This window comes from Cajanus cajan, chromosome 9, assembly GCF_000230855.2.
Source record: "Cajanus cajan strain Asha chromosome 9, NIPB_CcT2T_4, whole genome shotgun sequence".
In the NCBI taxonomy this organism is placed as follows: domain Eukaryota; kingdom Viridiplantae; phylum Streptophyta; class Magnoliopsida; order Fabales; family Fabaceae; genus Cajanus; species Cajanus cajan.
Window position 1 is genome coordinate 42,515,616 of NC_138525.1, and position 144,179 is coordinate 42,659,794.

General features: G+C 39.1%; 3 protein-coding genes across 11 annotated transcripts; 1 reads left to right on the forward strand and 2 right to left on the reverse strand.

Moving 5' to 3' along the window:
- The first annotated feature begins 37,939 nt into the window (after positions 1-37,939).
- On the forward strand, positions 37,940-42,712 carry LOC109793383 (uncharacterized). 2 transcript variants are annotated; one of them, XM_020352845.3, is made up of 9 exons: positions 37,940-38,076; positions 38,707-38,880; positions 38,970-39,019; positions 39,126-39,195; positions 39,291-39,396; positions 40,002-40,068; positions 40,232-40,307; positions 41,635-41,930; positions 42,469-42,712. In XM_020352845.3, exons 2-9 carry the CDS (start codon positions 38,721-38,723, stop codon positions 42,547-42,549), a joined length of 906 nt encoding a protein of 301 aa, XP_020208434.2. In that variant the 5' UTR covers positions 37,940-38,076; positions 38,707-38,720; the 3' UTR covers positions 42,550-42,712. The 2 variants fall into 2 exon arrangements, with proteins under 2 accessions (XP_020208434.2, XP_020208435.2); XM_020352846.3 differs by lacking the exon at positions 37,940-38,076 and adding an exon at positions 38,099-38,365.
- A 13,215-nt stretch (positions 42,713-55,927) lies between these two features.
- Positions 55,928-75,093, reverse strand: LOC109793174 (uncharacterized). Of its 8 annotated transcripts, XR_014429680.1 has the most exons (13): positions 74,802-75,093; positions 73,885-73,973; positions 73,607-73,729; positions 73,347-73,443; positions 72,871-73,090; positions 71,723-71,762; positions 70,722-70,804; positions 68,201-70,515; positions 57,961-58,345; positions 57,743-57,869; positions 56,891-57,169; positions 56,703-56,807; positions 55,928-56,619 (listed from the first exon to the last, which is right to left on the reverse strand). XR_014429680.1 is itself a non-coding variant. In XM_083063748.1 (12 exons), the coding sequence occupies exons 10-12, from the start codon at positions 57,086-57,088 to the stop codon at positions 56,095-56,097; spliced, it is 828 nt and encodes a 275-aa protein (XP_082919874.1). In that variant the 5' UTR covers positions 57,089-57,169; positions 57,743-57,869; positions 57,961-58,345; positions 70,722-70,804; positions 71,723-71,762; positions 72,876-73,090; positions 73,347-73,443; positions 73,607-73,729; positions 73,885-73,973; positions 74,802-75,072; the 3' UTR covers positions 55,928-56,094. The 8 variants fall into 8 exon arrangements, 7 of the variants coding, with proteins under 7 accessions (XP_082919874.1, XP_082919871.1, XP_082919875.1 ...); XM_083063748.1 differs by lacking the exon at positions 68,201-70,515 and having other exon boundaries at positions 72,876-73,090; positions 74,802-75,072; XM_083063745.1 differs by lacking the exon at positions 68,201-70,515 and having other exon boundaries at positions 74,802-75,072.
- Positions 58,375-66,730, reverse strand: LOC145951762 (uncharacterized). Its single transcript, XM_083063751.1, has 3 exons — positions 59,462-66,730; positions 59,290-59,374; positions 58,375-59,205 (listed from the first exon to the last, which is right to left on the reverse strand). Exons 1-3 carry the CDS (start codon positions 59,668-59,670, stop codon positions 58,510-58,512), a joined length of 990 nt encoding a protein of 329 aa, XP_082919877.1. The 5' UTR covers positions 59,671-66,730; the 3' UTR covers positions 58,375-58,509.
- Positions 75,094-144,179: the final 69,086 nt, after the last annotated feature.

The window sequence follows — 144,179 nt, forward strand, 5'->3', positions numbered from 1 at the left end:
TGAAAAATGGATTTTGTAAGAATGGCTTGGCCAATGGTAGGCTTAAGTGTTTAGGCTTGTTTGATTAAACACTTATGAAGTTAAGCACGTCTTGGTTATTAACATTTGTGATTTGATAACTTGGATAGCTTTTCTTGAGCCCCTTCGTTGAATTCAGTTGGTGGTACCATCATGGGTTTATTCTGTTTTTCGATTGCCCTAACTTTTGCCTAAAACATCCATTTGTGGAGTTTTAGCGGGCTTTTGTTTTTGTTCATTATTTTGTAACCCTAATTTTTGCCCAGGTCACCCTTTTGTGGGATTCCTAGCGGGTCTTTTGCTCTTATTTTTGCGCAGTCCCCTTTTTTTGGGTTTCCTGCCGAGCTTCTTTTATTTTTAGGATTTTTGTCCTGAATGGATTTCTTTTTATCCATGACGGCACTTATTGAGGCCAAGGAAAGGTGCTCCAAGTTGTCGTGCACACTTCCACACAAAATGATGTGGGTTTATTGATTATTAAGACGATTTTAACCTCACTTATGTTCATTCAAACAGGGTTAAATAATGCGGTCTAGAATTTTATTGCAAGCAAGAAAAGAAGCAATAAAGAATTAATAAAGAATGATTTTATTATAATCATAATGGAAACATGTGCCCTATCGAGGCTCGGGGGTCGGGCTGTCCCCGAGGAGTAATCTCTAATAGTCATCAGGTCTATACATCCCTATCGGAAGGAGAAAAACACTTGACGACGACGACCGGCCTTAACGCTTGTGAACTGGCCTTCCTAAAGATCTGGCTTAAAGAACGTCGAGAAGGATCTTGGTTTCTCTTCGTCCTTTGATCTTTATAAGGGTTGTATCCTAACCCTTGTTTCCCCGGATTATCCTTGATAATGGGTAGCTCCGGGATTCCTTGGGAGTCCTTGCCTAATCCTTGTCCTGGCAAGTATCCGTTCTTGGTGAGCATGGAGGCTACCTTCTTCATTTCTCGGGGAAACGTTTCGACATTGGCGATTTCCAATGCTTGGAAGGCGGTTTCTAAAGCTTCCTCCGCTGCATCCACGTAAGGTATGGTGGATGGTTTGCTGATGAGTATGTCATCTTCAGCTTGTACAGTCACCAGTTTGTCACCCACTATGAACTTGACTTTCTGGTGGAGCGTAGAGGGTACAACTTTCGCATCATGAATCCAAGGTCGGCCGAGGAGACAGCTGTATGCGGGAGTAATGTCCATCACTTGGAATTCGACATTAAAGATAGTGGGTCCAATTTGGATTGGAAGATTGATCTCTCCCACCACTTCTCTTTTAGAACCATCGAAGGCTCGAACGATCATGTTGCTCGGGCGCATTTGGACTCCCTTGATTGCCAATTGCTTGAGCGTTCTTCTTGGCATCACATTCAAGGAAGATCCATTATCTACCAAGACTTTAGCGATGTGATACTCCTTGCACTTTACAGAGATGTGCAAGGGCTTGTTATGATTCGGTCCCCCAGCGGGGATTTCTTCATCAGTGAAGGTGAGGTGATCACTAGCCGTGATGTGACTAACAATCCCCTCAAACTTGTCTTGGGAGATAGTGTGCGACACATATGCCTCGTTCAAGACTTTCGACAGAGCTTGCCGATGCGTTTCGGAACTTAGGATCAACGACAACAGCGTAATCCTTGCTGGCGTCCTATGAAGTTGATCCACGATGGAGTACTCGCTCTGTCGGATAAACTTTAACAGCTCGTCTGTCTCCTCCTCGGATTCTTTTTCCTCGGTTTTCTTTTCTTTTTTTTTCTTTATTCTTGGGGGCTTTATCATGAAGATCTTCGGGAGTGTAGATCCTGCCACTCCTAGTCATGCCCCCAAGTCCAGCGATGTTAGAGATATCGCTGTCGGCAGAAAAATGGATGTCGTATATCCACGGCACAGCCTTATTTGATTCGTAGGGAAAAGGCCTTGGAGTAGTGATCCTTAACGGTGTCGGACCTTCCCCTTTATTCGTCTTAATTACCAACAACGGAGTTGACGTGTGTTCGCTTGGCGCGGTTGTTGGCTTACACTTGATAACGAACGGCGTGCGATCCATTCTTTGAACATACGCATCGATTTAATCCTTTCTTTTTATTTACGTTTATTAATGAATTACTAGGAGGGATGTATGAAATGCAAACCTAGATCCCTCCATAATCTTTGATAAGAATGCATGATATGAGGTGATGACGTTGAATATGCATGCATTGTGTTTATTCAACTAAGCATTATCATGTTTTTAGGATGTCCCTAAGATGATGCATGATATTGCTTGGTTTGGATAAATAACCCTTTTTTCCTTTTTTTGGGTATTTTGTTTTTTGTATTTTTTTGGGTGAAAAGGGAAACTACCTACATGAATGTGATGAAGGTAGATGTTAACACCATGCAATGGAAGATTCTTATTCCTATTTATTTTTATTTTAAAAGAATAGGAATGTTGTATGTTTAAAGAAATGCAATGTATGCTCAAACAATTTCACATAAACAATGCACAAACAATTCACTCATCCACGAACAGTCACGAGCGAATCACGAGGTAGGGGTATCCTGCAGAAAAGTGCATATTCAAGGTGGTTCTAACTGTTCTCACCGGTCTGAGGCCCCCAAGGTGCCCCCATTATAGGGACCCAATTCCTCTCGTCGTAAGCCGATGGAAAGCTCCAACGCACTGTCGGACTCGAGTTCATGGTTATCACCTTGAGTGATGCTTTCCGACAACGGTCTACGGGCACCTATAGACCCATTCGACAACCGGCCGTACTAACATCCACTCCCTATGGCTTACCACTCATGCCCCCGGGTATAGAGGGAACTGTTGTGTGCAAAGGTTTGTGTGCAGTTTTTATTTCAAACATTTGCGAAAATTAAACAAACAACAGTTATTAAAAGCCAAATAGGTAAAACATGTTATTATACAAGCGAGGGGTAATGAAGTAATTTTAACTATTATTTGTTAAAAATAATCTGTCACTAAATGGGACTGACTCTCAAAGCTTCCCCAGTGGAGTCGCCATCTGTCGCCACCGGCCCGAAACGGGCTTTCGGCATTCGCGAAGGATGGTTGGACTCTTTTATTTGTTTAAAAGTATGGATTGCTAGAATGACTTATTCTCAAACTGAGACCTTGTCAAACGAGCAATTTTATTAAAAGGCTCACCAATCCATATTAATCCCAAGCGGGACCCTCCATGGATTAGCGGTTTTTATAAAAAGGAAGGGTTCGTGGAGTCGCCACCAATGTTTTACTCAAAACATTGGAAAAAGAAATTTAAGGCAATCGATTCAAAAATCGACTTCGGCCATGACAACCAGAGTCGGGTAAGGGAGTCGGTTACGCGTGGGGAAGGTGTTAGCACCCCACAGCGCCCCTTTCGGGTTCCCTATGACAGATTATTTAAAAATAATAGTGCAAAATTACTAAATTACCCCTATTTATTCTAAGCAATTATAAATTAACTATCTACATGATGACAGTTTAAATATGTACACACAGAAAGCGGTAAAAGAAGGGACTTTAAAGATATAAACCTTTGAAGCGTGCTTTCTTATATATCTTGACAGAAATTGGGAAGCGTTTTGGCGTTCCCTCCCTCTACAAGACCGCTCGCTCCCTCCTATAAAATTTTAACTATGGAAATCCGGAGGATTTCCCTTCGACTAGGTTCGAGACTCAAGCAAATGGCTCGTGACTCAAGAACTTCGTCGGATCAACTCTCCGAGTGATTTCTAGGCAGAGCACTGCTCAAAAAAACCCAGAATACTCAAGAAGAGGGTTAAAACTCAGTGTAAAAGTGTGAAATGACGTCCCATTGACGTCCTATTTATAGGGAAAAGGCTCAATACGGTCTCTGGGGGTCAATACGGTCAACATTGAAATTTTGAACTACAATACGGCCGTATTGAATTCAATACGGCCGTATTGAAGTTCAAAAAACCTCAATACGGCCGCATTGAAGTTCAGTGCAGCCGTATTGAAGTTCAGTGCAGCCGTATTGAATTCAATGCAGCCGTATTAAAGTTCAGTGCAGCCGTATCGAATTCAATGCAGCCGTATTGAAGTTCAGAAACTTCAATACGGCCGTATTGAGTTCAGTGCGGCCGTATTGAAGTTCAAAATGTTCAATACGGCCGTACTGAACCTCTGGGAGGCCGTATTGGGCTTCATTCCACCCACTTTTCTTATTTTAGCTATTCTAAGACCTCTAAACCTACAGATAGTCATCCTATGGTCTTCTGGGAGTCCTTCCGGCTGACTTTCCTTCAGTCTTCGAGAGTCTTCAAGCTTTATTTCCGACCCGGACAATTTTAGGGGTCTACACTCGGTAGCTGCATACCTCCGTGTTTCTGACGATGGGGTAGCTGAGTATTAGTCGTCGTCTCTCCAGGCTCGTGCATACCTCGGTGTTTTTGACGACCTCGGTAGCGTGAGTTTGCCCTCTCCAGGGTCTGCGGTTTGCCCTCCCCAGGGTTGCATACCTCCGTGCTTCTGGTCACTTTGGTAGCGTGAGTTTGCCCTCTCCAGGGATTTGTGATGATTTTGTCTCCACAGTCCACGATGCTGCTTCGACGGTTGTTTTTGATTTTGGTGCCGCTGAGGGCTGGATAGCGCAGGGATCCGTCTAGGGGATGTGCAGTTACTCATAGGTTCTTGTGTCCCAACTTTCCATTGCGTAGTTGGTGCCCACTGGGGAAATTCTGATTCCTTGGGGATGCAGACACAAAGATGCTCTTTCTGAGGTGAGCGATGCCTTATGATTGGCTGACGTCCTTTCGACGTTGGTGGAGTATCCCGGTTATCCTTATTCGAGTGACTCTTTTGATTTTCTGGTTTTGTTGCCTCTGCGTAGGCTGTTATCCGCTAGGGGATTCTGTTGTGATGATTTTGTCTCCACAGTCCATGATGTTGCTTCGACGGTTGTTTTTGATTTTGGTGCCGCTGAGGGCTGGATAACGCAGGGATCCGTCTAAGGGATGTGCAGTTACTCATAGGTTCTTGTGTCCCAACTTTCCATTGCGTAGTTGGTGCCCACTGGGGAAATTCTGATTCCTTGGGGATGCAGACACAAAGATGCTCTTTCTGAGGTGAGCGATGCCTTATGATTGGCTGACGTCCTTTCGACGTTGGTGGAGTATCCCGGTTATCCTTATTCGGGTGACTCTTTTGATTTTCTGGTTTTGTTGCCTCTGCGTAGGCTGTTATCCGCTGGGGGATTCTGTCGTATTGATCTTGATTGGCCTCTTCTGTTAGGCGGATTATCTTGACGTTCGGTTTTTTGGTTGAATACCGAATTCCGCTTGGGGAATGGGTATTGATCTTTTTGGATTTTCCTTGAGTGCCTCTGAGTAGGCGAATGGGGATTGAGGATCTTGTGTATCCCAGAGTATTATTTAGAAAGCCTCTTTAGGCTTTGCTTCACTCATCGCTCGAGTTGGAAAGCTATCTTCCACTGAGGAAGTCTGAGTCCTTTGACTCCGATATTTTGTTTGGATGATCATGCTTCCATTGGGGAATCTTGCTGATCTTGCTCTGATAGCTTTCACTGGGAATTCGGCCCAAGAGTGCAAGCTGAGATGTCTCTGGGGAGTATTATTTCGGCAAGCCTCTCCAGGCTCAGTTATTCTGTACGATTTGTTGGATTTTCTGAATTTTTGCCTTTTTTGTTGATTTTTCGCTTTTTTCGGAATCGGAGGGATCTCAAACACACTCACAGATAAAGTATGCAGAGGAATGAAGATGTTGTTGATGTACAAAAGAATGGGCCAATACGGGCCGTATTGAATTCAATACGCCCATATTGGTGTGGACGTTATGGCCAATACGGCCGTATTCATTTCAGTACGCCCGTATTGAGTTGAAAATTTGTTCATAACCCTAATTTTAGTTCGGGCGTACTGAACATGGTACGGGCGCATTGTTTTTTCTGAAGTTTATATATATATATATATATATATATATATATTTTTTTTTTTTTATTATTATTTTTATTTTATTTTTATTTTATTTTTATTTTATTTTCTTTTTTTTTTAATAAACAGAGAATAAGTGATCTTCCAGTACACCTATCATCTGTATGCATGTATGCGGTATGATGCACCTAATTCTATTTGATTTATTTTTTCAAAAGAATTAACCGATGCGTTTCTTTGCTTGGATTTTTGCCATTCCTCTAGACGGGCTGTGCGCTGCCGATTTCTGTAACCGAGGAATGATGCGTGTTATATCGAGATTGGTGTCATCAACCCAGTGATCCTTCCCTTCCTTTAGAAGACGTATCAACCCTCCTATTGACCACTATATCTCCATGTTTCCACTAGATTATTCTAAAATCGTTTGGGACAAGAGAAAAAAAAGGAAAGATATTTTTGTTCAAAAGTTTGTGTTTTAGAGGGGATTATTATTGTTTTGAAAACGGTTTTTGTAAGAATGGCTGGCCAAGGTAGGCTCATGTGTTTAGGCTTGTTTGATTAAACACTTATGAAGTTAAGAAAGTCTTGTTATTGACGTTGTGATTCGACAACTTAGATAGCTTCCCTTGAACCTTTCTTTTTGAATTCAGCTCATGGTACCATCATGGATTTCTTTTGCTTTTTGATTGTCCTTATTTTTGCCTAAAACACCCTTTTGTGGCGTCTCAGCGGACCTTTGTTTTTGTTCATTTTTGCAACCCTAATTTTTGCCTAGGTCACCCTTTCGTGGGATTCCTAGCGGGTTCTTTGCTCTTATTTTTGCGCAGCCCCCTTTTTGGGTTTCCTGCCGAGCTTTTTTTTTTGTTTTTAGGATTTTGTCCTTAAAGGATTTCTTTTTTATCCATGATGGCACTTGTCGAGGCCAAGGAAAGGTGCTCCAAGTTATCACACACACTTCCACATAAAAATGATGCGGGTTTATTGTTATTAAGACGAATTTAACCTCATTCATGCTTATTCAAACAGGGTTAAAATAATGTGGTCTAGAAATTTATTGCAAGCAAGAAAAGAAGCAATAAGAAATAATAAAGAACGATTTTATTATAATTATAGCGGAAACATGTGCCCTATCGAGGCTCGGGGGTCGGGCTGTCCCCGAGGAGTAATCTCTAACAGTCATCAAGTCTATACATCCCTATCAGAAGGAGAAGAGCACTTGATGACGACGACCGGCCTTGACGCTTGTGAACCGGCCTTCCTAAAGATCTGGCTTAAAGAACGTCGAGAAGGATCTTGGTTCCTCTTCGTCCTTTGATCTTTATTAGGGTTGTATCCTAACCCTTGTTTCCCCGGATTATCCTTAATAATGGGTAGCTCGGGAATTCCTTGGGAATCCTTGCCAAGTCCTTGTCCAGGCAAGTATCCGTTCTTGGTGAGCATGTAGGCTACCTTCTTCATTTCTCGGGTGTAGACCCCTAAAATTGTCCGGGTCGGAAATAAGACTCGAAGACTCTCGAAGACCGAAGGAAAGTCAGCCAGAAGGACTCCTAGAAGTTCAGTACGGCCGTACTGAACATTTTGAACTACAATACGGCCGTACTGAACCCAATACGGCCATACTGTAGTTCAAAACTTCAGTACGGGCCGTATTGACCCCAGAGGCCGTACTGCGCCTCACTCCTATATATAGGACGTCATTTGGACGTCATTCAACACTTTTGGACACTTTCTCCACTCTCTTATTGAGTATTCTGGGGTTTTTGAGCAGTGTTCTGCCCTAGAAATCGCTCTGAGAGCCGATCCGACGAAGTTCTTGAGTCACGAGCCATTTGCTTGAGTCTCGAACCGAGTCGAAGGGAAATCTTTTTGATTTCCATAGTTAAAAATTATTTTTTAGGAAGGAGCGAGCGAGCGTGTAGAGGGAGGGAGCGCCAAAAAGCCTCCTAGATTCCGTTGAGATATATAAAAGCACGCTTCAAAGGTTTCTTTCCCAAAATCCCTTCTTTTACTGCTTTCTGATTGTTGCATATTTAAATTTGTCATCATGTAGATATCTCGTTAACAATCGTTTCTAATAAATAGGGGTAATTTAGTAATTTTACGCTGTTATTTAAGAAATAATCCGTCATAGGGAACCCGAAAGGGGCGTTGTGGGGTGCTAACACCTTCCTCGCACGTAACCGACTCCCTTACCCAATTCTGGTTGTAATGGCCGAAGTTGATTTACGAAAATCAATTGCCTTAAATCTTTTTCCAATGTTTTGAGTAAAACATTGGTGGCGACTCCAAGAACCCTCCTTTTTGCGAAAACCACTAATCCATGGAGGGTCCCGCTTGGGATTAACATGGATTGGTGAATCATTTAATAAAATTGTTAGTTCGATGAGGTCTCAGTTTGAGAATAAGTCGTTCTAACAATCCATCATTTTTTCCAAACTTTAAAAAGAGTCCAACCATCGTCGCGAATGCCATAGTCCGTTTCGGCGGGTGGCGACAGATGGCGACTCCGCTGGGGAAGCCTCGAGAGTCAGTCCCATTTAGTGATGGATTATTTCTAAAATGATAGTTTAAAATTACTTCATTACCCCTCACTTGTATGATAACATGCTTTATCTATTTGGCTTTAATAACTGTTGTATGTTTAAATTCTCGCAATTGTTTGAAATACAAACTGCACACGAACCTTTGCACACAACAGTTCCCTCTATACCCGGGGGCATGAGTGGAAAGCCATAGGGAGTGGATGTTAGTACGGCCAGTTGTCGAATGGGTCTAGGTGCCCGTAGACCGTTGTCGGAAAACATCACTCAAGGTGATAACCATGAACTCAAGTCCGACAGTGCGTTGGAGCTTTCCATCGACTTACGACGAGAGGAATTGGGTCCCTATAATGGGGGCACCTTGGGGGCCTCAGACCAGTGAGAACAGTTAGAACCTCCTTGAATATGCACTTTTCTGCAGGATACCCCTACCTCGTGATTCGCTCGTGACTGTTCGTGGATGAGTGAATTGTTTGTGTATAGGTCTATGTGACATTGTTTGTGCATTAATAATAAACCTCGTGATAAGGTCTAAGAATAACCCCCATGCATGAAAAATGTCATGACATGAGAGGAAAAACCATGTGTGAAAATATAATAAAAGTGAGGAGCATGTGCATCATTACCAATAAGACATCATGCATCCTCATAACCATTCATTTTAGGCTCACCAATACCCCTTGACATGAGTGAAAGAGACCCATGACTATTGAGATTCTCCGTTGGGGAGAGATCATAAGTCAAGGAGGGTGGTAAACCTCCGTCTTAAAAAGGCAGCGCCTTAAAGATGGAAGGTTATCAAGCTCATGTCAAGAGAGTATTCATTCCATAAATAAACTAATTAGATTAAGCATTCATTTTAGAAAGTGGCTGGTCATCTCTCTGTCCTCACGCGCGCGCAGAAACTCAAGAAAATGGACGCGTTGGAGGAACAAAATAAGAAGCTTACAGCCGAGCTCTCACAGCTCAAGGAGAAAATGGCGCAAATGATGGAACTCATGCGTCAACAAAACATACACGGGGCTCAACACAGTGACCATGAGTCCCATCATGAGGAGGAGCAAGAGCAAGAGCCTCCGCAAGCTGTACCCCTTGGGGCGGGGATTACAATTAGAGAGCCCGAGATTTCAAAGGAACAATTCCACGCTCTCGAGGACCGGTTGAGGGCTATGGAGGGGCATGATTTTGATATCAAAGATGCCGTCGACATGTGCTTAGTGAGGGACATCCAATTCCCTCCCAAATTTAAAGTGCCCGATCTCCCAAAGTATGTGGGATCGACTTGCCCCAAAAGTCATCTCACCATGTATTGCCGAAAGATGGCTGCATATGCCACTAATGAAAAGCTCTTAATCCATTGCTTCCAAGAGAGCTTGGCTGACACCGCACTCAACTGGTATATGCAGCTGGATGGGAATCAGGTGCTTACATGGAAGCAGTTGGCTGACGCATTCCTCAAGCGCTACAAGTATAACATCGACCTAACACCCGATAGGTCCGATCTTCAAGCCTTGAGTAAGAAAAATGATGAATCCTTTAAAGCGTACGCCCAACGATGGAGGGAGTTGGCGGCACAAATAGAGCCCCCGCTGTCGGATAAGGAGACGGTGTCCCTGTTCATAAATTCGTTGACCGGTCCCTATTATGACAAAATGATAGGGAACACGACAACGCTCTTCTCTGACATCATCACCATTGGAGAAAGAGTGGAACAAGGACTGAAAAGTGGGAAGGTAGCTGGGCCTTCCCAATCATTTGAAGCCAAGAAGACCTTTGGGAAGAAGAAAGAAGGAGGAGTCAACGTCGTAACTATCTCTTCATCTTCCTCCGCTTCGAAGTCAGGAAAGTCGCAGTACAACCCTGTGAAGAAGTTTGATAAACTTCCGACCACATATAGCGACCTCCTGCCGAAGCTAATACAAGCTCATCTTCTGGCTTACATTCCACCAAGGAAAATTGATCCACCTTACCCCGATTGGTACAATCCGCAAGACAAATGTCTATACCATTCGGGGGCACCGGGGCATTCAACGGAAAACTGTAGAACTCTCAAATATAAGGTCCAAGACCTTATCGATGCTGGGTGGGTCACTTTTGATTCGACAGCGCCCGACGTGAGCAAGAACCCTCTGCCGAAGCAGGAGTAGAGAGAAGAGCAAGCCACGATAGGGCCCCTCCAAATTTTTCTTTTTGGGACTCATGATCAGTACCCGAGATCATGAGACCCTTTTCATGTAAATAAGGGTTTTTGTACAGTTTTTTATACATATCAATAAAGAGGCATTTTTCACACATCATTCTCTCATTTGTTCTTTTCTCCCTTTCTCTCATTAACATTAATAATTCTAAACCAAAAACAGAACCAATAAAACAATTATGTCTGTGATTGTTCGCTCCGACCGGGATCCGAAAGTTGAGGGTGAATGGGTTGAGTTGGACAGTGATGAGGAGACCATCTCTCCGGATCTGCAAAGACTGCTAAATCAAGAAGCTCGTCTACTCCAACCGTATCAAGAGAAATTGGAGACCGTGAATTTGGGGCAGGGCCAAGAGATAAAGAGGTCAACATTGGGACCCATATCAGTGATGAAATAAGGGCGCAATTGATCCAATTGTTAAGGGAATATAAGGACGTATTTGCATGGTCGTACCGTGATATGCCCGGTTTGGACTCTAACATCGTCGAGCACAAGTTACCATTGAAAGAAGGGTTTCGACCCATCAAACAAAAGCTCCGACGAATCAAGCCCGAGTGATCTTTAAAGATCAAGGAGGAGGTCGAAAAGCAATTAGACGCGGGATTCTTGGTTGTATCCCAGTATCCCGAATGGCTGGCTAACATCGTGCCAGTCATTAAAAAGAATGCAAAGGTTAGAGTTTGTGTTGACTACAGGGATCTGAATCGTGCCAGTCCAAAGGACGATTTTCCCTTACCGCACATCGATACACTAGTGGATCATACAGCCACGAACACACTCTATTCCCTTATGGATGGGTACTCTGGGTACAACCAAATCAAGATGAATGAGGAAGACCGCGAGAAAACTTCCTTCATTACACCCTGGGGCACTTTCTGCTACAGGGTGATGCCTTTTGGACTCAAAAATGCGGGTGCCACCTACCAACGAGTGATGGTGATGTTATTCCACGACATGATCCACAAAGAAATCGAAGTATACGTGGACGACATGATCGCAAAGTCGAAGGACGAAATGGACCATATCCAATATTTGAGAAAATTATTCAGCCGGCTTCGTAAGTATCAGCTTAAGCTAAATCCGGCTAAGTGTACTTTCGGAGTTCGGTCGGGTAAGCTTCTCGGGTTCATCGTCAGCAAGAAAGGCATAGAGGTGGACCCCGATAAAGTGAAGGCAATAATGGAAATGCCTCCTCCTAAGACCGAGAAAGAGATAAGAGGATTCCTCGGCAAGGTGAACTATGTCGCAAGGTTCATCGCACAGTTGACTGACACGTGTAAACCAATATTCAGGCTTGTCGCCACCGGCCCAAACGGGCCTCGGCGGTCGCGAAGACGGTCGAGCTCGCTTTTTATTTTAGTTTGAAAATGTATTGGATTATTAGAACGACTTGTTCTCAAACTGAGACCTTGTCGATCTTATCCAATTTATTTATTAAAAGTCTCACTAATCCATATTAATCCCAAGCGGGACCCTCCATGGATTAGTGGTTTTCGCAAAAGGAGGGTTCGTGGAGTCGCCACCAATGTTTTACTCAAAACATTGGAAAAAGGGATAAGGCAATTGATTTTATAAATCAACTTTGGCCATTACAACCAGAGTCGGGTAAGGGAGTCGGTTACGCGTGGGGAAGGTGTTAGCACCCCACGGCGCCCCTTTCGGGTTCCCTATGACAGATTATTTCTAAAATAATAGCGTAAAATTACTAAATTACCCCTATTTATTATAAGCGATTATAAATTAACTATCTACATGATGACAATTTAAATATGCACACAGAAAGCAGTAAAAGGAAGGATTTAAGAAGAAACCTCTTGAAGCGTGCTTTTATATATTGAGTAAAACTGGGAAGCTTTTTGGCGTTCCCTCGCTCTACAAGCTCGCTCGCTCCTTCCTAAAAACTTTTGACTATGGAAATCCGGAGGATTTCCCTTCGACTAGGTTCGAATCTCCAAGCTAAGTGCTCGGAATTCCAGAACTTCGTCGGATCGACTCCCAGAGAGATTTCTAGGGCAGAACACTGCTCAAAAACCCCAGAATACTCAAGGAGGGAGTCAAAACTGAGTGAAAAAGTGTGGAATGACGTCCAATTGACGTCATATTTATAGGGAATAGGCGCAATACGGCCTACAGGGGCAATACGGCCGTATTGAAATTTTTGAACTTCAATACGGTCGTATTGAAGTTCAATACGGTCGTATTGAAATTCAGAAATTTCAATACGCCCGTATTGAGTTCGCTGCGGTTGTATTGAAGTGTCAATACGGTCGTATTGACTTCAGTACGACCGTATTGAAGTTTCAGAAACTTCAATATGCCGTATTGAGTTTCGCTGCGGCCGTATTGAAGCTTCAATACGGCCGTATTAAGTTCAGTACGGCCGTATTGGGCTTTTTCCCTCCACTTCCTTATTTTGAGCTATTCTAAGACCTCTAGACCTACAGAGAACCCTCCTAGGGCCTTCGAGGAGTCCTTCTGGCTGATTATCCTTCAGTCTTCGAGAGTCTTCAAGCTTTATTTCCGACCCGGACAATTTTAGGGGTCTACAGCTGCCCCCCCTTTACTTAGTCGGACGGCCTTTTGGTGTATCGGCTGACAAGTAAAGGAGTTGACCCAATTGTCCGGGTATTGCGCCGACCTTCTGACTTGTAGCGTCTTCCGGTGGAAAAATGTTGAGTAGCCTCTCCAGGTGGGTGCATACCTCGGCGCTTCTGACATCCTCGGTAGCTGAGTTTACCTTCTCCAAGGTCAACTTCACTCGACGCCCGAGCCGGAAGTTGGACATCAACGCGCCTCTGATGACGCTGATGGTTGAGTACCGCCTCTCCAGGCTTAGCTTCACTCTTTGTTTGAGCCGGAAGCTAAGTACCTTTGTGACGACGGTGAGCAGTGTGAGTTTTGCCTCTCCAGGCCTTGCTTTGCTTGTTGCCCAAGCTGGAAGCTGTAAGTACCGTCTCTCCAGGCTTAGCTTCACTCTTTGTTTGAGCCGGAAGCTAAGTATCTTTGTGACAACGGTAAGCGGTGAGTACCCCTTTTCCAGAGATAGCTTCGCTCATTGCTCGAGCCGGAAGCTGCATACCTCCGTGTTTGTGACGACGGGGTAGCGTGAATATCTCCTTTCCAGGGATTTGGTGATGATTTTGTCTCCACAGTCCACGATGCTGCTTCGACGGTTGTTTTTTGATTTTGTGCCGCTAAGGGCTGGATAACGCAGGGATCCGTCTAGGGGATGTGCAGTTACTCATAGGTTCTTGTCTCCCAACTTTCCATTGCGTAGTTGGTTCCCACTGGGGAATTTCTGATTCCTTTGGGTGCAGACACAAAGATGCTCTTTCTGATGTGAGCGGTGCCTTATGATTGGCTGACGTCCTTTCGACGTTGGTGGAGTATCCCGGTTATCCTTGTTCGGGTAACTCTTTTTGATTTTCTGATTTTTTGCTGCCTCTGTGTAGGCTGTTATCCGCTGGGGATTCTGGATGTTGATTTTGTCTCCACAGTCCACGATGCTGCTTCGACGATTGTTTTTGATTTTTGTGCCACTGAGGGCTGGATAACGCAGGGATCCGTCTAGGGGATGTGCAGTCATTCACAGGTTCCTGTGCCCCAACTTGCATTGCATTGTTGGTACCCTTGGGGAATTTCTGACTCCTTGGGGTATAGACACAGATGCTCTTTCTCTCTGAGTTGAGCGATGCCTTATGTTTGGCTGACGTCCTTTGACGTTGGTGGAGTATCCCGGTTTATCCTTATTCGGGTAACTCTTTTTAATTTTTGGATTTTGTTGCCTCTGTGTAGGCTGTTATCCGCTAGGGGATTTTGTCATTAGTTGTGATTGGCCTCTTCTGTTAGGCGTATCAGCTTGACGTTCAATGATTGGCTGAAAAGCCGAATTCCGCTTGGGGAATTATTGTTGATTTTTCCGATTTTTCTCTTCTTTGAAGGAATGCCTCTGTGTAGGCTGTTACCCGCTGGGGGATTTTGTCGTTGATTTTGATTAGCCTCTTCTGTTAGGCGGATTTTCTCGATGTTCATTGCCTGGCTGATAGCCGAATTTCACTTGGGGAATAGTTTATTGATCTTTTGATTTTTGCTTTTTGAAGGGGTGCCTCTTGAGTAGGCGATTGGGAATTTGGGGATCTTATTTATCCCAGAGTATTATTTAGGAAGCCTCTTCAGGCTTAGCCTCACTCAGCGCTTTGAGTCGGAGAGCTATCTTCCACTGAGGAAGTGTTAAGTCTTTTGACTTGTATATACTGTTTGGATGATCGCACTTCCATTGGGGATTGCGTCGATTTTGCTTTGATAGCTCTCGCTGGGGATTTTCCCGTGAGCTTGAGCTGAGGTTCCCTCTGGGGAGTATTATTTCTGCGAGCCTCTCCAGGCTCAATTATTCTTTGGTGTGGAGTATTATTTTGGCGAGCCTCTCCAGGCTCAATTATTCTGTGAGGCGATTGATCTTTTGCCTTTTTGTCGAATTTTGACTTTTCTGTATTTTGCCTTTTTTGTCATTTTTTGGCTTTTTCTGTATTTTTGCCTTTTTTGTCATTTTTTGGCTTTTTCTGTATTTTTGCCTTTTTTGTCATTTTTTGGCTTTTTCTGTATTTTTGCCTTTTCTGTTGTTTTTCGGCTTTTGCTGTACAGAAATTAAAAGTGCTAAAGAAATTAAATTCAGTTATTATGAGAGAGTATTATTTCGGCGAGCCTCTCCAGGCTCAGTTATTTTGTAGGAGTATTATTTCGGCAAGCCTCTCCAGGCTCAATTATTCTGAAGGAGTATTATTTCGACAAGCCTCTCCAGGCTCAATTATTCTGTATGACGAGGGAGTATTATTTCGGCGAGCCTCTCCAGGCTCAGTTATTCTGAGAGTATTCTTTCGGCAAGCCTCTCCAGGCTCAGTTATTCTGAAAGAGTATTGTTTCGGCAAGCCTCTCCAGGCTCAGTTATTGTGAGAGTATTTTTTCGGCAAGCCTCTCCAGGCTCAGTTATTCTGAGAGTATTCTTTCGGCAAGCCTCTCCAGGCTCAGTTATTCTGAGAGTATTCTTTCGGCAAGCCTCTCCAGGCTCAGTTATTCTGAGAGTATTCTTTCGGCAAGCCTCTCCAGGCTCAGTTATTCTGTATGACGCTGTTGATTTTCTGAATCTTTGCATTTTGTTTGCTGCTGTCATACACAAGCAATTTTTCTATTTTTCTATTTTATGCAATTGCCTCATGATGAGGTCTTTGAATGTGCAATTAATGTACGCGATGCACAAAATGCAAGTTTAATTATTTTATTTTTGGAAAAAATGAATGGCTCCCCCTATCCTCTTCTTCTTGGAGGAATTTTGTCATTGATGTGAGGGAGGATTTCTGTTATTGCCAATACGGCCGTTATTCATTTTGGTACGGGCGTACTGAACATGATACGGGCGTATTGTTTTTTCTGAAGTTTATATTTTTTTGTTTGTTTTTTTAATAAACAGAGAATAAGTGATCTTCCAGTACACCTATCATCTGTATGCATGTATGCAGTATGATGCACCTAATTCTATTTGATTCATTTTTCAAAAGAATTAAACGATGCGTTTTTGTGTTTGGATTTTGCCATTCCTCCAGACGGACTGTGCTCTGCCGATTTCTGTTACCGAGGAATGATGCATATTTGATTTTGGTGTCATCAACCAAATGATTCTTCCCTTTCTTTAGAAGATGTGTCAACCCTCCTATTGACCACTATATCTCCATGTTTCCACTAGATTATTCAAAAATCGTTGGGACAAGAGAGAAAAGAAGGAAAGGATATATTTTCAAAAGTTTGTGTTTTAGAGGGGATTATTTTATTTTTGAAAAAAATGGATTTTGTAAGAATGGTTGGCCATGGTAGGCTTATTGTGTTTAGGCTTGTTCGATTAAACACTTATGAAGTTAAGAACATCTTTGTTATTAATGATTGTGCTTTGACAACTTGGATAGCTTTTCTTGAGCCCCTTGTTGAATTCAATTGATGGTACCATCATGGATTTATTTTGTTTTTTCTTTTTTTGACGGCCCTAACTTTTGCCTAGGTCACCCTTTTCGTGGGATTCCTAGCGGGTTTTTGTCTTTTGCCTAGGTCACCCTTTTGTGAGATTCCTAGCGGGTCTTTTGCTCTTATTTCGTAACCCTAACTTTTGCCTAGGTCACCCTTTTGTGGGATTCCTAGCGGGTCTTTTTGCTCTTATTTTGCATAGTCCCCTTTTTGGGTTTCCTGCCGAGCTTATTATCTTTAGGATTTCTTTATCCATGATGGCACTTATTGAGGCCAAGAAAAGGTGCTCCAAGTTGACACACACACTTCCACATAAAAATGATGTGGGTTTATTATTATTAAGATGGTTTTAACCTCATTCATGTTTATTCAAACAGGGTTAAAATAATGTGGTCTAGAATTTTATTGCAAGCGAGAAAAGAAGCAATAAAGAATTAATGAAGAATGATTTTATTATAATCATAATGGAAACATGTGCCCTATCGAGGCTCGGGGGTCGGGCTGTCCCCGAGGAGTGATCTCTAATAGTCACTGAATTTACACATCTCTATTAGAAGGAAAAGGACACTTGATGACGACAGCTGGCCTTGACATTTGTGAACCAGCCTTCCTAAAGATCTGGCTTAAAGAACGTCGAGAAGGATCTTGATTCCTCTTCGTTCTTTGATCTTTGTTAGGGTTGTATCCTAACCCTTGTTTCCTCGGATTATCCTTGATAATGGGTAGCTCCGGGATTCCTTGGGAGTCCTTGCCTGATCCTTGTCCCGGCAAGTATCCGTTCTTAGTGAGCATATGGGCTACCTCATTCATTTTTCGGGGAAACGTTTCGACATTGGCGATATCCAATGCTTGGAAGGCGGTTTCTAAAGCTTCCTCTGCTGCATCCACGTAAGGTATGGTGGATGGCTTACTGATGAGTATATCATCTTCAGCTTGTACAGTCACCAGCTTGTTATCCACAATGAATTTGACTTTCTGGTGGAGCGTAGAAGGAACAGCTTTCGCATCATGAATCCAAGGTCGGCCGAGGAGACAGCTGTATGCGGGAGTGATATCCATCACTTGAAATTCGACGTTGAAGATAGTGGGTCCAATTTGGATTGGAAGATTGATTTCTCCCACTACTTCTCTTTTAGAACCATCGAAGGCTCGAACGATCATGTTGCTCGGGCACATTTGGATTCCCTTGATTGCCACTTGCTCGAGCGCTCTTTTTGGCATTACGTTCAAGGAAGATCCATTATCTACCAAGACTTTAGTGATGTGATACTCCTTGCACTTTATAGAGATGTGCAAGGGCTTGTTGTGGTTTGATCCCTCGGCGGGGATTTCTTCATCGATGAAGGTGAGGTGATCATTAGTCTTGATGTGACTAACAATCCCCTCAAACTCGTCTTGGGAGATAGTGTGCGACATATATGCCTCGTTCAAGACTTTCAACAGAGCTTGCCGATGCGGTTCGGAGCATAGGATCAACGACAACAGAGTAATCTTTCCTGGCGTCTTATGAAGTTGATCCATGATGGAGTACTCGCTCTATCGGATATACTTTAACAGCTCGTCTGTCTCCTCCTCAGATTCTTTTTCCTCGGTTTTCTTTTCTTCTTTCCCTTTATTCTTGGGAGTTTTGTCATGAAGATCTTCGGGAGTGTAGATCCTGCCACTCCTAGTCATGCCCCCAAGTCCAGCGATGTTGGAGATATCGCTGTCGGCAGAAGAGTGGATGTCGTATATCCACGGCACAGCCTTATTTGATTTGTAAGGGAAAGGCCTTGGAACTGTGATCCTTAATGGTGTCGGACCTTCCCCTTTATTCGTCTTGATTACCAACAACGGAGTTGATGTGCGCTCGCTTGGCGCGGTTGTTGGCTTACACTTGATAACGAACGGCGTGCGATCCATTCTTTTGAACATACGCATCGATTATTTCTTTCTTTTTATTAATGTTTATTAATGATTACTAGGAGAGATGTATGAATGACTCCTAGATCTCTCCATGATCTATATGCATGATATGAGATGATGATGACGATGAATATGCATGCATAGTGTTTATTCAACTAAGCATTATCATGTTTTTAGGATGTTCCTAAGATGATGCATGATATTGCTTGGTTTGGATAAATAACCCTTTTTTCCTTTTTTTGGGTATTTTATATATTTTTTGTATTTTTGGGTGAAAAGGGAAACTACCTATATGACTGTGATGAAGGTAGATGTTAACACCATGCAATGGAAGATTCTTATTCCTATTTATTTTTATTTTAAAAGAATAGGAATGTTGTATGTTTAAAGAAATGCAATGTATGCTCAAACAATTTCACATAAACAATGCACAATCAATTCACTCATCCACGAACAGTCACGAGCGAATCACGAGGTAGGGGTCTCCTGCAGAAAAGTGCATATTCAAGGAGGATCTAACTGTTCTCACTTGGTCAAAGGCCCCCAAGGTGCCCCCATTATAGGGACCCAATTCCTCTCGTCGTGGGTCGATGGAAAGTTCCAACGCACCGTCGGACTTAAGTTCATGGTTATCACCTTGAGTGATGCTTTCCGACAACGGTCTCATAGGCTCCTATAAACCCATCAACCGGCCGTACTAACATCCACTCCCTATGGATTACCACTCATGCCCCCGGGTATAGAGGGAACTGTTGTGTGCAAAGGTTTGTGTGCAATTTTTATTTCAAACAATTGCGGAAATTTAAACAAACAACAGTTATTTAAAGCCAAATATATAAAGCATGTTATCATACAAGCAAGGGGTAATGAAGTAATTTTAACTATTATTTGTTAAAAATAATCTGTCACTAAATGGGACTGACTCTCTAAACTTCCCCAGTGGAGTCGCCATCTGTCGCCACCGGCCCAAACGGGCCTCGGCGGTCGCGAAGACGGTCGAGCTCGCTTTTTATTTTAGTTTGAAAATGTATTGGATTATTAGAACGACTTGTTCTCAAACTGAGACCTTGTCGATCTTATCCAATTTATTTATTAAAAGTCTCACTAATCCATATTAATCCCAAGCGGGACCCTCCATGGATTAGTGGTTTTCGCAAAAGGAGGGTTCGTGGAGTCGCCACCAATGTTTTACTCAAAACATTGGAAAAAGGGATAAGGCAATTGATTTTATAAATCAACTTTGGCCATTACAACCAGAGTCGGGTAAGGGAGTCGGTTACGCGTGGGGAAGGTGTTAGCACCCCACAGCGCCCCTTTCGGGTTCCCTATGACAGATTATTTGTAAAATAATAGCGTAAAATTACTAAATTACCCCTATTTATTATAAGCGATTATAAATTAACTATCTACATGATGACAGTTTAAATATGCACACAGAAAGCAGTAAAAGGAAGGATTTAAGAAGAAACCTCTTGAAGCGTGCTTTTATATATTGAGTAAAACTGGGAAGCTTTTTGGCGTTCCCTCGCTCTACAAGCTCGCTTGCTCCTTCCTAAAAACTTTTGACTATGGAAATCCGGAGGATTTCCCTTCGACTAGGTTCGAATCTCCAAGCTAAGTGCTCGGAATTCCAGAACTTCGTCGGATCGACTCCCAGAGAGATTTCTAGGGCAGAACACTGCTCAAAAACCCCAGAATACTCAAGGAGGGAGTCAAAACTGAGTGAAAAAGTGTGGTTGGACGTCCAAATGACGTCATATTTATAGGGAATAGGCGCAATACGGCCTACAGGGCCAATACGGCCGTATTGAAATTTTTGAACTTCAATACGGTCGTATTGGAGTTCAATACGGTCGTATTGAAAGTCAGAAATTTCAATACGCCCGTATTGAGTTCGCAGCGGTCGTATTGAAGTGTCAATACGGTCGTACTGACTTCAGTACGGCCGTATTGAAGCTTCAATACGGCCGTATTAAGTTCAGTACGGCCGTATTGGGCTTTTTCCCTCCACTTCCTTATTTTTAGCTATTCTAAGACCTCTAGACCTACAGAGAACCCTCCTAGGGCTTTCCAGGAGTCCTTCTGGCTGATTATCCTTCAGTCTTCGAGAGTCTTCAAGCTTTATTTCCGACCCGGACAATTTTAGGGGTCTACATGTATAAGGGTGGAACAACAAAATTTGAGAAAATCTTCTTTTAAAGGAAAAACTCAATCTAGCCCTTATGTTAAGAAAGACTACAAGAGGGAGGGTCAATTTGATACCTCTAAGAAATTTGGCAAAGAAAAAGAAAAAGAAAATGAGAAAAATAAAAATATTGTCACTTCTAGTAGCAAAACTAGTGATATCAAATGCTTTAAGTGTCTTGGGAGAGGACATATAGCCTCTCAATGCCCAACTAAAAAGGTAATGATTTTGAAAGGGCAAGACATTTATAGTAGTGTTGATGAATCTAGTTCCACTACTTCAAGTGACAGTGAATCAAGTGAGGAAGACCATCCCATTGAAAGTGCATATCCTTGTGATGGTCAACTTCTAATGATTAGAAGGCTTCTAGGAAACCAACCTCATGAGTCTCACATTTCACAAAGACAGAATATTTTTCACACAAGGTGTAAAATTCTTAATAATGCTTGTTCTCTCATTGTGGATAGTGGGTCTTGTTGTAATTGTTGTAGTACAAGGTTGGTAGAGAAGCTTGGTCTTACTATTATTCCCCATCCGAAACCATATCAACTTCATTGGATTAATGAAGATGGGGATATTAATGTTAATAATCAAGTGAAAGTCAAGTTCTCTATTGGTAACTATGAAGATCAAGTGGTTTGTGACATAGTTCCAATGGAAGCTTGCCATATTTTGTTGGGAAGGCCATGGCAATTTGACAAGAAAACCATGCATAATGGCCTTACCAATGAAATCACTTTCACCCACAAAGAAAAGAAATTTGTACTTCATCCTTTGTCTCCTTCACAAGTGATAGAGGATCAAGTACAAATGAAATTGAAAAGAGAAGAAGAAAAAAAAAACTTGATTAAAAAAAAAAAAGGAAAAGAAGCATAAGTCTTCAAAGAAGAAGGAAGAGAAATCTCTTTCTATAGAAGAAATTCAACAAGAAACTTTAAAACAAACCTTAATTGTTGAAAAGCCTTCTTACCTTCTTCTTTGTAAAAGTGTGCTTCAGTGTCATAATTTAAGCATTGAACTTAGTTCTTTACCTCCTCAAGTTTCTCATTTATTAAAAGAATTTGATGATATATTCCCTAGTGAAGGTCCAAAAGGCCTTCCTCCTTTTAGGGGTATAGAACATCAAATTGATTTTGTGCATGGGGCTAGTCTACCCAATAGACCAGCCTATAGGACAAATCCTCAAGAAACTAAGGAGATAGAGAACCAAGTCCATGAATTATTAAATAAGGGGTGGGTACAAAAGAGTTTGAGTCCCTGTGCTGTGCCTGTATTGTTAGTGCCCAAGAAAGATGGAAAATGGAGAATGTGTTGTGATTGTAGGGCCATTAACAATATCACAATCAAGTACAGGCACCCAATCCCTAGACTTGATGATATGCTTGATGAATTACATGGTGCTTCTATATTTTCTAAAATTGATCTTAAAAGTGGTTATCACCAAATAAGAATTAAAAAGGGTGATGAGTGGAAAACTGCTTTTAAGACCAAATTTGGATTGTATGAGTGGCTAGTTATGCCTTTTGGTTTAACTAATGCACCAAGTACATTCATGAGGCTTATGAATCATGTCTTGAGAGAGTGTATAGGAAAATTTGTTGTTGTTTATTTTGATGATATATTAATCTATAGTAGTTCTCAAGATGATCACTTAGGACATCTTAGAGAAGTTATGATGATCCTTCGGGAAAACCAATTATTTGCAAATCTTGAAAAATGTACTTTTTGTGTGGATCATGTGGTTTTCCTAGGGTTCATTGTAAGCAAAAATGGGGTTCAAGTGGACCCCGAGAAAATCAAAGCTATTCAAGAGTGGCCCAAGCCTAAAAATGTTAGTGAAGTTAGGAGTATTCATGGATTAGCAAGTTTTTATAGAAGATTTGTGCCTAACTTCTCTAGCATTGCTTCACCCTTGAATGAGCTAGTCAAAAAAGATATTTTATTTGATTGGACTTCAAAGCATGACCAAGCATTTCAATTACTTAAAGATCAACTTACTAATGCACCCATTTTAGCTCTACCAAATTTTGAAAAGACTTTTGAGCTAGAATGTGATGCATCAGGAGTTGGCATAGGAGCTGTGTTATTGCAAGGAGGACACCCCATTGCCTATTTTAGTGAAAAACTAAAAGGTGCCTCCCTCAATTACCCAACCTATGACAAGGAATTGTATGCATTGGTTAGAGCTTTACAAACTTGGGAACACTATCTTGTGTCCAAAGAGTTTGTCATTCATAGTGACCATGAGTCACTTAAATATTTAAGAGGTCAAGGTAAGTTAAATAAGAGGCATGCCAAATGGTTAGAGTTCCTTGAACAATTTCCATATATCATTAAATTCAAGAAAGGAAAATCAAATGTTGTAGCTGATGCTTTATCTAGGAGACATACTTTGCTTGTGTCTCTAGGTACTCAAATTCTTGGATTTGATAATATTAGGGAATTGTATGAGGAAGATCTTGAGTTTGGTGATAATTATAAAAAATGTCAACAAAAAGCTTTTGATGGTTTCTATATGGTTGAGGGGTACTTGTATAAAGAAGGAAGGTTATGCATACCCCAAGGGTCCATTAGGAAATTATTAATTAAAGAGAGTCATGAAGGTGGGCTTATGGGGCACTTTGGAGTTGAGAAAACTCTTAGTTTGCTAAAAGAAAAATTTTATTGGCCCCATATGCGAAAAGATGTCCAAAGGCATTGTTTTAGATGTTTGGCTTGTTTACAAGCTAAGTCTAAAGTAATGCCTCATGGTACATACACACCTTTACCTGTTGCTTCTTCTCCTTGGGTAGATATTAGCATGGATTTTGTGCTAGGTTTACCTAGAACCCAAAGGGGAATGGATTCTATCTTTGTGGTAGTGGACCGTTTTAGTAAAATGGCTCATTTTATTCCATGCCACAAAGTAGATGATGCAAGCAACATAGCAAAACTTTTCTTTAGAGATGTGGTTAAACTTCATGGGCTTCCTAGGACTATAGTTTCAGATAGAGATACAAAATTCCTAAGCCACTTTTGGCGTGTCTTATGGTCAAGACTAGGAACCAAACTCCTCTTTTCAACTACTTGTCATCCTCAAACAGATGGCCAAACTGAGGTAGTGAATAGATCTCTGTCTACTATGCTTAGGGCAGTCCTAAAGGGTAATCACAAATCTTGGGATGAGTTTTTGCCACACATTGAATTTGCCTACAATAGGGTAGTTCACAAAACTACCAATATTTCTCCTTTTGAGGCTGTGTATGGGTTTAATCCTTTAACTCCTTTAGATTTGATACCTCTTCCTAATGTTGAACATTTCATTCATAAGGAAGGGGCTTCAAAGGCTGATTTTATCAAGAAACTGCATGAAAGGATTAAAACTCATATTCAAAATCAAAATGAGAAATATGCAAAACAAGGGAATAAAGGCAAAAAGTCTATGATCTTCGAGGAAGGTGATTGGGTTTGGCTTCACTTAAGAAAAGAACGTTTTCCAAATCAAAGGAAGTCCAAACTCAGTCCTAGAGGAGATGGTCCCTTTCAGGTCTTACAGCGTATCAATGATAACGCTTATAGACTTGATTTACCCTCTGATTATGGAGTCAGCACCACTTTTAATGTTTGTGATCTTAAACCTTTTATAGGTGCTAGTGATGATGAGGACGACTCTTCAGATTCGAGGACGAATCCTTCTCAAGAGGGAGGGAATGATGGAAGAGCATGGGCTAAAGGCCCAACCACTAGAGCAATGGCCAGGAGGTTACTTGAAGATTTGACTACTTCAGAGCTTAGTGGGCCCAATGGGCTTGGTGGGCCTAGGGTGCTTCTCACTTGGGCTTTAATTGATTGAACACCATGTTTAATTGTATTTTCTTAGTATAGGAATTTACTTTGTTGTTGGTCTTGTATTTTGACCATAGATTAGGGTTTAGGTGTCTTGGGCTTAATTTTGGGCTTCTTAAGCTTTGGGCTTTTGATACCCAATATTGGGCTCATTCTTCTTCTTATATTTTTTCCTATTCATTGTATTCATTAGACCAATGTATTTCGGTCATTAGATTAGGGTTATATGAAGAATACATTAATAGGAAAATTAGGCTTCATTTATGCATCATTTAGAAGTAATTTGAGTTGAATTTGAGTCACATGGATGGCATGGAGTGGTTCCGGCCATGTGAGCTTCAAATGCAACCCAAATCACTTCTAAATGACTCCTAAATGAGGGTAGCATCTGAATTAGTCACGTTGGAAGCCAAAGTTTGAATTTCAAATTCAAATTTAAAATTCAAACTAGGCGCCAATTTGGTTGGTTTGAAATTGCCGCCCAAAGTTAACCTAATTACTTCCTATAAGTGTATCTTTTCCCACCTATTGTAAACACTTTTGAATATATGAGAATTCCTGAACAAATACTTCAGCCAATTCCCTCAAGAGTCACCGAAAATTCCAAGAGAGAAAACCTAAGAGAATGCCTTCAAAAACCTTAGGAAAACCTAGTTTTCCTTCCCTTTGAAGTGTGCAATCCTTTGAGTTCATGAGCTTGGATGCTTCCTTCTTTCATTTCCGCAGATTGTTCTTCATCTTCAAGAGTCTTCAAGTGTGTTTCTATCTCCATTGAAGAAGATCCGAGCCTAGGAGGAGTTTAGGAAGAGTTTGAGCTTCACTCCTACTACTCACCTCCATCATTATCACAATTGGCTTATCACTTGCAACCATTACTGGAAAATCTTTTATAGGTTGCGTTTTCAACCCTAGCAGCTTAACCCATTTTGCACTTATGAAATTGTGTGTGTTGCTTGTGTCCATTAAAAAAGGCACGTCTTTTCTTTTTATAAGCCCTTGTAATTGTAAAGTATTACCTCCAACTATGCCTCTTAAAGCATGCAAAGAAATTTGTACCTGATCATTATTTAGTAATTCTAAACTTTTTTCTACTAGAGATTCATCTGCCTCATTGTCACTATCATCAATTGCCTCTGCATCTGAATTTTCTTGTGCACAAAAGATGGCATTTAGCTTACCCCAAACTTTGCACGTTAATCTATGATTCTTTTCCCATTTATCACCGCAAAATCTACACAATCCTTTTGAAATACGCTCATTAATTTCTTTCCTAGAAAGTGAAGAATTGGTACTAACCTTTGAATCAGTAATTGGCGCATTGACAGAAGAATTTTGTGGTTGAGTTTGTAAGCTAGTAATTGATTGGTTCCTGAAGTTGGAAGATGGATTTGACCCAGAACGTGTATATTTAGTTTGATAATCAGAAGTAACTGATTTACCTATTAATATCTTCTTCTCCAATTCCTTAATGACATCATCTTGTAATCTTGCTAAACGAACAGCTTCTTGCACTGATTTGGGGTTGTGAATTCGCACAGATTTCTCCAACTGAACATCCAATCCCGCAAGAAAAAAGCTGATGGCCATGTCTTCGAATAATGCAACTCGAGCAAGCAGGGTATCAAATTTTTCCAGGTACTCATGTAATGATCCAGATTGTTTCAAACGAGATAATTCAGCAATTGGGTCATCGTAAGCGCCATCATCAAAACGGTTGCCAACATCTTGAAGAATAGTTTTCCAGGATTTGTTTTGGAATTCTTGGTTTTGCATGTAATGTCTTTGCCACGCAAATGCTTTGCCATCCATGGATAGTAAAAGTAATTTGCCTCGCTGATTAATGGGTGTGCGTTCTAATTCAAAGAACTGTTCTGCTTTCGCTCTTCATTCCTTGAAGTTGGTGCCATCGAATGAAGGAAACGCAATCTGGGTTCGTTCAATAATTTTGCTCGAGTCAGGATCTGACTCTGCTTCTTCTTCGATGGGGTTAAATGGTTCGCCGCTGATGTTTAATTTGGCCAAGATCTGCGCCATCATCGTCTTCATCGAGTCGATATCCGCTTTGTGACTCTTCTGCGATTCCTCGAATGCTTTCTTGTTGTCGCGGTGGTTCCTCGAATTTTCCTCCTGTGAGGAGGCCATCAGTTTCTCAAGTCCTTCAATTCTGTTTTCCAGATCTTTGTTCGTCGTTGAGCCGCCCATCGTTGCCAGCAATACTAATACCAGTTGTTAGATGAGAATTGGAGTTCTCCTCTAACACCACTCACTCTCTCAATCTCACACGAGAATAGAAGAGGAAATATAAGAATATAATTGTATTATTGATAATTTGCTGATTACACTAGGATCTTATTTATAATCCTTATTTCTTAACTGAATCTATCTTTATCTTCTAATGAATAATTTATTCTTATCTTCTAGTAGCTAATCTATCTTATCTTTTAATAGCTAATCTATCTTTATCTTTGATTATAAATCACTTATAACATTTAGAAAGAGATTATATTGATATAATCTGATTATGCTCATCTTAGGATACTTTACTGTTACACGTATATGTTGCAATGACATATATGCAAGTTGAGATAAACATGGAGAGCTTATTTTGGGGATTCCTGACTATGTTCAATTTACATCTCCCATTTGTAGATATTTGGATCTTCTTGCTCATTATCAGAAAAGTTGCTTTCAATTTTATAACTCACGGTTTTAGTAAACTACGTACCTTCACTTCTTGGTGCTTGCATTGAAATTTTATTTTAAAATCAGTATGAATAAGGAAAATGAAACTAAATGAAAATACATGTTCCCTTCACCATGGGGACAGGATGCAGACTTTGCAACACTGTAGCCATTGAATTTTCTACCTGTGTTTGGAAGAATGTAGATATTTACACAATATTTCACCGATGTATAAACTTCTTTTGAAGGACCTAATTTACTAATCAGGTAATGATTACATATAAAGTCCTTTCTAAACTAATAAAATACTGTTGTGAAATTAAAGAAGCTAATTTCTTTTTTGTCAGCATGTAAAGTTTCTTAGAGTTCTGGTATGTATTTTGGTTAGAGTTAAATGCCCACATCATATTTAAGGGCGCCTATTTACCTGTAGTGTTTTGAGATGATTATAATTTCTTCCGGGTGCTTTGTTCATGGCTGTTTCAAGGGAGTATACATCTCGTATATTTAAAGACTGGACATGTTTGTCGTAGTTTTTTGTTATCTTTGTTTTTGTTTTCTTATATTTTGCTTCTCATATTTTAGGATTTTTTTCCTTTCCCTGTATGGTACTTCATTTATTATCTTTTGACCTTCCTTCTCTGTATGAGGGTGCCTCCATTCCATAGTCATAATCATAGCACTTGTAACATTTATCTCATTTATTTTCCTTTCTCGAATTAACTATTCAATGATTCCCCATTTTGGGCTTCCTCAAACAAGTCACTTAGAGATGGGAAAATAATTAAATTTGGTGTGGCATATATTAATATATATGCATGTAATATAAATATTAATTGGGTTTGTTCATGCAAAGCATTCCTGGAACATGTGGTTTTAACAATTCATGTTTTAGTTTATATGTTTGGGTTTGCAAGTTATTGAAATAATGTTTTATTTAAGGGTTAAGCCTGAAGAGACTTGTTTAAAAGAATACTTAGTGGTTAAGTCTAAAGATGATTGTTTAAAAGAATACTTGGGTTTAAGCTTGAAGAGGCTTGTTGAAAGAATATTATGGTTTAAGCTTGAAGAGGCTTGTTGAAAGAATCTCGATTTTAGCTAGAAGTGGCTTGGTAAAGAATACTTATATCTTGTTAAAGATAGTGAAACTCAAACTGGTTGGATTAAGAACTGGACGTAGTCTCTGGGTTGGAGACGAAGCAGTATAAAGCATAAACAATATCCAAAAACAAATTCCTTCCAATCATGAATCCCATCCAAATTACATGAGTTCGAACCATTATAAAGCATAAACAATATCCAAAAACAACATTTTAAGCAATAAAATCAAGTATTAACCATTAATCCATGGAAATCATGGGGAAACCCTACCAAAACCCTTTCCACTCAGTCCAACCTCAATCATGCCTAAAACATGGAATCAATGTGATATTTCAAACCCATACATACCAGATTAAGTCTTATAAGTACTACCGAAACTTCAGAAATGCAAGATTTGAACAAAAGCCTCAAATCCCAATTCAAACTTCAATCTCACTTTTCAAGCTTCTAGAGGCTAAATCTCTTAATACTCTAGTTGTGAAGATTGATCTTGGCTTGATAAGCTTCCCAAATGTGTCCTCAGCTTCCCTCTGGACCAGCTTCTCTCTCTACTTCCTCTCTCTAGAAACTGTCTCTGTCTGACAAATGAAATCTTTCGGTTCTAAGTCCCTATATATAGCCATTTTCCAAAATTTCCAAATTTCACCCTTAGCACCTATTCACCTCAAATATCCTATTCCTTGAAGTATTTCAACTCCCTAAGCTCTAAAACAACCTCAAATTCACTTAGAAAGACCAAATTTATCTTATGTTCCTATCCTTCAATCTCCTACCCATCTTATTCCTTTCCATACAATACTCACAACTCACCACCATATGAAATGCAACATGTATCAACACACAAACAAACATCACTTTCAGATACATATGCTTGGAATAATGAGTTGCATGCCATAATACTTCACTTAACTAAGATGAGAAGGAAGGTGATCAGTTTTCTTCCCTCTTAGTACCAATTCAGTATAATGGCGTACAATGCATCATTCACCACATTCATGACACACATGCCTATATAAACCTCTCATCTCATACTACAAAATCACTACTATGTCCAAACAACTAATCAAAATCACATAATTATACAACATGCACAAAGATAAGTACATTTCAAATCCACACCTCCATAATCCAATTCAAATCCATATAGACAACATATACATACTTACATACATACATATATATTATATAAAGTATATCAATTAAATAGCTCGCTATTTCCATGGTGTTACAAACAAAAACACAATTATTAAAATCTAAACTCAAATATAGGAAGAGATGTGACAAAATTGTAAGCATAGTAAAGAAATTGACAAGCAAAAATTAAAGCACAATTTGGAAGCTAGGACAACAAAGGAGTAGTCCTAGGATATGTTCTAGATTTAGACTACAAAAATAATGAAGCCTCAAATTTACTTCTAAATTAAATGCAAATTAAAGAAAAGTTCGTAGCACAAGAATCCTATGGTTAAACTTTTAGATTTGGTTTGTAGAAACTAAAACTAGCATGCTTTTTAACCAAAGTTTTCAAGATATTTTAGATCTATCAAATAATGTGCAAAAAAATTATATCTAAGCAACATATACAACACTAGACATATAAGGAATACTACACAACATGCATAGGTTTAGAAAAAACCTCCATGGAAGGACCTAAGCTCTTGATACCAAAGATGATGAAACTAGTAGAAGGATGATTAATGCTTCACTCCAATTAGCTTCTAGTAATGCTCATAGTCTTTATCCATGGATTCTTGAAGCTTCAAACCAAACAAAAATGGTGGAGGAGGAGAAGAATGGGGCACCACTTCTTTGTAGGAAGATAAGCGAGAATGAAGTTCTTGCCACAAGGAGGATTCCTTGATAAAAAAAACTTAAGGAGAAGTTTCTCCTTTAGAGAAAACTAAAAGTGTCATGAATACGAGAAAATTTTCTCTCTACCAAAGTTTCATGAACGAGAGGTAACGTGTTTATATAGGAGTTGGTAGTTTGTGGTGCAAGTTAAGTTAACCTAGGTTAAAAATAACCTAGGTTAGGTTAACTTGAACTTAAACTACTAACCCTAATACTAGCTAAATCATTCAACCAACTAAACTCCAAGTGGCAACATCTAGATCTAAAATGGCCAATGAGAGCTTGCTTGTGAACAAGCAAGGAAAATGTGACTCATGTCACCATCCTAGATCTAGAATAGCCATTAGGAGTTTTTCCATATGACATGTGTGTTTGGTGTGACTAGACATGCCCATGTGCGTTATGTTGGATGTAGACACCTAATTTCGTCTGGGGGTATACAAACAAGGAAATGAACTTTCGCTATCAAAGAAAAGGAGCTCCCAAGTATGGAAACAACAGGACATGATATTAGAAGGCATAAAGTCCAAACTAGCCTAGAACGGGTTGCTCCAAAACCTGAACGAGCTGTACCCAACTCAGAACAAACCGTTCCTAAACTGGAACGGGTCATTCTAAGTTCCTAAAAAGGCCTAAAACCCTAATTTGGAACAGGCATTCCAAAATAGCTTGTCATGAGTTATTTTCCAATTCAGAACGGACTATTCTGCTTCCAGAATAGGCTGTTCCAGATTCAAAATTTACTCTCAACTAACTAGTCCATAACGGGCCGTTCCAGATCTAGAACGGGTTGTTCTAGCCAATTCGGATGTACATAAATAGTAGACTTAGACACTGTACTCGGGGCCAGAAAATTTTATCCAAGACTCCTTATAGCTCGAAAATTCTCTCTCTCTCCCTCATATTGTATTTCTTGAGATTTGTGAGACATTTGTGTAGTGTGAAAGGTAGCCAAAAAATGCCTAATAGATCCCCATAGTTGAAGATTCAGTAAAGCTCGTTTAAGAGGTATTTTAGTCAATTCTATTCTCTTTTCTCTATTCCCTCATTTTAAATATCATTATAATAAAAACAACCATATAGACATTTTAGGATCAATCGTGTAATTTAAATTTCAAGCATATAAATAGCCATTAATAAAATGGATTAAATATTTAGCTTATTAATTCTTATTATGCTAAATTCATCATAAGCGTACCGAGTAAGGGCGTTGTAGGGGTGTTTAATACCTTCCCTACACATAACCGACTCCCGAACCCAATTTTGGTTATCAATGCCATTATTGGACTTTTAAAAACCTTTACTTTTTTTAATATTTTGAGTAAAATATTGGTGGCAACTCCCACAAACTCTTTTCAAAATCATTAATTAGGGATTAGTCTGGTTTCTGGGTATTCCCTAATTGATGAAATTTTCAATTGGATGCCTAAACCATTAGTCGCAAGATCGAAAATTTTTGGGTTGCGACAGATGGCGACTCCACTGGGGACGTTTAAAGAGGGTCAGACCCATATAAATGATGAAGTTAATAAAATACGAATAATAATTTAAATATTTTTTCCCTTTACTTTGTTTGTTTTATTTATATGGTTTTAATATTTGTTTGTCTATTTAAATTATGCATCTATTTGAATAAAAAATTGTACACAAACCTTTGCACACAACAGTTCCCTTACACCCGGGGGCATGAGGGTATTAAACATAGGGAGTGGTTGACATACGACCGGCCCAAGTTTGGCCTCAGAGCCTGGGAGCCTTATCGGAAATCACAGTCAAGGTGATAACCGATTACTCTAGCCTGAAATACTATGACAGATCTTAGAATTTTTCAGGTGATGGCAACAGACAAAGGTACTGGATCCTTATAATAGGGGCACCTTGGGAGCCTTTAAAGACCAAAGTGGGGATAATTAGAATCGTCCTATACAACACACTTTTCTTGATAGGGACTACATATTAAGGATTTAAACATGATCATTTGTGGGTGTACATTGATTGAGCATGTGTGTGTGCATTTGTTTGTATTATTTGTTCTAATAAGAGTGGATTTGAATTTTAAAACAAGCAAATAGATAATAAAGAAAAATAAAAAATAGAGAATTTATACTCTTTTGTACATTCTTAAGTCATCATATCATAGCATCATATAAATAGTTTCCTTTCCTAAAAAATATATGTATAATAGCTTAAAATATATATATATATATATATATATATATATATATATATACATATATTCTTATCATGCATCATATCATCCCATAGTTAATCAAAACATGATCAAGTTTAAAAAAATGACATGCATTCTAGGTTAAGAAGGATTAGGTGGCAACATGTAAAGAAAGTTAAGAAAAGTGAATGCTCTAATATATGACAAAGCCCAAATCGATTTTTTTTAAAAAGTATTATGGTTGGGTCCTTGCTTTGATATGTTTGTTGAAGTAAGTCTTCTTAGAATCTAATAGATTCTCGTTTAATACTATCAAAATCTATTTAAGCATTCACAGATAAAGAAATCAATGAGACTGATATTTATCATTATTAACCTTCCTTGCATTCTATATTACATTCATTTAGAACATATCATTCCTTGTAAAAGAATAAATGAGAATAAAAAGGGAAATTAACCTGTGCGTTAGTCGGAAGTAATGAAAAGTAAGCCATGCATAAAAAGATTAGGTAAAGAACTCCACAATCATCAAGACGCCAATTCTTGACCTAAGAGCCATGTCGTGCAACCGTGAAATCCAATAGGAATAGGAAAAATGGATAGGAATGGGCGGATCCACTCTCCTAACAAGTTATAAGCTAATAAAGAGAACCTGAGGAGGATGAATCTCTCAAACACTAAGGCAAAGTGAATAGAATTTTCTTGAAAGATGATTTCAACAAGAGAAGAGCATTGCTGGTTAAGAAGTTACTAGAATGAAAACCTACAAAGGGCGTTCTAGGAAAAAAAATTGAAAGAGAAAAAAAGCAATGTTTGTTAGAGTTGAATATCGAGTTACAACTTGAATGTTCCTCTTAAGAAGCAAGACTCCATGGAAAACTCTATCATCGCTTCTACCCATTCTTACTTCTTAGGAAAGGCTCAAGATATAGGTTGACAACACCTTCATGAGAGAAAGAGCCAAGGGATCTCCCTCTATACAAGATCTTCCAAAGTTCCATATCCAAACAAGTGGAGAACTAGCTCTATAGTCAGACCACCTAGGCCTCTCTAAGAAGCAACCTCCTTTTACTTCCTTGTGTATGAATCACGGACTCAAGGCATGCCCGGGCCTTTGAGCTACATTAAAAGGGCACATGTAAATCGAAAATATTATCTTTAATGCCATACATCTTTCTACTTCAATTCTTTTCCACCTTCAATATTCTAAGCCTTGTCAACAAACCTTAAATGAACAAGCACATTTGAAATAGGAACATCATTAGAAACATTGACTTAATACGCAATAAGGAACACATAAAGATCAATCAAATTCGACAAGACTTGTGGATAAAAGTCCAAACGAAATCAACGCAAGGGGCATCCCCCTTTAATGAAGGAATGAAAGATGATCACAAATGCTGCAAAGACAAAAGTCTGGCAAGAAACCCACTGAGAGGGCAACACACAAATTAGGGCAAGGTTTGCTAGGAGACCCATAAACAAAAAGGGTAGCCTAGGAAAAAGTGAGGATCGAAAAAGAAATGTCTACTAGGGAACACATCTCAAGTAACCTAGGCAAAAGTCACGAAAAAACAGCATCTTGAGCTGAAAACTGAAAGGCGGCTCGGGAAGATGGGCAAGGATACAAGTAAATCCTCCTATCCAAAGGAAGCAACGTACAAGCGCTAACATAAAGCCAAGATCCGGATAAAATGTCTACATCTTTAATTGCCTTTGGAAAAACAACATATAGCTATTCCAAAGGACAAGTAAAGAGGGGCATCTGTAAACAGCTAATTTCATCTGGGGGCATACAAACAAGAAAATGAAACAACAGGACATGACATCAGAAGACCTAAAACCCAAACAAGCTAGTTTTAGTAGCCTAGAACAGGTTGTTCCAAAACCAGAACGGGCCATTCCAAAATCGAAATGGGTCATTCCCAAGTTAAAACGGACCGTCTCTAAACTGGAACGGGCCGTTCCAAGTTCCTAGAAAGGCCTAAAACCTTAATTTGGATTGGGCCTTTCTAGCATAGTTTGTCATCAGTTAAATTCCAATTTAGAACGGGCCGTTTTGCTTCCAGAACGGGCCGTTTTGCTTCTAGAATGGACCGTTCTAGATTCAAAATTTACTCTCAACTGACTAGTCCATAACAGGTTGTTCCAATTCTGGAATAGGCCGTTCTGACCACTTCTGATGTCTATAAATAGCAGACTTAGACACTGTACTCGGGGTTAGAAAATTTCATCCAAGACTCCTTAGAGCTTGAAAATTCTCTCTCTCTCCCTCATATTGTATTTCTTGATATTTGTGAGGCATTTGTGTAGTGTACAAGGTAGCCAAAAAGCACCTAATAGATCCCCAAATTTGAAGATTCAGTAAAGCTCGTTTAAGAGGTATTTCAGTTAATTCTCTTCTCTTTTCTCTATTCTCTCATTTTAAATATCGTTATAATAAAAGCAACCATGTAGATATTTTAAGATCAGTTGTGTAATTTAAATTTCAAGCATGTAAATAATCATTAATAAAAGGGATTAAATATTTAGCTTATTAATTCTTATTATGCTAACTTCATCATAAGGGTACCGAGTAAGGGCGTTGTAGGGGTGTTTAATACCTTCCCTACACGTAACCGATCCCGAAACCTAATTCTGGTTATCAAGGTCATTATTGGACTTTTAAAAATCATAGTTTTAAAAATCGGACCGGTCATCAAACCGGTTAGGGTATTAGGTTAGTGGGTCAAAGGTTGAAATGGTAAGTCACTAATTGAACCGCATGACTCGGCTTTTATTAAGTTTTTTTAAAAAATATTCATGTTAAATATATTTTATACTTATAAATTTCAATAAATTTGTATCCTATTTTAAATTTCATTTTTCATCTTATTTAAAATTATCTTTATTTTTATTTTGTATAAAGAAATACATAAAAAAATTACATGTTAAACTATATATTAATACAAATTAAAAATATAAATAATATGTATATATATATATATAATATGCTTACAATTGATATTACAAAATAATATATGTAATATCTACATAAATATTATATTATTAAATATATAATTGAGAATTAATAATATAATATAAAAGTTATTTAAGTTGCATATATTATAGACAAATATATTAGAATAAGTAGTTATTCTTTTGTTTAATAAGACTCTTTGCTATTCCATTAACAAATTCAATTCTCATTGTTATTTTTGTGGTTTGTGGTCCTTTAAAAAAAATTAAAAAAAAAATTGTGGTTGAACCAGTTTGACCCACCGGTTCACTAGTCGAACCGGAAAATTGACCGGTTCAATTCGGTTTGAAATGGGTCAAATGCATAACCGATCCAACTTAAGATTTAGAGCGGCTGAACCACTGATTTCCGGTTCAATCGGTCCGACTGGCCGGTTCGATTCGGGTTTTTAAACATTGTTAAAAACCTTTGCTTTTTCCAATGTTTTGAGTAAAATATTGGTGGCAACTCCCAGAACTCTTTTCAAAACCATTAATTAGGGATTAGTCTAGTTTCTAGACATTCCCTAATTGATGAGATTTTCAATTGGATGTCTAAATCATTAGTCGCAAGATCGGAAATTTTTGGGTTGCGACATTGGATGCTTGGAGAGAAAAGTGGGATAAGCGGTTCACACAGGTCTTGGATGTCTTAGCCACTTGCTTGTGCAAGTGGACGTCTAAGCCATTGACACCAAAAGCAAATCTAGCCCACTTCGAAGCCTAATAGCAAAGCCATGAATCTTTTCTAGTTGCACCCCTCCAAAAATTCTATTTACACCCTCAAATTAAAAATAATACAATGACAGAAATATCTACATTACATGACCAAAATACAAGGTCCAAAATAAGGAAAATATATACAAGGTAAAAATTACAACAAGAGAGAAAAAAGCTAAGAAACAAGCTTGTAGCCCGATAAGAACTTTTAGTCCTTTTATCTTCATTACAAGCCCACTCTTCTTGTGCCCTCCTTGACATTGTCCTTGTGATAGGTCCAATGGTAGACACTATGTCATTAGAGCATTTGTCTTATAGGAAGATCTTAAAAACTTTTCTCTAAAAATATCTATGTTTATTATCATTAAAACTTTATGGCTTAAGGAATCTAAGATTGTCTTTTCACTTAATAATTTGATCATCGAGAAAGTGAAGGTGAGTGCGTATATAACTTGTTGTCTTACATAGAGCTTAAATTGGTTGCCTCCATAGTGATATTGGTATTGCAATAGTTGGTGAACATGGCAAAGAAAAGATTTAGAAGCTCAATTGATTTTGATTTGCTCAAATACTATTATTTTGACAATTGATATTTGTATCAATTGATGTTGATTGATTTTGTATGTATTTGATGATATTCTTGTTGTAATTTGTGAGTTGATACTTGTATCAATTTAGCGATTATTTTTGGTATCATAGTATTGGTAGGATTTTCTATTGGGTTCACCGAAAACTAATCACATTGAGACGTTGACTACATTAAATCTATCCCTCCTAATATCATTTTTTTTTTATCAAATCCAAAACTTGAATATGAGATCTTGAGATTTAAGGATCATCTATAACACCAATCAGATCAATAAATGTTGATACTTATATCAATTCATCAATTGATCTTTATTTATTATTGGATATGAATAAATGCATGATATTTTTTTTTCTTTGATTGACTTAAACTTATCTTCTTTTCTAATTATTTTTCTTTCAAGATGAATGATACATATAGATAGAAATATTATTTAAAATTTCGTATTAGAATTTTTTTTAAAACAAAGTATCAAAATAACTACAAGTCTGGTGATGATTTTTTTTTAAACAAACACATGTAAGAAAAATTTAAAATAAGTTGTCACAATTCATAAATATGCCTATGACTGTGTAAGAAAATACAAATTGTGTATAAGGAAATAAACCTACTTATTTGCTAAAAGGTTTCTTTGTTCTCAATTAATTTCTTACTTCTATATATTAAACTTAAAATTCTATCTTGCATAAGAATATTTTAAGGTACTTTTCTTTAATGTGAGCGTTTTTAAATATTTTTTTAACTTCTTATTTAATTTAAAAAAATTTATTTATTACATTTATCTATGAATTAATTTACCTTAAATTTGAGAGATGAAAAATATATTTAAGCTTTAAATAATTATATATATATTAATATATATTTATATAAAACAAAAAATATTAAGAAATAAATTTTGAAAAACACTAAATTGTAAACTCAAAGCATGTATTAGATACGGAGTATTACATTAGTTTACAAAAATATCATATTTTTTTAAAGCTTAAAATTATTATTATTTTATTTTTATTTAGGATTATTTTAATTTGATAACTTGAACACAAGTTAAATTAGGCTATATAGTACCAATTCAAACATAAGTCAGGCGATGTTGTATTGGCCTCAAAACATCATTGGTTTGACATATTTAGTGGCTTTGAAATTAGTGTTAAATAATATGCATTTACATTTTGATATAGACGTTATTAATATATATATATATATATATATATATATATATATATATATATATAATCAAATGAAAGTAATTTTTATTTATTTATTGATTTAATGGCATGAGAGATCTTATTTTAATTTTAATAACTCAAATCCATATTTCTGTGTCGTTTCTCTAAGACTGAACTGTTCACTCCTTGCCCTAGCTACCCTCACCACCATTCTAGAGAGGCCCCTCCGTGAGGACCTGCTGTTATATTTTGTTCATTCATATTATTATTATCTCAGGCTCATTTTATTATTAACATTAATTTTGGATTCTCTATTCTTTTAAGATGTTTGATACAATGTCTATTGCAATTACCATTAGCTTTTCTTTCATTTGTTTCGAAAATGCTGTTAGGGTTCTGACTATGTTATATTAGTTTCTAGGATTCTTTTGTTTCAAGAAAGAAACTAGGTTCATCACGTTGTATGTTGTATGATTCCGCAATATTGCATGCTCGTTAGACTAGGAAAACTAACTGGGTACGCCATTTAGCTCTTTGTATGAGTCATCGAGGTCTTATTTTATCTCCTGTTATGTGTGTTTTATAAATGTTTAAGAAATACAATCTGGGTTTTCATCTTTTCAAAGTAGAAAGCTATCAAACGAACAGAAGAATGGAAAAAATTATTTAGTATGTGTTTACTTTTCTCATTCACCGGTTATTACGGAGGAGAAAATGCTACACAGTGTGATTTATATACAATTGATCTTTAATGTGTTTAATTGAACTGGAAGCAATTTTCAATTTTGTAGCAGCTATTGTTAATTTGATGCTTTTTCATTGATTTTATGACACTTTTGGCTTTCAATTTGTTTATAGAACATTGAAAAGAGATGGGAGTACCAAATGCTTCTGAGGACTTGTCATCAGAAATGGAGGTAGATGCCTTTAGACAGCTCTTTCCACTTCGTTTTTTTGAGCGTCATCTTGCTGAATCTATACGCCCTGATGGTAGACCACTTGGAAAAGCTAGAGAAACAAGCATTTGTCTTGGTTAGTTACTTTAATCTGTCCTTTTACATTTTGCAAAATATGTTATTTATACTTGGAGCAAAGCTAAGGTTGTTAACTAACTTGATTAGGTGCTGTTGCCTCTGCTAATGGGTCGGCTCTTGTGAAGATTGGATCAACTGTTAGTCATTCTACCGTTGTCGTTTTTGTTAAATGTTGTCGTGAATTTGGGTTATTGATTTTATTATGGGATGCATTTAATCATTTCCTAATTGATCTGTGTACAGACTATGTTGACTGCTATTAAAATGGAAGTTATGACTCCCTCCTTTGAGTCACCAGATGAGGGCTGTCTAGGTTTTCTATAGCTGGCTGTGCCACTCATGTGTTAGTTATTTAGTGTCCTGCTCACATATGCCATAAGATTAACCTGTTAATATCTGTTATTTCAGCTATTGATTTCCACATGCCTCCAATTTGTTCTCCAATTGTTAGGCCCGGCAGGCCTGCTGAAGCATCACCAGTGGTGTCAAAACAGTTGTCTGACACCATTTCAAGGTGTGTTAAAATTTTTGTTGTCATTTTGTTATGTTAAATTATTTCAGAAGATTCAAGAAACTAATTTTATCGAAGTCACTCCACCTACCTTTTATTAACCACAAAATAAAAGAAAGGAAGCAAAAGAAAAGAAGAAAATAAATAGGGATTGTTATACATTTGACTCTTAGATATGGAGAATAATTTTGTTGATACCTGTGCATAATTTGTTTCTTTGATATATTCTAACTGTATGTATAGCCATACAATTATTGATGTTAATTATGATCATTAGAGAATATGAACATTTGGGCTAAATTATGCTTTTTTTTTACCAGATTAGACAAATGAAAAGAAAGGAAGGGAAAACTTTTCTTTTGAAGTAAATATTCTCTTAAAAGTTTCTCTGGAATGATATGAATAAAATGATAGATTTTCCCATGAAACATTCCAATTAAAAGGATGACTTTACCCTTCCTTTCCCTCAAGCCCCTCCAGCCAAACATAAAGTGTCTATGTCAACCTTCATCGTGATCAATAACCTGGATTACTTTTTTGACCTGTCAATTTGGGTTCAATTTGAAGTTAACCTATCTTTCTTTTTTAACCTTTACTATTTTCTGCAGTTCTAGAATGATTGATTTGAAAGAATTGTCCTTGGTCAGTGGAAAAGCTGCTTGGATGGCTTACCTGGTAAGCTTTTATATAGACTGCAATTACAGATTTATCATATCAACCATAGAAAGAATGCATCGTACACCAAATTTGGTGTGGACTGCTGCACTGTCTTTGTTTGCTCTGATTGTGTAGTTGTCAATCTATTGAATAACAAAATGATGCCTTCTTTATCATGCAGGATGTCTATTGTTTGGATGCTGATGGTGCTCTTTTTGATACTGCTTTACTTTCTGCAGTTGCTGCCTTATCTCATCGTAAGTAATGCATCTTTAGTATAATTGAGTCATATAGACCCCCTGATTCAGAATAATGTCCTACATTTGAAAAGTGTGCACGAGGAAATCTATATTTATATTTATATCGATATATAAATGAAGGGAATCCAGTTTAAATGTTTTAGTTATATGATTTATACATATCATTAATAAAATAAGTATATTAGTTAACAAGTGATTTATATATCCGTGCAGTTCACAGGTCCTTAATCTAGTTTAAGAACAAAGACTAGAATAAACCAGCTGACAATATGTCAACCAAGGGAATTAAATAGAATTGGCTTTTTACTTTTATTATGTATATCCTTTAGTTGTTATGTTCTTTTACTTTGTCTGCTTATTTTTCGGAGGTTGTTATTTCTTGTTTTGTAGACTTGGCTAAGGATTCTACTTATATGGAACTCTCAGTCATTCATAAAAACTTTTGGATCTTTTAATAGAAACAGAGGCACTTCCTCACTTAGCTCTAGCGATTGATGTTTACTGGGTCATTACTCTAAACCTTGTATTCATCTTTCTGAATAATATAGTTATTCTTTCTATACAATATGAGACAATAGTGGGTGGTCACTGGTAGGACTATTAGAGAGAAGATGTAGTCTCACTAGTTTGTTCTGTTGAAGAGAAGGCTGCAGTCCTAAACCAACAGTCACTGGAAAATGTCTGGAGATGTGCTGTCTCTGGTAAAGGTGAGTGGGTAGATAGATAAGTTGGAGAAGAGAAAGAGATAGAACATAGAAGGGTGTCGTATTTGTCGCTGAATTGGAGGGGAGGTGGTTGGGCTTTTTTAATTTTATTTTGACTAAGGATTAGATGTCCTTTGTACCCAAAAAAATCCCCAGTATGACATTGATCGAAGCATGACGGAATCAGGTTTATGTAACCGATAACATTTTGCTGTTGTTGTGGACTACTAAGCAATACCTGCAATGCAACAACAAAAATGCCACATGACATAATCTCTGTAGCAGCCAGCAGCCGCTCCACACCATGATGTCACTATAACTCCAGTATTGCATGCTATGCAATCCTTGGTCACCTTTATAAATTTTTTTGGATGTTTTAGTACTAAGGACTCTTCCTCTGTAGGAACATAGCTCTTTGGATTGATGCATAAAGGTTTGCTGTGTTATTACTGTAAATCTCATTCATATAAAATATCAGAATCATTCAGAAGATAGACTTTTCTTTTGCTTAAAGAGAAATTATGTGTTGCTGTTGATGTTCTTAATGTGATGCTTTTCAACACTGTTATGGTATTACCATATTGGTTTTCTCTTACATGAATGAATTTGTGTGTTGGCAGTGCAAATTCCTGCTGTTGCCATGAATGATGATGGCAAAATAGTACTTGTGTCTGATGAGGATGGACAAAAGCGGGCACAGGAGCCAGTCAATAAGGAGAAGAGAAAGCTTACATTGAAAAGCATTCCATTCTCTTTGACATGCATTCTTCACAAGAATTACATCTTGGCAGATCCTACTGCAGAAGAAGAATCCATCATGGAAACCCATGTAACAATAGTTTTGGATACATCCGGTCAACTAATATCTCTGTACAAGCCTGGTGGTCCAGTTCTTGCCTATACTTCTGCTATTCAGGTTAGTTTGCTCATTGCAACGAACTAATGAAGTGAACCATATGCAGTTTTTTTAGCATTAAAATTAATGTGTTAGTGAACAATTTTGGAAAAATTACTGTAAATACTTTCAAAATTTGAAGTCAGCACTTCAAACTTGAAAAGAATGTAAGATATCCGAGGTCCTGAGACCTTAATGTGCCCCAAATGATATTAAAGGCAGGACAACACTAAGGCATGCTTCTGTCTGCTTGGAGTTCAAATTTATTTATTAAAATCATTTTTCAATTTTTAATTGCACAAGAGTTTTCTGATTGAATCTTCTCTTAATTGTACATTCATTTTAGAGGTTTATTTCGACTTCTAAATTTGAAGGGTGAAATTATGACTTAGTAAAGTAGGTTGATAGTGGAAAATTAATTACTGTACATTAAAGTGCTTAAAACACAACTTTAGTATTGTGCTGATATGAATCATTCGCTGAAGGGCGTGAAATAATAGTACGTATATGATATGATGGATGAAATTATGTGTAGTTATAGCGATACTTGTGGTTGCAGGATTGTGTTGCGATAACCCGACAAAGAGTGAAGGAACTAAAGAGCTTCTTGGACAATGAAAATTCTGCTATGGAGGTTTGAGTAGAATTATGGCGTCATCTTTTTTGTTCTGAATGGTTATTAAAATTATATTTGTACATCCTTGATCACAGGTACTGGATCATTTCATTATTAAAAAAAATTGTTTTCACGAATTTTATATCATCTATCGGACATTATGTTATTCCGGCATGCGATTTTCACATATTTAGTTGTCTCTCGCTCTTGCTTTCTTTCTCCCTCTCCTCTCTCTCTCTCTCCCTCCCATCCTCCCATATCTTTATTTATCTCTCTTTCTTGTATATCATTATTTCTTGACATTTTCAATTTAATAATATTATTAAAATTTGTTTTATTTTTATAGTTTAATGGTATTTGTTAACACTTTAATTTTTTTTAAATAAATAATATGTATATATATATATATATATATATTTATTTATCCTTTTTAATTATAAAGTAGTATTTTTCTTTGCTTATTCATTTTGTTGAATTTTCTATTTAAATAATTTTAACTATATATTTTCAACTTTTAAAATAGTTTAATTTTTATCTAATGCAAATATTATTATATAAAAAAATTGTTTATATATGTATTTATTTTTTATCTTCAAAAAGTAATTAGATCAAAGAAAAATTTTAATGTAATATTTGTAATAAGATTTGAGTAAATAAATAAAATCTAATGAAATTATTTTTTGTTGAAAAAAAAAAGGATATTTTTTGTAAAAAATATTTATATACCTAAGAATATATTATTGTAACCAATTGTGAAAATTTTTAATTTATGAGGATCTTGTATAAATATTCTCATGAATAATAACTAAATAAATTTTAACTATTCTTAGAAGTCATGATTATTAGGTATGAAAAAATTTCTCTCGTACCAAACATTGCTTAAGACTAAGTTTTGGTAGACTTATTTTATTCAATAATTCATGCTCTTAATAATTCTTGGTTTTCAAATTTTAAGAAAAATTGTAAACTTGATCAATATATTAAGATCTTTTAATTTAATCATTAAATCATTGAAATTTAATGTAGAATACGATTTATTAAGTGAAATAAGTCTACCAAACTTACTTTTGGAGTAACTGGATGCATTATTTTATATATGCATACTATGGAGCAAAGATAAATACTAAAATGAGGCTTAAATAGTATATATCAAAAACTTGCATGTTTTTCACAATGATATAGTAACACAAGTTAGATGAAGTGAGAAGATCAGTTAGATGGAACACTAGGTATTTTTATACTGGTTTGCCTCAACTACCGAGATTACGTCTAGTTCTCAGTTCAACCATATTGAGTTTCACTATCCTTAAACAAAGATACAAATATTCTTTTAACAAGCCACTTCTGGCTTAATTCTAAGTATTCTTTGACTTACCTCTTTAAGCAACTACTTAAGTATTCTTTTAACAAGTCTCTCCAAGCTTAACAACCAAATATTCTTTTACAGTCAAACCTCTCCAAGCTCAAAATAAGTATTCTTTTTTAGACAAGCATCTTCAGGCTCAACCTTATATTAATGGTTGTGAAGGTTATAAAGATGTGTTCGTCTCACTTCGATGTTATACAAACAATTGTAGAGCAATGAATTTTTATAAGAAAGAATAGATTTTCAGAGAATATGTTTATGTAAAAATGTACCTATATATGTTCATTATCTTTTCTTTCTTGTACTTTGAATCTTCTTATATAGTAGCTCGGAGGAGATGATTGTTGCAACACTTTGAGTTCATCTCACAAGTTTTCTTTATTTATCTTTCTTGTTTTCCCTTGTTGTGGCGAGTGACTGTTTAACACATTTAATGGGAGCATTTAATATATCTCACCAAATAGTACCTCTTATCTAATAAATGAGGTTACTTATCAACTTTTCATATCAAATTAAGCCTGTAGAAGCAATGTCAGTGTAAAGTAGCTATAACAATGACTTTATATACTTTTCTTCGTTTTTAGGGATTTGGTGATAATGGAAAGTAAAGTTCTTTTGAACAAATTTGTGAGTTCTGAGATGACTTTTTGATTTGAGCTGTTAAGAAATGAAATATTTAAAACAAACTTTGTCGTTAGTCTCAATAAATGGTAAAAGTTTAATATATATGAGATAGACTGTATATTTCATCTGATTAACGTCTATGATTTGCGTCTTACACTTCATCTTATAAGCTTTTCAAATATCTGTTTCAAAGATGTTTTCATAGACATTTCTTTTATATAAAAATGTTTTGCTTGTTAGCATTAAAACTCTGAGTTTAGGGGATTGTCTTTTGAATTAACACACACACGCATGCTTGCACACACACACATACACACACATGTATATACTTAATGAAAAACTTTGGTTTTTGTCACTTGTAGTACCAACTTTTTGATTCATTTTGCACTAATATTGTAACAACATTATACTTAATGAAAATCAATTGTTTGTTAATAGATAATTCATGTGTTTTTTAGAAAATTTACAGAAAATGACATTAAAAACAATTGAGTGGATCTAAATAGAAAATTCATGTGTTCAACATTTATCGAAATCTTTTCATGAATAAAGAATATCACTCACACCACATTGTCATAACAAAGTCCAATTAAAAAATACGAGAATATAAAATAGTTAGTCACTCCAAAGGTTTGTCGAACTAAAGATGGTTATGTACATTCTAGTTTTATTGATAACAAAGTGATGAACATCAATGATTAATATTTGACTAAGTCATTTTTGAAAGCATGCATTTAAGATGTAGAAGGAATGAAAATCTAGAAATATTTTTATTAAATAACATCTTTTACAAATGTCTAAAATTGAGGCAAGTGTAACACATAATAATTATAATAGTTAGTATTTATGTCTAGCATCCAACACTTTCTGACGAGAGTTTGCATTCTATAGGTATTCACAAGTCCAATGCTTGTTTCAATGTTTTGTGCTTCTAAAACATATATTCAAAAATTCAAAACGTATATCTAATGAGCACTTTTGTTGAACGCATATCAATAGTTGGTTTAGATTTTTTATTAGTTGTTTGACCAAGTCTTTAGGAATATATATTTTGTTATACTGTTACTTATTAGTCATTTATGTTAGTTCGTTATTGTTTAGGAAATTCGTTATTTCTTTTTAAGAGTTATTTTTTGTCACAAAGCTAGTATTTAAGAAAATTATTATTCAATAAAAATAAGTATTCCTATGCATTCAATTTATGAGTTACATTTATCTCACCAACAAATTGGTATCCAAATCCATTTTCTTAGAGGGACTTGTGAGTGGATTGAGTGAAACTCACCACAAAAGCCTGAATACTTTTCTTCAATTCATCACTTAGATGGATTCTAAAATGCCATAGACAACATTAACACCTCTTGTGTTTGATGGCGATAATAATCATATATAGGGCAACAAGAATAAAAGAACATCTAGAGACAAATGATCTCTAAGAAGTTGTTGAGGAGTCTTATGAAGTTCTTAATTTACCAATCAATCCGACAATGGCTTAGATAAGAAATCACAAGGAGAAGAAAACAAGAAAATCAAAGGCAAGAACTTTTTGTTTACTATTGTCTCAAATGAAATTTTCACTAGTATCATGACCATGAAATCAACATTTGAAATGTAGAATTTTCTTAAGAATGAGTATGATGAAATGAAAGAAAGGATCAAGAGAAGGCAAGATCTCAATTTGGTTTGAGCATTCAAGATGTAAAAATTTTTGGAGTCCGAAACAATTAAAGAGTGTGCTAATAAGCTTCTTAGCATTGCTAAAAGAGTTAGATTTCTCAATTTTAAATTTTCTAATTCACAAATAATTGAGAAAATATTGGGTACCTTCCCTAAAAGGTATAAGGCTACTATTACTTCCTTGGAGAATAATAAGGACCTGCCAAATCTTACCACGACAGAACATGTAAATCTTTTACAAGCCTAAGAGCAAAAAATAATAATGAGGGTTGAATGTTCGGTTGGAAGGAGCATTACAAGCTAAATTGCAAATTAAACATGGAGAGAAAAACAAGTTGATGAAATACAAGAAGAAAATTTTCAACACATAAGAAGCAACAACTAATACTGGCAACAATAATGTAGACAAAAACAAAATATTTACTCCTCACAAGCATTGTGGAAAATGAGTCATCTTCCTTTCAAATGTTGGAGAAGACATGATGTAAAGTGTTAAAGGTGCAACAAGTTAGGGCATCATGTGAGAGTTTGCAAAAGTAATTTTTAGCAAAAGAATGAGGCTCAAGTTGTAAATCAACAAGAGGAAAAGCAGTTGTTTGTAGCAACATGTTTTTCAAGTAGTAGCTCAAGTGAATGTTGGCTAGTGGATATTGGTACCAACCACATGACTCATGATTAAGAGCTTTTTAGGGAGTTAGACAGTCAAAGGTATCAAAAGTTAGACTTGGTAACGATGATCTTATTTCTGTTGAAGGAATGAGTGTAAACACCAATTTCGTCTAGGTTACACCTACTAAGGCTGAAAGAATTTAATGGAAGAGCATGGACCAAGGGTCCAACCACTAGAGCTATGGCTAGAAGACTACTTGAAGATTTGACTGCTTTAGAGCTTAGTGGGCCCAATGGGCTTGGTGGGCCTAGGGTTTTCTTCACATGGGCTTTGCATGGATGACCACCTTTTATTGAATGTTGAGTAGTGTAGGATTTCATTTTATTTGATCTTGTATTATGGACCTTAGAATATGACCTTTTGGGCTTTAGGCTTATTGGGCCTAATTTTGGAATTCATGGACCTTTGGGCTTTTGGTACCCAATATTGGGCTCATTTCACTTCTTGTAATTTTTCCTTTCCATTGTATTTTCTTGACCATTGTATTTAGGCCATTATATTAGGAGTATAGGAGGAATTCAATAATAAGACTATTAGGCTTAGTCTAAATTTAATTTAGGAGTCATTTGACTTAAATTTGGATCATATGGATTAAGCATTGTTGGTGCTGAACATGTGCGTCTAAATTCAATTCAAAGACATCTAAATTAAACTTAAATGAATGTTAGGAGAACCATTCACGGATAGGCACATGGGTGATTCAAAATTTGAATTTCAAATGCCATTTGAAATTCAAATTTTGGCGCCTAACTTGCTTCCTTGACTTGGTGCCACTAGCTAGCTTAATTCGTCCTTATATAAGGCTTCCTTCATTCATTTGTACTCACTTTGATCATATATGAGATTTTTGAATTTTTCAGCCAAGTCTCCTCTTCAAAGTCTCTCTCAAAAGCTCATAGCTTTACCCTTAGGAAACCTCCCTTCTAAGCCTTGGCTGTGAGCAATCCTTTCAGTTTCTAAGCTAGGATACTTCCATTTTAGCCTAGGGATTCTTGTCTTGTGTTGATCTCCATCTACTCTTCAATCCGGATTCATTATTCAAGGAAGAAGATCCGCTAGGAGGAGAAGGAAACGGAAGAACCTCACTCTCTTCTCTTGTCTTCTCCCATCATTTTTGGTATCAAGAGCAAGGTTGTCTTCCTTGAAGGTTAGGTATTCTTTGTACCGATTGGAGTCTGGATTTTGTGTGTTCAAATTGTCATATCTTGAGTCTCCTTTGTGGATCTATATATCCCAGGTGGCCATCATGGCCTTCGTCTTCTAGTGAGGAGTTGACTTCTTCTTTTCTTTCTCTTTCTTTTTTTCTTTTTCTAACTCTGTACATTCTATTTTGTAATGTCTAGGTTTTGTTGCATTCATAGCACAGTGGCTGTGCCTTTTCTCTTTGAGTTTTGTTATATTTTCTCCAATGTGATCCTTCATTTTTCTTTATCATAGAGTATATTTTTATAGACAAGAGAGATATCTCATCATCTGAGTCACACGTCTCTTCGTCACAACTCTCATCAGATGATGATGTAGGTTTCATCTTTTGCATACTTAGTGCAATGGACTTTTGTTTTCTCCCTGTTTCATCTTGTTGTAGCTCCATCTCATGGACTTTGAGTAGTCCTATGAGTACTTCCTGTGAGAGCTTTTCAAGATCCTTGGATGCTCTCAGAGTCGTGACTTGGGGTCTCCACTTCTTGGGTAGACTATGAAGTAATTTGTCAATATGATCAAAATTATCATAAGTCCTACCTAGAAAAGAAAGTTCATTGATAATAGTTTGAAATCTTCCAAACATAGTTAGGATAGATTCGTTATCTTCCATCTATAAAAGTTCATACTTATGGACCAACAAGCTTAACTTGTTACATTTTACCTCCAGGGATCCCTCATAGGTTATGGCTAGGGTATCCCACATTTGTTTGGCGCTCCTGAAGCAATGTACTTTGGTGTATTCTTCCTCGGTTAGAGCACACATGAGTGCATTTCTGGCTTTGGAGTTTAGCATAAATCTTTGTTTTTGATTTTCATTCCAACGTCCCTTGGGTATCTCCCTACTAGCATCATCATGTGGAGTGTAGTCTCCCTGTTCTACAACCTCCCACATGTCTATATAACAAGCATCAAAAAATGCGATTATTCTTTGTCTCTAATAGTCGTAGTTGGTTCCTCTAAAGAGAGGTGGGCAGTTTACCGCCTGCCGTTCATTTTCCATTGATCGTTCCTTGCAGTGTTGGATGCTCAACCTTAGGGGTCAAGCTCCGATAACAATTGAAGTTTAGTGAAAACACACAGAAGGGGGGGTTGAATGTGTGTGAATGAAGGATTTTAAAATCGTTTTTGCAAACGTGCTTCTTATAAATTCATCTAAATATGATTTAAAGAATACGTAGTAGTAGACAAATTTTTTTGTAATGAATCAATATAAGTAAAACTGTGTTTTTATAACAAATAACAATGCACAAAGTTTTTATACTGGTTCAATCCTTCTGAGCTATGTCCAATCTCCTTCAACTGAAGGGTTCCACTAATCACAATAGGTTACAAGTATTCTTAACCACTTCTGATTCGTCAACTTCACTTGTTGACGCTAGTATTCTTAAACCACTTCTAGTTGCCTGAGTATTCTCAACCACTCCTGGTTCGTCAACTTCACTTGTTGACGTTAGCATTCTTAAACCACTTCTAGTTCTACAAGTATTCTTTTGCTAGCCTCTTTAGGCTTTTCAAACGCTAGATGTTTTTAGTGTGTTTGTAACTCTCACAGAGAAGATAAGATGGTTTCTACACTCACTAAGGTATTCAACCTTAGTTTTACAAGAATGTGTTTAGAGTGTGTATGTAACTCTCACAAAGAGGATAAGGTAGTTTCTACACTCACTAAGATAAACTATCTTAGTTTTACATGGATCTTCAAATCTGAACAATAAGTGATATGAGATTATTTTAACGCTTATTTTTTCTTATTGCTTGTTGCTTCACTTCTTATCTCTTTTCTTCTTAAGTCTTGATATTTATAATCGTGTGATAAATCTGCCTATTGTTTGAATTTGAATGTATCCGTTGAGGTAGAGCTTTCAATTGGTGTAGATGATCGCTTGTAAATGGCTACACAAATCTTTCTCATTTAATGCGTTTGATTTTGCATTAAATGCTTTGCTTGCTAAAATTTTGTTACGTGAAGTCCTTTGCATAATTTATTCCCTTTTATTTCTTGCTTCAATCATGACCTAGGTATGTTTTTCCTTTTTCTCTCATTGTAGCTGCGAAGGCATTTCCTTTCTCTAAAAAGTAGGTGTACTTGCCCTAACACATACAACTTTGACTTATGAATTCGCGCTCTTCAATTTTCCTTCTATTTTTTTCATTTTTTTGAAAACTCCGTGTGCTTTTCTTGTGAATGGAAATGATATATGATCATCTTTGTTGTGACTAGTGGACTTCAGACGCTTTTTCACCATGCTTCGTCTGCGTCTGGAAATTTGAATCTATGTCTAAGAGTTATACTTTGACTTTGTCATCTCGTTTGATAAGTCTTGAAGGTGAATGACTTTTTATTTTGTCTGGAATGTTTCTTCGTCTTATGTTATCCAATGACTGATGATATCTATAATAATTAATAAATGAGAAGACTACTTTTCTGTATTTGTTCCCTTTGCATAATCCTTCAGAAGATGGGCGCCAAGGACAGTGTCTTAGACTTACACAAGTTTTGCCTGTTCTAGATGATGACTGGAACTGCCTTCAACCTACCTCAAATACTCTTTAGCACTGGAGAGGGTGCTTGAAAGAAAGCAAGGAGTTCTTTTTTCACACCATGCTCCTCAACAAGATTCTCTAGGATCACAAGGTCTAGGATACCTTCTTCACGCTTGAAGAAAAGGAGAAGTAGAGGATCATGGCAATGGGGAGGAACAAGAGACTAAAACCCATTGTCTTTGGGAAAGCTAACTTGGGCAAGATGCCAGTGAGGTACACCATCACTGACCCTACGGTAGCCTTAAAGATAAAGATGGAGATCGGAGGAGAGCAATCGGAGACGCGCTCAAGAAAGTGGCGCCAACCCTCTCTGTCTCCCAAGGAGGAAGAACACTAGTTGTTGCTGGACATCAAACAAAAAGGAGAATAATTCTTTAATTAGACGAAGACTCTATGTCTGATGCAAAGGACATTTGACCTATAGGGAAGGCTTTGAGAAGAAAAGCTCCTCTACCTCCTCTTGCACCACCTCACCCTAACAAGAAAAGGTTGATGGAATTATGCCAAGGATACCAAGAGGTGACATCTTAAAGGAACAAAGAGGAATGAGCTAGACATGAAGATTTGGGCTAGTAAAGGCCCAATGGGCCCGATGGGCTTGGAAGGCCCAAATTGTCTTTCACATGGGCCATACCTTGAGACATTCTTTATATAGTATATTTTTATTTCATATGTTTTAGTCCTGTATTATAGACCACTAGTATAGTAATTTGAGGCTTTAGGCTTGTTGGGCCTAGTTTTGGGCTTCATGGGTCTTTGGGCTTTTGGTACCCAATATTGGGCTCATTTTCATTCTTGTAATTTTTCCTTTCCATTGTATTTGGTTGGCCATTGTATTTAAGCCATTAGCATAGGAATTTAAAGGGACTAAGTATTCACTACTACAAAAGTACTATTCTACATCACCATTTTTACATCGGTTGGTGTAAAAACGATGTAGAAAAAAAATGCGGTGGCATTTTTGTAAATAAATGTAAAATGTTAATATATTTACATCGGTTTCAAGCATAAACGACGTAGATATGTCATGTTTTATGTCAGTTTTTTAAGGGACCGATGTAGTATACTCAAAACACATCACACGACCAAACCCTAACTCTAGCCACTTCCTCGCTTCAGTGTTTGCATTATACCTCCTTGCTGCCACTTCGTCGTTCCCTTCGCATTTTCCCCTTATCCTCTAGTTCAACTTTGTCAACTCCTTCTCCGCAACCAACACACACCTGCACAGCCACACTTAATCAAATTCGATCCCAGCACCACGCAAACACAATGGCTTCCTCGAAGTTCTTCAAAAACCATTAATCTGGCCCCTTCACATTTTCCCCTTTGCCCGCGCCCTCAACATTGTGGCCAATATGCTTTAACTCTAGCGGAGACAATTGCTCAACAAGCTTGTCTCTCGCTCCCTCTCTATTGTCTAAAAGTGGCAACACAACCAGCTCCGTCGCCTCATATTGTCTAAAAGTGGCAACACAACCAGCTCTGTCGCCTCAACATCCATGAGTACCAAGTCTCTCTATGCTCCTCACTTATTCTTATCATTACAATTTCTGAATCAATTCCAAGTTTCACAAAATCTATTGATTCATTTCATTCTTCCGTACATGTATTTCTTTTCAATAATAATAAACCGCTTTTGTGGATGATAAATATGGAGTTCCTTGAATATATATTTTGTGAAAATATGGATGTTTATTTGTTAAAACTCTTTTGGTTTTATTGATTGACGAACATTGATAATCGAAATCATAGCGTCCAATTGGTGAGGAAACACGGAATCAACATTTGTTCAATTAAATTCTAGAGGATAAAATACTCTATAATCTAATTTTTAGTAATGTTTTTTCTTAGTGATATTATTATTTTATTGTTGTTATGGCTGTTATTATTATTTTAGGGAAGATGTTTGGACAAGTACTTGTTACCAAATAGACCGATCCTCAGGGAAAAATAGTTGGCGAGGTTTGATTATTCAATCATTCTATATGAAAATATGTAACCAATTTTAGTTTGCATGTGTATACCCAGAATTTTCATTTATAGAAATTGAAATTTTGGTGAAGCAATGCAATGATATCAACCTTCACATATATATTATGCATAAATTGGTTCTTCAAGTGTTACTTTCATGTCAATGTGATATTGCAAATACTTTATGTAATTCTTAGTTTCTCTTGTTTCTCTATTTTTTAAAATTTGATACACAATAACAGCTGCTACTCTGTCTTATTTTGTGTTTCATTCAATTCATTTTATAGAAATATTCACAAAAGAGTGTTGGTTGTTTAATATTGAATTGTTCATTTTATATAGGCTTACATGTGCCAAAAGTTGTCACCTGTAAATGAGATGTACTTTGCCATAACACTAGATCACACAAGTGTTAGTCTAGTAAGTTTCCTATTTTATTGTGTTATCTTTGATTTTCTTTATATACTTAGTTAAATTCGTATAACTTGTATATCATATTTAATTACATTATTAGGGTTTCTTTAAATTTAATCAATAAGAAGTCATGTTACTTACTGCAATTCTTTTCTTTTTATGATTTTGCTTTTTTAGATTATTATTGCTTGTAGAAAGGGAGGAATCAACATTGAAGACCTTGTAGAGAAATTTCTAGACATGATTGCTAAGGTTTGTTATCTTTGACATTTCTCATCGTGGTTTAATTTTTTCATTTGATTAGTTTTCTTTGTAAGAGACACTTGATGCATTCTTTCTTTCTAGTAGGTACCTATTGGTTTTTTTTGAAGGAATTACTGATGAAGATGTTGCTAGGGTTGTTGATGGTTTGGATAGACTATGGCCAAGGCCAAAGAATCCAAGAGGTGATATACTAAAAGAAACAAGAGGAATGAGATGATCTTAAAGACCTTTTTCTTATATTTGTACATATAGTAGTTCTTTTTGTATAGGTTATTTTGCCTTTGTATTTGTAAGGCACTTTACTTTCTTTTTCTAGTGTTTGTATATTGTTTTCAAGGTAGGTTACTTGGAGAGTTTAACTCCATTTAACCTCCCTAGTTGATACATCCATTTTGTATTTTTCAGTAGGGAAAAAGGGGTGGCATTTAGCAATGCTTGAGGGTGTGACTAGTAAATGGGCCAGAACTGGGCCTAGGCAAAATTTTATATATTAGACTCATTTTGCTCCTAATTTTTCATAGATTTGATTTAGCTAGGTCTCATCATTATATGATGAACCTAACTAAACCAAATCAAAGATTTTCAAAATAATTCATGGAGCATTTTGGAGCCTAATCCGCCTAGCTCTTTCCTTAGTTTCTTGGCCAAAATTTGCTTGTTCCTTCTTCAAGCTTTGAAGCTTCTCCTCCAAGTTTCTAAACCTTGGTAGTGTGGGCTGACCTTACCATGGTTCTTAAGTGAACCATGGTCAAGGTTAGCTTCTCCTACAAGTTTTAGAAACCATGGATGGTTAGCTACACCTTACCATAGTTCTTAGTGAACCATGGTTAAGGTTAGGTTCTCCTAGAAGCTACCTCTCCCTATATAATTGTAAATCTGACCTAAACCTTCACTTTTGGACATTTATGAGAATAAGAATTCAGAATTCTCTCTCATTTTTCAAGAGTCAATTTCATGAGAACCTAGTTCCTAGTTCTCCCTCAAGGTTCCTTCTCCTAGAAGCTTGGTTCCTCAAGCTTCTTCACTTCTTCAAGAGGTGACCGAACTTCCTTAGGTGCTTCTTCTCCATTGGAGTTGCTTCGTGGAGCTTCAAAGTGTCTTTGAAGGTGATATCTCAAGAGCGTTTTTGGTCCTAAGCATGGGAGCTTGGATGAACAACAATTCTTCATGAAGTGCTTCCATCAGTTTTGGTATCTAGAGCCTAGTGCTCTTGAGGTTTGGTGTTCTAATTTTTTTTGTATGAATCCGTGTTGTCTCTTCCTTCTCCTATGTCTAAATATGTGTTTGCTGCATGGATCTAAATTTTGTAAAATTTTTTGATAGATCCTATATGTCACATGAGAAGTAAATTGATTCATGTTCTTGCTTGTTCCTATTAATCCGTGAATCAATTGTGTTGTGCTTTATGTTCCTATACTTGTGCATTTTGCTTTTATTTGAGTATCTCCATTCTATAACATGTGTCCGTGATTTGAAAACATTCATTGAGCATAGATTTTGTTTTTGAATCTCTTGTTTTGTCATAGAAGTCATGTGTAGTCCTTTTCATGTTGAAAATTCCTAGACTAGCTTGTTGACCTAATTTTTTGTGTGTTGTTTGTGTCCGAAATTTTTTGTGTATTTTCTAATTAAATCTGAACCTTACCTATATGTGCTTTTAATTTACATATTTGAGTTCATGATTTGCTATTAGTTCTAGCAAATTTCTTAGAGTTAGGTTTCCTTTATGTCTTGTTAAAAGTTTTGTCAAAAAAAAATTGTTAAACACTTTTCCTACTAGGTTTCTTTGTGTCTTGTTGTGTGGCTGAAACTTATTTTCATTTTTGAAACATTAAAACAGAGACAAAACAGAGGCGTACGTTTTCTAAATGCATGAGAAAAACAAAAGAATGAGTGCTTAAAAATTTGACCTAAAAACACTACAAAATTGTGAAGCACTAGTTACAAAATGCATGTGAACACCTCTTGTTTTGTGTGAAATTTTTGCTGCAATTTTTCTAACCTAAAACCGAGACTTATAAGTGATCAAAAGGCATTTAAACTCCTGATTAATCAAAGAAAAAGAAGTGAAAAATATTTTGCAAAAATAAAAAAGAAAAATAGCAAAAGAAAAGCCAAAAGGAGTGAAAATCTAGTAAAATAGCCCTCGATTTTGGTGTGTGTTTGCTTACATATTTTTCGGTCCAGCCAAATAATTTGTGTCTTAATTTTGTTTCTAATCTTAGATTTGATTTTGTAATCCATTCTAGGGCCTTTCATAGGTTATCTTTTGGGTGCTAGCTTTCTAAAATTGCCTTAATTGTTGCTTGTCATTTTTTGTGGAATTCCTTCTAGTCTTGTCTCATCACTACAAGAAATTTCAAGATTACAGACGGCGAAAATCCGTGGGTAATCAAAAAAATCCGTGGAAAACACTCAATTTCCAACGGATTACAGACGGACAAAAATCCGTCGGTAAATTGCTCGTCTGAAATATTTACCGACGAATTTTGATCCGTGGGTAATTACCCACGAATTTTCCCACGGATTCAGTCCGTGGGAAATTACCCACGGATTAAATCCGTGGGAAATTACCCCTGGATTCCATGATAGATTACCCACAGATTTAATCCGTGGGAAATTCTTTGTGTACTGTTAAAATTTTTTTAAATAAATTAAAAATCATATTAATAATAATCCTGTTTAAAGATATTAAATGAATCATAATTATGTGAATTAAAACAAGTTTAATCATTCAAACAAAATAAAATATCATACATAAATAAAGTTTAGGGTTCAAATTTAAAAACAAAATACAGTACAACCAATAGAATTATAACATAACATAATATATCTAATAATCTGAATATCCAGGTGAATGTTGTTGATGTTGGTCATTAGCTTGTTCATCCTCTGTTGGTTGCCGATTGTCTTGTTGTTGGTGTCTGTTTGGTTGTTGATGTTGTTGTTGCTGTTGAAGAGTAGTCTGCATAGTAGGTGGTAGGAATGAGAGTACAACATTGAGAAATGTGTTGAACTGAGTCTGATACTGGGAGGTCAAGGATTGAATCTCAGTCTGATATTGGGAGCGCATCCGACGCATCTCTTCCTCATTAGCTAAAACTCGTTGTGTCAACTGAGAAATCTCTTGTGTATTCTGAGACTGACTTGAAGATGTCCCCACAAAGCTACTATGTTCATTCTCATAAAGATCTCCCGTACCATAACGACGTCCCTTGTATTTTTTACCGATAGCTGCATTCCAACATTGACTCCTAAGTCTATCCTCCTCAACAGGGTCTAAAGGGGTGCATTCTGAGGTGCCAGCAGTGGATCCAACCTCAGATATAGCTTGAGAAAATCTAGCTTCAAAATCTTCCTATTATCATCATAAACAGTACGTAAAAATAGTGTAAACATTAATAAAATTAAAGACCAATAAAATAAGTAACATAGACTCACATGTGTCCGCCTAGATCTATCATCAACAAACTGACCAGTGTCTTTTCGTATATGAGTTTGCTGAAAGAGTTCATCATGGTGTACAGGTCTACCAAGCTCCTTTTCCTACAAATAAAAACATTATATAAATCAAAATTTAACATATAAAATTAAGCATTAGAAGAATGAAGACTAAAATATAAACATACCATGCGAATGGCATGTTCATTCATGCTAATGGAGCCACATGTGTGCATACTTCCACCCTTTTCAGATGCTCTATTTTTTTGTGCTTGTGTACACTTTGTACGATATGTAGGTACATTCCAATGTTCTAATAAAGAGTTCCACACACGATCTCCAATCCAATCTGGTTTCTTATTTTTCTTTCGGGCATCCATAAACATCTCAGAAAGTCTATGAGAAGCTTTTGCATTGAAATTTTTTTTGATATTACTTTCATGCTCAGGACTCTATTTCACCATCCTCTATTAACAACCATATATATTAATTAATAACCAAAGAAACATCTCAGAAAGTCTATGAGAACAAGCAAGTATTTAACAATAATATATATTTTCAATGACCAAATCAATCTATGAAAAATACTCTTATATGGTTTAATACAATTCAATACAATACAATTCAATACAAATCAATCAGTCATTGCAACAATCCAATACAATTAATCAACAAACTCCTATAGAATTTATAATAACTTATTTTTGTAAAAAGAACACTAGAAGTTACATTTTTTTTATTAAATTAAATTTCTTATGATAATATTTATCTTTATTAAATTATCTATTAATAAACTAACAACATATATAACTTTTTGTTTTAATGTAATAGTAATACATATACAATGCAGTTTTAGTTTTTATTGAAGATATTAATATCACAACTTTATATTATAACTAGAAGTTAATTGTTATCTTTAAATATAAAGAATTGGAATATTAACACCTAAATCAACAAACAAACCCACATCCATATCAACAAACTAATACCTTAGATTTAAATAGACATATAAATTTATATTTCATAAATCTTTAATTTACCTTGAAACGTTGAAAGAAAATATCTTTATCAGCCTGGGGAATTTCTCCCCATGTGACCCAAGGTGAATGATATTGCTACTTAATGGTCCGTGTGATAGCAGTTGATGCAGTCTTTGATGGGAGAAACCTAAACAAGATAAAGACATAAAATTTTAAACCTTAATAAACTTAAATTTACTTATAATTAAGAAATTACGTAAATGTTAATTTATTCTTACCCATTACGAGTAGGTTTAATTAAAGGAAGATCATCAAGTGGCGGGTCTTCACTAGTAGGTGGTGGATTAACATTAGGTGTTCCTATAGCATTTGGGGATGGAGATGGTGTGGATGTCGCACCCGAGGATGGAGATGGTGTGGATGTCGCACCTGGGGATGGAGATGGTGTAGAACGAATAGCTATGGATGAGGATGACATACAACCAATGACTGGGAATGGGGATGGTCTAGATGCCACAACTGGGGATGTGATAGATGATGTGAAGTTGTCTCTACGTGACAATACTTTAATCTCATATCGCTTCTTCCCCTTCATTACCTATTTCCCCTTATTCCCGCTAGGCGACGGTGGACGGGGAGGGTCACAACCTCCTGATGACATATCTATTCATTGAAAATAAAGTTATAAAATAATACCCAAAATGAAACTATAATATAAAAATAGACAACAAATCAAATTTATTATACTAGTTGCATAATTATGATTATACACTTTGATATCAAAATCATACACTTCAAATCCAATTTTTGTAATCCTATTCCGAAATCTAGTCTTCAAACTCATCTTCAAAATCATCATCAAGTTCATTGTCTTCATTGTTTTCTGCCAAATCATTTTCTTCATTGATTAGCTCATTGACTTCTTCAAGATCAGCTTCTAAATCTTGTAATCCCGTAATTCCTTCAACTTCAATGACTTCATTGGCATGTAACATTTCATCTACTTGATAAGGTACATCATGTTCTATATCATTAGATTCTATCCTACCCCTTGGCTTTGTTTTGATTGCAACACACCAACCACGTTTGTCCCTTCGTGTTGCAGGATAAGGGGCATAATACACTTGTCTTACATTGTGTGCAATGATAAACGGATCAAATAGTTGATATCTTCTATCCATTTTAATATCAACTATATTATATTTGGGATCAATTCTTGTACCTCTACTCGATGGATCAAACCAATCACAATAAAATACCACAACTTTTTTAGGATATGTTGAGGTGTTGTACTCTAGCTCATACATGTGTTTAATAACTCCATAGAAATCATCTTCTCCCCCTTCTATAAGTCCTTTAACATAAACACCACAATTTATTGTTTTTTTACCCTCACTCCATGCATGGGTGTGAAATTTGTACCCATTGACAAAGAATGTGTGCCATTCTTTAACACAAGTCAGAGGACCATATGATAAATCTCGTAAGTGTTGGTTTCTCACAGATAAAGGCTCACTGTTAACCTACAAAGGTAAGGTTCGTGAAAGGTTTAGGGTTATGAATTTTGGTAAAGAAAAACTAAAATAAGTGTTTAGATATATACATACTTGATTCTTGAACCATGTAGGAAATTCTGCATGTATACGAGTAGAAGCATTTGATTCACTTATTTGTTGGGATTGTAGGAATGAACTGTCCAATTATATCATTCAAATTGTAAATGATAAGGATATTCAAGTCCTAATATAATAAATATTGGAAATTTTGTAAATTACTTACTCAAGGTATGGTTTAACTTCAATACAATTGATCAACACATGAACATGAACTGAGTTTAGCTCTGCATCGGTTAACCAATGAGTCAACTCTTTCCCAGAATGACGACCAGGTTGGTTAAAGACTGATAACATATACGAGCACCCTTGACTTTCAACTTCTGATGGAGGACCATCCTTGAAGACACATGTGGGCCCCATCACTAGGTCCATGGCTAGGAGGGTCGAAGAGGAGGAGGGTGTTCACACACCTAGGGATACTCTCCTCATGATCATAGAGTATTAGTACTCTCCTAAGCCTCATTAGTATAGGGTTTATTTTATTTGTCAATTTTACCCTTGTATTTTGGGATATTTTAGTCATAGGATTTATTTTCTTTGTATTTCCTATTTTACCCTTGTATTATGGGGTGCTTTAGATGATTAGGGTTTTTTAATTTGGGCTAGGGTATTACATAGGAGGTGACGCCTAGTTTAGTGAGTTTGGACCTATTTTTGGTGATTAGAAAGGCTTAGGCCCAATGGAGGGCAAAGGTTGCATGGACTTATCATGCACCTAGAAATAGCCAATCTAATCCCATAGATTCCAAACTTGGCCACCAAGTTGCATCTAGGGTTAATTTGGCATTGCATTTGGAGTGCATTTGCCTTGGCATTTTCGGCCATGCACACCCTAAATGCAACCCTAAATGCAACTTCTCCTATAAATACCCCACCCCCCACCACTTGTAAATACTTTGGATGTATATGAATTTGAGTGAGCATTCTTATGCCTCAAGTCCCTATCCTTAGTCCCTAGCTAAATTCGGCTAGCCTACCTTCATTCTCCACTCTTGGAGAGTGAGACCTAGAGTGGCCTCCACCTACCTTGGAGTGAGCCAACCTAAATCACCAAACACCATCACCTAAATAGCTTCCGCCAAACACCTCCCTTTTCACGCAACCCACTCCTTTCTCCACCCCAAAATCTCCTTGTGTCTTTCCTTTGTTGAACCTAGATCAAGGGCAAGGCTTCCTCTCCTTCATCTCTACGTCATTTCATGGAGAAGGAACCCATCAAGTGGTATCAGAGCCAAGGTTCTTCAAGGGTAACATCTAGTACTTTTGTGTCTTCTTTGAGTCTTCTTCTTGTTTTTTTTTGCTTTCGGTCATTTTCTTTCTCCTTGCCTTCTTTGTGTGGCTGAATAGCTTTAGGGTTCACACCTTGTCCTTGTGAGCCTTCCTTGCCATTTTAGGTTTCCATGTTTTTTTAGGGTTGCCATGCTTTTCATTTTTCTTGAGTCTCATATGAACATGAAGAACATGCTTTTTGATTTTTGAATCCACCTAAAGTTTTGTCATTTCTTTTGTTTCCTATATTTTGTCAACATAAATTCCATGTATGTGTCAAACACTTTGCATGAAACACATGAACAAAATATGCCATATTGCATGATAGTGGGCGTGACATTTAGAAGTTCTTTAGAGGTCATTCATGCATGCTAAATAGTCCTAGCATGTTCCTTGTAATTTTGAGTTTCCATGTGTGAAATGCTTCCTTGCACATGCATATAACTTGCTGCCCACTTTTTCTCTTGCATTCCACTTGTTTTGGTTAATTTTGTATGCTTAAAGGAACCCTAAAAGAATCTAAGAGGTGGCTGAAAAAAAAAAATTGTGCCAACAACTTGTACCAACTAGTACAAACCTTTTCCACTAAAAAGATTCCTTAAGGAACCACTAAGAAACGCCACTTGTCATCCTCTCTTCTCCTAAATTTTTTTAACCTAATTTTTGACCAACCACAAGTGCAAAACCTAAGCAACATTTGGGCTTAATTTAACAAAAAAATTTCGGACCCAAGACATATAAAAGAAAACATTGCCGTGAAAAGAAAGAAAAAGACTAGAACAAAAAAAAAAAATTCTTGGACCAAAAAGGACTTGTTGCTAGACTTGTGGACTTGGACAAATACCTATGCATTTGGGAGTTGGACTTATGACAATTTGACCTTATTTTGGGACTTTCCTTTGGCTGGACCGAAACACAAAAAGAACTTAATCAAGTGGACTAAACACTAACCTAATTCTAGTGCCTTTCTAGGATTATTCTTTGTGTGCTTCCTTTCTTTGATTGAGTCTTAATTTTTTTGCTTGTCTTTCTTGGCCTCTTTTGTTTTGTCATCTTAAATTCTCTTTGAGTTTAGCCTTTCTTAATTGTGCTTTTTAGTTTTTATTTCTTGGACTCTTGCTTTGGGTTGGTTTTAATTTCATTGTAGGTCAAAACCCACTCTAGTCAATTTTCACACCTTTGGTGGATTTGAGTGGAGGGGTGAACCGAATCCAAGCCTAGCCTTTGGAGGGACTTACACCACACATAAAGGAGTGAACAAACACATGGAGAGGTCTAACACGTTTGTTCATTGTGAAGGAACCCCATTGGAGGAGTTTGAAGACTTAAATTCTTGTTTTTGTCTAATTTTTTGCTTACTTTTCTCTCTCGGCCTCTTTGTTGTTTTTGGCCTTAGTTTCATTCTTTTGGTTTGTAATTTGGCCATTTCTAAACCTCTTCAACTTGGTTTTAGTACGTGTAGTTGAAGGTGATTTGAAAACCTTCACCTAGGACCTCGACTAGAACATGTTTTAAGTGCTTTCCTTTTGCATGTTTTAAAGCTTTTAGTAGTATAATTGCTTAGGACTTTATCTTTGTGCAATTACGTTTAGAAGGCTTGTTTTGCCTACTAGGGGTAACGTGCACACACTCACCTTTGATTGTGCCAATTCGTTTTTGTAAGAGAAAGTAGAAAAGGCTTAGTAATTTTTACTTGATAGGGCTTGGTTATTAAGTGATTCCTTGTAGTCCACCTCCCCTTGAAAGTTCACTTTGTGCACTTAGGTCTTTCCTACCTATCTTGCACCTTGAAAACCTTTTTGTGAAAACCTCTTATCACTCACTCTTTGTGAAAATCATTTTCAATCCCTTTTTGAAAACAATTTGTGAAAATCTTTTCTTGATCAAAGATGAGTGATCATTCTAGTGTCCATGGTCATAATTCTCGTAGTACTAGGTCTAGTGTTAGGGATGAACTTAGGGAATTGAAAGAGTACCTAAGAAAAAAAGAAGAGGAAAATATAAAAAGAGAAGAAGAATTGAAAAGGAAAGAAAAAGAGTTTGAAAGAAATAATGAGGAAATAAAAAGATTACTTGAAAGATTAGTTGTGGGAGGAGAGGCTAGTGGTTCAAAACCAAGAGTCACTTCTCCTCAACCTTCAAGAGGCAAGGGGCATATGTATTCAAGTGTTCATGAGGAGGAAGGGCATCATACCCAACCTCTAAGTGATATCTTCCATAGTAGTCATCACAATAATGATTACTATCAAAGACCCCCAAGGCATCATAGAAATAGGGAGTCTTCCAATAGGGAACCCAACATCAATCTTCCCTCATTTCATGGCAAAGATAATGTTGAAACTTATCTAAATTGGGAAATGAAAGTGGAGCAACTTTTCTCTTGCCATGGAATAAGTGAGGATAGAAAGGTTTCTTTAGCAACCCTTAGCTTCCAAGGGCATGCTATGTATTGGTGGACTTCCTTAGAAAAAGAAAAAAGAATAAACCATGAGCCTCCAATTCAATATTGGAATGAGCTCCGTAGTGCCTTAAGAAGGAGACATATTCCTCCATACTATGACCGAGAGCTTATGGATAAGCTTCAAAGATTAAAACAAGGGTCCTCTAGTGTGGAAGAATATAGGCAATCTATGGAGTTACTCATGATGAGGGCTGGGATAAGGGAAGAAGAGAGGACCACCATCTCAAGATTCCAAAGTGGTCTTAACCTTGAAATAAGGGACAAAGTTGAGCTCTTACCATATAGAGATTTGAATGAGCTTGTTCAACTTTGTTCTAGAGTGGAGCACCAACTCAAAAGAAAAACTTTTAGAAAAGACTCCACTCCATCTTATTCCAAGAGCTTCAAGAAGGAGGGCCCCTCTTCCAATCCTTTCCCTAAAGAAAAAGAAAAAGAAACCTCTCAAAGGACAACTTCCAAAGACACTAAGACAAGTGACATCAAGTGCTTTAAATGCCTTGGTCGAGGGCACATTGCCTCTCAATGCCCAACAAAGAAAACCATGATTTTAAAGGGCCAAGACCACTATAGTAGCCTTGATGAAGCTACTTCTTCACCTTCAAGTGATGAAGAAAACTTAGAGTCCGAGGAAGAAACTCACCCTTGTGAAGGAGACTTGTTAATGGTTAGAAGGCTTCTTGGAAACCAATCTAGTACCCTAGACCAATCCCAAAGAGAGAACTTGTTTCATACAAGGTGCAAGGTTTTAGAAAACACTTGTTCTCTTATTGTGGATAGTGGATCTAGTTGCAATTGTTGTAGTACTATATTGGTGGATAAGCTATCCTTAACTACGATGCCTCACCCAAAGCCTTACAAATTACAATGGATCAATGAGGAGGAAGGTATTGAAGTTAATCAACAAGTGAATATACCTATCTCCATTGGCAAATACCAAGATGAAATTTTATGTGATATAGTGCCATTGGATGCTAGTCATATTCTACTTGGGAGGCCTTGACAATTTGATAAAAAAAACTATTCATGATGGCCTAACCAACAAAATAAGTTTCCATCACTTAGGTAAAAAGATTGTGTTGTGTCCTCTATCACCTTTTCAAGTGTATGAGGACCAACTCAAGATGAAAATCAAAAGAGAGGAAGAAGGAAAAAAAAGTAAAAAGCCAAAGAAAGAAAAAAAAAGACATTTCCCTTAAGAATAAAGAAGGGAAAGAGGAGGTGCCAAGTTTAGAGGAAAGTGTCCCCTCTAAAGAAGTTGTTCATAAAAGTGTTTTATCCCTTAAAAATGATATAAAAAACACACTTTTGATTGAACAACCTTTGTACCTTCTCTATTTCAAAGAGACACTTGCTGCCACTAGTCATGAGCTTGAGTCTCTACCTCAAGAGGTTCAAAAACTTTTAAAGGAGTTTGATGATCTATTTCCTCAAGAATTCCCTAGTGGACTTCCACCTTTAAGAGGAATAGAACATCAAATAGACCTCATACCGGGTTCTAGTCTTCCTAATAGGCCCACCTATAGGACTAACCCACAAGAGACCAAAGAGATAGAAGCTCAAGTTGATGACTTGTTGAAGAAGGGTTGGGTTCAAAAGAGCCTTAGCCCTTGTGCCGTCCCCGTTCTTTTGGTGCCTAAGAAAGATGGCAAATGGAGGATGTGCACGGATTGTAGGGCCATCAATAACATTACAATAAAGTATAGGCACCCAATCCCTAGGTTAGATGATATGTTAGATGAATTACATGGGGCCATCATATTTTCCAAGATTGACCTTAAAAGTGGTTATCACCAAATTCGAATCAAAGAAGGTGAAGAGTGGAAAACTGCTTTTAAAACCAAATTTGGCTTATATGAGTGGTTAGTGATGCCTTTTGGCCTCACTAATGCCCCTAGTACTTTCATGCGCCTAATGAATCATATTCTTAGGGATTGCATAGGTAAATTTGTGGTTGTCTACTTTGATGACATCCTTGTATATAGTAAGACCTTAGATGAACATCTTGGACATCTAAGGCAAGTCCTAATAATTCTTAGAGTCAACCACCTCTATGCCAACCTTGAAAAATGCACTTTTTGTCAAGAACAAGTTAAATTTTTGGGCTTCATTGTTGGCAAAGAGGGAGTGCAAGTTGACTCCGAGAAAATAAAGGCTATCCAAGAATGGCCCACCCCAAAAAGTGTTGGAGAAGTTAGAAGTTTTCATGGCTTAGCTAGCTTCTATAGAAGATTTGTAAAAGACTTCTCCACACTTGCATCCCCTCTTAATGAGCTTGTTAAGAAGGATGTACCCTTCCTTTGGGGTGAAGCCCAAGAAAAAGCATTTAAAAACCTAAAAGAGAAACTCACCAATGCACCCATTCTAGCTCTACCAAATTTTGATCAAACCTTTGAGCTAGAATGTGATGCATCCGGTTTGGGCATAGGTGCTGTGTTACTTCAAGGAGGTCACCTCATTGCTTACTTTAGTGAAAAACTTCATGGGGCCACCTTGAATTATCCCACCTATGACAAGGAACTTTATGCCCTCTTAAGAGCTCTCCAAGTTTGCGAGCACTACTTGGTGACTAAAGAATTTGTTATTCACACCGACCATGAGTCACTCAAGTATCTTAGAGGGCAAGGAAAGTTGAATAAAAGGCATGCAAAGTGGGTGGAATATCTTGAACAATTCCCCTACATCATCAAATATAAGAAGGGAAAGAGCAATGTGGTAGCCAATGCCCTTTCAAGGAGGCACACCTTGCTCTCCACCTTAGGAACTCAAATACTTGGCTTTGATGATGTCAAGGAATTGTATGAGCTTGATTTAGACTTCCAAGCCACTTATGCCAAATGTCTCCAAAAGCCTTTTGATGGATTCTATCTTCTTGAGGGGTATCTTTTTAGAATGGGCAAACTTTGCATACCCCAAGGATCCATTAGAAATCTTTTGGTCAAAGAAAGTCATGAAGGAGGTCTCATGGGCCATTTTGGGGTTGATAAAACCCTAAGTTTCTTGAAAGCTAAATTTTATTGGCCACACATGAGAATAGATGTCCAAAGGCATTGCTCCAAATGCATTACTTGTTTGAAGGCTAAATCAAGAGTAATGCCTCACGGACTCTATACCCCCCTTCCTATAGCTAGCTCCCCTTGGGTAGATATTAGCATGGACTTTGTGCTTGGTCTTCCAAGAACTCAAAGGGGATTTGACTCCATCTTTGTGGTAGTGGACCGTTTTAGCAAAATGGCTCATTTTATACCATGCCACAAAGTGGATGATGCTAGCTATATAGCTAAACTTTTCTTCAAAGAAGTGGTCCGTTTGCATGGTCTACCCAAAACAATTGTGTCCGATAGGGATGCCAAGTTCCTTAGTCATTTTTGGAAAGTTTTATGGGAAAAACTAGGAACTAAGCTCCTCTATTCTACTACTTGTCATCCTCAAACCGATGGCCAAACCGAAGTAGTAAATAGATCTCTATCCACTTTGTTGAGGGTACTCCTCAAAGGAAATAAGAAAACTTGGGATGATTGTCTCCCCCATATAGAATTTGCATACAATAGAGTAGTCCATAAGACTACTAATCTTTCCCCCTTTGAAGTTGTCTATGGCTTTAACCCAATCACTCCTCTTGATCTTTTGCCCCTCCCTAATACCCCTTCCTTGTTTCACAAAGAAGGAGTATCTAGGGCAGATTTCATTAAGAAATACCATGAAAGGATCAAGAGTCAAATTAAACAACAAACTCAAAAATATGCCAAATACAACAACAAAGGAAGAAAGAAAATCACTTTTGAAGTAGGGGATTGGGTTTGGCTTCATTTGAGGAAGGATAGATTTCCTACTCAAAGGATGTCCAAACTAAACCCTAGGGGAGATGGACCATTCCAAGTCCTTCACAAAATAAATGACAATGCATATATATTAGACCTTCCTTCTGAATATGGCACTAGCTCATCTTTTAATGTTTGTGATCTCACACCATTTTTAGGAGCTGAGGAGTTGGATGAAGAAATTAATCTGAGGACAGATGCTTCTCAAGAAGGAGGGGATGATGGAGGACCATCCTTGAAGACACATGTGGGCCCCATCACTAGGTCCATGACTAGGAGGGTCGAAGAGGAGGAGGGTGTTCACACACCTAGGGATACTCTCCTCATGATCATAGAGTATTAGTACTCTCCTAAGCCTCATTAGTATAGGGTTTATTTTATTTGTCAATTTTACCCTTGTATTTTGGGGTATTTTAGTCATAGGATTTATTTTCTTTGTATTTTCTATTTTACCCTTGTATTATGGGGTGCTTTAGATGATTAGGGTTTTTTAATTTGGGCTAGGGTATTACATAGGAGGTGACGCCTAGTTTGGTGAGTTTGGACCTATTTTTGGTGATTAGAAAGGCTTAGGCCCAATGGAGAGCAAAGGTTGCATGGACTTATCATGCACCTAGAAATAGCCAATCTAATCCCATAGATTCCAAACTTGGCCACCAAGTTGCATCTAGGGTTAATTTGGCATTGCATTTGGAGTGCATTTGCCTTGGCATTTTCGGCCATGCACACCCTAAATGCAACCCTAAATGCAACTTCTCCTATAAATACCCCACCCCCCACCACTTGTAAATACTTTGGATGTATATGAATTTGAGTGAGCATTCTTATGCCTCAAGTCCCTATCCTTAGTCCCTAGCTAAATTCGGCTAGCCTACCTTCATTCTCCACCCTTGGAGAGTGAGACCTAGAGTGGCCTCCACCTACCTTGGAGTGAGCCAACCTAAATCACCAAACACCATCACCTAAATAGCTTCCGCCAAACACCTCCCTTTTCACGCAACCCACTCCTTTCTCCACCCCAAAATCTCCTTGTGTCTTTCCTTTGTTGAACCTAGATCAAGGGCAAGGCTTCCTCTCCTTCATCTCTACGTCATTTCATGGAAAAGGAACCCATCAACTTCCAATTCGTTTCTACCATTTCGTGGTGACAACATGAAGTTGTTGAAATAATGAGAGCAAAAATGAGTTGTTTCACGGTGCAAGTAAGAATAACAAATTGAGCCTTCAACCCTAGCTTTATTCTTTATAGATCGTTTAGCATCACCCATGAATCTATTAAATGTAATAACTTATTAATAATTGATAAGAATTAAACAAAAGTAATTTTATTAAATTTCAGTCATAATTGTATTACCTTTCAAACGGATACATCCACCTATATTGGACTGGTCCACCAAGTTTAGCTTCATAGGCTAAATGAATAGGGAGATGTTCCATTGAATCAAAGAATCCTGGAGGGAATATTCTCTCCAACTTGCAGAGAATAATTGGAATGTTTTTTTCCATCTTACTCAAATCATCCTCCCTCAATGTTGTAGAGCACAAATCTTTAAAGAAATTACTGACTTCAATAAGTGGATTTAAAACATGAACTGGTAATGAACTAAAGGCAATTGGAAGCAGACACTCCATGAATACATGACAATCATGACTTTTCATTCCAATCATTTTTCTCTTTTCAACATCAACGCATCTTGCCAAATTAGAAGAATATCCATCAGGCATCCTAAGTTCTTTTATCCACTGATAAACTAGTTTTGCTTGCTCTACAGTTAATATGTAGTTTGCTTTTGGCTTTAACATCTTCCCATTATTTTGTGGCTTTAGCTCCAAGTCTTTTCGCCTACAATACAAAGCTAAGTCCTTCCTTGCCTTTTCATTGTCTTTAGTCTTATTAGGTACATTCATCACAGTGTTGAATATGTTGTCAAAGAAGTTTTTTTCTATGTGCATAACATCAAGGTTGTGTCTTAATAAATTGTCTTTCCAGTAAGGAAGATCCCAAAAGATACTTCTTTTTGTCCAGTTATGTTGTTGTCCATGTCCATCTAGTCTAAGCACACCATCTTCTATGACTTTTGGTAAATTCATGACTCTATGCCAAACTTGTTCGGGAGTCAACATCGGGGGTGGCCCATCCATTTCAACTTCACCCTTCTTAAATGCATTCCTGTTCCTCCTAAATGCATGATCGCTAGGTAAAAATCTACGATGTGAGTCAAACCATGAAGGCTTTATTGCTGTTTTTAAAGTAAATGCCTTTGTATGCTCCATGCAATGAGGACATGCAAATCTACCATGAGTACTCCAACCAGATAACATGCCATAAGCAGGGAAGTCATTGATAGTCTACATCAAAGCTGCCCTCATCATGAAATTTTGCTTCCTTGAAATATCATATGTTAGAACACCATTCCATAACCTTTTCAAATCATCAATTAAGGGTTGTAAATAAACATCAATACCAGCCTTTGGATTAGATGGGCCTGGTATGACACAACTTAGAAACATGTAAGGTTTGGACATGCACATTTCTGGAGGAAGATTGTATGGAGTAACAATTATTGGCCAACAAGAATAAGGTGTAGTTGATGCTTGAATATATGGTGTAAATCCATCAGAGCATAAACCAAGTCGCACGTTACGTGGATCAATGGCAAAATCAGGATGGACGCGATCAAAATGCTTCCAGGCTTCACCGTCAGATGGATGACGTAATATGCCCGAACTTTTCTATTCTCATAGTGCCATGTCATTTGTCCAGCAGTTTGCATTGATGCAAACATCCTTTGTAATCTTGGAATTATAGGCAAATAGAACATGGCCTTAACTGGAACTGGTTTTTTATTAGTTGTTCCAGTGTTATGGTTTTGATACCTAGGCTTATGGCAAAATCTGCATTCAGTTAACTCTCCATCATTTTTTCCATATTCATTATCATAAAATAACATGCAACCATCGACACAACAATCAATCCTCTTAGTCTCCAATCCCAACTTTGATACTAGTTTTTTCGCATCATAATAATTTTTGGGCAAACCCCTTTTAATGGGTGTGACATCCAATAACATTTGGCAAATAAAATCTAAGCATTGATCAGGAACCTTCCAATTGGATTTGCAAGCTAACAACCTCACACACATAGATAATTTAGACTCTGATGCCCCTTCATACAATGGCTTATTTGCCTCTAGCAACAAGTTATAAAATTTTTGAGTTTCTTCATTTGGAGGCTCTTCCATGTCATGTGTATCTCTCGGTTCAAATGTCTCTTGTTGCCTAAAATCATCACACACCATCTCTTGCATTGACATAAACCGATCACCTTGTGCCACATTTACACCACTACTTGATGCATTGATGCAATTTTTCATCAATATCTAAATCAAAATTTGGCATCTCTTCACCATGATCTGTCCAAATCCAATAATTAGGCTTGAACCCATGTTTATAAAGGTGAACTTTCACAACTCTATCCTCCAAAATCCGTGTGCAATCACATTTAACACATGGACATCTAATCCCACCATCACTATGAAAACGATCTTGTTGACGAGCCTTGCTTACAAACTCATCTACCCCTTGTACAAAAGACTCTTTCAAACCTCTTCTACCACTATAACACCTATCGTACACCCAAGCACGATTTGAAACAAAATAATCCATATTCTGTAGATTCAAAAAATTTACCTAATTAATTATCACATATTATATAATTGTCAACTAATTTAATTACGTGGACCTCTACATTATATAACTTGAAAAGCAGTACAATAATTCTATGTAAAGCACAATATAGTCATATTACAAAATAGTAAACTTTAATCATAAACACCTCGATCTATTAATACAAAAAAGAAAATTAACTAGCATACCTTAGAAGTACGGTGAAACAATTTGTTTCCTCTAAGTTAGAGTACAACGTCCACTAGAACAATTTAATAACAAGAATCTCGATCTGTTAATAAAAAAAATGAACTATAATTTATATAAAAGATAAGGAGTATACTATAAATCAGGATAAAAAAATTTCAAAGAATTTAAATAATAATTCTATTTTTAATTTTTTGTATAAAAAATAATGAATATAAAACAAGACGTAAGGGAACTATTTTTGTTATAGCTAAAACCTCTGGCTAGCGGGGTTAGGCTTTACATCTTAACCACACTTTTCATGTGTATTTTTTTATTGTAATTAATTACGTATTCAAATACAAATTTTACCACGACAGTGACTTGGATTTGATCAAAGCAAAGAAATTTCCCCTGATTTGTATTTAGGAGGACCTACAATGTGCATACACTTGTCTTTTGGTTCTACCTTTTTGTCCACTAACTGGAATTTAATAACTGAATAATAATAAGGGGTACAAGAACAGAATCATATATATTAATGTTAGTTTCTCATTTGGCCCCAAAAACAACTGTATCAAAAGTTTTAGATTTATGTGGGTTTAGTAATCATATAAATCAAAAGCACGCTTTATGTTGCCCCGTGTTTACTATATTATTAAGCTAATTAATGTATTGCATGTAATAAGCACCCATAGAAATCTATTAACCTTGTTACTGCTCTGAGTGCTCCTACATATTGCATCTTAATGTTGTTTTTCTCTCTCTTACCATATATCACTATAACAATTCACTAGAGCAATAATAAAATAATTCTGGTTGATGATGCTTTTTTTTAAGTGACACTTTTTTAATTGAGATCACAAGATTAAAGAAATTGCTTAAAGAAAATAAAATTATGTTTCATTAAAACTACCGTAACATTTTTATCATAAATATTATTATCAACTAACAAGACAAAAGATATTTTAGAAATAAAAAAAAAATGTGAAAACTGAGTGAGAAAAGCAAATAGAAATCATACCCACAATTGACAAAAGCCTTCTATTGGGTCCTTTCACCAGCTGCAAAATAGAAGGCACAATGTAAACAATAAAAAGCTAGTTAGGATTCAGAGACCCGTAAAGAAAAAAGAAAATGACCAGTAAAATATTGCAGTAAAGAAAAAAAAAATGTTTGCCATTTTATATGAATTTCAATTTCAATTTTGCAGTATTGACATTTTAATATAAGGATGAGTAACAAAGCGTGTTTTGTTGTCCTATGCAGAGAATCGAAGAATCATAATTTTCAATTTTCATTTTAAAATATATTTGTTCTTCATTATAATAGTGATCAATTTCAGAATTTTGAGCCCATGCCACTTGCACACCTGAGTCTCTCTTGCTTCAACCAACAAACGCGTTAAAGAAATAAACAACTAAATTAAATACTATATATAAATAAATATCTATTATGTTGTTCACACAACATCTTGTCTAGTAATCTAATCTTTTAATTTATTTTTATATAATAACAACATTTCCTTTCATCACGTCGTTTGTTTCATGTTACATATCTTTTTTTTTTATTTGTTATGAATTTATTAATAAACAGCATGAAAATACTTTAAGAAAATTATGCAGCAATTATTTGACCAGAGATGATTTTACACTCACTACTATTGACCACCTGCTTATTTTGGGTAAACAAGGACTGTAATTTTTATTTGTTTGAAGTTATACATCATGTGATTGACCAGCCCACGGACTTTTCTTTGTTACTAGTATAAAACAGATAATTAAATTTATGTGCTAATGGATTTATGCTTATCTTGATAGGCAGATTTTGCATCTTGCTTCATTTTCTCCTCAGGCATTTTCGGTGTATTTAATTATCTTAATAAGGTTTTAACATATAGAGGAAGCAAGACAAATGTTGTGAGCATTCTTATTTTTCAATCAACTGAATTCAGATATTGGATGCAGGGAATTGTGGAACAGCAGCTATTTAGAAGGGAATTATACTCATATGCAAATAAATTATTATTTATATAAAAATAAAATAAAATAAATTACTTTTATTTATGAACTTATGAACTTTTTTTTCCTTTTAGCTTTGGTATCTTTGGTATGATTTTGTGCCGGACAGCATATTATTCAGTGATAATTATAACCAATCCAAAATTCTGACCTTACTATTTTCTGTGAACAGCCTTGGTGACTCAAACTTCAGATTGGAATAAGAGGTTTAACAGCTTTGAGTCTCTAAGTGCTTTGCATTGTTTTGGGCTATTGATGGCGTTTTCTCTGGATTTCTTTCCACCGGTGTTTATAGAAGCAATTACTGATGCAGGGGATCCTAAAGAGACGCTCCCGATGTAGATGAAGAGACGCTCCTTATGGATGGCGACCTGGAGGACGATATACACGTTAGTAGAAAAGAGATTTTTGGTAAGTATATGGTTAAATACTTCTCATCATTATAAAACTAATCTATTCAACCAAACACACATCAATTTCAGTCCACAAAAATAAAACCCGTGAAATTATATTATTTAGCGAGATTCTTCTTCACTGGCATGAAACAAAGAGAAAGTTGAATAGTTACAGCAAATAAGAAGTCATTAAAATGCGTAATTATACAAGAACTTGGGGTAGGATTGATACCTCTAGCTCCAACAGTTAAAGAGTTGTTGTTGTTCCAAACAGGAGCACCAGAATTGGTAGTCCAGAAGGGAGAATTGAAGGCACTGGATGGCCGGTGCTGCATCACATAAAACACTAGTAAGCAAGCATAATAATTGATTCACAGTTACACACCAAGTAGTTGCTCAAATTTCAAAGAGTTGATAAGCTTCAGTAAACATGATTAACAGTTTAACACGTGGAGATATAATCAGAAAAATAATTCAATAAATAAAGCTTACTTCAGTGGGATCAATGGGCCAATTGATTGAGGAATTGAACTTAGGTTTCAAAGCCCTCTATGTTGCTGCTGCCTCAATCAAATGATGCACAGCACAAGACTATCACAGATAAGAAATTTAAACCTACAATGGTCCAAAAATGTTAAAAACACAAATGGAGTAACAACGTGTATATAATATCATGCGACTAAGGACCACTAAGGGCAAAACTAGGAAGCATGACAGTTAAAATTTGGATCAAGATCAAGCATCTGCAATGATCACCTCAACTTCCGCACCTGGTTCAATTGTGATAGAAGTAATCTGCTTGACTACATCTGGGGAACTGTAGAGGTCAATGACTCTCTTGTGCACACGGACTTCAAATCTGTCCCATGTGTTGGTACGTAAAACAAAACAAAATTTCATGAACACATGGAAAAATAAAATATCATGCATTCAATAAAAAACAACATTTAGAAAGTCTACACATTGAACACAATACTTCAAAAACTAAATCAGTAAGCTATGTAACACAACAGTATTAGTGTTTCATAAGAACAGGACGGAATTCAGACTCAATAAGACTAGAAAGCACAACACTTTTTAAGCTTTTAGCCCCAACTACAGGCCTTCCATGTTTCGGGTGGTGAGAATGCTCATGCACATATCATCAATTGCATGATATCAAATGACAAAAGAGCCAATCCCACATGTCATGTGCATAGGATAATCAATTTGTTTCATATAATGACCACCACAGTTGAAGAACTGATTTAAATACCAAATATCATTCAATAAAAATGAATTAAAAAATAGATATAACTTGAACAATTGCCCCGTCTTCAACTAAAAGAATGAAAGTTGAAACAAACCATACTATTCATCTCACACTTAATTTTTTGGAATGAAAAAAAAAAATAGATTATTAATGAAACCTTCTAACCATCCTGTTCATTTTTGTGCAAACAATATAACTCAGTTAAAAAAAAAAAACTTCCCTTTTCATTCAGAACCTTCCGTCCAAACAAATCTAGAACACAGACATTCACCACAACTCTAGAACAACCATATACATTGAGGCACACCAAACAAGCATGTGCGCAGTGTATAATTGCAAAATAAACATGAATCAAACCAACAAGATAAGCAGGGAAAAAAAGGGGAAAAGTTAATCACACAACAAACATAAAAAGTGAGGAAATAGTGAAAATACCTTCACCACAAGGAGGCTTCCTAGTAGTTGAAATACTCGAGGGCGACCTGGAGGACGGCGGGGTCGAGCTCCCAGGCACGGAGGACTACGACGGGGTGGAGATTGACGAGGAGGTGGGCGGCGCTGCCGGTGCCAAAGCCGAGGAGGGCGAGGGGGCCGGCGGGAAGGAGGAGAGGCAAAAATATAGGTTAGGGAGAAGAGAGTGGAGAAAGTGGAGAAGAGAACGAAAGGGAGAAAGGGAAAAATAGGGTTACGCGCGATTTCGAAGAGGGTGAGGAAAAAATGATTGAATTGATAAAAAAAGGGAGGAAATGAAAAATAATTAAAAATAAAAAGTTGGGATTCATAATTTTTAATGAATAAATTAAATTAAATAAAAAATATTTAAATGTTATGGGGGTTCATAATAAATCCATCTATTTACTTGGGGTTTTATTATAAACCACTTAAACTTAACTAAGGTTAATAAAATCCTTGATAATTTCATACATTTCTAGAGGTTATGATAACTCCAACTAAATAATTCTCGTTAAATCCTAATTTTTTGGTAGTGTATATTGCATGAAAAAGTGAAATTATTTTCTCTCTGCATGTTTGAAAAATAATTTGGTGGTAAAAAACTATCAAATATTTATATATAAATTCAACTAATCTTTATAAGATGTGTATAAATTTTTAATTTATAAAAAAATATCACTTAATTATATCATACAAATGTTAAATGAGGACCATGATTTAGAACTACCTGATAATTTATCTCGTGTGTTTGAATCTATGAAGAAAAAAATCTAAAACTATTCATCCTACTACAACTACTTAAAGCTCTTCATTCCATTTTTTATAATTCACATTTATTGAATTTTTAAAAATAAAATATACTTATTTTGTTGTTCACAAAAGATAATAAGTTGGTAAAATGGAAGAGAAAGCAACAGAAATAACCAAATGTTTAGCTAATTTAGTTGAATTGGGAGGAACCTACCAAACAATAATGAGGGCGTGGTGGAGCGTTTGAGACTGAATGAGAAGAGGGGGAGAGAAGCCCTAATTTGTTCAATTCATTCAGGATGATAATTCTAGCCAATCTAGTACAAATAATTCCAGCTATCTAGTGGAATCAAGGCACTTCGTGCCTCTGTTAAAAATAAATTAAAATTAAAAATTAAATATTAAAAGTATATTGATCTACTGGTATTATGATTAATTTATTAGTTTCAAGCTCTTAAATTTGATTAAAAAATATTGTAACTAATTTTTAAAAATAAAAGGGTATAATGGTAAAAAAAAGTGGAGACAAAGGTAGTTACTGAAAAGGGTATCCCCTTTATATATTAGTATAAATTTTTAAAATAAAAGGTATAATGCTAAAAAAAAATGGAGACTAACATAATTACTGAAAAGGGTATCCCCTTTATATGTTAGAATAGATATACAATTTTTTAAAAAATTTATTTTAATTTCTAATATATTATGAATGATATATTTTATTATTTATAATATTAATATTACATTTCAATCTACTAATTGAATTTTAACATTAAATTTTTAAAGAAAAGTTACAATTGACTTAAACACTTAAAATATATTTTAATATACAACTTTTATCTGTACATATGAATTTTAGGAACTTAAATTAATAAAAAAAATTAACAATTCAAAAATAATAATTTTATCTTTATAGTAAAAATTTTGAATTAATGAAATATTATGATCATATTGTAAAACTTCAACTTTAAAATAAAAATATATTATATTCATAAAAAAATTATTTAAAGAACTTAATTTCTTACATTAATAAATATAATTGACATAAATTATTTAGAATCAATTATTTAGAAGAGAAGTCTTGTTTGATTAAATAATTATCTAATTAATTAAAATTTTTTGTACAATTAATTCATTTTTTATTAATTCTTGTTAGATATTTTAAATTATTTAATTTTAATAATAAAATATGTAATCTCACCATTTAAATAAAATTAACTATATATAATATTATATATATATATATATATTTTATATATATAGTAAATTATTATTTTATGCTATCATTTAATTATAAATTTTATATATATAATAGTTGGTATGAAAAATTAATTAGTATTCTAAAATTTATTAATATTTAATAATTTAATTTATTAATCTTTTATCATCATATTTTTTAAAGTTACTAACGAACATTTTTAAAATTTTGAGAATGACATTATAGACGGATAATCTGTAGGAAATATTTGCCAAAAATATCATAATTTTCATACCGTCTGAAATATACATCCTAATTTTCCCACGGACAAAATCCGTGGGTAACAGCATCTGAAATTTCAGACGGAAAATATCCGTGGGAAATATCTGTCTGAAACATCATAATTTTCCCACGAACCAAATCCGTCGGTAATGTTATCTGAAATTTCAGACTGAAAAAATTCGTGGGTAATATCCGTCGGTAATGTCATTTTTCCCACGGATATTTTTCCGTGGGAAAAAGTCTGTGGGTAATGAGTATTTTTCTTGTAGTGCATTTTCTTCCACCAATTGATGTAGCTATTCCTAATTGTTCCTTTCCAGTTTTTGAACTAATATTCCAGCATCTTAAGGTGTGTTGAGTGCCTCTTGGAAGGTGTTGAAGGCCAAGCTCAAGGTTAGCCAATATTGAAGGACTTTGGTGGTGACCTAGGAGCTTGTTTCTCATTGGATTAGATTCTTGGAAATTCAAACACCTAGGAATAACTATCATCAAGGTTGCTTCTAAAGAGGAGTGAAACACATTGTGAGGGCTGCAAGCTAGGTGGCTGAATTGGAGAAAGAAGGAGCAAAAATTTTTGTGAAAAATTTGTGAAGAATTTAGTAACAAATTTAGTGACAGAAATTTTTCTTTAAAAATTTCAATACCAAATCCGTCACTAAAGTTGTCACTAAATTAGTGGCTGATTTTTGTTTCTAAAATTCTTGATGCAGCCACTAAGTCTTCTTTAAGTGAATTTACATTTCATTTGGTGTAAATTTGCATTTCATTTGAATGTGAATTTGCATTTCATTTGGTGTAAATTTACATTTCATCTTTGTAATCTTTTAATTTCCAAATTTTTGTACAAGGCCTTTATTAAGGAGTGTCTTGGAGTGCCTTTGGTGTATCTCCATCTCTCCTTAAGTGTTCTCATAGTAAAATCGTGTAGTACTAGTGAGAGTGGTCCTTGAAAGGTCTTTGGTGCCTTTCAAGCTCTCACATAGGTTTAAATTGCTTTCCACGCCTAGTTTATGTTTTAAGCAATTTATGTTTTCAGCAATTTAAGTTTTCAAGCAATTTATGTTTTCTTGCCATTTATGTTTTAAAGCATTGTTTAATTGTACACTTTAGGCACTTGCTTGTTATTTTTCTTTGAAAAATATTTTTGTGAAAATTGTTTTGGTGCAAGGCAAAAGTACAAGGGGGTTTAGAGATTTTTACTTGAAGAGGCTTGGTTATTAAGTGGCTCTTTAGTATCTCACCTCCCTCCAAGGTTCAATTTGTACTCTTAGACCTCCAAGTGCCAAGTCTAAAGCACTTCAAAAATCTTATTTTCATAAAAACTATTTTTGTGTGGAAAAATTTTTTGTCTTAAAATGTCTCAAGATTCCTTCCCTAGTGAAAGTGATGGCTCTCCAAAAAGTATTTCATACATCACAAAAGAGCTCAAATCACTTAAACTATGGAAAAAACAAGAGTCTTTCCAAAGAGAAAAAGAAAATTGAAAGGGAAAGACAACTTGCTTACCTTGAGGAAGAATTGAGAATTTTAAAACAAGAAGAAGAAAAATTGAAAGAAAATATGAGAAAACATAGAAAAAAGAGTAGGAGTTCACATTCACAATACACATCTCCTACTGAAAGCCTTAATATAGGTAACCATTATCAACCTTCCCCAAAAAGAACTATTAAACCTAGGGAATACAAGGTGGATCTCCCTCAATTTTTTGGGAAGGATGATGTGGAGGCCTACCTTGATTGGGAGATGAAGGTAGAACAACTCTTTGCTTGCCATAGGGTAAGTGAAGAAAGAAAATTCCCTCTTGCAACCCTTAGCTTTCAAGGGCATGCAATGTATTGGTGGACCTCTTTAGAAAGAGAAAGGCGTCTCCACAATGATCCTCCTATCCAATATTGGAATGATCTTAGGAGTGCATTGAGGAGGAGACACATTCCCTCTTATTATGGCAGGGAGCTTATGAATAAGCTCCAAAGGCTCCAACAAAAGGATATGACTGTTGAACAATATAGGCAACAAATGGAGCTAAACATGATGAGGGCATGTATTAGAGAAGAGGAAGCCACTACAGTAGCCAGATTCATGAGTGGTCTTAACTTAGAGATTAGAGACCAAGTGGAGCTACTACCCTACAGGGACCTAAATGACTTGGTCCAACTTTGTGTAAGGGTAGAACAACAAATGTTGAGAAAATCTTCTAAAAGAGAAAGCTCCGACTCTAGATCTCTTAGTAAAGACTACTTGGAGGAGGAAAAACCTTTTGAAAAGAAAATTATTTCAAAACCCTCCAAAGAATTGGCTAAGAGGAAAGAGAAAAATAAAGATAAGGATAAAGATCTCATCACTCCACACACTAGCACAAATACTAGTGATATTAAATGTTTCAAGTGTCTAGGGAGAGGCCACATTGCTTCTCAATGCCCTACAAAGAAAGTCATGATCTTAAGGGGGCATGACACTTATAGTAGTCAAGAAGAGACTACTACCTCCTCTTCTAGTGAGAGTGAGGTTGAAACAAAGCTTCAAAGATCCAAAGTGGAGCCAATTTATCCTTATGAAGGAGAGCTCCTAATGCTTAGGAGAATCCTTCATAATCAACCTAGTGGTACCCTATCACAAAGAGAGAACATCTTTCATACAAGATGTAATGTTTTAAATAATGGCTTGTTCTCTCATTGTTTATAGTGGTTCATGTTGCAACTGTTGTAGCACTAGGTTGGTTAAAAAGTTGAGTCTAATTACTATGCCACATCCTCAACCTTATCATTTGCAATGGCTTAATAAGGATGGTGACATAGTAGTTGACCAACAAGTGAAGGTCAAGTTTTCTATTGGGAAGTATGAGGACCAAGCTTTATGTGATATAGTACCAATGGAAGCTTGTCATATTTTGTTAGGAAGACCATGACAATTTGAAAAGAAAACTGTACATGATGGTCTGACTAATGAAATTACCTTCACTCACAAGGAAAGAAAATTTGTACTTTATCCTCTCTCACCTCAACAAGTGGCTGAGGATCAAGCACAAATGAAAAACAAAAGAAAAAGAGAAAAGGTAGGGAAGAGTAAAGAGGAAGAAATATCCTCTAAGAGAGTTATGTCTAAAGAGAATTGCTTTATCACTAAAGAACCTATGAAAACTATTCTCTTTATTCATAAAGACCTTAACTCTTACCCTCACCCTGCCACTAGTTTTGAAGAAGAGATTCACAAATCCATTATTTTTAAAGAAAAAGAATCTCAACTTCAAGATTTTGTGAAGGAGAAGTGGACTTCATTTTGATGGAGGACCATCCATGGTACTTCATGTGAAACCCATCACATGGTCCAATGCTATGACTAATTTTGAGTAGTGTAGGATTTATTTGGTTTATTCCAATTTTACCCTTGTATTTTGGGGTATTTTAGTCATAGGATTTATTTTCTTTGTATTTCCTATTTTACCCTTGTATTATGGGGTGTTTTAGATAATTAGGGTTTTCAATTTTTGGGCTAGGGTGTTTTAGAGGAGGTGACGCAATTTTTGGCAAAGTTTGGACCTATTTTTGGTGTTAGAAAGGCTTAGGCCCAAGTGGAGGGCAAAGGTTGCATGGTCTTATCATGCACCTTGTTATAGCCAATCTAAACCCATAGATTCCAAACTTGGCCACCAAGTTGCATCTAGGGTTAATTTGGCATTGCATTTGGAGTGCATTTGGCCTTGGCATTTTCGGCCATGCAACCCTAAATGCAACCCTAAATGCAACTCCTCCTATAAAAACCCCACACCCCACCACTTGTAAACACTTTGGATTATATGAATTTGAGAGAGCATTTTTGCCTCAAATCCTTTCCTTAGTCCCTAGGTTAGTTCGGCTAGCCTCCTCCTATCTCCACCCTTGGAGAGTAGGAAACCTAGAGTGGCCTCCACCTACCTTGGAGTGAGCCAACCTAAATCACCAAACACCATCACCTAAAAAGCTTCCGCCCAAACACCATCTTCACGCCTAACTTCCACCTTTGTCACCACAAACCTTCCTTTTGTCTTCCTTGTTGAACCTAGATCAAGGGCAAGGCTCCCTCTCCTTCATCTCTACATCATTTCATGGAGAAGGAACACATCAAGTGGTATCAAAGCCAAGGTTCTACAAGGGTAACATCTAATCCTTTTGAGTCTCTTTGAGTCTTTTTGAGTCTTTTTGCTTTCGGTCACTTCCCTACTCCTTGCTTTCTTTGTGTGGCCGAATAGCTTTAGGGTTCACACCTTGTTCTTTGTGAGCCTTCCATGCAATTTTAGGTTTCCATGATTAGGTTTTGCCATGATTTTCATTTTCTTGAGTTTCACATGAACATGATGAACATGCTTTTTGATTTTTGAATCCACCTATAGTTTTGTCATTTTTTGTTTCCTATATTTTTGTCTACATAAATTCCATGTATGTGCCAAACACTTTGCATGAAACAAATCAACAAAATATGCCATTTTGCATTACATAGTGGGCGTGCCATACATGAACCATCTAGGAGTCATTCATGCATGCTATTTAGTTCTAGCATGTTCTAAGTGATTTTTGTCATCCATGTGTAAATGCCTTCTTGCACATGCATTGCCGCCCCACTTCCTTGCATTTCTCACTTGATTTAGTCTATTGTATGCCTAATGAAACCCTAAAAGAATCTAAGAGGTGTGCTGAATTTTTTTGTGCAAAACTACTTGTCCAAAATAGTACAAAACCAATTCCACTAAAAAGATTCCCTTTGGACCTCTAAATTCACGCCACTTGTCATCACCTCCTCTCCTAAAAGTTTAACTTAATTTTTGACCATCCACAAGTGCAAAACCTAAGCAACAATTGGGCTTAATTTAACAAAAAAAATTCGGACCCAAGACATATAAAAGAAAGAATGCCGTGAGCAACAAAGAAAAAGACTAGAACAAAAAAAAAATTCTTGGACCAAAAAGGACTTGTTGCTAGACTTGTGGACTTGGACAATTACCTATGCATTTGGGAGTTGGACTTATGACATTTTGACCTTAATTTGGGACCTTACCTTTGGCTGGACCGAAACATATAAAGGACTTAATCAAGTGAGCTTAAACACTTATTCATTCTAGTACTTTTCTAGGATTATTCTCTTTGTGTGCTTCCTTTCTTTGATTGAGTCTTAATTTTTTGCTTGTCTTTCTTGGCCTCTTTTGTTTTGTCATCTTAAATTCTCTTTGAGTTTAGCCTTTCTTAATTGTGCTTTTCAGTTTTTATTTCTTGGACTCTTGCTTTGGGTTGGTTTTAATTTCATTGTAGGTCAAAACCCACTCTAGTCATTTTTCACACCTTTGGTGGATTTGAGTGGAGGGGTGAACCGAATCCAAGCCTAGCCTTTGGAGGGACTTACACCACACATAAAGGAGTGAACAAACACTTGGAGAGGACTAACAAGTTTGCTCATTGTTGTCGCCACCGGCCCAAACGGGCCTCGGCGGTCGCGAAGACGGTCGAGCTCGCTTTTATTTTAGTTTTGAAAATGTATTGGATTATTAGAACGAGTTGTTCTCAAACTGAGACCTTGTCGATCTTATCCAATTTATTTATTAAATGTCTCACCAATCCATGTTAATCCCAAGCGGGACCCTTCATGGATTAGTGGTTTTCGTAGTAAAAGGAAGGGTTCGTGGAGTCGCCACCAATGTTTTACTCTAAACATTGGAAAAAGGGATAAGGCAATTGATTTTATAAATCAACTTCGGCCATTACAACCAGAGTTGGGTAAGGGAGTCGGTTACGTGTGGGGAAGGTGTTAGCACCCCACAATGCCCCTTTCAGGTTCCCTATGACAGATTATTTCTAAAAATAATAGTACAAAATTACTAAATTACCCCTATTTATTCTAAGCAATTATAAATTAACTATCTACATGATGACAGTTTAATATGCACACAGAAAGCAGTAAAAGAAGGGATTTTTAGAAGAAGAAACCTTTGAAGCGTGCTTTCTATATATTTCGTAAAACTGGGAAGCTTTTTGGCGTTCCCTCGCTCTACAAGCCCGCTCGCTCCCTTCCTATAAAATTTTAACTATGGAAATCCGGAGGATTTCCCTTCGACTAGGTTCGATCCTCAAGCAAAATGGCTCGGGGCTCAAGAACTTCGTCGGATCAACTTTCCGAGTGATTTCTAGGGCAGAACACTGCTCAAAAACCCCAGAATACTCAAGGAGAGGGTTGAAACTGTGTGTGAAAGTGTGGAATGACGTCAAAATGACGCCATATTTATAGGGAATAGGCGCAATACAGGCTATGGAATCAATACGGCCGTATTGAAATTTTTGAACTTCAATACGGCCGTATTGAATTCAATACGGCCGTATTGAAATTCAGAAATTTCAATGCGCCCGTATTGAGTTCACTACGGCTGTATTGAAGCTTCAATACGGCCGTATTGATTTCAGTACGGCCGTATTGAAGTTTCAGAAACTTTAATACGCCGTATTGAGTTCACTGCGGCCGTGTTGAAGCTTCAATACGGCCGTATTAAGTTTAGTACGACCGTATTGGGCTTCATTCCCTCCACTTCCTTATTTTAAGCTACTCTAAGACCTCTAAACCTACAGATAGCCATCCTATGGTCTTCTAGGAGTCCTTCTGGCTGACTTTCCTTCGATCTTTGAGGGTCTTCGAGTTTTATTTCCGACCCGGACAATTTTAGGGGTCTACAGCTGCCCCCCCTTTACTTAGTCGGACGGCCTTTTGGTGTACCGGCTGACAAGTAAAGGAGTTGACCCAATTGTCCGGGTGATGTACCGACCTTCTGACTTGTAATGTCTTCCGGTGGAAAATTGTTGAGTAGCCTCTCCAGGTGAGTGCATACCTCGGCGCTTCTGACATCCTCGGCAGCTGAGTTTACCCTCTCCAGGGTCAACTTCACTCGATGCCCGAGCCGGAAGTTGAACACCGACGTGCCTCTGGCGACGCTGGTGATTGAGTACCGTCTCTCCAGACCTAGCCTCACTCGACGCCCGAGCCGGAAGCTAGACACCAATGTGTTAACATCACACTGATGATTAAGTATTGCCTCTCCAGGCCCAACCTCACTCGCCGCCCGAGCCGGAAGTTGGACACCAACGCACCTCTGATGACGCTGATGGTTGAGTACTGTCTCTCCAGACCTAGCCTCACTCGACGCCCGAGCCGGAAGCTAGACACCAGTGTGTTAACATCACCCTGATGATTGAGTACCGCCTCTCCAGGCTCAACCTCACTCGCCGCCCGAGCCGGAAGTTGGACACCAACGCACCTCTGATGACGCTGATGGTTGAGTACTGTCTCTCCAGACCTAGCCTCACTCGACGCCCGAGCCGGAAGCTAGACACCAGTGTGTTAACATCACCCTGATGATTGAGTACCGCCTCTCCAGGCTCTGCCGCTTAACATTTGGCAGTTGAGTTTGCCCTCTCCAGGGTCTGCGTCTTAAGAACGGCAGGTGAGTTTACCCTCTCCAGGGACTGCGTCTTAACATCGGCAGCTGAGTTTGCCCTCTCCAGGGTCTGCGTCTTAACATCGGCAGGTGAGTTTACCCTCTCCAGGGACTGCGTCTTAACATCGGCAGCTGAGTTTGCCCTCTCCAGGGACTGCGTCCGTGTCTTCTGATCACTTCGGCAATGCGAGTTTACCCTCTCTAGGGACTGCGTCTTAACATCGGCAGCTGAGTTTGCCCTCTCCAGGGACTGCGTCTTAACATCGGCAGCTGAGTTTGCCCTCTCCAGGGTCTGCGTCTTAACATCGGCAGGTGAGTTTACCCTCTCCAGGGACTGCGTCTTAACATCGGCAGCTGAGTTTGCCCTCTCCAGGGACTGCGTCCGTGTCTTCTGATCACTTCGGCAATGCGAGTTTACCCTCTCCAGGGATTTGAGATGATTTTTGTCTCCACAGTCCACTATGCTGCTTCGACAGTTTTTTCTGATTTTGTGCCGCTGAGGGCTGGATAACGCAGGGACCCGTCTAGGGGATGTGCAGTCATTCATAGGTTCCTGTGCCCCAACTTGCATTGCATTGTTGGTACCCATGGGGAATTTCTGAATCCTTGGGGTGTGGACACAGATGCTCTCTCTTTGAGTTGAGCGATGCCTTATGTTTGGCTGATGTCCTTTGACGTTGGTGGAGTATCCCGGTTGTCCTTATTCGGGTGACTCTTTTCAATTTTCTGATTTTGTAGCCTTTGTGTAGGCTATTATCCACTAGGGATTCTGGATGTTGATTTTGTCTCCACAGTCCACGATGCTGCTTCGACGATTGTTTTTGATTTTTGTGCCACTGAGGGCTGGATAACGCAGGGATCCGTCTAGGGGATGTGCAGTTACTCATAGGTTCTTGTGTCCCAACTTTCCATTGAGTAGTTGGCGCCCATTGAGGAATTTCTGTTTCCTTGGGGTGTAGACACGAAGATGCTCTTTCTGAGATGAGCAGTGCCTTATGATTGGCTGACGTCCTTTAGACGTTGGTGGAGTATCCCGGTTATCCTTATTCGGGTAACTCTTTTTAATTTTTGGATTTTGTTGCCTCTGTGTAGGCTGTTATCCGCCAGGGGATTTTGTCATTGGTTGTGATTGGCCTCTTCTGTTAGGCAGATCATCTTGATGTTCAATGATAGGCTGAGAGCCGGATTCCGCTTGGGGAATGATTATTGATCTTTTCGATTTTTTTCTCTTTTTTGAAAGAGTGCCTCTGAATAGGCGAATTATCTTGATGTTTGATGATTGGCTGAATGCCGAATTCCTCTTGGGGAATGGTTATTGATCTTTTTGATTTTTTTTTTCTTTTTTGAAAGAGTGCCTCTGAGTAGGCGAATGGGGATTTGGGGATCTTATGTATCCCAGAGTATTATTTAGGAAGCCTCTACAGGCTTAGACTCACTCAACGCCTGAGTTGGAGAGCTATCTTCCACTGAGGAAGTTTTAAGTCCTTTGACTAGATATACTGCTTGGGCGATCGCGCTTTCATTGAGGATTTTGTCGATCTTGCTTGATAGCTCTTGCTGGGGATTTTGAGTCCAAGAGCGTGAGTCGAGGTTTCCTCTGGGGAGTATTATTTCTGCGAGCCTCTCCAGGCTCATTTACTCTGTACAGTTGGGGGAGTATTATTTCTGCAAGCCTCTCCAGGCTTTAGTTATTATGAGGAAGTATTATTTCTGCAAGCCTCTCCAGGCTCAATTATTCTGAAAGAGTATTATTTCAGCAAGCCTCTCCAGGCTCAATTATTCTGAGAGTATTATTTCGGCGAGCCTCTCCAGGCTCAGTTATTCTGAAAGATGTGAAATCTTTGTCTTTTTTTTGTCGACTTTTGACTTTTTCTGTATGTTTGCCTTTTTTTGTCATTTTTTGGCTTTTTCTGTATTTTTGCCTTTTTTGTCATTTTTTGGCTTTTTCTGTATTTTTGCCTTTTCTGTTGTTTTTCGGCTTTTTCTGTACAGAAATGTCTCAGTTATTATGAGAGAGTATTATTTCGGCGAGCCTCTCCAGGCTCAATTATTTTGAGAGAGTATTATTTCGGCGAGCCTCTCCAGGCTCAGTTATTTTGAGAGAGTATTATTTCGGCAAGCCTCTCCAGGCTCAGTTATTCTGAGAGTATTCTTTCGGCAAGCCTCTCCAGGCTCAGTTATTCTGAGAGTATTCTTTCGGCAAGCCTCTCCAGGCTCAGTTATTCTGAGAGTATTCTTTCGGCAAGCCTCTCCAGGCTCAGTTATTCTGAGAGTATTCTTTCGGCAAGCCTCTCCAGGCTCAGTTATTCTGTATGACGCTGTTGATTTTCTGAATCTTTGCATTTTGTTTGCTGCTGTCATACACAAGCAATTTTTTCTATTTTTTCTATTTTATGCAATTGCCTCATGACGAGGTCTTTGAAAATTTCTTTATGGCCAATACGGCCGCATCCATTTCAGTACGCCCATGTTTGAGTTAAAAATTTGTTCATAACCCCAATTTTAGTACGGGTGTACTGAACATGGTACGGGCGCATTGTTTTTTCTGAAGTTTATATATTTTTTGTTTTTTTTGTTTTTTCAATAAACAGAGAATAAGTGATCTTCCAGTACACCTATCATCTGTATGCATGTATGCAGTATGATGCACCTAATTCTATTTGATTCTTTTTTCAAAAGAATTAACCGATGCGTTTTTGTGTTTGGATTTTGCCATTCCTCCAGACGGACTGTGCTCTGCCGATTTCTGTTACCGAGGAATGATGCGTATTATATTTGAGATTTGGTGTCATCAACCAAATGATCCTTCCCTTTCTTTAGAAGATGTGTCAACCCTCCTATTGACCACTATATCTCCATGTTTCCACTAGATTATTCAAAAATCGTTGGGACAAGAGAGAAAAGAAGGAAAGGGTATATTTTTCAAAAGTTTGTGTTTTAGAGGGGATTATTTTATTTTTTGAAAAATGGATTTTGTAAGAATGGCTGGCCAATGGTAGGCTTAAATGTTTAGGTTTGTTCGATTAAACACTTATGAGGTTAAGCACATCTTTGTTATTAATGATTGTGCTTTGACAACTTGGATAGCTTTTCTTGAGCCCCTTGTTGAATTCAATTGATGGTACCATCATGGATTTATTTTGTTTTTTTCTTTTTTTTGACGGCCCTAACTTTTGCCTAAAACACCCTTTTGTGATGTCTTAGCGGGCTTTTGTATTCATTTTGTAACCCTAACTTTTGCCTAGGTCACCCTTTTCGTGGGATTCCTAGCGGGTTTTTGTCTTCATTTTGTAACCCTAACTTTTGCCTAGGTCACCCTTTTGTGGGATTCCTAGCGGGTCTTTTGCTCTTATTTTTGCGCAGTCCCCTTTTTGGGTTTCCTGCCGAGCTTATTATCTTTAGGATTTCTTTTATCCATGATGGCACTTATTGATGCCAAGAAAAGGTGCTCCAAGCTGTCATGCACATTTCCACATAAAAATGATGCGGGTTTATTGTTATCAAGATGATTTTAACCTCATTTATGCTTATTCAAACAGGGTTAAAATAATGTGGTCTAGAATTTTATTGCAAGCGAGAAAAGAAGCAATAAGAAATAATAATTAATGATTTTATTATAATCATAGTGGAAACATGTGCCCTATCGAGGCTCGGGGGTCGGGCTGTCCCCGAGGAGTGATCTCTAATAGTCATCAGGTTTACACATCCCTATTAGAAGGAAAAGAACACTTGATGACGACAGCTGGCCTTGACGTTTGTGAACCAGCCTTCCTAAAGATCTGGCTTAAAGAACGTCGAGAAGGATCTTGATTCCTCTTCGTTCTTTGATCTTTAACAGGGTTGTATCCTAACCCTTGTTTCCCCGGATTGTCCTTGATAATGGGTAGCTCCGGGATTCCTTGGGAGTCCTTGCCTAATCCTTGTCCTGGCAAGTATCCGTTCTTTGTGAGCATATGAGCTACCTTCTTCATTTCTCGGGGAAACGTTTCAACATTGGCAATTTCCAATGCTTGGAAGGCGGTTTCCAAAGCTTCCTCTGCTGCATCCACATAAGGTATGGTGGATGGCTTGCTGATGAGTATGTCATCTTCAGCTTGCACGGTCACCAGTTTGTCACCCACGATGAACTTGACTTTCTGGTGGAGCGTAGAGGGTACAGCTTTCGCATCATGAATCCAAGGTCGGCCGAGGAGACAGCTGTATGCAGGAGTAATGTCCATTATTTGAAATTCGACGTTAAAGATAGTGGGTCCGATTTGGATTGGAAGACTGACTTCTCCCACCACTTCTCTTTTAGAGCCGTCGAAAGCTCGAACGATCATGTTGCTTGGGCGCATTTGGACTCCCTTGATTGCCATCTGATCGAACGTTCTTTTTGGCATCACGTTCAAGGAAGATCCATTATCCACCAAGACCTTCGCGATGTGATACTCCTTGCACTTTACAGAGATGTGCAAGGGCTTGTTATGGTGCGGTCCCTCGGTGGGGATCTCTTCATCTGTGAAGGTGAGGTGATCATTAGCCGTGATGTGACTAACAATCCCCTCAAATTTGTCTTGGGATATGGTGTGTGATACATACGCCTCGTTCAAGACTTTCAACAGAGCTTGCCGATGCGGTTCGGAGCTTAGGATCAACGACAACAGCGTAATCTTTGCTGGCGTCCTATGAAGTTGATCCACGATGGAGTACTCGCTCTGTCGGATAAACTTTAACAGCTCGTCTGTCTCCTCCTCGGATTCTTTTTCCTCGGTTTTCTTTTCTTCTTTTTCTTTATTCTTGGGGGCTTTATCATGAAGATCATCGGGAGTGTAGATCCTACCACTCCTAGTCATGCCCCCAAGTCCAGCGATGTTTGGAGATATCGCTGTCGGCAGAAGAGTGGATGTCGTATATCCACGGCACAGCCTTATTTGATTTGTAAGGGAAAGGCCTTGGAACTGTGATCCTTAATGGTGTTGGACCTTCCCCTTTGTTTGTCTTGATTACCAACAACGGAGTTGACGTGTGCTCGCTTGGCGCGGTTGTTGGCTTACACTTGATAACGAACGGCGTGTGATCCATTCTTTGAATATACGCATCGATTATTTCTTTCTTTTTATTAATGTTTATTAATGGATTACTAGGAGAGATGTATGAATGACTCCTAGATCTCTCCATGATCTATATGCATGATATGAGATGATGAGGTTGAATATGCATGCATAGTGTTTATTCAACTAAGCATTATCATGTTTTTAGGATGTTCCTAAGATGATGCATGATATTGCTTGGTTTGGATAAATAACCCCTTTTTTCCTTTTTTTGGGTATTTTGTTTTTTGTATTTTTTTTGGGTGAAAAGGGAAACTACCTACATGAATGTGATGAAGGTAGATGTTAACACCATGCAATGGAAGATTCTTATTCCTATTTATTTTTATTTTTTATTGTAAACAAGAATGTTGTATGTTTAAAAGGTGCAAATATATGCTCATACAATGTCACATAAAAAATGCACACACAATTCACTCATCCACGAACAGTCACGAGCGAATCACGAGGTAGGGGTATCCTGCAGAAATGGTGCATATTCAAGGTAGGTTCTAACTGTTCTCACCAGTCCAAGGCCCCCAAGGTGCCCCCATTATAGGGACCCAATTCCTCTCATCGTAGGTCGATGGAAAGCTCCAACGCACCGTCGGACTTAAGTTCATGGTTATCACCTTGAGTGATGTTTTCCGACAACGGTCTACGGGCACCTATAGACCCATTCGACAACCGGCCGTACTAACATCCACTCCCTATGGTTAATCACTCATGCCCCCGGGTATAGAGGGAACTGTTGTGTGCAAAGGTTTGTGTGCAGTTTTTATTTCAAACAATTGCGTAAATTTAAAAATACAACAGTTATTAAAGCCAAATAGATAAACATGTTATCATACAAGTGAGGGGTAATAAAGTAATTTTAACTATTATTTGTTAAAAATAATCTGTCACTAAATGGGACTGACTCTCGAGGCTTCCCCAGTGGAGTCGCCATCTGTCGCCACCGGCCCAAACGGGCCTCGGCGGTCGCGAAGACGGTCGAGCTCGCTTTTATTTTAGTTTTGAAAATGTATTGGATTATTAGAACGACTTGTTCTCAAACTGAGACCTTGTCGATCTTATCCAATTTATTTATTAAATGTCTCACCAATCCATGTTAATCCCAAGCGGGACCCTTCATGGATTAGTGGTTTTCGTAGTAAAAGGAAGGGTTCGTGGAGTCGCCACCAATGTTTTACTCAAAACATTGGAAAAAGGGATAAGGCAATTGATTTTATAAATCAACTTCGGCCATTACAACCAGAGTTGGGTAAGGGAGTCGGTTACGTGTGGGGAAGGTGTTAGCACCCCACAATGCCCCTTTCAGGTTCCCTATGACAGATTATTTCTAAAAATAATAGTACAAAATTACTAAATTACCCCTATTTATTCTAAGCAATTATAAATTAACTATCTACATGATGACAGTTTAATATGCACACAGAAAGCAGTAAAAGAAGGGATTTTTAGAAGAAGAAACCTTTGAAGCCTGCTTTCTATATATTTCGTAAAACTGGGAAGCTTTTTGGCGTTCCCTCGCTCTACAAGCCCGCTCGCTCCCTTCCTATAAAATTTTAACTATGGAAATCCGGAGGATTTCCCTTCGACTAGGTTCGATCCTCAAGCAAAATGGCTCGGGGCTCAAGAACTTCGTCGGATCAACTTTCCGAGTGATTTCTAGGGCAGAACACTGCTCAAAAACCCCAGAATACTCAAGGAGAGGGTTGAAACTGTGTGTGAAAGTGTGGAATGACGTCAAAATGACGCCATATTTATAGGGAATAGGCGCAATACAGGCTATGGAATCAATACGGCCGTATTGAAATTTTTGAACTTCAATACGGCCGTATTGAATTCAATACGGCCGTATTGAAATTCAGAAATTTCAATGCGCCCGTATTGAGTTCACTGCGGCTGTATTGAAGCTTCAATACGGCCGTATTGATTTCAGTACGGCCGTATTGAAGTTTCAGAAACTTTAATACGCTGTATTGAGTTCACTGCGGCCGTGTTGAAGCTTCAATACGGCCGTATTAAGTTTAGTACGGCCGTATTGGGCTTCATTCCCTCCACTTCCTTATTTTAAGCTACTCTAAGACCTCTAAACCTACAGATAGCCATCCTATGGTCTTCTAGGAGTCCTTCTGGCTGACTTTCCTTCGATCTTTGAGGGTCTTCGAGTTTTATTTCCGACCCGGACAATTTTAGGGGTCTACAATTGTGAAGGAACCCAAGTGGAGGAGTTTGAAGACTTAAATCCTTGTTTTTGTCTAATTTTTGCTTAATTTTCTCTCTCGGCCTCTTTGTTGTTTTTGGCCTTAGTCTCATTATTTGGTTTGTAACTTGGCCATTTTTAAACCTCTTCAACTTGGTTTTAGTTCGTGTAGTTGATGGTGATTTGAAAACCTTCACCTAGGACCTCGACTAGAACATATTTTAAGTGCTTTCCTTTTGCATGTTTTAAAGCTTTTAGTAGTATAATTGCTTAGGACTTTATCTTTGTGCAATTACGTTTAGAAGGCTTGTTTTGCCTACTAGGGGTAACGTGCACACACTCACCTTTAATTGTGCCAATTCGTTTTCGTAAGAAAAAGTAGAAAAGGCTTAGTGATTTTTACTTGATAGGGCTTGGTTATTAAGTGATTCCTTGTAGTCCACCTCCCCTTGAAAGTTCACTTTGTGCACTTAGGCCTTTCCTACCTATCTTGCACCTTGAAAACCTTTTATCACTCACTCTTTGTGAAAACCATTTTTTTTCAATCCCTTTTTGAAAACAATTTGTGAAAACCTTTTCTTGATCAAAGATGAGTGATCGTTCTAGTGTCCATGGTCATAATTCTCGTAGTACTAGGTCTAGTGTTAGGGATGAACTTAGGGAATTGAAAGAGTACCTAAGAAAAAAAGAAGAGGAAAATATAAAAAGAGAAGAAGAATTAAGAAGAAAAGAAAAAGAGTTGGAAAAGAATAATGATGAAATAAAAAGATTGCTAGAAAGGTTAGTTGTGGGAGGAGAGGCTAGTGGTTCAAGACCAAAAGTCACTTCTCCTCAACCCTCAAGAGGTAAGGGGCATATGTATGCAAGTGATCATGAGGAGGAAGGGCATCACACCCAACCTCTAAGTGATACCTTCATTAGTAGCCATCACAATGATGGTTACTATCAAAGACCCCCAAGGCATCATAGAAATAGGGAGTCTTCCAATAGGGAACCCAACATCAATCTTCCCTCATTTCATGGCAAAGATAATGTTGAAACTTATCTAGATTGGGAAATGAAAGTGGAGCAACTTTTCTCTTGCCATGGAATAAGTGAGGATAGAAAGGTTTCTTTAGCAACCCTTAGCTTCCAAGGGCATGCTATGTATTGGTGGACCTCCTTAGAAAAAGAAAAAAGAATAAACCATGAGCCTCCAATTCAATATTGGAATGAGCTCCGTAGTGCCTTAAGAAGGAGGCATATTCCTCCATACTATGACCGAGAGCTTATGGATAAGCTTCAAAGATTAAAACAAGGGTCCTCTAGTGTGGAAGAATATAGGCAATCTATGGAGTTACTCATGATGAGGGCTGGGATTAGGGAGGAAGAGAGGACCACAATCTCTAGATTTCAAAGTGGTCTTAATCTTGAGATAAGAGACAAAGTTGAACTTCTACCTTATAGGGATTTGAATGAACTTGTTCAACTTTGCTCAAGAGTGGAGCATCAACTTACAAGAAAACCTTTTCGAAAAGACTCCACTCCCTCTTATTCCAAGAGTTTTAAGAAGGAGGGCCACTCTTCCCTACCTTATCCCAAGGAAGAAAAAGAAAAAGAAAAAGAAAAAGAAAAATCATCTTTTAAAGCACCTTCCAAAGAGTCTAAGTCAAGTGAAATCAAGTGCTTCAAGTGTCTTGGAAGAGGACATATTGCTTCCCAATGTCCTACAAAGAAAACTATGGTTTTAAAAGCCCAAGACCACTATAGTAGCCTTGATGAAGCTACTTCTTCTTCCTCTAGTAGTGAAGGAGAAGCCATAGATTCCGAGGAAGAAATCTTACCTTGTGAAGGAGACCTATTGTTGGTTAGAAGGCTCCTTAACAATCAATCTAGTGAAATTGACCAATCACAAAGAGAGAACTTGTTTCAAACAAAATGCAATGTCTTAGAAAGTACTTGTTCTCTCATTGTCGATAGTGGGTCTACTTCAAATTGTTGTAGTACTAGATTGGTTGATAAGTTAGCCTTGACTACAAAACCTCATCCTAAACCTTACAAAATGCAATGGATCAATGAGGATAGAGGTGTTGTAGTTAACCAACAAGCAAGCATACCAATCTCTATTGGCAACTATAAAGAAAATGTTTTGTGTGACATAGTGCCATTAGAGGTTAGTCATGTCTTGCTTGGGAGGCCATGGCAATTTGACAAGCACATAATCCATGATGGCCTCACCAATAAAATAAGTTTCCAACACTTAGGTAAGAAGTTTGTGTGGTGTCCTCTATCACCCTCTCAAGTGAATGAGGACCAACTCAAACTAAAGGCTAAGAAAGATGATGAAGAGAAAAGCAAAAACAAAAACAAAAAGAAAAGAAAAGATAAAAAGAATTTTTCCTTTGAAGAAAAAGGGCTAGGTTCAAGTGAACCTTGTAGACCCCTAAAATTGTCCGGGTCGGAAATAAAGCTTGAAGACTCTCGAAGACTGAAGGATAATCAGCCAGAAGGACTCCTCGAAGGCCCTAGGAGGGTTCTCTGTAGGTCTAGAGGTCTTAGAATAGCTCAAAATAAGGAAGTGGAGGGAAAAAGCCCAATACGGCCGTACTGAACTTAATACGGCCGTATTGAAGCTTCAATACGGCCGCAACGAAACTCAATACGGCGTATTGAAGTTTCTGAAACTTCAATACGGTCGTACTGAAGTCAATACGACCGTATTGACACTTCAATACAACCGCAGCGAACTCAATACGGGCGTATTGAAATTTCTGAATTTCAATACGACCGTATTGAACTTCAATACGACCGTATTGAAGTTCAAAAATTTCAATACGGCCGTATTGCCCCTGTAGGCCGTATTGCGCCTATTCCCTATAAATATGACGTCAATTGGACGTCATTCCACACTTTCACACTCAGTTTTGACTCCCTCCTTGAGTATTCTGGGGTTTTTGAGCAGTGTTCTGCCCTAGAAATCTCTCTGGGAGTCGATCCGACGAAGTTCTGGAATTCCGAGCACTTAGCTTGGAGATTCGAACCTAGTCGAAGGGAAATCCTCCGGATTTCCGTAGTCAAAATTTTATAGGAGGGAGCGAGCGGGCTTGTAGAGCGAGGGAACGCAAAAAAGCTTCCCAGTTTTACGAAATATATAAAAGCACGCTTCAAAGGTTTTCTTCTTAAAATCCTTCCTTTTACTGCTTTCTGTGTGCATATTTAAACTGTCATCATGTAGATAGTTAATTTATAAGCGTTTATAATAAATAGGGGTAATTTAGTAATTTTACGCTATTATTTTAGAAATAATCTGTCATAGGGAACCCGAAAGGGGCGCTGTGGGGTGCTAACACCTTCCCCACGCGTAACCGACTCCCTTACCCAACTCTGGTTGTAATGGCCAAAGTTGATTTATAAAATCAATTGCCTTATCCCTTTTTCCAATGTTTTGAGTAAAACATTGGTGGCGACTCCACGAACCCTCCTTTTGTGAAAACCACTAATCCATGGAGGGTCCCGCTTGGGATTAATATGGATTGGTGAATCATTTAATAAAATTGCTCGTTTGACAAGGTCTCAGTTTGAGAATACGTCATTCTAGCAATCCATATTTTTAAACAATTAAACGAGTCCAACCATCCTTCGCGAATGCCAAAAGCCCCGTTTGGGCCGGTGGCGACAGATGGCGACTCCGCTGGGGAAGCCTCGAGAGTCAGTCCCATTTAGTGACAGATTATTTTTAACAAATAATAGTTAAAATTACTTTATTACCCCTCACTTGTATGATAACATGTTTATCTATTTGGCTTTAATAACTGTTGTATGTTTAATTTTCCGCAATTGTTTGAAATAAAATTGCACACAAACCTTTGCACACAACAGTTCCCTCTATACCCGGGGGCATGAGTGGTAATCCATAGGGAGTGGATGTTAGTACGGCCGGTTGATGGGTTTATAGGAGCCTATGAGACCGTTGTCGGAAAACATCACTCAAGGTGATAACCATGAACTTGAGTCCGACGGTGCGTTGGAGCTTTCCATCGACCTACGACGAGAGGAATTGGGTCCCTATAATGGGGGCACCTTGGGGGCCTTTGACCAAGTGAGAACAGTTAGATCCTCCTTGAATATGCACTTTTCTGCAGGAGACCCCTACCTCGTGATTCGCTCGTGACTGTTCGTGGATGAGTGAATTGTTTGTGCATTCGTTATGTGACATTGTATGAGCATACATTTGCATTCTTTAAACAAACAACATTCCTATTCTATTAAAATAAGAATAAATAGAAATAAGGATCTTCTAGTACATGGTGTTAACATCTACCTTCATTGCATTCATATAGGTAGTTTCCCTTTTCACCCAAAAAATACAAAAAAAGATACAAAATATTCAAAAGAAAAAATATGTATTTACCCAAACCAAGCAATATCATGCATCATCTTAGGAAAATCCTAAAAACATGATAATGCTTAGTTCAATAAACACAATGCATGCATATTCAACATCATCATCTCATGCATATAGATCATGGAGGGATCTAGGAATCATTCATTTCATACATCCCTCCTAGTAATTCAGTAATAAACATAAATAAAAAGAAAGGATTAAATCGATGCGTATTTTCAAAAATGGATCGCACGCCGTTCGTCATCAAGTGTAAGCCAACAACCGCGCCAAGCGAGCGCACATCAACTCCGTTGTTGGTAATCAAGACGAATAAAGGGGAAGGTCCGACACCATTAAGGATCACCGCTCCAAGACCTTTCCCCTACGAATCAAATAAGGCTGTGCCGTGGATATACGACATCCACTCTTCTGCCGACAGCGATATCTCCAACATCGCTGGACTTGGGGGCATGACTAGGAGTGGCAGGATCTACACTCCCGAAGATCTTCATGATAAAGCCCCCAAGAATAAAGAAAAAGAAGAAAAGAAAACCGAGGAAAAAGAATCCGAGGAGGAGACAGACGAGCTGTTAAAGTTTATCCGACAGAGCGAGTACTCCATCGTGGATCAACTTCATAGGACGCCAGCAAAGATTACGCTGTTGTCGTTGATCCTAAGTTCCGAACCGCATCGGCAAGCTCTGTCGAAAGTCTTGAACGAGGCATACGTGTCGCACACTATCTCCCAAGACGAGTTTGAGGGGATTGTTAGTCACATCAAGGCTAATGATCACCTCACCTTCATCGATGAAGAAATCCCCGCCGAGGGATCAAACCACAACAAGCCCTTGCACATCTCTATAAAGTGCAAGGAGTATCACATCGCTAAAGTCTTGGTAGATAATGGATCTTCCTTGAATGTGATGCCAAAAAGAACGCTCAAGCAATTGGCAATCAAGGGAGTCCAAATGCGCCCGAGCAACATGATCGTTCGAGCCTTCGATGGTTCTAAAAGAGAAGTGGTGGGAGAGATCAATCTTCCAATCCAAATTGGACCCACTATCTTTAATGTCGAATTCCAAGTGATGGACATTACTCCCGCATACAGTTGTCTCCTCGGCCGACCTTGGATTCATGATGCGAAAGCTGTACCTTCTACGCTCCACCAGAAAGTCAAATTCATTGTGGGTGACAAGCTGGTGACTGTACAAGCTGAAGATGACATACTCATCAGCAAACCATCCACCATACTTTATGTGGATGCAGCAGAGGAAGCTTTAGAAACCGCCTTCCAAGCATTGGAAATCGCCAATGTTGAAACGTTTCCCCGAGAAATGAAGAAGGTAGCTCATACGCTCACAAAGAACGGATACTTGCCAAGACAAGAATTAGGCAAGGACTCCCAAGGAATCCCGGAGCTACCCATTATCAAAGACAATCCGGGGAAACAAGGGTTAAGATACAACCCTAACAAAGATCAAAGGACGAAGAGGAACCAAGATCCTTCTCGACGTTCTTTAAGCCAGATCTTTAGGAAGGCCGGTTCACAAACGTCAAGGCCAGCTGTCGTCGTCAAAATGTTTTTCTCCTTCCGATAGGGATGTATAGACTCAGTGACTATTAGAGATCACTCCTCGGGGACAGCCCGACCCCCGAGCCTCGATAGGGCACATGTTTCCACTATGATTATAATAAAATCATTCTTCATTATTTCTTATTGCTTCTTTTCTCGCTTGCAATAAAATTCTAGACCACATTATTTTAACCCTGTTTGAATAAACATGAATGAGGTTAAAATCATCTTAATAATAATAAACCCACATCATTTTTATGTGGAAGTGTGTGTGACAGCTTGGAGCACCTTTTCTTGGCATCAATAAGTGCCATCATGGATAAAAGAAATCCTAAAGATAATAAGCTCGGCAGGAAACCCAAAAAGGGGACTGCGCAAAAATAAGAGCAAAAGACCCGCTAGGAATCCCACAAAAGGGTGACCTAGGCAAAAGTTAGGGTTACAAAATGAAGACAAAAACCCGCTAGGAATCCCACGAAAAGGGTGACCTAGGCAAAAGTTAGGGTTACAAAATGAATACAAAAGGCCGCTAAGACATCACAAAAGGGTGTTTTAGGCAAAAGTTAGGGCCGTCAAAACAAGAAAAAAACAAAATAAATCCATGATGGTACCATCAATTGAATTCAACAAGGGGCTCAAGAAAAGCTATCCAAGTTGTCAAAGCACAATCATTAATAACAAAGATGTGCTTAACCTCATAAGTGTTTTATCGAACAAGCCTAAACACATAAGCCTACCATGGCCAGCCATTCTTACAAAAACCATTTTTCAAAAATAAAATAATCCCCTCTAAAACACAAACTTGTGAAAAATATACCCTTTCCTTCTTTTCTCTCTTGTCCCAACGATTTTTGAATAATCTAGTGGAAACATGGAGATATAGTGGTCAATAGGAGGGTTGACACATCTTCTAAAGAAAGGGAAGAATCATTTGGTTGATGACACCAAAATCAAATATGCATCATTCCTCGGTAACAGAAATCGGCAGAGCACAGTCCATCTGGAGGAATGGCAAAATCCAAACACAAAAACGCATCGTTTAATTCTTTTGAAAAATGAATCAAATAGAATTAGGTGCATCATACTGCATACATGCATACAGATGATAGGTGTACTGGAAGATCACTTATTCTCTGTTTATTGAAAAAACAAAAAAATATATAAACTTCAGAAAAAACAATACGCCCGTATCATGTTCAGTACGCCCGTACCCAAATTAGGGTTATGAACAAATTTTCAATTCAATACGGGCATACTGAAATGAATAACGGCCGTATTGGCCATAAAGAAATTTTCAAAGACCTCGTCATGAGGCAATTGCATAAAATAGAAAAAATAGAAAAAATTGCTTGTGTATGACAGCAGCAAACAAAATGCAAAGATTCAGAAAATCAACAGCGTCATACAGAATAACTGAGCCTGGAGAGGCTTGCCGAAAGAATACTCTCAGAATAACTGAGCCTGGAGAGGCTTACCAAAAGAATACTCTCAGAATAACTGAGCCTGGAGAGGCTTGCCGAAACAATACTCCCACAGAATAACTGAGCCTGGAGAGGCTCGCCGAAATAATACTCTTTCAAAATAATTGAGCCTGGAGAGGCTCGCCGAAATAATACTCTCTCATAATAACTGAGATATTTCTGTACAGAAAAAGCCGAAAATCAACAGAAAAGGCAAAAATACAGAAAAAGCCAAAAAATGACAAAAAAGGCAAAAATACAGAAAAAGCCAAAAAATGACAAAAAAGGCAAACATACAGAAAAAGTCAAAAGTCGACAAAAAAGACAAAGATTTCAATCTTTCAGAATAACTGAGCCTGGAGAGGCTCGCCGAAATAATACTCTTTCAGAATAATTGAGCCTGGAGAGGCTTGGAGAAATAATACTTCATCAGAATAAATGAGCCTGGAGAGGCTCGCAGAAATAATACTCCCCAGAGAAACCTCAACTCAAGCTCACGGAACGAATCCCCAGCGAGAGCTATCAAAGCAAAATCGACGCAATCCCCAATGGAAGTGCGATCATCCAAACAGTATATACAAGTCAAAGGACTTAACACTTCCTCAGTGGAAGATAGCTCTCCGACTCAAAGCGCTGAGTGAGGCTAAGCCTGCAGAGGCTTCCTAAATAATATTCTGGGATACATAAGATCCCTCATTCCCCAATCGCCTACTCAGAGGCATCCCTGCAAAAGGAGGAAAATCAAAAAAAATATATCAATAAATATTCCCCAAGCGGAATCCGGCACTCAGCCGAACACTGGACTTCAAATCCCCAGTCGCCTACTCAAGAGGCACTCCTTCAAAAAGGAAAACCCAAAAAAGAAATCAATAACAATTCCCCAAGCGGAATTTGGCTTTTCAGCCAATCATCAAACATCAAGATAATTCGCCTACTCAGAGGCACTTCCTTCAAAAAGCAAATATCATAAAAAGATCAATAAGTATTCCCCAAGTGGAATCCGGCTCTTAGCCAAACATCGAACGTCAAGCCGATACGCCTAACAGAAGAGGCTAATCACAACCAATGACAAAATCCCCTAGCGGATAACAGCCTACACAGAGGCTACAAAATCAGAAAATCAAAAAGAGTCACCCGAATAAGGATAACCGGGATACTCCACCAACGTCGAAAGGACGTCAGCCAATCATAAGGCATCGCTCAACTCAGAGAGAGAGCATCTGTGTCTATACCCCAAGGAGTCAGAAATTCCCCAAGGGTACCAACAATGCAATGCAAGTTGGGGCACAGGAACCTGTGAATGATTGCACATCCCCTAGACGGATCCCTGCGTTATCCAGCCCTCAGTGGCACAAAAATCAAAAACAATCGTCGAAGCAGCATCGTGGACTGTGGAGACAAAATCAACATCCAGAATCCCCAACGGATAACAGCCTACACAGAGGCAGCAAAAATCAGAAAATCCAAAAGAGATACCCGAATAAGGATAACCGGGATACTCCACCAACGTCAAAAGGACGACAGCCAAACATAAGGCATCGCTCAACTCAGAGAGAAAGAGCATCTGTGTCTACACCCCAAAGGAATCAGAAATTCCCCAGTGGGCACCAACTACGCAATGGAAAGTTGGGACACAAGAACCTATGAGTAACTGCACATCCCCTAGACGGATCCCTGCGTTATCCAGCCCCTAGTGGCACAAAATCAAAAAACAACCGTCAAAGCAGCATCGTGGACTGTGGAGACAAAATCATCACAAATCCCTGGAAAGGAGATATTCACGCTACCCCGTCGTCACAAACACGGAGGTATGCAGCTTCCGGCTCGGGCAATGAGCGAAGCTATCTCTGGAAAAGGGGTACCCACCGCTTACTGTTGTCATAAAGGTACTTAGCTTCCGGCTCAAACAAAGAGTGAAGCTAAGCCTGGAGAGACGGTACTTACAGCTTCCAGCTTGGGCAACAAGCAAAGCAAGGCCTGGAGAGGCAAAACTCACACTGCTCACCGTCGTCACAAAGGTACTTAGCTTCCGGCTCAAACAAAGAGTGAAGCTAAGCCTGGAGAGGCGGTACTCAACCATCAGCGTCATCAGAGGCGCGTTGATGTCCAACTTCCGGCTCGGGCGTCGAGTGAAGTTGACCTTGGAGAAGGTAAACTCAGCTACCGAGGATGTCAGAAGCGCCGAGGTATGCACCCACCTGGAGAGGCTACTCAACATTTTTCCACCGGAAGACGCTACAAGTCAGAAGGTCGGCGCAATACCCGGACAATTGGGTCAACTCCTTTACTTGTCAGCCGATACACCAAAAGGCCGTCCGACTAAGTAAAGGGGGGGCAGCTGTAGACCCCTAAAATTGTCCGGGTCGGAAATAAAGCTTGAAGACTCTCGAAGACTGAAGGATAATCAGCCAGAAGGACTCCTCGAAGGCCCTAGGAGGGTTCTCTGTAGGTCTAGAGGTCTTAGAATAGCTCAAAATAAGGAAGTGGAGGGAAAAAGCCCAATACGGCCGTACTGAACTTAATACGGCCGTATTGAAGCTTCAATACGGCCGCAGCGAAACTCAATACGGCGTATTGAAGTTTCTGAAACTTCAATACGGTCGTACTGAAGTCAATACGACCGTATTGACACTTCAATACAACCGCAGCGAACTCAATACGGGCGTATTGAAATTTCTGAATTTCAATACGACCGTATTGAACTTCAATACGACCGTATTGAAGTTCAAAAATTTCAATACGGCCGTATTGCCCCTGTAGGCCGTATTGCGCCTATTCCCTATAAATATGACGTCAATTGGACGTCATTCCACACTTTCACACTCAGTTTTGACTCCCTCCTTGAGTATTCTGGGGTTTTTGAGCAGTGTTCTGCCCTAGAAATCTCTCTGGGAGTCGATCCGACGAAGTTCTGGAATTCCGAGCACTTAGCTTGGAGATTCGAACCTAGTCGAAGGGAAATCCTCCGGATTTCCGTAGTCAAAATTTTATAGGAGGGAGCGAGCGGGCTTGTAGAGCGAGGGAACGCAAAAAAGCTTCCCAGTTTTACGAAATATATAAAAGCACGCTTCAAAGGTTTTCTTCTTAAAATCCTTCCTTTTACTGCTTTCTGTGTGCATATTTAAACTGTCATCATGTAGATAGTTAATTTATAAGCGTTTATAATAAATAGGGGTAATTTAGTAATTTTACGCTATTATTTTAGAAATAATCTGTCATAGGGAACCCGAAAGGGGCGCTGTGGGGTGCTAACACCTTCCCCACGCGTAACCGACTCCCTTACCCAACTCTGGTTGTAATGGCCAAAGTTGATTTATAAAATCAATTGCCTTATCCCTTTTTCCAATGTTTTGAGTAAAACATTGGTGGCGATTCCACGAACCCTCCTTTTGCGAAAACCACTAATCCATGGAGGGTCCCGCTTGGGATTAATATGGATTGGTGAATCATTTAATAAAATTGCTCGTTTGACAAGGTCTCAGTTTGAGAATACGTCATTCTAGCAATCCATATTTTTAAACAATTAAACGAGTCCAACCATCCTTCGCGAATGCCAAAAGCCCCGTTTGGGCCGGTGGCGACAAACCTTAACCCTTGTGCCATCCTCTTTTCTTTGGTGCCAAAGAAAGATGGCAATGGAGGATGAGCACCTTTTTAAAAGCCATCATTGAATAAAAGGCACCCAATCCTAAGTTAGATGATTTGGTGAATGAATTGCATGGGTCAATAAATTTTAAATGGTGATGCCTCTTTGGCTCTTCCCTTTTGCCCTAAGCACCTTCATTCAACAAATTATGTACTTAAGGATTGCATAGTTAAGTTTTAATATTTTACTCCCCTAATTGTGGTTTCACTTCTTTTGAAGGATCAATGGAATGGAAGAACTTGAAGATTTGTGGTCAAATCCTTCTCAAGAAGGAGGGTATGATGGAGGACCATCCATGGTACTTCATGTGAAACCCATCACATGGTCCAATGCTATGACTAATTTTGAGTAGTGTAGGATTTATTTGGTTTATTCCAATTTTACCCTTGTATTTTGGGGTATTTTAGTCATAGGATTTATTTTCTTTGTATTTCCTATTTTACCCTTGTATTATGGGGTGTTTTAGATAATTAGGGTTTTCAATTTTTGGGCTAGGGTGTTTTAGAGGAGGTGACGCAATTTTTGGCAAAGTTTGGACCTATTTTTGGTGTTAGAAAGGCTTAGGCCCAAGTGGAGGGCAAAGGTTGCATGGTCTTATCATGCACCTTGTTATAGCCAATCTAAACCCATAGATTCCAAACTTGGCCACCAAGTTGCATCTAGGGTTAATTTGGCATTGCATTTGGAGTGCATTTGGCCTTGGCATTTTCGGCCATGCAACCCTAAATGCAACCCTAAATGCAACTCCTCCTATAAAAACCCCACACCCCACCACTTGTAAACACTTTGGATTATATGAATTTGAGAGAGCATTTTTGCCTCAAATCCTTTCCTTAGTCCCTAGGTTAGTTCGGCTAGCCTCCTCCTATCTCCACCCTTGGAGAGTAGGAAACCTAGAGTGGCCTCCACCTACCTTGGAGTGAGCCAACCTAAATCACCAAACACCATCACCTAAAAAGCTTCCGCCCAAACACCATCTTCACGCCTAACTTCCACCTTTGTCACCACAAACCTTCCTTTTGTCTTCCTTGTTGAACCTAGATCAAGGGCAAGGCTCCCTCTCCTTCATCTCTACATCATTTCATGGAGAAGGAACCCATCACATTTAGTTCTATTTCTCATGCTACTTCCTTGGTGGTGTCCAAGGTAGATAGCCTTCCTTTGTGTAGGACTTGTCCTACCTTAGTTGTGTCAATAATGCACCCAATTTATGGAATATATTATTTGTTGGATATAACATATGAACCTTCAAGGTTCCTTGTGACAAATTCTTTTCATAACTATCTAACAAATAATATAATCCAAAATTGTTTAGGAAATTTCTTAGTATTTTTTCCTTATTTTCTAGGAAATGCCTAGGTTACCACATAAGGTACTTTAGGCAAGATATTTTAGTTTTTAGGATTAAGTCTTTAGTGTGCTATAGTTTTAGATTTAGCACATTTTTAGGATTTAGAAATATACCTAGTCTATGTTTAGGAGAGGATCCTATTCATTATATTAGTAGGTCTAGTGTTGTAGATTTCTTTAAGTTCCATGAAAGGATTCCTTCTAGGATATTCCTTTCACATTTATTTGTTGAAAATATCACTTCTGATGAATTTTATTATATATTTGTAGGTATGGCCAATAATCATCAGGACCCTCGAGATTTGAGGTCAAATCCTTTTCAAGAGGGAGGGGATGATAGACTATGGCCAAGGCCAAGGAATCCAAGAGGTGATATACTAAAAGAACCAAGAGGAATGGAATGATCTTAAAGACCTTTTTCTTATATTTGTACATATAGTAGTTCTTTTGTATAGGTTATTTTGCCTTTGTATTTGTAAGGCACTTTACTTGCTTTTTCTAGTGTTTGTATATTGTTTTCAAGGTAGGTTACTTGGAGAGTTTAACTCCATTTAAGCTCCCTAGTTGATACATCCATTATGTATTTTTTTTAGTAGGAAAAAAGGGGTGGCATTTAACAATGCTTGAGGGTGTGACTAGTAAATGGGCCAGAACTGGGCCTAGGCAAAATTTTACATATTAGACTCATTTTTCTCCTAATTTTTCATAGATTTGATTTAGCTAGGTCTCATCATTATATGATGAACCTAACTAAACCAAATCAAAGATTTTCAAAATAATTCATGGAGCATTTTGGAGCCTAATCCGCCTAGCTCTTTCCTTAGTTTCTTGGCCGAAATTTGCTTGTTCCTTCTTCAAGCTTTGAAGCTTATCCTCCAAGTTTCTAAACCTTGGTAGGGTGGGCTGACCTTACCATGGTTCTTAAGTGAACCATGGTCAAGGTTAGCTTCTCCTACAAGTTTTAGAAACCATGGATGGTTAGCTACACCTTACCATAGTTCCTAGTGAACCATAGTTAAGGTTAGCTTCTCCTAGAAGCTACCTCTCTGATGGAGGACCATCCTTGGTACTTCACTTCATGTGAGACCCATCACATGGTTCATGGCTATGGCCAATTTGAGTAGTATAGAATTTATTGCCTTATTCCATTTTTATCCTTGTATTTTGGGGTATTTTAGTCATAGGATTTATTTTCCTTGTATTTCCCATTTTACCCTTGTATTATGGGGTGCTTTAGATGATTAGGTTTTTAATTTGGGCTAGGGTATCACATTAGGAGGTGACACCTATTTTTTTGGTGAGCATTGGATGTATTTTTGGTGATAGAAAGGCTTAGGCCCAAGTGGAGGGCAAAGGTTGCATGGTCTTATCATGCACCTAGATATAGCTAATCTAAACCCATAGATTCCATCCTTGGCCACCAAGTTGCATCTAGGGTTTATTTACATTTCATTTGGAGTGCATTAGCCATATGAATTTCGGCCATGCACATCTCAAATGAAACCCTAGATGCCTCCCCTCCTATAAATACCCAACACCCCACCACTTGTAAATACTTTGGATTATATGAATTTGAGAGAGCATTTTCTTGCCTCAAATCCTATCCTTAGTCCCTAGGTTAGTTTCGGCTAGCTTCCTTCATTCTCCACCCTTGGAGAGTGAAACCCTAGAGTGGCCTCCACCTACACTTGGAGTGAGCCAACTTGAGCAACCATACACCAACCCCTCTAAACACTTCCGCCCAAACACCTCCTATTCACGCCTATCTTCATTCCTTCACCATAACCCTCCCTTTGTCTACCCTTTGGTGAGCTTAGATCAAGGGCAAGGTCTCCTCCCTTCACACTCTACATCAATCATGGAAGGAGGAAGCCATCAAGTGGTATCAAGAGCCATGGTTCATCAAGGGTAAACGTTGTCTTCCTTATCTTTGTGTCAACTTTTCCATTCGATCTTTGTCTCTCCTTTGCCTTGCTTTGCATGACCGAATGCTTGTGGTTCATTTTCTCATTCCTTGTGAACCTTCCTTGCCATTTTAGGTTTCCATTGTTAGGTTATTGCCATGCTTTTCTAATTTTTTGGTTGAGTCTCATATGAACATGCCATGAACATGCTTTTTGATTTTTGAATCCACCTAAAGTTTTGTCATTTTTTGTTTCCTATATTTTGTCTACATAAATTCCATGTATGTGCCAAACACTTAGCATGAAACACATGAACAAAATATACCATATTGCATGATATAGTGGGCGTGACATATAGCTTTCTTTTTAGGAGTCATTCATGCATGCTACCTAGTCCTAGCATGTTCTATGTGATTTTTGATTTCCATGTGTAAACATTTCCTTGCACATGCATAACCGCCCACTCTCCTTGCATTCTCACTTGATTTGGTCAATTTTCTATGCCTAAAGAAACCCTAAAAGAATCTAAGTGGTGTGCTAAAAATTTTGTGCAAAACAACTTGTACTAGTTAGTACAAAACAATTTCCACTCAAAGATACCCTAAACACCTCTAAAATCACGCCACTTGTCCTTCTCTCTCTCTTCTAAAATTTGACCTAAATTTACCACCCACAAGTGCAAAACCTAAGCAACAAATGGGCTGAATATTTAAAAAAAAAAAACTGGACCCAAGGAACATCAAACAAAAGTGACGTGAAAAAAAAGATAGTATAAAAAAAATTTGGACCAAAAAGGACTTGTTGCTAGACTTGTGGACTTGGACCCTTTACCTAAGCATTTGGAGTTGGACTTGTGACATTTTTGGACCATTGTTGAGACCTTAATATTGGCTGGACCGAATCACTAAAAGACTTAATCAAGTGAGCATAAACACTAATCCACTCTAGTGCCTTTCTAGGATTAATCTTTTGTGTGCTTCCTTTTTTTTTTTTGATTGAGTCTTAATTTTAGTTTGTCTTTCTTTGGCCTCTTTTGTTTTGTCTCCATCAATTCTCTTTGAGTTTAGCCTTCCTAATTGTACCTTTTTAGTTTTATCTTTTTGGACTCTTGCTCTTGGGTTGGTTTCACTTTACTTGTAGGTGAAGAACTTCTCTAGCAAACTATCACACCCTTTGGTGGATTTGAGTGGAGGGGTGAACCGAATCCAAACCTAGCCTTTGGAGGGATTTACACCACACCAAAAGGAGTGATCAAACACTTGGAGAAGACTAACAAGTTTGCTCTTTGTGAAGGAACCCAAGTGGAGGAGTTTGAAGACCTAATTTTTGTTTTTTTCATAATTTTACTTGTTTTCTTTGCTTTCGGCCTAGTGTGTTTTTGGGCCTTGGTTTCATTCTTTTTGGTTTGTAATTTGGCCATTCTTAAACCTCTTCATTTTGGTTTAGCTTCGTGTAGTTTGAAGGTGATTTGAAAACCTTCACCTAGGACCTCGACTAGAATATGTTTTAAGTGCTTTCCTTTTGCATGTTTTATAGTTTTTGGTAGTATAATTGCTTAGGCTTTTATCTTTGTCTCCAAATCCGTTTAGAAGGCTTGCTTTTGCCTACTAGGGGTAACGTGCACACACACACTTTATTATTGTGCCAAATTGTTTTGTAAGAAAAGTAGAAAAGGCTTAGTGATTTTTACTTGATAGGGCTTGGTTATTAAGTGATTCTTTGTAGTCCACCTCCCTTTGAAAGTTCACTTTGTACACTTAGGCCTTTTCCTACCTATCTTGCACCTTGAAAACCTTTTGTGAAAACTCTTTTATCACTCACTCTTTGTGAAAACCTTTTCAAACCTTTTTGAAAACAATTTGTGAAAACCTTTTCTTGATCAAAGATGAGTGATCATTCTAGTGTCCATGGTCATAACTCTTGTAGTACTAGGTCTAGTGTTAGGGATGAACTTAGGCAACTCAAAGAGTACCTAAGAAAAAAAGAAGAGGAAAATATAAAAAGAGAGGAAGAATTGAGAAGAAAAGAAAAAGAGTTTGAAAGAAACAATGAGGAAATAAAAAGATTGCTTGCTAGGCTAGTTGTGGGAGGAGAGGCTAGTGGTTCAAGACCAAGAGTCACTTCTCCTCAACCCTCAAGAGGTAACGGGCATGTGCATTCAAGTTTTCATGAGGAGGAAGGGCATCATACCCAACCTCCAAGTGATATCTTCTTTAGTAGTCATCACAATGATGATTACTATCAAAGACCCCCAAGGCATCATAGACATAAGGAGTCTTCCAATAGGGAACCCAACATCACTCTTCCCCCATTTCATGGCAAAGATAATGTTGAAAATTATCTAGATTGGGAAATGAAAGTAGAACAACTTTTCTCTTGCCATGGAGTGAGTGAAGATAGGAAGGTTTCTTTAGCAACCCTTAGCTTCCAAGGGCATGCTATGTATTGGTGGACCTCCTTAGAAAAAGAAAGGAGAATAAACCATGAGCCTCCAATTCAATATTGGAATGAGCTCTGTAGTGCCTTGAGAAGGAGGCATATTCCTCCATACTATGACCGAGAGCTTATGGATAAGCTTCAAAGATTGAAACAAGGGTCATCTAGTGTGGAAGAATATAGGCAATCTATGGAGTTGCTCATGATGAGGGTTGGGATTAGGGAGGAAGAGAGGACCACAATCTCTAGATTTCAAAGTGGTCTTAATCTTGAGATAAGAGACAAAGTTGAACTTCTACCTTATAGGGATTTGAATGAACTTGTTCAACTTTGCTCAAGAGTGGAGCATCAACTTACAAGAAAACCTTTTCGAAAAGACTCCACTCCCTCTTATTCCAAGAGTTTTAAGAAGGAGGGCCACTCTTCCCTACCTTATCCCAAAGAAGAAAAAGAAAAAGAAAAAGAAAAAGAAAATTCATCTTTTAAAGCACCTTCCAAAGAGTCTAAGTCAAGTGAAATCAAGTGCTTTAAGTGTCTTGGAAGAGGACATATTGCTTCTCAATGTCCTACAAAGAAAACCATGGTTTTAAAAGCCCAAGATCACTATAGTAGCCTTTGTCGCCACCGGCCCAAACGGGCCTCGGCGGTCGCGAAGACGGTCGAGCTCGCTTTTATTCTAGTTTTGAAAATGTATTGGATTATTAGAACGACTTGTTCTCAAACTGAGACCTTGTCGATCTTATCCAATTTATTTATTAAATGTCTCACCAATCCATATTAATCCCAAGCGGGACCCTCCATGGATTAGTGGTTTTCGCAAAAGGAGGGTTCGTGGAGTCGCCACCAATGTTTTACTCAAAACATTGGAAAAAGGGATAAGGCAATTGATTTTATAAATCAACTTTGGCCATTACAACCAGAGTTGGGTAAGGGAGTCGGTTACGCGTGGGGAAGGTGTTAGCACCCCACAGCGCCCCTTTCGGGTTCCCTATGACAGATTATTTCTAAAATAACAGTGTAAAATTACTAAATTACCCCTATTTATTCTAAGCAATTATAAATTAACTATCTACATGATGACAGTTTAAATATGCACACAGAAAGCAGTAAAAGGAAGAACTTTAGGAAGAAACCTTTGAAGCGTGCTTTTATATATTTCGTAAAACTGGGAAGCTTTTTGGCGTTCCCTCGCTCTACAAGCCCGCTCGCTCCCTCCTATAAAATTTTGACTATGGAAATCCGGAGGATTTCCCTTCGACTAGGTTCGAATCTCCAAGCTAAGTGCTCGGAATTCCAGAACTTCGTCGGATCGACTCCCAGAGAGATTTCTAGGGCAGAACACTGCTCAAAAACCCCAGAATACTCAAGGAGGGAGTCAAAACTGAGTGTGAAAGTGTGAAATGACGTCCAATTGACGTCATATTTATAGGGAACAGGCCCAATACGGGCTACAGAATCAATACGGCCGTATTGAAATTTTTGAACTTCAATACGGCCGTATTGAGTTCAATACGGCCGTATTGAAGCTCAGAAATTTTAATATGGCCGTATTGAGTTCACTGCGGCTGTATTGAAGCTTCAATACGGCCGTATTGATTTCAGTACGGCCGTATTGAAGTTCAGAAACTTCAATACGCCGTATTGAGTTCACTGCGGCCATATTGAAGCTTCAATACGGCCGTATTAAGTTTAGTACGGCCGTATTGGGCTTCATTCCCTCCACTTCCTTATTTTAAGCTATTCTAAGACCTCTAGACCTACAGAGAACCCTCCTAGGGCCTTCCAGGAGTCCTTCTGGCTGATCTTCCTTCAGTCTTCGAGAGTCTTCAAGCTTTATTTCCGACCCGGACAATTTTAGGGGTCTACAGCTGCCCCCCCTTTACTTAGTCAAACGGTCTTTTGGTGTACCGGCTGACAAGTAAAGGAGTTGACCCAATTGTCCGGGGAATAAGCCATCCTTCCGACTTGTAGTGTCTTCAGGTGGGAAAATTGTTGAGTAGCCTCTCCAGGTTGAGTATTAGTCGTCGCCTCTCCAGGCTCATGCATACCTCGGTGCTCTCGACAACTGGGTAGCTGAGTACTGCCTCTCCAGGCCTGTGCATACCTCGGTGCTCTCGACAACTGGGCAGCTGAGTATTGCCTCTCCAGGCTTGTGCATACCTCGGTGCTCTCGACAACTGGGTAGCTAAGTATTGCCTCTCAGGCTTGTGTATACCTCGGTGCTCTCGACAACTGGGTATCTGAGTATTGCCTCTCAGGCTTGTGCATACCTCGGTGCTCTCGACAACTGGGTAGCTGGGTATTGCCTCTCAGGCTTGTGCATACCTCGGTGCTCTCGACAACTGGGTAGCTGAGTATTGCCTCTCCAGGCTTGTGCATACCTCGGTGCTCTCGACAACTGGGCAGCTGAGTATTGCCTCTCCAGGCTGGTGCATACCTCGGTGCTCTCGACAACTGGGCAGCTGAGTATTGCCTCTCCAGGCTGGTGCATACCTCGGTGCTCTCGACAACTGGGCAGCTGAGTATTGCCTCTCCAGGCTGGTGCATACCTCGGTGCTCTCGACAACTGGGCAGCTGAGTATTGCCTCTCCAGGCTGGTGCATACCTCGGTGCTCTCGACAACTGGGCAGCTGAGTATTGCCTCTCCAGGCTGGTGCATACCTCGGTGCTCTCGACAACTGGGCAGCTGAGTATTGCCTCTCCAGGCTGGTGCATACCTCGGTGCTCTCGACAACTGGGTAGCTGGGTATTGCCTTTTAGGCTTTGATATTATTTTGTCTCCACAGTCCACGATGCTGCTTCGACGGTTTTTTCTGATTTTGTGCCACTGAGGGCTGGATAACGCAGGGATCCGTCTAGGGGATGTGCAGTCATTCACAGGTTCCTGTGCCCCAACTTGCATTGCATTGTTGGTACCCATGGGGAATTTCTGACTCCTTGGGGTGTAGACACAGATGCTCTTTCTCTCTGAGTTGAGCGATGCCTTATGTTTGGCTGACGTCCTTTGACGTTGGTGGAGTATCCCGGTTTATCCTTATTCGGGTATCTCTTTTTGATTTTCTGATTTTTTGCTGCCTCTGTGTAGGCTGTTATCCGCTGGGGATTCTGGATGTTGATTTTGTCTCCACAGTCTACGATGCTGCTTCGACGATTGTTTTTTGATTTTTGTGCCACTGAGGGCTGGATAACGCAGGGATCCGTCTAGGGGATGTGCAGTTACTCATAGGTTCTTGTGTCCCAACTTTCCATTGAGTAGTTGGCGCCCATTGAGGAATTTCTGTTTCCTTGGGGTGTAGACACGAAGATGCTCTTTCTGAGATGAGCAGTGCCTTATGATTGGCTGACGTCCTTTGGACGTTGGTGGAGTATCCCGGTTATCCTTATTCGGGTAACTCTTTTTAATTTTTGGATTTTGTTGCCTCTGTGTAGGCTGTTATCCGCCAGGGGATTTTGTCATTGGTTTGTGATTGGCCTCTTCTGTTAGGCAGATCATCTTGATGTTCAATGATAGGCTGAGAGCCGGATTCCACTTGGGGAATGATTATTGATCTTTTTATGATTTTTCCTTTTGAAGGAGTGCCTCTTATGTAGGCGACTGGGGAATTGGGGTTCAGTGTTCGGCTGAGTGCCGGATTCCGCTTGGGATATATTTTTTTGATTTTTCTCTTTTTGCAGGGATGCCTCTGAGTAGGCGATTGGGGATTTGGGGATCTTATTGTATCCCAGAGTATTATTTAGGAAGCCTCTACAGGCTTAGCCTCGCTCAGCGCTTTGAGTCGGAGAGCTATCTTCCACTGAGGAAGTGTTAAGTCCTTTGACTTGTATATACTGTTTGGATGATCGCACTTCCATTGGGGATTGCGTCGATTTTTCTTTGATAGCTCTCGCTGGGGATTTTTCCGTGAGCTTGAGCTGAGGTTCCCTCTGGGGAGTATTATTTCTGCGAGCCTCTCCAGGCTCAGTTATTCTGCATACTGTGGAGGATGTGGAGTATTATTTTGGTAAGCCTCTCCAGGCTTAGTTATTCGGTACAAACTGTTTGTTGGATTTTCTATATCCTTGCCTTTTTTCATTTTCGGCTTTTTCTGTATTTTGCCTTTTCTTCTGATTTGGCTTTTTCTGTATTTTGCCTTTTTTATGTTTTTGGCTTTTGCTGTAGAGAAATTAAAAGTGCTAAAGAAATTAAATTCAGTTATTATGAGAGAGTATTATTTCGGCAAGCCTCTCCAGGCTCAGTTATTTTGTAGGAGTATTATTTCGGCAAGCCTCTCCAGGCTCAATTATTCTGAAGGAGTATTATTTCGACAAGCCTCTCCAGGCTCAATTATTCTGTGGGAGTATTGTTTCGGCAAGCCTCTCCAGGCTCAATTATTCTGTACGAGTATTATTTCGGCAAGCCTCTCCAGGCTCAATTATTCTGAGAGAGTATTGTTTCGGCGAGCCTCTCCAGGCTCAGTTATTTTGAGAGAGTATTGTTTCGGCAAGCCTCTCCAGGCTCAGTTATTCTGTATGATGCTGTTGATTTTCTGAATCTTTGCATTTTGCTTGCTGCTGTCATACACAAGCAATTTTCTATTTTTCTATTTTATGTGGTTGCCTCATGATAAGGTCTTTGAATGTGCAACTAATGTGTGTGTGATGCACAAATGCAATACAAAATTTTTTTTTTTATTTTTGTTCATTTATTTAGAAAAGTGAGTGGCTCTCCCTATCCTCTTCTTCTTGGAGGACTTTCTGTCATTGACGCGAGGGAGTATTTTTATGAGCCTTTATGCAGGAGATTTATGGATTTTATAGGAACCCCTCCAATTTTCTTTATTTGACCGATTATTAAAAGAGTTTCGTACAATTTTTGAAACATCAATTTAGAGGCATAATCACATGGTCAAGAGAGAAAAGAAACAAATGGATATTTTATTTGATATTCACAAGTGTTTTTTTTTTTTTTTACAGAAAGATATACAGAAGGAAATTTCTGAAGAATGGCTGGCCAGGGTAGGCTATATACATTGGGCTTAACAATTATATCTGTAATTGTTGCTCTTTACGTTCCCCTAATTGCTTCGGCCTGAGCCAGGAGTGTAGATGCTGCAAGACGCTTGCTTCTAGAAGATAATCACTTGAACCGCCTTTCGGTTTTCGATTCAAGCGATCGTTGCTTGCTTTGCTTTTACATCTTATTCTTTTGCCCCTAACTTTTGCCTAGGACGTATCCTAGCGGGGATAATTTTGCCGTTGTTTTGCCTAGTACCCTTGTACTGGCGGGCTTTTTATTTTGCCCTAACTTTTGCCTAGGACGCCTTTTTTGGGTTTTCATCCTAGCAGGCCTATGCAAGCAACGTCTTCAAGCATAGTACTTCTTTACCACGTCAATGTTGACTGGGTATCGAAGTTCTTCTCCGTCCATGTTTGTGAGAATCAATGCTTCTCCTGAGAAGGCTCGTTTTACCACGTATGGTCCTCCGTGATTTGGGGCACACTTTCCGATTTTGCCCTTTTTGAGTTGGTAGTAATTTCTTCATTACCAACTCTCCCTCATGGTAGACTCGAGGGTGGACTTTCTTGTCAAAAGCCTTTTTGATCTTCCTCTGATAGGCTTGACCATGGCATATGGCGTTCAGCCGTTTCTTTTTGATAGGGTTCAACTGGTCATATTGGCTTTGAACCCATTCTGCCTCGGAAAGTTTTGTTTCCATGATTACCCTTAGATAGAGTATCTCGACTTCGATGGGTAGAACTGCCTCCACCCCATAAACGAGTGAGAATGGAGTAGCTCCTGTAAATGGACGTACTGAAGTCCTATAGCCATGAGGAGCGAAGGGTAACATCTCGTGTCAGTCTTTAAATGAGACAACCGTCTTTTGCACTATTTTTTGATGTTCTTATTGGTTGCCTCGACTGCCCCATTCATCTTTGGCCGATATGGGGAAGAGTTGTGGTGTTGGATCTTGAATTCTTGGCACAGTTCTTCCACCATTTTGTTGTTCAGATTAGATCCATTATCAGTGATGATTTATTTCTCCATGCTTCCACTAGATTATTCTAAAATCGTTGGGACAAGAGAGAAAAGAAGGAAAGGGTATATTTTCAAAAGTTTGTGTTTTAGAGGGGATTATTTTATTTTTGAAAAATAGATTTTGTAAGAATGTTTGGCCAAGGTGGGCTTATGTGTTTAGGCTTGTTTGATTAAACACTTATGAAGTTAAGAAAATCTTTGTTTATTGACATTGTGATTTTGACAACTTGGATAGCTTCTCTTGAACCTTTCTTTTTGAATTCGGTTCATGGTACCATCATGGATTTCTTTTGTTTTTTGATTGTCCTTATTTTTGCCTAAAACACCCTTTTGTGGCGTTTTAGCGGACTTTTGTTTTTGTTTATTTTTGCAACCCTAACTTTTGCCTAGGTCACCCTTTTGTGGGATTCCTAGCGGGTCTTTTGCTCTTATTTTTGCGCAGACCCCTTTTTGGGTTTCCCGCCGAGCTTCTTTTATTTTAAAGGATTTCTTTTTATCCATGATGGCACTTATTTGAGGCCAAGAAAAGGTGCTCCAAGTTGTCACACACACTTCCACATAAAAATGATGTGGGTTTATTATTATTAAGATGATTTTAACCTCATTCATGTTTATTCAAACAGGGTTAAAAAAATGTGGTTTAGAATTTTATTATAAGCAAGAAAAGAAGCAATGAGAAAGAATGATTTTATTATAATCATAGTGGAAACATGTGTCCTTATTTCATCACTGATAAGGGTCCCAGTGTTGACCTCTTTTATCTCTCGGCCCTGTCCCAAATTCACAGTCTCCAATTTCTCTTGACGAGTTGGAGTAGGCGAGCTTCTTGTTCTTGCAGTCTTTGCAGATCCGGAGAAATGGTCTCCTCATCACTGTCTAACTCAACCCGTTTATCCTCAACTTTCGGATCCCGGTCAGAGCGAACAATTACAGACATAATTATTTTATTGGTTCTGTTTAGGTTTAGAATTATTAATGTTAATGAGGAAAGAGAGAAAAGAACAAAAAAGAGAATAATGTGAAAAATGCCTCTTTATTGATATGTATTAAAACTGTACAAAAACCCTTATTTACATGAAAAGGTTCTCATGATCTTGGGTACTGATCATGAGTCCCTAAAAGAGAAAAGTGGAGGGGCCCTATCATGGCTTGTTATTCTCTCTAATCCTGCTTTGGCCGAGGATTCTCGCTCACGTCGGGCGCTATCGAATCAAAAGTGATCCACCCGGCATCAATAAGGTCTTGGACCTTATATTTGAGAGCTCTGCAGTTCTCCGTTGAATGCCCCGATGCCCCCGAATGGTATAGACATTTGTCTTGTGGTTTGTACCAATCGGGGTATGGTGGATCAATCTTCTTTAGTGGAACGTAAGCTAGAAGACGTGCTTCCACTAGCTTCGGGAGGATGTCGCTATATGTGGTCGGAAGTTTATCAAACTTCTTCACAGGTTTGAATTGCGATCTTCCTGACTTCGAAGTGGAAGAAGACGAAGAGATGGTTATGGCACTGACTTCTCTCTCCTTCTTCTTCCCAAAGGTCTTCTTAGCTTTAAATGATTGGGAAGGTTTAGCTAGCTTCCCGCTTTTCAGCTCTTGTTCCATTCTTCCTCCAACATGATGGGACTCATGGTCACTGTGCTCAGCCCCTTGTATGTTGTGATGACGCATGAGTTCCATCATTTGCGCCATTTGCTCTTTGAGCTGTGAGAGCTCGGCTGTAAGCTCCTTATTTCGTTCCTCCAACGCGTCCATTTTCTTGTTGAGCTGAGAGAGCTCGGTTGTGAGCTTCTTATTTTGCTCCCCCAGCGCTTCCATTTTCTTGATTTTCTGCGCGCGCGTGAGGACAGAGAGATGACCAGCCACTTTCTAAAAATGAATATTTAATCTAATTAATTTATGGAATGAATACGCTCTTGACATGAGCTTGATAACCCTCCATTTTTTAAGGCGCTGCCTTTTTAAAACAGAGTGTTACTACCCTCCTTGACTTATGATCTCTCCTCAACGGAGAATCTCGATAATTATGGGTCTCTTTTACTCATGTCAAGAGGTATTGGTGAACCTAGAATGCATGGTTTATGAGGATGCATGATATCTTTATTGGTAATGATGCACATGCTCCTCACTTTTATTATATTTTCACACATGGTCTTTCCTCTCATGTCATGGTTTTTTCATGCATGGGGATTATTCTTTATACCTTATCACGAGGTTATTTATTAATGCACAAACAATTGCACATAAGCATTTACACAAACAATTCACTCATCCACGAACAGTCACGAGCGAATCACGAGGTAGGGGTATCCTGCAGAAAGGTGCATATTCAAGGTAGGTTCTAACTGTTCTCACCAGTCCAAGGCCCCCAAGGTGCCCCCATTATAGGGACCCAATTCCTCTCATCGTAGGTCGATGGAAAGCTCCAACGCACCGTCGGACTCAAGTTCATGGTTATCACCTTGAGTGATGTTTTCCGACAACGGTCTACGGGCACCTATAGACCCATTCGACAACCGGCCGTACTAACATCCACTCCCTATGGTTAATCACTCATGCCCCCGGGTATAGAGGGAACTGTTGTGTGCAAAGGTTTGTGTGCAGTTTTTATTTCAAACAATTGCGTAAATTTAAAAATACAACAGTTATTAAAGCCAAATAGATAAACATGTTATCATACAAGTGAGGGGTAATAAAGTAATTTTTAACTATTATTTGTTAAAAACAATCTGTCACTAAATGGGACTGACTCTCGAAGCTTCCCCAGTGAAGTCGCCAACTGTCGCCACCGGCCCAAACGGGCCTCGGCGGTCGCGAAGACGGTCGAGCTCGCTTTTATTCTAGTTTTGAAAATGTATTGGATTATTAGAACGACTTGTTCTCAAACTGAGACCTTGTCGATCTTATCCAATTTATTTATTAAATGTCTCACCAATCCATATTAATCCCAAGCGGGACCCTCCATGGATTAGTGGTTTTCGCAAAAGGAGGGTTCGTGGAGTCGCCACCAATGTTTTACTCAAAACATTGGAAAAAGGGATAAGGCAATTGATTTTATAAATCAACTTTGGCCATTACAACCAGAGTTGGGTAAGGGAGTCGGTTACGCGTGGGGAAGGTGTTAGCACCCCACAGCGCCCCTTTCGGGTTCCCTATGACAGATTATTTCTAAAATAACAGTGTAAAATTACTAAATTACCCCTATTTATTCTAAGCAATTATAAATTAACTATCTACATGATGACAGTTTAAATATGCACACAGAAAGCAGTAAAAGGAAGGACTTTAGGAAGAAACCTTTGAAGCGTGCTTTTATATATTTCGTAAAACTGGGAAGCTTTTTGGCGTTCCCTCGCTCTACAAGCCCGCTCGCTCCCTCCTATAAAATTTTGACTATGGAAATCCGGAGGATTTCCCTTCGACTAGGTTCGAATCTCCAAGCTAAGTGCTCGGAATTCCAGAACTTCGTCGGATCGACTCCCAGAGAGATTTCTAGGGCAGAACACTGCTCAAAAACCCCAGAATACTCAAGGAGGGAGTCAAAACTGAGTGTGAAAGTGTGAAATGACGTCCAATTGACGTCATATTTATAGGGAACAGGCCCAATACGGGCTACAGAATCAATACGGCCGTATTGAAATTTTTGAACTTCAATACGGCCGTATTGAGTTCAATACGGCCGTATTGAAGCTCAGAAATTTTAATATGGCCGTATTGAGTTCACTGCGGCTGTATTGAAGCTTCAATACGGCCGTATTGATTTCAGTACGGCCGTATTGAAGTTCAGAAACTTCAATACGCCGTATTGAGTTCACTGCGGCCATATTGAAGCTTCAATACGGCCGTATTAAGTTTAGTACGGCCGTATTGGGCTTCATTCCCTCCACTTCCTTATTTTAAGCTATTCTAAGACCTCTAGACCTACAGAGAACCCTCCTAGGGCCTTCCAGGAGTCCTTCTGGCTGATCTTCCTTCAGTCTTCGAGAGTCTTCAAGCTTTATTTCCGACCCGGACAATTTTAGGGGTCTACAGCCTTGATGAAGCTACTTCATCTTCCTCTAGTAGTGAAGAAGAAGCCATAGACTCCGAGGAAGAAATTTTACCTTGTGAAGGAGACTTACTATTGGTTAGAAGGCTTCTTAACAATCAACCTAGTGACATTGAACAATCTCAAAGAGAGAACTTGTTTCAAACAAAATGCAAAATTCTAGAAAATACTTGTTCTCTCATTGTAGATAGTGGGTCAACTTCAAATTGTTGTAGTACTAGATTGGTTGATAAGTTAGCCTTGACTACAAAACCTCATCCTAAACCTTATAGAATGCAATGGATTGTCGCCACCCGCCGAAACGGACGTTGGCATTCGCAACGATGGTCGGACTCTTCTTTTAGTTTTGAAAAATGATGGATTGTTAGAACGACTTATTCTCAAACTGAGACCTCATCGGACTAACAATTTTGTTAAATGATTCTCACCAATCCATGTTAATCCCAAACGGGACCCTCCATGGATTAGTGGTTTTCGCAAAAAGGGGTTCTTGGAGTCGCCACCAATGTTTTACTCAAAACATTGGAAAAAGACATAAGGCAATTGATTTTCGTAAATCAACTTTGGCCATTACAACCAGAGTTGGGTAAGGGAGTCGATTACGTGTGGGGAAGGTGTTAGCACCCCACAACGCCCCTTTCGGGTTCCCTATGACGGATTATTTCATAAATAATAGCGTAAAATTACTAAACTACCCCTATTTATTAGAACGATTATAAGTAAACTATCTACATGATGAAAGCTTTAAACGTGCAATGCAACAATCAAAAAGCGGTAAAAGAAAGGATTTGGAAAGAAACCTTCGAAGCGGGCTTTTATATACTAAAAAAAAGAGTTAGGAGGCTTTTTGGCGCTCCTTCCCACTACACGTTCGCTCGCTTCTTTCCCTAAAAATAATATTTACTATGGAAATCAAAGAGATTTCCCTTCGACTTGTTCGAGTCTCAAGCTAAAGGCTCATGAACTCAAGAACTTAGTCGGATTAGCTCCCGGAGAGATTTCTAGGGCAGAGAATAGCTCAAAAACCCCAGAATACTCAGCCAGAGGGTGGAGAAATGCTCCAAATGTGTCAAAAATGTGTGGAAGGACGAGCCAATGACGTCCTATTTATAGGATTGAGGCGCAGTACGGCCTAGGGGGTCAATACGGCCCGTACTGAGTTTTTGAACTACAGTACGGCCGTATTGAATTTGGTACGGCCATACTGAAGTTCAAAAACTTCAGTACGGCCGTATTGATTTCAGTACGGCCGTATTGTAGTTTAAATGGCTCAGTACGGCCGTACTGAACCTCTAGGAGGGTGTATTGAGCTTCAATCCTCACACACCCTTATTCTAAGCTACTCTAAGACTTCTAGACCTACAAAGAATCATCCTAGGGTCTTCCAGGAGTCCTTCCGGCTGACTTTCCTTCGGTCTTCGAGAGTCTTTGAGTCTTATTTCTGACCCGGACAATTTTAGGGGTCTACAGCTGCCCCCCCTTTACTTAGTCGAACGGCTTTTTTTGGTGTACCGGTTGACAAGTAAAGGAGTTGACCCAATTGTCCGGGGAGTAAGCCATCCTTCCGACTTGTAGTGTCTTCAGGTGAGAAAATTGTTGAGTAGCCTCTCCAGGTTGAGTTTGTCCTCTCCAGGCTGAGTATTAGTCATCGCCTCTCCAGGCTCTTGCATACCTCGGTGTTTTTGACGACCTCGGTAGCGTGAGTTTGCCCTCTCCAGGGTCTGCATGCCTCCGTGTTTCTGACGACGTTGGCAGCTGCATACCTCCGTGTTTCTGACGACGTCGGTAGCTGAGTATTAGTCGTCGCCTCTCCAGGCTCGTGCATACCTCGGTGTTTCTGACAACCTCGGTAGCGTGAGTTTGCCCTCTCCAGGGTTTGCATGCCTCCGTGTTTCTGACGACATTGGCAGCTGCATACCTCCGTGTTTCTGACGACGTCGGTAGCTGAGTATTAGTCGTCGCCTCTCCAGGCTCGTGCATACCTTGGTGTTTCTGACAACCTCGGTAGCGTGAGTTTGCCCTCTCCAGGGTCTGCATGCCTCCGTGATTCTGACGACGTTGGCAGCTGCATACCTCCGTGTTTTTGACGACGTCGGTAGCTGAGTATTAGTCGTCGCCTCTCCAGGCTCGTGCATACCTCGGTGTTTCTGACGACCTCGGTAGCGTGAGTTTGCCCTCTCCAGGGTCTGCATGCCTCCGTGTTTCTGACGACGTTGGCAGCTGCATACCTCCGTGTTTCTGACGACGTCGGTAGCTGAGTATTAGTCGTCGCCTCTCCAGGCTTGTGCGTACCTCAGTGTTTCTGATCACCTTGGCAGCTTGAGTTTGCCCTCTCCAGGGTCTGCATGCCTCCGTGTTTCTGACGACGTTGGCAGCTGCATACCTCCGTGTTTCTGACGACGTCGGTAGTTGAGTATTAGTCGTCGCCTCTCCAGGCTCGTGCATACCTCGGTGTTTCTGACGACCTCGGTAGCGTGAGTTTGCCCCCTCCAGGGTCTGCATGCCTCCGTGTTTCTGACGACGTTGGCAGCTGCATACCTCCGTGTTTCTGACGACGTCGGTAGCTGAGTATTAGTCGTCGCCTCTCCAGGCTCGTGCATACCTCGGTGTTTCTGACAACCTCAGTAGCGTGAGTTTGCCCACTCTAGGGTCTGCATGCCTCCGTGTTTCTGACGATGTTGGCAGCTGCATACCTCCGTGTTTCTGATGACGTCGGTAGCTGAGTATTAGTCGTCGCCTCTCCAGGCTCGTGCATACCTCGGTGTTTCTAACGACCTCGGTAGCGTGAGTTTGCCCTCTCCAGGGTCTGTATGCCTCCGTGTTTCTGACGACGTTGGCAGCTGCATACCTCCGTGTTTCTGACGACGTCGGTAGCTGAGTATTAGTCGTCGCCTCTCCAGGCTCGTGAATACCTCGGTGTTTCTGATGACCTCGGTAGCGTGAGTTTGCCCTCTCCAGGGTCTGCATGCCTCCGTGTTTCTGACGACGTTGGCAGCTGCATACCTCCATGTTTCTGACGACGTCGGTAGCTGAGTATTAGTCGTCGCCTCTCCAGGCTCGTGCATACCTCGGTGTTTCTGACGACCTCGGTAGCGTGAGTTTGCCCTCTCCAGGGTCTGCATGCCTCCGTGTTTCTGACGACGTTGGCAGCTGCATACCTCCGTGTTTTTGACGACGTCGGTAGCTAAGTATTAGTCGTCGCCTCTCTAGGCTCGTGCATACCTCGGTGTTTCTGACGACCTCGGTAGCGTGAGTTTGCCCTCTCCAGGGTCTGCATGCCTCCGTGTTTCTGACGACGTTGGCAGCTGCATACCTCCGTGTTTCTGACGACGTCGGTAGCTGAGTATTAGTCGTCGCCTCTCCAGGCTCGTGCATACCTCGGTGTTTCTGACGACCTCGGTAGCGTGAGTTTGCGCTCTCCAGGGTCTGCGGTTTGCCCTCCCTAGGGTTGCATACCTCCGTGCTTCTGGTCACTTTGGTAGCGTGAGTTTGCCCTCTCCAGGGATTTGTGATGATTTTGTCTCCACAGTCCACGATGCTGCTTCGACGGTTATTTTTGATTTTGGTGCCGCTGAGGGCTGGATAACGCAGGGATCCGTCTAGGGGATGTGCAGTTACTCATAGGTTCTTGTGTCCCAACTTTCCATTGCGTAGTTGGTGCCCACTGGGGAAATTCTGATTCCTTGGGGATGCAGACACAAAGATGCTCTTTCTGAGGTGAGCGATGCCTTATGATTGGCTGACGTCCTTTCGACGTTGGTGGAGTATCCCGGTTATCCTTATTCGGGTGACTTTTTTGATTTTCTGGTTTTGTTGCCTCTGCGTAGGCTGTTATCCGCTGGGGGATTCTGTCGTATTGATCTTGATTGGCTTCTTCTGTTAGGCGGATTATCTTGACGTTCGGTGTTTAGCTGAATACCGAATTCCGCTTGGGGAATGGTTATTGATTTTTTCGGATTTTCTCTTTTTGAAGGAGTGCCTCTGAGTAGGCGAATGGGGATTGAGGATCTTATGTATCCCAGAGTATTATTTAGAAAGCCTCTTCAGGCTTAGCTTCACTCGTCGCTCGAGTTGGAAAGCTATCTTCCACTGAGGAAGTCTAAGTCCTTTGACTCAGATATTTTGTTTGGATGATCATGCTTCCATTGGGGAATCTTGCTGATCTTGCTCTGATAGCTTTCACTGGGAATTCGGCCCAAGAGTGCAAGCTGAGATGTCTCTGGGGAGTATTATTTCGGCAAGCCTCTCCAGGCTCAGTTATTATGTATGATTGTTGGATTTTCTGAATTTTTTGCCTTTTTTGTCGATTTTTCGGCTTTTTTCGGAATCGGAGGGATCTCAAACACACTCACAGATAAATTATGCAGAGGAATGACCTTACTGTTGATGTACAAAAGAATGGGCCAATACAGGCCGTATTGAATTCAATACGCCCGTATTGGTGTGGACGTTATGGCCAATACGGCCGTATTCATTTCAGTACGCCCGTATTGAGTTGAAAATTTGTTCATAACCCTAATTTTAGTACGGGCGTACTGAACATGGTACGGGAGCACTGTTTTTTTCTGAAGTTTATATATATATATATATATATATTTTTTTTTTTCAATAAACAGAGAATAAGTGATCTTCCAGTACACCTATCATCTGTATGCATGTATGCGGTATGATGCACCTAATTCTATTTGATTTATTTTTCAAAAGAATTAACCGATGCATTTCTTAGCTTGGATTTTGCCATTCTTCTAGACGGGCTGTGCGCTGCCGATTTCTGTAACCGAGGAATGATGCGTGTTATATCGAGATTGGTGTCATCAACCCAGTGATCCTTCCCTTCCTTTAGAAGACGTATCAACCCTCCTATTGACCACTATATCTCCATGTGTCCACTAGATTATTCTAAAATCGTTTGGGACAAGAGAAAAGAAAGGAAAGATATTTTTGTTCAAAAGTTTGTGTTTTAGAGGGGATTATTATTGTTTTGAAAATGGTTTTTGTAAGAATGGCTGGCCAAGGTAGGCTCATGTGTTTAGGCTTGTTTGATTAAACACTTATGAAGTTAAGAAAGTCTTGTTATTGACGTTGTGATTCGACAACTTAGATAGTTTCCCTTGAACCTTTCTTTTTGAATTCAGCTCATGGTACCATCATGGATTTCTTTTGCTTTTTGATTGTCCTTATTTTTGCCTAAAACACCCCTTTGTGGCGTCTCAGCGGACCTTTGTTTTTGTTCATTTTTGCAACCCTAATTTTTGCCTAGGTCACCTTTTCGTGGGATTTCTAGCGGGTTCTTTGCTCTTATTTTTGCGCAGCCCCCTTTTTGGGTTTCCTGCCGAGCTTTTTTTTGTTTTTAGGATTTTGTCCTTAAAGGATTTCTTTTTTATCCATGATGGCACTTGTCGAGGCCAAGGAAAGGTGCTCCAAGTTGTCACACACACTTCCACATAAAAATGATGCGGGTTTATTGTTATTAAGACAATTTTAACCTCATTCATGCTTATTCAAACAGGGTTAAAAATAATGTGGTCTAGAAATTTATTGCAAGCAAGAAAAGAAGCAATAAGAACTAATAAAGAACAATTTTATTATAATTCTAGCGGAAACATGTGCCCTATCGAGGCTCGGGGGTCGGGCTGTCCCCGAGGAGTGATCTCTAACAGTCATCAGGTCTATACATCCCTATCGGAAGAAGAAGAGCACTTGATGACGACGACCGGCCTTGACGCTTGTGAACCGACCTTCCTAAAGATCTGGCTTAAAGAACGTCGAGAAGGATCTTGGTTCCTCTTCGTCCTTTGATCTTTATTAGGGTTGTATCCTAACCCTTGTTTCCCCGGATTATCCTTAATAATGGGTAGCTCGGGAATTCCTTGGGAATCCTTGCCAAGTCCTTGTCCAGGCAAGTATCCGTTCTTGGTGAGCATGTAGGCTACCTTCTTCATTTCTCGGGGAAACGTTTCGACATTGGCAACCTCCAATGCTTGGAAGGCGGTCTCTAGAGCTTCCTCTGCTGCATCCACGTAAGGTATGGCAGATGGCTTGCTGATGAGTATGTCATCTTCGGCTTGTACGGTCACCAGCTTGTCACCCACTATGAATTTGACTTTCTGGTGGAGCGTAGAGGGAACAGCTTTCGCATCATGAATCCAAGGTCGGCCGAGGAGACAGCTGTACGCGGGAGTAATGTCCATCACTTGAAATTCGACATTAAAGATGGTGGGTCCAATTTGGATTGGAAGATTGATTTCTCCCACCACTTCTCTTTTAGAACCGTCGAAAGCTCGGACGATCATGTTGCTCGGGCGCATTTGGATTCCCTTGATTGCCACTTGATCAAACGTTCTTTTTGGCATCACATTCAAGGAAGATCCATTATCCACCAAGACTTTAGCGATGTGATATTCCTTGCACTTTACAGAGATGTGCAAGGGCTTGTTGTGATTCGGTCCCTCAACGGGGATTTCTTCATCGGTGAAAGTGAGGTGATCATTAGCCGTGATGTGACTAACAATCCCCTCAAACTTGTCTTGGGAGATAGTGTGCGACACGTACGCCTCGTTCAAGACTTTCAACAGAGCTTGCCGATGCGGTTCGGAGCTTAGGATCAACGACAACAGAGTAATCTTTGCTGGCGTCCTATGAAGTTGATCCACGATGGAGTACTCGCTCTGTCGGATATATTTTAACAGCTCGTTAGTCTCCTCCTCGGATTCTTTATTTTCCTCGGTTTTCTCTTTTTCTTTTTCCTTTCTTTTATTCTTGGGAGCTTTATCATGAAGATCTTCGGGAGTGTAGATCCTGCCACTCCTAGTCATGCCCCCAAGTCCAGCGATGTTAGAGATATCGCTGTCGGCAGAAGAATGGATGTCGTATATCCATGGCACAGCTTTATTCGATTCGTAGGGAAAAGGTCTTGGAGCAGTGATCTTCAACGGTGTCGGACCTTCCCCTTTATTCGTCTTGATTACCAACAACGGAGTTGATGTGCGTTCGCTTGGCGCGGTTGTTGGCTTACACTTAATAACAAACGGCGTGCGATCCATTCTGAACATACGCATCGATTAATCCTTTCTTTTTATTAATGTTATTAATGAATTACTAGGAGAGATGTATGCAAATGAATGACTATGAAATGCACCTAGATCCCTCCATGATCTTCGATAAGAATGCATGATGTGAGATGATGGCGTTTGAATATGCATGCATTGTGTTTATTCAACTAAGCATTATCATGTTTTCAAGATGCTCCTAAGATGATGCATGGTATTGCTTGGTTTGGATAAATAACCCCTTTTTCTTTTTTGGGTATTTTGTTTTTTGTATTTTTTGGGTGAAAAGGGAAACTACCTACATGAATGTGATGAAGGTAGATGTTAACACCATGTAATGGAAGATTCTTATTCCTATTTATTCTTATTCTAAAAGGGGAATGTTGTATGTTTAAAGAATGCAATGTATGCTCAAACAATGTCACATAAACAATGCACAAACAATTCACTCATCCACGAACAGTCACGAGCGAATCACGAGGTAGGGGTATCCTGCAGACAAGTGCATATTCAAGGAGGTTCTAACTGTTCTCACTGGTCTAAGGCCCCCAAGGTGCCCCCATTATAGGGACCCAATCCCTTTCGTCGTAAGTCGATGGAAAGCTCCAACGCACTGTCGGACTTGAGTTCATGGTTTTCACCTTGAGTGATGCTTTCCAACAACGGTCTACGGGCACCTATAGACCCATTCGACAACCGGCCGTACTAACATCCACTCCCTATGGCTTTCCACTCATGCCCCCGGGTATAGAAGGAACTGTTGTGTGCAAAGGTTCGTGTGCAGTTTATATTTCAAACAATTGCGAAAATTTAAACATCCAACAGTTATTAAAGCCAATTAGGAAAAACATATTATCATACAAGCGAGGGGTAATGAAGTAATTTTAAACTATCATTTTAGAAATAATCCATCACTAAATGGGACTGACTCTCGAGGCTTCCCCAGCGGAGTCGCCATCTGTCGCCACCCGCCGAAACGGACGTTGGCATTTGCGACGATGGTCGGACTCTTCTTTTAGTTTTGAAAAATGATGGATTGTTAGAACGACTTATTCTCAAACTGAGACCTCATCGGACTAACAATTTTGTTAAATGATTCTCACCAATCCATGTTAATCCCAAACGGGACCCTCCATGGATTAGTGGTTTTCGCAAAAAGGGGTTCTTGGAGTCGCCACCAATGTTTTACTCAAAACATTGGAAAAAGACATAAGGCAATTGATTTTCGCAAATCAACTTTGGCCATTACAACCAGAGTTGGGTAAGGGAGTCGATTACTGTCGCCACCCGCCGAAATGGAGCTTGGCATTCGCGACGATGGTTGGACTCGTTTTAATGTTTTGGAAAATGATGGATTGTTAGAACGACTTATTCTCAAACTGAGACCTTGTCGAACTAACAATTTTATTAAAATGGTTCACCAATCCATGTTAACCCCAAGCGGGACCCTCCATGGATTAGTGGTTTTCGCAAAAGGTAGGGTTCTTGGAGTCGCCACCAATGTTTTACTCAAAACATTGGAAAAAGGGATAAGGCAATTGATTTCATAAATCAACCTTGGCATTACAACCAGAGTCGGGTAAGGGAGTCGGTTACGTGCGGGGAAGGTGTTAGCACCCCACAACGCCCCTTTCGGGTTCCCTATGACGGATTATTTCATAAATAACAGTGCAAAATTACTAAATTACCCCTATTTATTATAAACGATTATAAATTAAATATCTACATGATGACAAAATTAAATATGCGACAATCAGAAAGCAATAAAAGAAGGGATTTTAAGGAAAACCTCTTGAAGCGTGCTTTTATATATCTAAACAGATGTTAGGAGGCTTTTTGGCGCTCCCTCCCACTACACGCTCGCTCGCTCCTTCCCTAAAAATTAATCTTTACTATGGAAATCAAAAAGATTTCCCTTCGACTAGTTCGAATTCTCAAGCTAAATGCTTAGAACTCAAGAACTTCGTCGGATCGGCTCTCGGAGAGAATTCTAGGGCAGAACACTGCTCAAAAACCCCAGAATACTCAAGAAGAGAGTCCAAGAAGTGTGAAAAAGTGTGGAATGACGTCCAAATGACGTCCTATTTATAGGGGTGAGGCGCAGTACGGCCCCTGGTGTCAATACGGCCCGTATTGAAGTTTTGAACTTCAATACGGCCGTATTGAATTTAATACGGCCGTATTGAGGTTCAAAAACATCAATACAGCCGTATTGGTTTCAGTACGGCCGTATTGCAGTTCAAAAATGCAATACGGGCCGTACTGAGCTCCAAAGAGGCCGTATTGAGCTCCACTCCTCTCACTTTCTTATTTTTAGCTACTCTAAGACCTCTAAACCTACAGATAGTCATCCTATGGTCTTCTGGGAGTCCTTCTGGCTGACTTTCCATTGATCTTTGATAGTCTTCGAGTCTTATTTCCGACCCGGACAATTTTAGGGGTCTACAATTACGTGTGGGGAAGGTGTTAGCACCCCACAACGCCCCTTTCGGGTTCCCTATGACGGATTATTTCATAAATAATAGCGTAAAATTACTAAACTACCCCTATTTATTAGAACGATTATAAGTAAACTATCTACATGATGAAAGCTTTAAACGTGCAATGCAACAATCAAAAAGCGGTAAAAGAAAGGATTTGGAAAGAAACCTTCGAAGCGGGCTTTTATATACTAAAAAAAAGAGTTAGGAGGCTTTTTGGCGCTCCTTCCCACTACACGTTCGCTCGCTTCTTTCCCTAAAAATAATATTTACTATGGAAATCAAAGAGATTTCCCTTCGACTTGTTTGAGTCTCAAGCTAAAGGCTCATGAACTCAAGAACTTAGTCGGATCAGCTCCCGGAGAGATTTCTAGGGCAGAGAATAGCTCAAAAACCCCAGAATACTCAGCCAGAGGGTGGAGAAATGCTCCAAATGTGTCAAAAATGTGTGGAAGGACGAGCCAATGATGTCCTATTTATAGGATTGAGGCGCAGTACGGCCTAGGGGGTCAATACGGCCCGTACTGAGTTTTTGAACTACAGTACGACCGTATTGAATTTGGTACGGCCGTACTGAAGTTCAAAAACTTCAGTACGGCCGTATTGATTTCAGTACGGCCGTATTGTAGTTTAAATGGTTCAGTACGGCCGTACTGAACCTCTAGGAGGGTGTATTGAGCTTCAATCCTCACACACCCTTATTCTAAGCTACTCTAAGACTTCTAGACCTACAAAGAATCATCCTAGGGTCTTCCAGGAGTCCTTCCGGCTGACTTTCCTTCGGTCTTCGAGAGTCTTTGAGTATTATTTCCGACCCGGACAATTTTAGGGGTCTACATGGATCAATGAGGAGAGAGGTGTTGTAGTTAACCAACAAGTAAGCATACCAATCTCTATTGGCAACTATAAAGAAGATGTTTTGTGTGACATAGTGCCATTAGAGGTTAGTCATGTCTTGCTTGGGAGGCCATGGCAATTTGACAAGCACATAATCCATGATGGCCTCACCAATAAAATAAGTTTCCAACACTTAGGTAAGAAGTTTGTGTGGTGTCCTCTATCACCCTCTCAAGTGAATGAGGACCAACTCAAACTAAAGGCTAAGATGATTGTCGCCACCGGCCCGAAACGGGCTTTCGGCATTCGCGAAGGATGGTTGGACTCTTTTATTTGTTTAAAAATATGGATTGCTAGAATGACTTATTCTCAAACTGAGACCTCGTCAAACGAGCAATTTTATTAAATGATTCACCAATCCATATTAATCCCAAGCGGGACCCTCCATGGATTAGTGGTTTTCGCAAAAGGAGGGTTCGTGGAGTCGCCACCAATGTTTTGCTCAAAACATTGGAAAAAGGGATAAGGCAATTGATTTTATAAATCAACTTTGGCCATTACAACCAGAGTTGGGTAAGGGAGTCGGTTACGCGTGGGGAAGGTGTTAGCACCCCACAGCGCCCCTTTCGGGTTCCCTATGACAGATTATTTTCTAAAATAACAGTATAAGATTACTAAATTACCCCTATTTATTCTAAGCAATTATAAATTAACTATCTACATGATGACAGTTTAAATATGCACACAGAAAGCAGTAAAAGGATGGATTTAAGAAGAAACCTCTTGAAGCGTGCTTTTATATATTGAGTAAAACTGGGAAGCTTTTTGGCGTTCCCTCGCTCTACAAGCTCGCTCGCTCCTTCCTAAAAACTTTTAACTATGGAAATCCGGAGGATTTCCCTTCGACTAGGTTCGATCCTCAAGCAAAATGGCTCGGGGCTCAAGAACTTTGTCGGATCAACTCTCCGAGTGATTTCTAGGGCAGAACACTGCTCAAAAACCCCAGAATACTCAAGGAGAGGGTTAAAACTATCTGAAAAAGTGTGAAATGACGTCCAATTGACGTCATATTTATAGGGAATAGGCGCAATACGGCCTACAGAAGCAATACGGCCGTATTGAAATTTTTGAACTTCAATACGGCCGTATTGAGTTCAATACGGCCGTATTGAAATTCAGAAATTTCAATGCGCCCGTATTGAGTTCACTGCGGCTGTATTGAAGCTTCAATACGGCCGTATTGGTTTCAGTACGGCCGTATTGAAGTTTCAGAAACTTCAATACGCCGTATTGAGTTCACTGCGGCCGTATTGAAGCTTCAATACGGCCGTATTAAGTTCAGTACGGCCGTATTGGGCTTCATTCCCTCCACTTCCTTATTTTGAGCTATTCTAAGACCTCTAGACCTACAGAGAACCCTCCTAGGGCCTTCCAGGAGTCCTTCTGGCTGATCTTCCTTCAGTCTTCGAGAGTCTTCAAGCTTTATTTCCGACCCGGACAATTTTAGGGGTCTACAGCTGCCCCCCCTTTACTTAGTCGGACGACCTTTTGGTGTATCGGCTGACAAGTAAAGGAGTTGACCCAATTGTCCGGGTGATGCGCCGACCTTCTGACTTGTAGCGTCTTCCGGTGGAAAATTGTCGAGTAGCCTCTCCAGGTTTTGCTTTGCTTGCTGCCCAAGCTGGAAGCTGTGAGTACCGCCTCTCCAGGCTTAGCTTCACTCTTTGTTCGAGCCGGAAGCTAAGTACCCTTGTGACAACGGTAGCAGTGTGAGTTTCGCCTCTCCAGGCTTAGTCTCGCTCTTTGTTCGAGCCGGAAACTAAGCACCTTTGTGACGACGGTGAGCAGTGTGAGTTTCGCCTCTCCAGGCTTAGTCTCGCTCTTTGTTCGAGCCGGAAACTAAGCACCTTTGTGACGACGGTGAGCAGTGTGAGTTTCGCCTCTCCAGGCTTTGCTTTGCTTGCTGCCCAAGCTGGAAGCTGTGAGTACCGCCTCTCCAGGCTTAGCTTCACTCTTTGTTCGAGCCGGAAGCTAAGTACCCTTGTGACAACGGTAGCAGTGTGAGTTTCGCCTCTCCAGGCTTAGTCTCGCTCTTTGTTCGAGCCGGAAACTAAGCACCTTTGTGACGACGGTGAGCAGTGTGAGTTTCGCCTCTCCAGGCTTAGTCTCGCTCTTTGTTCGAGCCGGAAACTAAGCACCTTTGTGACGACGGTGAGCAGTGTGAGTTTCGCCTCTCCAGGCTTTGCTTTGCTTGCTGCCCAAGCTGGAAGCTGTGAGTACCGCCTCTCCAGGCTTAGCTTCACTCTTTGTTCGAGCCGGAAGCTAAGTACCCTTGTGACAACGGTAAGCAGTGAGTACCTCCTTTCCAGAGATAGCTTCGCTCATTGCTCGAGCCGGAAGCTGCATACCTCCGTGTTTGTGACGACGGGGTAGCGTGAATATTTCCTTTTCAGGGATTTGTGATGATTTTGTCTCCACAGTCCACGATGCTGCTTCGACGGTTTTTTTTTTTTTTTTGATTTTTGTGCCACTGAGGGCTGGATAACGCAGGGATCCGTCTAGGGGATGTGCAGTTACTCATAGGTTTTTTGTGTCCCAACTTTCCATTGCGTAGTTGGTGCCCACTGGGGAATTTCTGATTCCTTAGGGATGCAGACACAAAGATGCTCTTTCTGATGTGAGCGGTGCCTTATGATTGGCTGACGTCCTTTCGACGTTGGTGGAGTATCCCGGTTATCCTTGTTCAGGTAACTCTTTTTGATTTTCTGATTTTTTGCTGCCTCTGTGTAGGCTGTTATCCGCTGGGGATTCTGGATATTGATTTTGTCTCCGCAGTCCACGATGCTGCTTCGACGATTGTTTTTCTGATTTTGTGCCGCTGAGGGCTGGATAACGCAGGGATCCGTCTAGGGGATGTGCAGTCATTCATAGGTTCTTGTGCCCCAACTTGCATTGCATTGTTGGTACCCATGGGGAATTTTTGACTCCTTGGGGTATAGACACAGATGCTCTCTCTCTGAGTTGAGCGATGCCTTATGTTTGGCTGACGTCCTTTTGACGTGGGTGGAGTATCCCGGTTGTCCTTATTCGGGTATCTCTTTTGAGTTTTCTGATTTCGTTGCCTCTGTGTAGGCTGTTATCCGCTGGGGATTCTGGATGTTGATTTTGATTAGCCTCTTCTGTTAGGCATATCACCTTGATGTTCAATGATTGGCTGAGAGCCAGATTCCACTTGGGGAATGATTATTGATCTTTTTATGATTTTTCCGTTTGAAGGAGTGCCTCTTATGTAGGCGATTGGGGAATGGGGTTCAGTGTTCGGCTGAGTGCCGGATTCCGCTTGGGGAATGGTTATTGATGTTTTTTGATTTTTCTCCTTTTGCAGGGATGCCTCTGAGTAGGCGATTGGGGAATGAGGGATCTTATGTATCCCAGAGTATTATTTAGGAAGCCTCTACAGGCTTAGCCTCACTCGACACTTGAGTTGGAGAGCTATCTTCACTGAGGAAGTTTAAGTCCTTTGACTTGGATATTCTGCTTGGGAGATCGTACTTCCATTGGGGATTGCGTCGGTTTTGCTTTGATAGCTCTTGCTGGGGATTTTGAATCCAAGAGCATGAGTTGAGGTTCCCTCTGGGGAGTATTATTTCTGCGAGCCTCTCCAGGCTCAGTTATTCTGAGAGTATTTTTTCGGCAAGCCTCTCCAGGCTCAGTTATTCTGTACAAATTGTTTGTTGGATTTTCTGTATCCTTGCATTTTTGCTTGCTGCTGTCATACACAAGCAATTTTCTATTTTTCTATTTTATGCGGTTGCCTCATGATAAGGTCTTTGAATGTGCGACTAATGTGTGTGTGATGCACAAATACAATTTTTTATTTTTGTTCATTTATTTAGAAAAGTGAGTGGCTCTCCCTATCCTCTTCTTCTTGGAGGACTTTCTGTCATTGACGCGAGGGAGTATTTTTGTGAGCCTTTATGCAGGAGATTATGGATTTTACAGGAACCCCTCCAATTTTCTTTTATTGACCGATTATTAATGGAATTTCGTACAATTTTTATGAAAAACCAATTCAGAGGCATAATCACATGGTCAAGAAAGAAAAGAAACAAATGGATATTTTTATTGATATTCACAAGTGTTTTTACAGAAAGGTTTACAAAGGGAAATTTCTGAAGAATGGCTGGCCAGGGTAGGCTATATACATTGGGCTTAACAATTATATCTGTAATTGCTGCCCTTCCCGTTCCCTAGTTGCTTCGGGTGAGATGCCTGAGCCAGGAGTGTAGATGCTGCAAGACGCTTGCTTCTAGAAGATTATCACTTGAACCGCCTTTCGGTTTTCGATTCAAGTGATCGTTGCTTGCTTTACTTTTTGCATCTTATTCTTTTGCCCCTAATTTTTGCCTAGGACATGTCCTAGCGGGGATAATTTTGCCTTTGTTTTGCCTAGTACCCTTGTACTGGCGGGCTTTTTGTTTTGCCCTAACTTTTGCCTAGGATGCCCTTTTTGGGTTTTCATCCTAACGGGCTGATGCAAGCAACGTCTTCAAGCATAATACTTCTTTACTACGTCAGCGTTGACTGGGTATCGAAGTTCTTCTCCGTCCATGTCTGTGAGAATCAATGCTCCTCCGGAGAAGGCTCGCTTCACCACGTATGGTCCTTCGTAATTTGGGGCCCACTTTCCGATTTTGTCCTTTTGAGCTGGTAGCAATTTCTTCATCACCAGCTCTCCCTCATGGTAAATTCGAGGATGGACTTTCTTGTCAAAAGCCTTTTTGATCTTCCTTTGGTAGGCTTGACCATGGCATATGGCGTTCAGTCGTTTTTCTTCGATAAGGTTCAATTGGTCGTGTCGACTTTGAACCCATTCTGCCTCGGAAAGTTTTGCTTCCATGATTACTCTCAGAGACGGTATCTCGACTTCAACCGGCAGAACTGCCTCCATTCCATAAACAAGGGAGAATGGAGTAGCTCCCGTGGATGTACGTACTGAAGTCCTATAACCATGGAGAGCGAAGGGTAGCATCTCATGCCAGTCTTTGAATGAGACAACCATCTTTTGTACTATCTTCTTGATATTCTTATTGGCTGCCTCGACTGCCCCATTCATCTTTGGTCGATATGGGGAAGAGTTATGGTGCTGAATTTTGAACTCTTTGCACAGTTCTTCCACCATCTTATTGTTCAAATTGGATCCATTATCAGTGATGATTTTGTCGGGAATACCGTATCTGCATATGATATTCTTTCTGATGAAGGATGTTACCACCTTTCGGGTCACATGAGCATACGATGCCGCTTCTACCCATTTGGTGAAATAGTCAATGGCCACAAGGATGAACCTATGTCCATTGGATGCCTTTGGCTCGATGGGTCCAATAACATCCATGCCCCACATTACGAATGGCCATGGTGAAGCCAACACATTGAGTGGCGTTGGTGGAACATGAATGTTGTCGGCATATGCTTGACACTTGTGGCATTTCCGGACGTATTGGTAACAATCCTTTTCAATGGTCGACCAATAATATCCTGCTCTGAGGATTTTCTTAGCCATTGCAGGCCCGGGAATATGGGTACCGAAAACCCCCTCATGTATTTCTTTGATTACATTTTGAGCTTCGACTTGGTCTATGCACCTCAATAAGACCGAGTCATAATTCTTTTTGTAGAGGGTTTCTCCAATCAACAGAAATCCCATGACCCTTCTTCGGATATGCTTTTTATCATTATCGCTAGCCATATCAGGATATTCCCCTTTTGACAGATATTGTTTGATGTCATGGAACCATGGATGATCGTCAACAGCTTCATCTATCAGTAGGCAGAACGCTTGCTTATCGTGCCGCCGGATATTGATGATGGGCATTTCATGCTCCTTATCCAAGGCGAACATCGATGATAGTGTAGCAAGGGCGTCAGCGAACTGATTTTCCTCCCTTGGGATATATTCAAAGACGACATTTTGAAAGAATTGTATCAGGTCTTTGATATGTTCAACATATGGTATCAGCTTAGGATTTCGGACTTCCCATTCACCTCGCAGTTGGTGGATGACTAAAGCCGAATCTCCGAATACTTTGAGCTTTAGGATACCATTGTTGATTGCTGCTTGGATTCCTAACGCGCAAGCCTCGTATTCGGCCATGTTATTTGTACAGTCGAAGTTGAGTCTTGCCGTTAAGGGGATATGCTTTCCTTGTGGGGAGATTAATACTATTCCAATCCCCTGTCCAAGCATGTTGGAGGCTCCATCAAAATACATGGTCCACGCATCATCTTTTGGTTCTTCATGTTGTATACTCATTATATGCTCATCGGGGAAATCATCCTGAAGGGATTGGTAATCATTGGTCGGCCCGTGTGCTAGGTAATCAGCTAGGGTACTACCCTTGATGGCTTTTTGTGTGACATGTATGATGTCGAATTCTGATAATTGTACTTGCCATCGGGCGATCTTCCCAGTGATTATTGGCTTGTCGAACACATACTTAATTGGATCCATTTTGGAAACCAACCAAGTAGTATGCCTTATCATATACTGCCTGAGCCTTTGTGTTGCCCATGCTAACGCACAGCAAGTCTTTTCTAATGGCGTGTAGCGGGTTTCATAATCTAGAAATTTCTTGCTCAAGTAGTAGATGGCTCGTTCTTTCTTTCCAGTTTCGTCCTGTTGCCCTAGCACGGCTCCCATGGACTCATCAAGCACTGTTAGATAGAGGATTAATGGCCTTCCTTCGACAGGTGGCACCAATACTGGTGGATTGGCCAAGCACTGTTTGACCTTGTCAAAAGCTCGTTGACAATTCTCATCCCAAGTTTCGGAATGATTCTTGCGCAATAGCTTGAATATTGGCTTGCACGTGTCAGTCAACTGTGCGATGAACCTTGCAATGTAGTTCACCCTGCCAAGGAATCCTCTTATCTCCTTCTCGGTTTTAGGAGGAGGCATTTCCATTATTGCCTTTACTTTATCGGGGTCCACCTCTATGCCTTTTTCACTAACGATGAACCCGAGAAGCTTACCCGACCGGACTCCGAAAGTACACTTAGCCGGATTTAGCTTAAGCTGATACTTGCGAAGCTGATTGAATAATTTTCTCAAATATTGAATATGGTTCATCTCGTCTTTTGACTTCGCGATCATGTCATCCACGTATACTTCAATTTCTTTGTGGATCATATCGTGGAATAGCGTCACCATCGCTCGTTGGTAGGTGGCACCCGCATTTTTAAGTCCAAAAGGCATCACCCTGTAGCAGAAAGTTCCCCAGGGTGTAATGAAAGAAGTTTTCTCGCGGTCTTCTATATTCATCTTGATTTGATTATACCCCGAGTATCCATCCATAAAGGAATAGAGTGTGTTTGTGGCGGTGTGATCCACAAGTGTATCGATGTGGGGCAAGGGAAAATCGTCCTTTGGACTGGCACGATTCAAATCCCTATAATCAACACACACTCTAACCTTCCCATTCTTTTTGACGACTGGCACAATGTTAGCCAGCCATTCAGGATACTGGGATACAACCAAGAATCCCGCGTCCAATTGTTTTTCTACCTCCTCCTTAATCTTTAAGGACCATTCGGGCTTGATTCGTCGAAGCTTTTGCTTAATGGGTCGAAACCCCTCTTTTAAGGGCAACTTGTGTTCGACAATGTTGGAGTCCAAACCGGGCATATCATGGTACGACCATGCAAATACGTCCTTGTATTCCCTCAATAATTGAATCAATTGTGTTTTTATTCCATCACTGATACGGGTCCCAATGTTGACCTCTTTCAATTCTCGATCCTGCCCCAAATTCACGGTCTCCAATTCTTCTTGATTCGGTTGGAGTAGACGAGCTTCTTGATCTAGCAGTCTTTGCAGATCCGGAGAGATGGTCTCCTCATCACTGTCCAACTCAACCCATTCACCCTCGCCTTTCGGATCCCGGTCAGAGCGAGCAATCACAGACATAATTATTTATTGGTTCTGTTTAGGTTTAGAGTTTATTAATATTAATGAGAGAGAGAGAATAGAACAAAATGAGAGAATAATGTGTGAAAAAAAATGCCTCTTTATTGATATATGAGTGTAAAACTGTACAAAACCCTTTATTTACATGAAAAGGTCCTCATGATCTCGGGTACTGATCATGAGTCCCTAAAAGAAAAAATATGGAGGGGCCCTATCATGGCTTGCCCTTCTCTCTACTCCTGCTGCGGTAGAGGATTCTTGCTCACGTCGGGCGCCGTCGAATCGAAAGTGACCCACCCAGCATCGATAAGGTCTTGGACCTTATACTTGAGAGCTCTGCAGTTCTCCGTTGAATGTCCCGGTGCCCCCGAATGGTATAGACATTTGTCTTGTGGATTGTACCAATCGGGGTAAGGTGGATTCACTTTCTTTGGTGGAATGTAAGCTATAAGACGCGCCTCCACTAGCTTCGGCAGGAGATCGCTATAAGTGGTCGGAAGTTTGTCAAACTTCTTCACAGAGTTGTATTGCGATTTGCCTGACTTCGAAGTGGAAGAAGATGGAGAAATGGTTACAGCGTTGACTCCTCCTTCTTTCTTCTTCCCGAAGGCCTTCTTAGCTTCATATGGTTGGGAAGGCTTAGCCAGCTTCCCACTTTTAAGTCCTTGTTCCACCCTTTCTCCAATGGTGATGATGTCCGAGAAGAGTGTCGTTGTGTTCCCTATCATTTTATCGTAATAGGGACCAGTCAACGAGTTGATGAATAAGGACACCGTCTCCTTATCCGACAGCGGGGGCTCTATCTGTGCCGCCAACTCCCTCCAGCGTTGGGCGTACGCCTTGAAGGATTCATCGTTCTTTTTACTCAAGGCTTGAAGATCAGACCTATCGGGTGTTAGGTCGATGTTGTATTTATAGCGCTTGAGAAAGGCGTCGGCCAACTGCCTCCATGTATGTACTAGATTTCCATCTAGCTGCATATACCAGTTGAGTGCAGTTTCAGCTAAGCTCTCTTGAAAGCAGTGGATCAAGAGCTTTTCATTTGTGGCATATGCGGCCATCTTGCGACAGTACATGGTGAGATGACTTTTGGGGCAAGTCGATCCCACGTACTTTGGGAAATCCGGCACTTTAAATTTAGGAGGGAATTGAATGTCCCTCACTAAGCACATGTCGGTGGCATCTTTGATGTCAAAATCATGCCCCTCCATAGCCCTTAGCCGATCCTCGAGGGCGTGGAATTGTTCCTTTGATACTTCGGGCTCTTTAATCATAATTCCAGCCCCAAGGTGTACAGCGTGTGGAGGATCTTTTTCATGCTCTTCCTCCTCTCCCTCATGATGGGACCCATGATCACTGTGATGAGATTCATGGATGTTGTGATGACGCATGAGTTCCATCATTTGCGCCATTTGGTCTTTAAGTTGTGAAAGCTCGGTTGTGAGCTTTTTGTTTTGCTCCTCCAATGCTTCCATTTTCTTGATCTTCTTTGCGCGTGTGAGGACAGAGAGATGACCAGCCACTTTCTAAAAATGAATATTTAATCTAATTAATTTATGGAATGAATACGCTCTTGACATGAGCTTGATAACCCTCCATTTTTAAGGCGCTGCCTTTTTAAAATAGAGTGTTACCACCCTCCTTGACTTATGATCTCTCCTCAACGGAGAATCTCGATAATTATGGGTCACTTTTACTCATGTCAAGAGGTATTGCTGAACCTAAAATGCATGGTTTATGAGGATGCATGATATCTTTATTGGTAATGATGCACATGCTCCTCATTTTTATTATATTTTTACACATGGTCTTTCCTCTCATGTCATGGTTTTTTCATGCATGGGGATTATTCTTCAGACCTTATCACGAGGTTATTTATTAATGCACAAACAATTACACATAACGAATGCACAAACAATTCACTCATCCACGAACAGTCACGAGCGAATCACGAGGTAGGGGTATCCTGCAGAAAGGTGCATATTCAAGGTAGGTTCTAACTGTTCTCACCAGTCCAAGGCCCCCAAGGTGCCCCCATTATAGGGACCCAATTCCTCTCATCGTAGGTCGATGGAAAGCTCCAACGCACCGTCGGACTCAAGTTCATGGTTATCACCTTGAGTGATGTTTTCCGACAACGGTCTACGGGCACCTATAGACCCATTCGACAACCGGCCGTACTAACATCCACTCCCTATGGTTAATCACTCATGCCCCCGGGTATAGAGGGAACTGTTGTGTGCAAAGGTTTGTGTGCAGTTTTTATTTCAAACAATTGCGTAAATTTAAAAATACAACAGTTATTAAAGCCATATAGATAAACATGTTATCATACAAGTGAGGGGTAATGAAGTAATTTTAACTATTATTTGTTAAAAATAATCTGTCACTAAATGGGACTGACTCTCGAAGCTTCCCCAGTGAAGTCGCCATCTGTCGCCACCGGCCCGAAACGGGCTTTCGGCATTCGCGAAGGATGGTTGGACTCTTTTATTTGTTTAAAAATATGGATTGCTAGAATGACTTATTCTCAAACTGAGACCTCGTCAAACGAGCAATTTTATTAAATGATTCACCAATCCATATTAATCCCAAGCGGGACCCTCCATGGATTAGTGGTTTTCGCAAAAGGAGGGTTCGTGGAGTCGCCACCAATGTTTTGCTCAAAACATTGGAAAAAGGGATAAGGCAATTGATTTTATAAATCAACTTTGGCCATTACAACCAGAGTTGGGTAAGGGAGTCGGTTACGCGTGGGGAAGGTGTTAGCACCCCACAGCGCCCCTTTCGGGTTCCCTATGACAGATTATTTTCTAAAATAACAGTATAAGATTACTAAATTACCCCTATTTATTCTAAGCAATTATAAATTAACTATCTACATGATGACAGTTTAAATATGCACACAGAAAGCAGTAAAAGGATGGATTTAAGAAGAAACCTCTTGAAGCGTGCTTTTATATATTGAGTAAAACTGGGAAGCTTTTTGGCGTTCCCTCGCTCTACAAGCTCGCTCGCTCCTTCCTAAAAACTTTTAACTATGGAAATCCGGAGGATTTCCCTTCGACTAGGTTCGATCCTCAAGCAAAATGGCTCGGGGCTCAAGAACTTTGTCGGATCAACTCTCCGAGTGATTTCTAGGGCAGAACACTGCTCAATAACCCCAGAATACTCAAGGAGAGGGTTAAAACTATCTGAAAAAGTGTGAAATGACGTCCAATTGACGTCATATTTATAGGGAATAGGCGCAATACGGCCTACAGAAGCAATACGGCCGTATTGAAATTTTTGAACTTCAATACGGCCGTATTGAGTTCAATACGGCCGTATTGAAATTCAGAAATTTCAATGCGCCCGTATTGAGTTCACTACGGCTGTATTGAAGCTTCAATACGGCCGTATTGGTTTCAGTACGGCCGTATTGAAGTTTCAGAAACTTCAATACGCCGTATTGAGTTCACTGCGGCCGTATTGAAGCTTCAATACGGCCGTATTAAGTTCAGTACGGCCGTATTGGGCTTCATTCCCTCCACTTCCTTATTTTGAGCTATTCTAAGACCTCTAGACCTACAGAGAACCCTCCTAGGGCCTTCCAGGAGTCCTTCTGGCTGATCTTCCTTCAGTCTTCGAGAGTCTTCAAGCTTTATTTCCGACCCGGACAATTTTAGGGGTCTACAATGATGAAGAGAAAAGCAAAAACAAAAACAAAAAGAAAAGAAAAGAAAAAAAGAATTTTTCCTTTGAAGACAAAGGGCTAGGTTCAAAAGAACCTTAACCCTTGTGCCATCCTCCTTCTTTTGGTGCCAAAGAAAGATGGCAATGGAGGATGAGCACCTTTTTAAAAGCCATCATTGCATAAAAGGCACCCAATCCCTAAGATAGATGATTTGGTGAATGAATTGCATGGGGCCAATAATTTAAATGGTGATGCCTCTTTGGCTCTCTCCTTTCCCTAGCACTTTCATTCAACAACTTGTGTACTTAAGGATTGCATTCGCTAAAGTTTTAGTATTTTTTACTTCCCTAATTGTGGTTTCACATCTTTTGAAGGATCAATGGAATGGAAGAGCTTAAAGATTTGAGGTCAAATCCTTCTCAAGAAGGAGGGTATGATGGAGGACCATCCTTGGTACTTCACTTCATGTGAGACCCATCACATGGTTCATGGCTATGGCCAATTTGAGTAGTATAGAATTTATTGCCTTATTTCAATTTTATCCTTGTATTTTGGGGTATTTTAGTCATAGGATTTATTTTCCTTGTATTTCCAATTTTACCCTTGTATTATGGGGTGCTTTAGATGATTAGGTTTTTAATTTGGGCTAGGGTATCACATTAGGAGGTGACGCCTATTTTTTTGGTGAGCATTGGATGTATTTTTGGTGATAGAAAGGCTTAGGCCCAAGTGGAGGGCAAAGGTTGCATGGTCTTATCATGCACCTAGATATAGCTAATCTAAACCCATAGATTCCATCCTTGGCCACCAAGTTGCATCTAGGGTTTATTTACATTTCATTTGGAGTGCATTAGCCATATGAATTTCGGCCATGCACATCTCAAATGAAACCCTAGATGCCTCCCCTCCTATAAATACCCAACACCCCACCACTTGTAAATACTTTGGATTATATGAATTTGAGAGAGCATTTTCTTGCCTCAAATCCTATCCTTAGTCCCTAGGTTAGTTTCGGCTAGCTTCCTTCATTCTCCACCCTTGGAGAGTGAAACCCTAGAGTGGCCTCCACCTACACTTGGAGTGAGCCAACTTGAGCAACCATACACCAACCCCTCTAAACACTTCCGTCCAAACACCTCCTATTCACGCCTATCTTCATTCCTTCACCATAACCCTCCCTTTGTCTACCCTTTGGTGAGCTTAGATCAAGGGCAAGGTCTCCTCCCTTCACACTCTACATCAATCATGGAAGGAGGAAGCCATCACTCTCCCTATATAATTGTAAATCTGACCTAAACCTTCACTTTTGGACATTTATGAGAATAAGAATTCAGAATTCTCTCTCATTTTTCAAGAGTCAATTTTGTGAGAACCTAGTTCCTAGTTCTCCTTGAATGTTCCTTCTCCTAGAAGCTTGGTTCCTCAAGCTTCTTCACTTCTTCAAGAGGTGACCGAACTTCCTTAGGTACTTCTCCTCCATTGGAGTTGCTTCGTGGAGCTTCAAACTGTCTTTGAAGGTGATATCTCAAGAGCATTTTCGGTCCTAAGCATGGGAGCTTGGATGAACAACAATTCTTCACCAAGTGCTTCCATCAGGATCCCAAAGTGGTAGATAGAAATATATGAGTCAATTGAACAATGAAGAATTTGTATAATCTTTTTGTTGTTTTTGACTGCACACTTTTAGAAGTAGGTATATGTAAGTTTTAGTTTATACAAGTTTATTTGGTTGGATCCGAGACATATTTTAGGTAAGCCCTGCTTGGCATGTTGCCACAAAGCATTATAAAGCATTCTCTCTTTTTTGTAATTAGTAATAAATAATAAAATGTTTGGCTTAAAGGAATACCTTTTACTTAACATGATAATATATGTATATTGATATGCTATGTTTCATAATATATAGTATAACATTCGTTAGTTTTAATTTTCTACTTTGAAAATTGTAAGATGTGATCATGTAACAGCAACATGTGTGCATAATATTCATTTTTTTTAATGTTTTGTCTAAATAAGCTGGTCTTAATTGAGCTAGGTTCATGCCTAAAAATTCGTCAGACCAATATGTTGGTAATGCCAAATTGTAATAGAGTGTTTACTTATTTGATTTCATGCTCCAAGTGTATCCTGAATCCTGATGTAAATCAAATAATAGTATTGATCTATTTTTATGTTATACATTAACAAATAATAATAGTATGCATATGACTGAGTACACTTTAATTTGTATATTTTTATCAATTTAGAAGTAAATCAGAAATCATGTTTTTATTTGCACATTTTGCATTCTTTTGATTAGTTGTAAATTGAGTCAGCAAAGAGTGGTGCATTTATTTGAGAATGTTACAGATACAATCTTTTGCAGAATATGCTAGAGGAACTGAACATCAACATATGAATTGTACACCTGGTATATTTATAACAAAGATTGTTTGTCAAAGACTAAATTCCATCTTTTGTGAATTTGTTTTTATCCCATAGAAGATGATAGCCAACTAGTGCCCTGAATCATAATAGAATTACAGATTTAGATTTTTCTAATATATTAGTAAAGCTAATCTTGATTCTTGAGTTTCACTCTAGTTTAATTTGTAATCCTTCTTTGTTAAAATTAAATAAGTTCATATCTTAAGACATACTTGAGTGCTAGACATCAAAACCACGCTAAAGTAGCAAAAATTAGTATAAATCATAATGTTAAATGCTAATAAAGATTGATATTTCCAAATCAGGGATATCAATTCTAGCTTCATAGGGAAACATTGAAAAATATTCCTGGAACATCACCAAGCAAATGATTTCAATAATAGATGTGAGAAAAAACCAACAAAAAACTTCTTATTGATAATACTTTGCTCATTCTCTCATGTTTGAAAGTTATAAAACCTGGTGTAGAAGGGAGAAAATACAAACTATCTTCTGCTTGGATGCCAGTATGACTACAGAGATAAAAATCAAATTATGTTGGATGGAAGATTTTGGAATCAACAACAATCCTTGAAACACAATTTAAAACAAGAAAAGGACACATGAAAATGATAAACAGATATAATATAATTGAATCCCATCACACAACCTACCTGTGATTTGCTTTTGGTTATTGGTTTTTAGCTAGTATTGTTGACTTCTAACTCTGTTGCGGTATCAGATTAGGACTTGCTATATTTTTTGTCTATTCGAGAGTTTTTGTTTTTCTTACTAGACATAATTTTGGCCCTTGCATCCATCTAATTCTAGGTTTCATTTTGTATGTCTACATGCTTTTACCTGCAAATTTACTTGTACTTTGGTAATGTGCCCTGAGATGTTGATTTGATAGATTTCAGTTCCAGCTCTTGCGTGTGTCTGGTTGTTCTTGTAACTTCATTTTGTTCTAAATTCAAATTATTCAATTATCTGGAAATGGTTTCTTTTTGAAAAATAAATTTGATAAGGTGGAATATGAGGATGTTATATAACGAGAGATATATTTCGCAGACTGATCCAAAGAAGGGCATCGTCCAGTTAGTATATTGAATTGAGTTTTCAAGTTGTTTGAGATAAGATTTTTGTATTAATGAGGATTTATAAAGGTGGGTTCTTCTCTATCCTATTTTCTTTGTAA

Bases quoted from the DNA above. Each gene is read 5' to 3' on its own strand.
- LOC109793383 (XM_020352845.3), top strand. From the start codon at position 38,721: ATGGGAGTACCAAATGCTTCTGAGGACTTGTCATCAGAAATGGAGGTA. The intron at 39,020-39,125 runs GTTAGTCATTCT...ATCTGTGTACAG, and splicing joins TTGTGAAGATTGGATCAACT to ACTATGTTGACTGCTATTAA. The intron at 41,931-42,468 runs GTTAGTTTGCTC...TTGTGGTTGCAG, and splicing joins CCTATACTTCTGCTATTCAG to GATTGTGTTGCGATAACCCG.
- LOC145951762 (XM_083063751.1), bottom strand. From the start codon at position 59,670: ATGGACCTAGTGATGGGGCCCACATGTGTCTTCAAGGATGGTCCTCCA. The intron at 59,375-59,461 runs GTAAGTAATTTA...ATAATTGGACAG, and splicing joins GAAGTTAAACCATACCTTGA to TTCATTCCTACAATCCCAAC. The intron at 59,206-59,289 runs GTATGTATATAT...TTACCTTTGTAG, and splicing joins CTACATGGTTCAAGAATCAA to GTTAACAGTGAGCCTTTATC.
- LOC109793174 (XM_083063744.1), bottom strand. From the start codon at position 69,168: ATGTTATCTGGTTGGAGTACTCATGGTAGATTTGCATGTCCTCATTGC. The intron at 68,119-68,200 runs GTAATACAATTA...TACATTTAATAG, and splicing joins TGGATGTATCCGTTTGAAAG to ATTCATGGGTGATGCTAAAC.